Here is a 144,179-nt window from a genome sequence, read left to right as displayed (position 1 = left end):
CAAAACTTTTTTTATTTTAGCAAATGTATTACAAATAAAAAACAAATACCATATTTACATAAATATTCAGACCCTTTGCTATGAGACTCAAAATTGAGCTCGGGTGCATCTTGTTTCCATTGATCATCCTTGAGATGTTTCTACAACTTGATTGGAGTCCACCTTTGGTAAATTCAATTGATTGGACATGATTTGGAAAGAAACACACCTGTCATAAAATCAAATCAAATCACATTTTATTTGTCACATACACGTGTTTAGCAGATGTTATTTGGGGTGTAGCGAAATGCTTGTGCTTCTAGCTCCGACAGTGCAGTAATATCTAACAAGTAATATCTAACAATTTCACAACATATACCCAATACACACAAATCTAGTAAGGAATGGAATTTAAGAATATATACATATATGGACAAGCAATGACAGAGCGGCATGGACTAAGATACAGTAGAATATAATAGAATAGAATGCAGTATATACATATGAGATGAGTAGTGCAAGATATGTAAACATTATTAAAGTGACTAGTGTTCCATTTCTTAAATTGGCCCGTGATTTCAATAGGCAGCAGCAGCAGCCTCTAATGTGCTAGTGATGGCTATTTAACAGTCTGATGGCCTTGAGATAGAAGCTGTTTTTCATTCTCTTGGTCCCAGCTTTGATGCACCTGTACTGACCTCGCCTTCTGGATGATAGCAGGGTGAACAGGCAGTGGCTCGGGTGGTTGATGTCCTTGATGATCTTTTTGGGCTTCTGGTGACATCGGGTGTGGTAGGTGTCTTGGAGGGTGGGTAATGCCCCCGGTAATGCGTTCGGCAGACCGCACCACCCTCTGGAGAGCTCTGCGGTTGCGGGCGGTGCATTTGCCGTACCAGGCGGTGATACAGCCCGACAGGATGCTCTCAAGTGTGCATCTGTAAAAGTTTGTGAGGGTTTTAGGTGCCAAGACAAATTTCTTCAGCCTCCTGTGGTTGAAGATGCTCTGTTGCGCCTTCTTCACCACACTGTCTGCGTGGGTGGACCGTTTCAGTTTGTCAGTGATGTGTACGCCAAGGAACTTGAAGCTTTCCACCTTCTCCACTGCGGTCCCGTCGATGTGGATAGGGGGGTGCACCCTCTGCTGTTTACTGAAGTCCACGATCATCTCCTTTGTTTTGTTGACGTTCCTGGCACCACACTCCACGTTCAAATATAATAGATATATATTATAATCGTAGAATATACTGTAAATTAGAATGATAGAATGGCTCATCAGTTCACAGATTGTGGGGTTGTGAAGGTCCCACAGTTGACAGTGCATGTCAGATCAAAAACCAAGTCATGAGGTTGAAGGAATTGTCCGTAGAGCTCTAAGACAGGATTGTGTCGAGGCACAGATCTGGGGAAGGGTACCAAAAAATGTCTGCAGCATTGAAGGTCCCCAAGAACACAATGGCCTCCATCATTCTTAAATGTAAGACGTTTGGAACCATTACATTACATTTTAGTCATTTAGCAGACGCTCTTATCCAGAGCGACTTACAGTTAGCGCATACATTATTTTATCGAACCCACAACCCTGGCGTTGCAAACGCCATGCTCTACCAACTGAGCTACATCCCCTACCAAGGCTCTTCCTAGAGCTGGCCGCCCGGCCAAACTGAGCAATCGAGGGAAAAGGGCCTTGGTCAGGAAGGTGACCAAGAACCCGATGGTCACTCTGACAGAGCTCTAGAGTTCCTCTGTGGAGATGGGAGAAACCTCCAGAAGGACAACCATCTCTGCAGCACTCCACCAATCAGGCATTTATGGTTGTGTGGCCAGACGGAAGCCACTCTTCAGTAAAAGGCATCATACCCAAGAAGACTCGATGCTGTAATTGCTGCCAAAGGTGCTTCAACAAAGTACTGAGTAAAGGGTCTGAATACTTATGTAAATGTGATATTTCAGTTTTTCATTTGTAATAAATTAGCAAAAATGTCAACCTATTTTTAAACAATTTTATCAATTTTTGAATAAGGCTATAACTTAACAAACTGGAAAAAGTCAAGGGGTCTGAATAATTTCCGAAGGCACTGTATGCAAGAGAATGAAAAACCGCTTCTATCTCAATGATCACACCTCCCAGTTGGATGTTTCCACACCAATTTTAATTTACTATTGAGCCTTGTGTGTCCCAGTCTCAGCCTTGTGATTACACTTTCCTCACAACTCTTGCCATTTGTTTTTAACCACTGTTCTTATCAACCCCTTGGCTTCTGCTTTACTGATTTGACAATTCCATCTCAACATTAGGATGTTTAAGAGCCTGCTTGGCGAGAACATCCACCTCCTCATTCCCCTCTACTCCCACATGAGCTGGTACCTAGAGGAGCATCACAAATACCCCATCTGTCTCAACCTATACAAGCACTGCAAAACATCATACAGTACATCCTGTCTGCTCCGAGACATATATGAATTTAAGCTCATCATTGCTGCACAGGAGTCAGAGCAGATGACTACCCTGTCTGGCCTCACCTCCTCCACCCACTCTGCAGCCAAGAGTATGGCCAACAACTCCTTTGTGTAAACAGATAAATTATCCATTGCTCTTTTTGTCACTACCACCTTAAACTCAGGCACACTAAAAGCTGCACCTGACCTTTCCTCCCTATTTTAGGGTCCTTAGATCAATCTGTGAATATATTCAAGAAAGCATAGTATTGTGTTCTTAAATGTTCACTTACAACTGAATATACTCCTCCTCAACAGCTCTTACCCTCTCAAGCAACCCTAGATCTATAACTGGTTGAGGGAGCAACGAAGATGGGATAGCAGGAAGAACCACAGAGGGGCTAAACTCCTTTCCAAACAACCCCATCTCTCTCGCCATGCCATTGCCTAGCCACCCAAAACTTGTGTTCAGATTTCGTTCATGTTCCTAGCTCCTTATGCCTTTGTAGATTTACCCAATTGTCTTCTTAACTTTAACGGCATCTCTACCTGCATCGCTGCTACCATGGAGGTCCTGAGTGCTCCACAACATATTCTTAGGACTTGGGCCTGGATTACATCTAGCTTTTTTAAAGATGTCTGAGCTGCCGATCCATATGCTACACTTCCATAATCCAGCGATGGCCTTAACAGCACTATATACTGTATAGCATTTTCAATGCCATTCTATCTGCCCCCCACTCCATTCCTGACAGGCAACGCCTCACATTCAATATTTTATTTCCTTTGACAACTACTCTGTTAAATGCGCCGCCCATGTCATTTGAGTGACAAACCAGACCCCCAGGAACCTAAACACTCCCACTCCCAGATTCCTTCCATAAAATATTTCCTCCCCAACATTCGTTCTAGAAAAAAGCACAGCCTGTGTATTCTCAACTGAAAACTTGAAGCCGCACTTTTGGGACCACTGCTCAACTTCACTGATTACGTCTTGAACTCTCCTGTATGGGTAATATTTCTCCCTCTCTTCCACAGTTCCCCGTCATCCGCAAACAATGACCTCCCAATATCAGGTCTCACCTGGGAGAATACATCGTCAATCATAATGGAGAACAACAAAGGACTATGACACTTCCCTGGGTTGTACCATTATCTACCTCATAGCTTTCTGACATAGCACCCAACCCTAACTTGTATTGATCGCCCAAAAAGAAAATCCTTTATCCAGTTAAAAACCCTTCCTCCAACCCCCATGATATCCAGCTTGATAAGTAGGCCTTCCTTCCACATCATATCAAATGCCTTCTCTACATCAAAGAAAACGGTTACCACCACCTCTTTATTTGCCTGTGCCTTTCGTATGACTGACTCAAGGCACAGTACAGGATCCATCGTTCCCCTGCATTTTCTAAACCCACTTTGATCTGGTGACATTAGTCCTCTACTCTCCAGAAAGTAAGTCAGCCTTTCCTTAAGTTTACATACATGTTTCTGTATCGGCACCACTACAGCCTGCTTCCAACTTCCAGGCAATTTCCCTTCCTGCCACACCTTATTGTAAAGGCCCAATACTTTCCCCATTGCAGTGTCACTGAGATGAGCCATCATGATGGAACACATCTCATCCTTCCCAGGAGATGCTACCCCAGCTTTAGTTAATGCTCTGTTAGTCTCAGCCAACGTAAAAGGGGCATTAAATGCATCCCCCACCATCTCTCTCTGATCCAGGACCCCCGGATGTTCTCTTCTGACCCTCTTCTGTCAGATTATTTGAGCTGTGCAACTTCACAAATGCTTGGGCTAACATCTCTGCCTTCTCCATATCTCTCACTGCAACAATCTCTCCACTTGTCAGCACAGGGAGATCCCAATCTCGTCTGATCCCACTCATCCTCTTAATCATCCACCATACCTCTCCCACAGCCATGGTCCTGCCTATGTTTCCACAGAACCGGCGCCAACATGAAGAATGGCTCCGGAGGGGATGGCTACCGTTTTATGGGCTCCTAAACAATTGTGATATTATGTGTGTTTTTTCACATTGTTTGTAACTTATTTTGTACAAAATGTTGATGCTACTGTCTCTTATGACCGAAAAGAGCTTCTGTATATCAGAACAGCGATTACTCACCTCGAACTGGACAAAGATTTTTTCTTTAATGAGTCTGACGCGAAGGATATAATGTTGCTCCCGGACAAGGCCCAAATCCACATCATTCGCATGAAGAAAATAAGGAAATACAGGGGGCGCAGATCGGGGTGCCTTCTGAGAATTCGTTGGCAAGTGGGTAACCCGCCTCTACCATCCGTTCTATTGGCCAACGTGCAATCACTGGAGAATAAACTGGATGAGCTCCATTCGAGACTATCCTACCAACAGGACATAAAAAACGGTAATATTTTATGTTTCACCGAGTCGTGGACGACACGGATAATATACAGTTGGCTGGGTTTTCCGTGCATCAGCAGGATAGAACAGCTACGTCCGGTAAGACGAGGGGTGGGTGGTGTGTGTCTACTTGTCAATAACAGCTCGTGTGCGATGTCTAATATTAAGGTAGTCTCGAGTTATTGCTCGCCTGAGGTAGAGTACCTCATGATGAGCTGTAGACCACACTATCTACCAAGAGAGTTTTCATGTATATTTTTCGTAGCCGTCTATTTACCACCACAAACCGACGCTGGCACTAAGATCGCACTCAACGAGCTGTATAAGGCCATAAGCAAAGAAAATGCTCATCCAGAAGCGGCGCTCCTAATGCAGGCAAACTTCCATCCATTTTACCTATTTTCTACCAGCATGTCACATGTGCAACCAGAGGAAAAAGAACTACGGACCACCTTTACTACACACACAGGGACGCGTACAAAGCTCTCCCTCGCCCTCCATTTGGCAAATCTGACCATAATTATATCCTCCTGATTCCTGCTTACAAGCTAAAACTAAAGCAGGTAGTACCAGTGACTCGCTCAATATGAAAGTGGTAAGATGACGCGGATGCTACGCTACAGGACTGTTTTGCTAGCACAGACTGGAATATGTTCCGGGATTCATCTAATAATATTGAGGAGTATACCACCTCAGTCACCGGCTTCATTAATAAGTGCATCGACGAAGTCGTCCCCACCGTGACCGTACGTACATATCCCAACCAGAAGCCATGGATTACAGGCAACATCCGCAACGAGCTAAATGCTAGAGCTGCCGCTTTCAAGGAGCGGGACACTAATCCGGATGCTTATAAGAAATCCTGCTATGCCCTAAGACGAACCGTCAAACAGGCAAAGCGTCAATACAGGACTAAGATTGAATCCTACTACACCGGCTCTGACACTCGTCGGATGTGGCAGGGCTTGCAAACTATTACGGACTACAAAGGGAAACCCAGCCCCGAGCTGCCCAGTGACGTGAGCCTACCAGACGGGCTAAATGCCTTTTTTATGCTCGCTTCGAGGAAAGCAACACTGAAGCATGCATGAGAGCACCAGCTGTTCCGGACGACTGTGTGATCACGCCCTCCGTAGGCGATGTGAGCAAGACCTTTAAACAGGGCAACATTCACAAGGCTGCGGGGCCAGATGGATTACCAGGACATGTACTCGGAGCATGCGTGGAACAACTGGCAAGTGTCTTCGCTGACATTTTCAACCTCTCCCTGACCGAGTCTACTACCTACATGTTTCAAGCAGACCACCATCGTCCCTATACTCAAGAAAGCAACGGTAACCTGCCTAAATTACTACCGCCCCGTAGCACTCACGTCGGTAGCCATGAAGTGCTTTGAAAGGCTGGTAATGGCTCACATCAACACCATCATCCCGGAAACCCTAGACCCACTCCAATTCGCATACCGCCCCAACATATCCACAGATGATGCAATCTCAATCGCACTCCACACTGCACACAGTGGTAGGCCTGATCGCCTGATCACCGACAACGATGAGACAGCCTATAGGGAGGAGGTCAGAGACCTGACCATGTGGTGCCAGGATAACAACCTCTCCTTCAACGTGACCAAGACAAAGGAGATGATTGTGGACTACAGGGAAAAAAAAGAGGTCTGAGCACGCCCCCATTCTCATCGACGGGGCTGTACTGGAACAGGTTGAGAGCTTCAAGTTCCTACCACTACATACTCCTGTTCAACTCCCTCTCCCACATGCCTATATGGGATCCGCCACTTTATAGAGGTAGCACATCCTCCCCCTCCCCCTGACATCTTATCTCTACGGACTGCAACATAACCTTGTATTACATAATCTAGAGTAGGTTTAAACCGTGTCTCCTGGAGACATATCACATCAGGTTTGGCTGGTAACTCTTCAAGAAACAGTTTGAACTCTTGCCCATTAGCCATCAAACTTCTGGCATTCCATTGAAGGATTAACACCATTATGAAAATGAACCAATACATGATTCCTGGCTGGACTGATTCTCAATCTTATTGAGGTCATCCTATACATTTTCCCATGTCAGTCCTGTGATCCCAAGATACTTCACTGCCTGCTCCACTATGATCTGTATCTTCTTACAGTGCCTTGCGAAAGTATTCATCCCCCTTGACGTTTTTCCTATTTTTTACATTACAACCTGCGATTTAAATTGATTTTTATTTGGAGTTCATGTAATGGACATACACAAAATAGTCCAAATAGGTGAAGTGAAATGAAAAAAATAACTTGTATAAAAAATAAAATAACGGAAAAGTGATGCGTGCATATGTATTCACCCCCTTTGCTATGAAAACCCTAAATAAGATCTGGTGCAACCAATTACCTTCAGAAGTCACATAATTAGTTAAATAAAGTCCACCTGTGTGCAATCTAAGTGTCACATGATCTGTCACATGATCTCAGCATATACACACCTGTTCTGAAAGGCCCCAGAGTCTGCAACACCACTAAGCAAGGGGCACCACCAAGCAAGCGGCACCATGAAGACCAAGGAGCTCTCCAAACAGGTCAGGGACAAAGTTGTGGACAAGTACAGATCAGGGTTGGGAACATCCCACAGAGCACCATTAAATCCATTATTAAAAAATTGAAAGAATATGGCACCACATCAAACCTGCCAAGAGAGGGCTGCCCACCAAAATTAATGGACCAGGCATGGAGGGCATTAATCAGAGAGGCAACAAAGAGGCCAAAGATAACCCTGAAGGAGCTGCAAAGCTCCACAGCGGAGATTGGAGTATCTGTCCATAGGACCGCTTTAAGCCGTACACTCCACAGAGCTGGGCTTTACGGAAGAGTGGCCAGAAAAAAGCCATTGCTTAAAGAAGAAAATAAGCAAACACGTTTGGTGTTCGCCAAAAGGAATGTGGGAGACTCCCCAAACATATGGAAGAAGGTACTCTGGTCAGATGAGACTAAAATTGAGCATTTTGGCCATCAAGGAAAACGCTATGTCTGGCGCAAACCCAACACCTCTCATCACCCCGAGAACACCATCCCCACAGTGATGCATGGTGGTGGCAGCATCATGCTGTGGGGATGTTTTTCATTGGCAGGGACTGGGAAACTGGTCAGAGTTGAAGGAATGATGGATGGCGCTAAATTCAGGGAAATTCTTGAGGGGAAACCTGTTTCAGTCTTCCAGAGATTTGAGACTGGGACGGAGGTTCACCTTCCAGCAGGACAATGACCCTAAGCATACTGCTAAAGCAACACTTCAGTGGTTGAAGGGGAAACATTTAAAGGTCTTGGAATGGCCTAGTCAAAGCCCAGACCTCAATCCAATTGAGAATCTGTGGTATGACTTAAAGATTGCTGTACACCAGCAGAACCCATCCAACTTGAAGGAGCTGGAGCAGTTTTGCCTTAAAGAATGGGCAAGAATCCCAGTGGCTAGATGTGCCAAGCTTATAGAGACATACCCAAAGAGACTTGCAGCTATAATTGCTGCAAAAGGTGGCTCTACAAAGTATTGACTTTGGGGGGGTGAATAGTTATGAACGCTCAAGTTCTGTTCTTTTGTCTTATTTCTTGTTTGTTTCACAAAAAAAATTATTTTGCATCTTCAAAGTGGTAGGCATGTTGTGTAAATCAAATGATACAAACCCCCCAAAAATCTATTTTAATTCCAGGTTGTAAGGCACCTAATAGGAAAAATGCCAGGGGGGGTGAATACTTTCGCAAGCCACTGTAGATTGTAATTATTCTGTGCAATTGATTGTTGCTGCCACAAATGTAACAACCTTCCTCATGTCTACTACCAGTCTTGTGTTCTCCCCCATTCTGCTACCTACATCATGTTCAACCTGCATCCAGACCTGCTCTGGAATACCTGCTCTTCTAGGTACCTTGCTAATTTCTGCCTGAACTACCTTCACTGCTTCTGCATTTGAGATTTTACGCTCACTCCGCCCGCACCTGCTGGACTTCCACCTGTCTTTTCATCACTGCACAACCCCCATATGCCACACTATGGGCACCCCCACATTTACAGCACTTTAACTGGATCCAGTCTCCACATTCCCCATATGCATGTTCTCCCCCACACTTCGCACATCTCCTTTTGCCTTTACACACCGCCGCCACATGCCCAAACCTTTGACAGTTAAAGCAATGCAATGGTTTCGGAATATAAGCTTGCACATAGTAACATAGTAACACAGCCTCCCTTCAAGTGGTCCTTTATTTCTTTCATGTAAAAAAATTCTGGAACTCCTGTAATAACTCCCTTCACCCACTGCCATCCAGTTTGATCCGGCATGCTACTATCAACCACACTTTTACATACCTGCTTGAGTTTGAGTACCTTCTCATACTGTTTAGCATTGATACACACCACCACCAAACTTCCATCACGAAAAACTTTAGCAGACACAACCTCTCCTACTCTACTCTCCAAATCCCTAGTCAACGCGATCAGACTCACCGCCGTGACTCCACCTTGATCCTTAAATTTCACCAACACATTCAACTCCATTTCTCTCAGTACAACACTGCGAACCTAACCTCCCTCATCACTACTCTCCTCCGACAAGACCTGCAAAGGCTCCTCAGGCTTCCTCTTCTTCTTAACCTTTACTCTCACTACTCTACCTCCACCTTTTTCCACTCTACCACTACACTCCTCAACTCCTAACCCCCCTACCTTTCCATCCATCTCTTCTCCAGTCACAGCCCAGTGTTGCTCAACCATCTCCACAGGATTTCCCCAGCCTGTCAAGTCAATTTGGAAAGCGGCTATTGATAAAGGTGAATTATGGCTATCACTTGGCCTATGACTGAGTCACCGAGATAATTGAAATACTCATGATCCTTGACTGTTGTTTGACTGTGCGTGTGCGCGTTCGACATTTCAGCCGACTTTAAAGTCGAGACTGACTGATCCACATGTCACCTTGCATCCTAAATAACTGCTCAGTATTATTTGTAGATCAGTCAGTCAGTCACAATTTACCCATGATACATCATGGTTTTGATGCTCTCGAACACAGTCTGTGTGTTTATCAGATCTACCTTTGAAACTTCCACTGCTTATGATTTTGATAAAGGCACAAGCAAAAAACGTAGTGAAAAGCATTAGCTGGCGCACACCCAAAACAGTTAGTAGAGGTGCAGACTAGCAGCAAGTAAACTGTAGGTTAGTTAGTGATGGGAAATCCGTGGCTTTCTGCAGGCTTTAGCGCTTTCACCAAATTGTGCAGCAAAACGGTTCATTACTCTGAGCTTCATTATCTGTTCACAATGCACATTAGTGACATCTGCTGGTCAGCAATAAATAGCAGCGTGTGATTATCAGATAGATGGGGGGTTTTCTCCACTGTTTTCATTAAAACTCTTTGGCGCAGCGGTAAGTCATTGGCTTTAGTAGCCTATAATTAGTTGGAATAGTTGGCTTGCATCTTACATCATACTTCCCTTTTTTCCTTCAAGTTAACTATTTTTCAAAAACTGAATCTACTGCATTATTTAGGATGCTTAACAAAGAAGCGTATACTATACTAAAGAAAACAAATTATTTGAACAACAAGTGTGGTTTCACATAAAACAAATGTCAAAATAGTGTGGCTTAAACGGGATTCAACCACATACTCTCACATCCCTGAATGTTCCATAGTTCCCTACTCTACTTGGGAAGCTACCGGTCAGGTAAAACTTTTTGTACAAAATCCTAAATATATTTGTAAGTACGTGTCCAGTAGAGGTCTGTGTTTGAAAGCAGCTTGGAATAGAAGAAGGCACCAGAACCACAGCGAAATCAGTGGGAGCTTGCATTTTGCAACAAGGTTTGAAAAAGCATGTGATCAAACGAAGCTTCAGATGTAATTGACGACGTACTTCTGATAAAGTGATAGCACAGACAGAAGACTAGCTCAGTGTACACACATTGGCACCAAGGGGCCAGGCTTCCGGTCTGGAAGCATGCTTTCCACTGTGCTCAGAGGGCATTTTCGGTACTGCAGTTTAGCTGAAGTATGGCCAAGAAAGACAATTCCCATTGATGGCCCCAAGAGAAGTCACATTTTAAAATGTCAAATGAGACACTTTAGTCATCAACTTTGTAAACAAAACGTCCATTGAATTTTTCAAGTAATTGTCTTAGAGGTTTTTTTTCATCACTCACAGCCGAAGTTATTAACATTTTAGATTAATGCTGTGATGTGTGCTAGCTTATGTCACATTTACACGCTGAAGGGAAAACTCATGCGCTCTCGACCGGGACCTGCTCCTGCGTAATATAGGTCAAGAAGCAGAGGGAATTATTTGCACCAGAATAATAAAAATCTGAAGATGCCATTTGTGTTCAGTTTTCAGCTTTGCACCAAATATGTGAAGCAGTCTAAACTTTACACATACGTTGGTGATCGATTTTTTTGGTGTTATGATTTAGTTATTATGGTTTTTGTCATGATGCATGTAGATTGATGGACAATTTTAGTTGTATTGAAAGCTGACGCATAGCTAACATCAGCTAGCTTGAGCATCTTGACAAGGCATCTTGACAGGGGATCATGGTTGTTTGCTTGTCATGCTTCTTTACTAGTTGTTATTATAGCTATAAACACAAAATGTTGGATAAGATAATTGAGGATAATATTTATTGAGTGACATTCATTCAAATGCTGTCAATAAGGCAACATAGCAGGTGGCATGACTCTGGCTGGACAAAGTTAGCTAGCTACAGTGAGGGAAAAAAGTATTTGATCCCCTGCTGATTTTGTACGTTTGCACACTGACAAAGACATGATCAGTCTATAATTTTAATGGTAGGTTTATTTGAACAGTGAGAGACAGAATAACAACAACAAAATCCAGAAAAACGCATGTCAAAAATGTTATAAATTGATTTGCATTTTAATGAGGGAAATAAGTATTTGACCCCCTCTCAATCAGAAAGATTTCTGGCACCCAGGTGTCTTTTATACAGGTAACGAGCTGAGATTAGGAGCACACTCTTAAAGGGAGTGCTCCTAATCTCAGCTCGTTACCTGTATAAAAGACACCTGTCCACAGAATCAATCAATCAGATTCCAAACTCTACACCATGGCCAAGACCAAAGAGCTCTCCAAGGATGTCAGGGACAAGATTGTAGACATTTACATTTTTGTCATTTAGCAGACGCTCTTATCCAGAGCGACTTACAGTTAGTGAATGCATACATGTTTTTTTTTTTTCATACTGGCTCAAACCCACATCCCTGCCGGCCAAACCCTCCCCTACATTGGACGACGCTGGACAAATTGTGCGCCGCCCATGGGTCTCCCGGTCGCGGCCGGCTGCGACAGAACCTGGACTCGAACCAGGATCTCTAGTGGCACAGCTAGCACTGCGATGCAGTGCCTTAGACCACTGCGCCACTCGGGAGTTCTCTACACAAGACCTGGAATGGGCTACAAGACCATCGCCAAGCAGCTTGGTGAGAAGGTGACAACAGTTGGTGCGATTATTCGCAAATGGAAGAAACACAAAAGAACTGTCAATCTCCCTCGGCCTGGGCCTCCATGCAAGATCTCACCTCGTGGAGTTGCAATGATCATGAGAACGGTGAGGAATCAGCCCAGAACTACACGGGAGGATCTTGTCAATGATCTCAAGGCAGCTGGGACCATAGTCACCAAGAAAACAATTGCTAACACACTACGCCTTGAAGGACTAAAATCCTGCAGCGCCCGCAAGGTCCCCCTGCTCAAAGAAAGCACATATACATGCCCGTCTGAAGTTTGCCAATGAACATCTGAATGATTCAGAGGAGAACTGGGTGAACGTGTTGTGGTCAGATGAGACCAAAATCGAGCTCTTTGGCATCAACTCCTCGCCGTGTTTGGAGGAGGAATGCTGCCTATGACCCCAAGAACACCATCCCCACCGTCAAACATGGAGGTGGAAACATTATGCTTTGGGGGTGTTTTTCTGCTAAGGGGACAGGACAACTTCACCGCATCAAAGGGACGATGGACGGGGCCATGTATCGTCAAATCTTGGGTGAGACCCTCCTTCCCTCAGGCATTGAAAATGGGTCGTGGATGGGTATTCCAGCATGACAATGACCCAAAACACACGGCCAAGGCAACAAAGGAGTGGCTCAAGAAGAAGCACATTAAGGTCCTGGAGTGGCCTAGCCAGTCTCCAGACCTTAATCCCATAGAAAATCTGTGGAGGGAGCTGAAGGTTCAAGTTGCCAAACGTCAGCCTCGAAACCTTAATGACTTGGAGAAGATCTGCAAAGAGGAGTGGGACAAAATCCCTCCTGAGATGTGTGCAAACCTGGTGGTCAACTACAAGAAACGCCTGACCTCTGTGATTGCCAACAAGGGTTTTGCCACCAAGTACTAAGTAATGTTTTGCAGAGGGGTCAAATACTTATTTCCCTCATTTAAAATGCAAATCAATTTATAACATTTTTGACATGCATTTTCTGGATTTTGTTGTTGTTATTCTGTCTCTCACTGTACAAATAAACCTACCATTAAAATTATAGACTGATCATGTCTTTGTCAGTGGGCAAACATACAAAATTAGCAGGGAATCAAATACTTTTTTTCCCTCACTGTATCTAACGTTAGAGTCCACATGAATCCATGTTCTAGCTAGCTAGCAAGCTATCTAGTTAAAATATGCTATCTGGGCTTCCCGAGTGGCGCAGCGGTCCAAGGCACTGCATCGCAGTGCTTGAGGCGTCACTACAGACCCGGGTTCGATCCGGCTGTGACCGGGAGTCCCATAGGGCGTCGCACAATGGCCCAGCGTCCGGGTTAGGGGAGGGTTTGGCCGGGGGGTCTTTACTTGGCTCATTGTGCTCTAGCGACTCCTTGTGGCCGGCCGGGCGCCTGCAGGCTGACTCCAGTTGGCAGTTGAACGTGTTTCCGCTGACACATTGGTGCGGCTGGCTTCCGGGTTAAGCTGGCGGGTGTTAAGAAGCACGATTAGGCGGGTCATGTTTCGGAGGATGCATGACTCAACCTTCGCCTCTTCCGAGCCCGTTAGGGAGTTGCAGAGATGAGACAAGATCGTAATTGGATATCACGAAATTGGGGAGAAAAATATACAGTGGCTTGCGATAGTATTCACCCCCCTTGGCATTTTTCCTATTTTGTTACCGTACAACCTGGAATTAAAATGGATTTTTGGGTTGTTTGTATCATTTGATTTACACAACATGCCTACCACTTTGAAGATGCAAAATATATTTTTTGTGTGAAACAAACAAGAAATAAGACAAAATAACAGAACTTGAGCATGCATAACTATTCACCCCCCCCCCCCCCCCCCCCCCAAAGTCAATACTTTGTAGAGCCACTTTTTGCGGCAATTACATCTGCAAGTCACTTGAGATATGTCTCTATAAGCTTGGCACATCTAGCCACTGGGATTCTTGTTCTTCAAGGCAAAACTGCTCCTTCAAGCTGGATGGGTTCCGATGGTGTACAGCAATCTTTAAGTCATACCACATATTCTCAATTGGATTGAGAGCTGGGCTTTGACTAAGCCATTCCAAGACATTTAAATGTTTCCCCTTAAACCACTCGAGTGTTGCTTTAGCAGTATGCTTAGGGTCATTGTCCTGCTGGAAGGTGAACCTCCGTCCCAGTCTCAAATCTCTGGAAGACTGAAACAGGTTTCCCTCAAGAATTTCCCTGTATTTAGCACCATCCATCATTCCTTCAATTCTGACCAGTTTCCCAGGCCCTGCCGATGAAAAACATCCCCACAGCATGATGCTGCCACCACCATGCTTCACTGTGGGGATGGTGTTCTCGGGGTGATGAGAGTTGTTGTGTTTGCGCCAGACATAGCGTTTTCCTTGATGGCCAAAAAGCTCAATTTTAGTCTCATCTGACCAGAGTACCTTCTTCCATATGTTTGGGGAGCCTCCCACATGCCTTTTGGCGAACACCAAACATGTTTGCTTATTTTTTTCTTTAAGCAATGGCTTTTTTCTGGCCACTCTTCCATAAAGCCCAGCTCTGTGGATTGTACGGCTTAAAGTGGTCTTATGGACAGATACTCCAATCTCCGCTGTGGAGCTTTGCAGCTCCTTCAGGGTTATCTTTGGTCTCTTTGTTGCCTCTGATTAATGCCCTCCTTGCCTGGTCCGTGAGTTTTGGTGGGCAGCCCTCTCTTGGCAGGTTTGTTGTGGTGCCATATTCCATTTTTTAAATAATGGATTTAATGGTGCTCCGTGGGATGTTCAAAGTTTCTGATATTTTTTTATAACCCAACCCTGATCTGTAATTCTCCACAACTTTGTCCCTGACTTGTTTGGAGAGCTCCTTGGTCTTCATGGTGCCGCTTGCTTGGTGGTGCCCCTTGCTTAGTGGTGTTGCAGACTCTGGGGCCTTTCAGAACAAGTGTATATATACTGAGATCATATGACCGATCATGTGACACTTAGATTGCACACAGGTGGACTTTATTTAACTAATTATGTGACTTCTGAAGGTAATTGGTTGCACCAGATCTTATTCAGGGGCTTCATAGCAAAGGGGGTGAATACATATGCAGTGGACAGTTTGATTTCACAGAAGTGTGATTGACTTGGAGTTACATTGTGTTGTTTAAGTGTTCCCTTTATTTGAGCAGTATATATATATATATATATATATATATATATATATATATATATGTGTGAATGTGTCTACATTGCTTGACAGCAAACATATTTTAGAAGATTAGGATGAAAAGGTGGTCTTGGTGCCAGTGCTTCCCAAACTTGGGGTCGGGGTCCTCTGAGAAGCTCTATAATCTTATCAAACAAATTATTACATTTTTCTTCTCTTCAAATGGGTATAGAATACAACCTTAATGACATGTTTATGTATTTGGACACCCCTTGTGTTCCTGAAAACAACTCCTGCAGGCTACTGACGTCACCAGGCGATGTTCCCACACCTCAGCTGAGCAGAGAGGATCCAAATCCAATACCCACAAACCCAAGCTCTCTATCCCAGTTTGCTTGCAATTTTTTCCATATGTCTTTATTGGCGTGAGTGTCATTTACTGTTTGTTTTCACATGCCACTTAGCTGAGGTCCTCCTGTGTGTTCCACTTCCAGCTAACGTTGTTAATCGCATGCCATTTATCCAATTTCACTTGTTTTCCAGGCTGGCCGCTGCTGACATTTGAATTGACAATGGTGCTTGTGTGCATCTAAGAGGATTAATAAGCTTTGATTAGACACATAACCATATGGCTTTAGAAGTATAAGAGAAACTATTGATAATGTTATCTATCAATCTTACATACTGTGTTCTGAAAGTTATTTTAAAACATTTTACTGCAGTTGGCTAAATCAGGGTCACACAGTGTTTCTCGGTAGTCTTAAACAAATCTACTTTGAAACATAAGTATACACCTCACAAACATGGTTATGGGCTTAAAAAAAAGAAGACACCTGTACCTTGTCAGATATAGAGTTGAAATGTATTCCGTTTTGAGTTTGCATCCCAATATTACACTTTATTTACATTAGAGAAGACTGAAATATAACAAAACCGTTTGACATAGAAACAACAGATTTTCTGCATTTTATTTTATTTTATTGATTATGAAAAATATTACCATTCCACCCATGAGGCCACTAGAGGGCGATTTGGTCATTTGACTGCAGGAAAGGCCTACAACTTTTGTTGGTATTTTTCCTACAGAAAATAATCCAACTCTTAACACTGATTTGGACTACTGGTTTCTTTCAAAACACCCACACTGGGATGAAAAGTGACTTTATGGAATTCCTAGATATGGAACAACTTGGATGTCATCAGTCTTTGGGCAAGTCATGATGATGTTAAATAATGTCCTCTGTCTCTCTCACTCCTCTCCTCTGTCACTATAGCAGATGGACATTGCGGCCCTCCTGATCAAGTTCAAATTAAGTGCTCAGTATTCACAGATGATTCTCAACATAAGTAAGGGTGCTCATCTGTTTTTTGCTCACAATGATAGACATGGTGGATGTATGCATGTTATCTTTCTAGATGCACAACTGTCTGACTTACAATGATGTAGTCTGCACACTATAATTCCCATCCAATATATTTTGTAACGCATGCCTGGGGAAACCCCTTATAACCCAGTAACTCCTCCTCCGTCAGGCTCATGATATCATGCCGTGTTAATAGACACTATGCCCCCAGAAGCAGAGAAGAGCGGTCACCAGCTCAGCTCATCAAACTGTACAGTCTCTGGAGGGGACAACAGACATTGCTCAATCAGTGCTTGATTTGGCGCATTTGCTACCCACCCGAACTGATTAATCCTTTAGCTATTGTATTTTAACATTTTGTGTGTATTTCTTAGAAGCTGGCAGGTTAGTGGGGGGCTGTTCTGAGGTTCAAACAGCTTCATTGTTTAATATCTGGAAAGAAGTAGAGGGTGCTCAACGAACTTGAGTTGAGGTGCAACCTAAAAATGAGTAAACATTGGAGAGGAAAAGGCGCAACGCTTGCTCACCAGCGTTGTGGGGGTGGGGGTCCTTCACAAAAGCATGCTATAGTCCTTCTCTGGGTTAAGACCTCTGGGGACTAAAGTATCTAAGGAATGGTTCCAGAACGTCTCTCTGGACCTTCGGTGTTTGTCAACATCACCGCCGCGTTAGTTTTTGCTGACTTGTTCAATAAAATAACTCACAAAGCGAGTGTCTTGGTAAGCAACTCCAGTGTATATTTGGCCTTGTGTTTTAGGTTATTGTCTTGCTGAAAGGTGAATTTGTATCCCAGTGTCTGTTGGAAAGCAGACTGAACCAGGTTTTCCTCTAGGATTAGGATTTTGCCTGTGCTTAACTCTTGTAGTCGAAAAATAGAGAGAGTGAACAAATGTGAACGATGATGAAGTGATGAAGATGTGACTTGCTGACGCCAGCCTGGGTTGTTGATTCAATTTGGAATTGTCCGGATGGATGGCTGTATATTTGCATCTCACAGAAGAGAGTCCCACCTTCACCGTGGAAATCTCGGGGAAAAGACGTTCCCAAGGAAGTCCTAAGGTCACTGACGCCAGGAGAGGTGTGACGACTGATGAAAACTTGAATTGACGAAATTGATGTTACTGTGTGAATTAAATTCTCATGTTTGGATTGTTTCAAGAGTTCATAAAGAGCTATGCATTTTGATATGTCTTATTGCATTGTATGTTTTCTGGATGATGTATTTTTAAAGTGACTGGATTGAAATTGTATGTTGGGTTGACTGGTTATCAGGCACATTCCTGTTTGGTCATAACATTCAAATTGAGTTGATTAGAATATGGGTGTGTTGTTTCTGTCTTTTGTTTTTACTAGCAAAGTGCTAAGAAATGTTAATTCAGGTTGGGGGTGTGTTCCCGCTTGAATTTGGTTAAAAGGGCAGTGAATTCGCTCATACTTTGAGAACTTGCTACCAAGCTCCTGTGTGTATCAGACAGTTTTTTCTCTTTGAGATTATTCTGAACTGAAGACACGTGTAACCACGTTAAGTCTTAGCCTATTGGTGATAATAGTAATTTACTCTGAGTAGTAATGTATCATGTATTTCATGTACACTGTAATTGTTTGAGTGTCTATTTCGTGACTAATACATTCTATTAGTTGAATTGAGTGAATGCATTCCTTGTTTTAGAGTAATTTTTTGCTTGACTATTATGCCTATAATTAAGTAGGTCTATTGATAGTTGTTAATTACACTACACATAGCACATGCTTGGGTACCACCTTGACATCTCTGATCTGCTTGCCTCAATAAATTAATGCTAGAACATTGTTCGCCAGGATTAGCTATTTGTATCTAGTCTCTTAAAAATTGCATAACGGTGCAAGATGGACACATGTTCATTAAAGTCATACTGAGTCGGTGATGCAATGATTCACTATCTTGCTAGATCCTACAGAGACACACAGGGCCTGTTGCATTTATTCACATAATAATACTGTAGAGTCAGATTGATAAATGTAGTTTATTATTATTCAACATAATTTTTACACACCTACACTCTATTCTGTTTATTTGTATCCTAAAAAACTCCCTAATCCTTACCAATGACAAGCATACCCATAACATGATGCAGCCACCACCATGCTTGAAAATATTAAGAGTGGTACTCAGTGATATATTGTGTTGGATTTTCCCCACACATAACGCTTTGTATTCAGTACATAAAGTTCATTTCTTTGCCACATTTTTTTCAGTTTTACTTTAGTGCCTTATTGCAAACAGGATGCTGTTTTGGAATATTTGTTATTATGTACAGGCTTCCTTCTTTTCACTCTGTCATTTAGGTGAGTATTGTGTAGTAACTACAATGTTGACACATCCTCCATCCTTGATACACCATCCAAAGTGTAATTAATAGCCTCACCATGCTTAAAGGGATATTCAATGACAGCTTTTTTTAAAACTTATCTACCAATAGGTGCCCTTCTTTGCGAGGCATTAGAAAACCTTGCTGGTCTTTGTGGTTGAATCTGTTTGAAATTCACTACTTGACTGAGGCACCTTACAGATAATTGTATGTGTGTGGTACAGAGATGAGGTAGTCATTCAAAAATAATGTTAAACACTATTATTGCACACAGAGTGAGTGCATGCAACTTATGGGACTTGTTAAGCACATTTATACTCCTGAACTTATTTAGGCTTGCCAAGACATTTCAGATTTCAATTTGTAAAAATTTATATAAACATAATTCCACTTTGACATTATAGGGTATTTTGTGTAGGCCAGTGGCACAAAATCTAAATTTAACCCATTTTAAGTTCAGGCACTAACACAACAAATTGTGGAAAAAGTCAAGGGGTGTGAATACTTTCGGAAGGCACTGTAGAAGAAGGGGAGGAGACTTGAGACAGTTGAGACATGGATTGTGTACTTGTGTACTGTATGTGTGCCATCAGAGGGTGAATGGGCAAGACAAAATATTTAAGAGCCTTTGAACGGGGTGTGGTAGTAGGTGCCAGGTGCACCGGTTTGAGTGTGTTAAGAACTGCAACATTGCTGGGTTTTTCACACTCAACAGTTTCCCGTGTGTATCAAGAATGGTCCACCACCCAAAGGACATCCAGCCAACTTGACACAACTGTGGGAAGCATTGGAGTCAACATGGGCCAGCAACCCTGTGGAATGCTTTCGACACCTTGTAGAGTCCATGCCCCGACAAATTGAGGCTGTTCTGAGGGCAAAAGGGGGTGCAACTCAATATTAGGAAGGTGTTCCTAATGTTTGTACACTGTATACAAAATAATACATAAGTAAGAGCATATTTGCATATAATTTACATCAGGATGCATAACCTTCCACTTCTGTAAGGGGTTCTTTATCTTGTAATTCTTACTCTGATGCAGCAGTTGTTTTTGAATAGTAGGACAGAAAGAACATACCTCATGCTGTACTCATGTTGAAAAGACAGGTCAATGAGATTATTTTTTCTTCTCTTGGCAGGTGTAAGAAAGGATGGACCCCTAAAATGTCACAGCAAACAGTACAGTATATCTGTCCTAATATTCGTTTGACATAACTCATGTCAATGGCTCTGTAAATACATAATGTTGTGAGTGTCTTATAGAATCCTGGAGTTGGTATATTATACTACTTGTACATAAAGCTTTTATCAAATACTCTCATTTACAATTTGTTTACATTTTGTTATACAAAGCAACTTTACTTATTAATTAGGACACAGCTCAAATTATTAACAGGCAAATCATAACTGCATAACTTTTGCAGAAACTTTTTCCTCCAACTTTTCATATTGTAACAAGTGGTATGTATTGTTGTGATTGTGTTGAATAGAAATTATCATACAACTAACTGCTAGATCTCCTGAGGTGCACATGTAGAGATAGCTAGAGCACATATGATATAGTTCTTAATAAGTTACTTGTATACAACTGCATACACAAAATAACCTTTCATGTTTAGAGTGGTTGTGGTCACTGGTGCCTGCAGATTTCCCCTCCCCACTGGTGGTTGTGCAAAAGCAGATTTCCCCTCCCCAACTAGTTGCAGCCACGTAGATCCATGTCCCCAGCAACACTGGCAGAATGCCCAAAATGAGGACGTGAGACTGTGTGGAGAGATATATAGATAATCGATTTTATTCATTTTTAAGGATATATACAGATGGTTCAAAGGATACAGTCAGTGATAGGGTGGGGGCTGGGGTGAATATTGCAGATTTCAATGTTAGTGTGGAAGAGGTTAACTGATTATGTTTCAGTGTATGCGGCCGAGTTGATGGCCATGTTTATAGGTTTGAGATGGGCGGAGGAGGTGAAACCATGGAGTGGTGATCTGCTCTGATTCGTCTGCAGTGTTGAGTAGGGTGAAGATGGGCAGGTTGGATAGGGGAGACTTGTTCGTGGAGATGATGGTGCTGTTAATGGGATTGGAGAAGATGGGAGTGTTGGTAAGCTTTTGCTGGGTTCCCGCCCATGTGGTTGTGGAGGGTAATGAGAAGGCCGATGTGGTGGCTAAGAGTGCTGTGAGGAGAGAGGGGGTAGATATTCAGTGGTGTAAAGTACTTAAGTAAAAATACTTGAAAGTACTACTTAAGTCGTTTTTTGGGGTATCTGTACTTTACTTTACAATTAATATTTTTGACAACTTTTACTTTTACTTCACTACATTCCTAAATAAAATTATGTACTTTTTACTCCATACATTTTTCCTGACACCCAAAAGTAATCGTTACAATTTGAATGCTTATTAGCAGGACAGAAAAATTCCGTAATTCAAACACTTATCAAGAGAACATCCCTGGTCATCCCTACTGCACCTGATCTGTCAGACTCACGAAACACATGTTCGTTTGTAAATTATGTCGGAGTGTTGGAGCATGCCCTTGGCTATCCGTAAATTTAAAGAAAAACAAGAAAATGATGCCGTCTGGTTTGCTTTATATAAGGAATTTGAAATTTGAAATGTTGATACTTAAGTATATTTTAGCAACTACATTTACTTTTGATACTTAAGTACAGTTGAAGTCGGAAGTTTACATACACTTAGGTTGGAGTTAACTTGTTTTTCAACCACTCCATACATTTCTTGTTAACAAACTATAGTTTTGGCAAGTCAGTTAGGACATCTACTTTGTGCATGATAAGTAATGTTTTCAACAATTGTTTACAGACAGATTATTTCACTTATAATTCACTGTATCACAATTCCAGTGGGTCAAAAGTTTACATACACTAAGTTGACTGTGCCTTTAAACAGCTTGGAAAATTCCAGAAAATGTTGTCATGGCTTTAGAAGCTTCTGATAGGTTAATTGACATTATTTGAGTCAGTTGGAGGTGTACCTGTGGATGTATTTCAAGGCCTACCTTCAAACTCAGTGCCTCTTTGCTTGACATCATGGGAAAATCAAAAGAAATCAGCCAAGACCGCAGAAAAAAAAGTCTGGTTCATCCTTGGGAGCAATTTCCAAACACCTGAAGGTACCGCGTTCATCTGTACAAACAATAGTATGCAAGTATAAACACCATGGGACCACGCAGCCATCATAACGCTCAGGAAGGAGACGCGTTCTGTCTCCTAGAGATGAACGTACTTTGGTGCGAAAAGTGCAAATCAATCCCAGAACAACAGCAAAGGACCTTGTGAAGATGCTGGAGGAAACAGGTACAAAAGTATATATATCCACAGTAAAACAAGTCATATATCGACATAACCTGAAAGGCCGCTCAGAAAGGAAGAAGCCACAGCTCCAAAACCGCCATAAAAAAGCCAGACTATGGTTTGCAACTGCACATGGGGACAAAGATCGTACTTTTTGGAGAAATGTCCTCTGGTCTGATGAAACAAAAATAGAACTGTTTGGCCATAATGACCATCGTTATGTTTGGAGGAAAAAGGGGAAGGCGTGCAAGCTGAAGAACACCATCCCAACCGTGAAGAACGGGGGTGGCAGCATCATTCTGTGGGGGTGCTTTGCTGCAGGAGGGACTTGTGCACTTCACAAAATAGATGGCATCATGAGGAAGGAAAATTATGTGGATATATTGAAGCAACATCTCAAGACATCAGTCAGGAAGTTAAAGCTTGGTCGCAAATGGGTCTTCCAAATGGACAATATCTCAAGCATACTTCCAAAGTAGTGGCAAAATGGCTTAAGGACAACAAAGTCAAGCTATTGGAGTGGCCATCACAATGCCCTGACCTCAATCCTATAGAAAATGTGTGGGCAGAACTGAAAAAGCGTGTGCGAGCAAGGAGGCCTTTTAAACCTGACTCAGTTACACCAGCTCTGTTAGGAGGAATGGGCCAAAATTCACCCAACTTATTGTGGGAAGCTTGTGGAAGGCTACCCGAAACATTTGACCCAAGTTAAACAATTTAAAGGCAATGCTACCAAATACTAATTGAGTTTATGTAAACTTCTGACCCATTGGGAATATGATGAAATAAATAAAAGCTGAAATAAATCATTCTCTCTACTATTATTCTGACATTTCACATTCTTAAAATAAAGTGGTGATCCTAACTGACCTAAGACAGGGAATTTTTACTAGGATTAAATGTCAGGAATTGGGAAAAACAGAGTTTAAATGTATTTGGCTAAGGTGTATGTAAACTTCCGACTTCAACTGTATATTTAAAACCAAATACTTTTAGACTTTTACTCAAGTATTATTTTACTGGGTGACTTTCACTTTTACTTGAGTAATTTTCTATTAAGGTATCTCTACTTTTTCCACCACTGGATATTCAGGTCCCGCTGGGCCACAGGGAAGTCATGTCCTTGATCCGGGCAAAAGGGCTCGATCTTTGGCAAAGGGAGTGGGGTGCTAGAATTAAGGGGAGGCAATTTTATTGTCTGCACCGGTCAGTTAAGGAAGAGGTGGGGAGTATGGGATGTAGGAGAGAGGAAGTTTTGTGGAGTAGACTAAGGTTTGGGCACACAGATTTGAGTGATGAGTGTTTAGTGGAGGAAACGGTGGAGCATGTGTTGAAATTTTGAGAACTGTATGACATAGATAGGGAGAGATTTTGTGAAAGGGTTAGAGATGTTGGACAGGGTTGGGGTTTGGGTTGTGTAGTGGGGGGAGGGAAGTGGTGTCTAGTGCTCTATTTCACTTTCTTAGAGGAACAGGACTAATGAAGAACATTTAATGTAGGTAGGCCATGACTGGCCTCACACTCCAGTACAGTAGGTGGTGGTGTATGCACCTTAAAAGTTGGATGCGATCTGCCAAACCAATCTTGAAGAAGAAGAATGCCCAAAGCATGCGCAGAACAACTGGCAGGCATATTCATGGTAATTTTCAACCTCTCCTTGTCCCAGTCTGTAATCCCCACATGTTTTAAAATGACCACAATCATTCCTGTTCCTAAGAACTCTAAGGCTTCATGCCACAAGGATTACCGCCTTGTAACACTCACTTCTGTAATCATGAAGTGCTTTGAGAGGCTGGTTATGGCACACATTAACTCTGCCACCCTAGACCCACTCCAATTTGCATACCGCCCAAACAGATCCATAGATGACGCAATCTCAATTGCTCTCCACACTTCCCTCACCCACCTAGAAAAGAGGAATACCTATGCTGTTCATTGACTACAGCTCAGCGTTCAAGCTAAGGACTCTGGTCTGAACACCTCCCTCTACAACTAGATCCTGGACTTCCTGACAGGCCGACCCCAGGTGGTGAGGGTAGGCAACATCACCTCCACCACGCTGACCCTTAACACAGCCCACAGGGGTGTGTGCTTAGTCCCCTCCTGTACTCCCTGTTCACCCACGACTGTGGCCACGCACGACTCCAACACCATTATCAAGTTCGCTGACGACACGACTGTGGTAGGCCTGATCACCAGTGACGTTGAGTCAGCCTACAGGGATGAGGTCAGTGACCTGGTAGTGGTGCCGGAGCAACAACCTCTACCTCAACGTCAGCAAGACCAAGTAGCTGATCGTGGACCACAGGAAACGGGGGGGGCGAGCACGCCCCCATCCACATCGATGGGGCGGCAGTGGTGCAGGTAGAAAGCTTCTAGTTCATTGGTGTCCAAATCATTAAAGACTTAAAATGGTCCAAACACACACGCAGAGTTGTGAAGAAGGCGCGGCAGTGCCTCTTCCCCCTCAAGAGGTTGAAAAGGTTCTACAGCTGTACCATTGAGAGCATATTGACTGGCTGCATCACTGCTTGGTATGGCAATAGCACTGCCCTCTATCTCATGGCGCTACAGAGGGTTGTGCGGACAGCCCAGTACAGTCGTGGTCAAAAGTTTTGAGAATGACACAAATATTAATTTTCACAAAGTCTGCTGCCTCAGTTTTTATGATGGCAATTTGCATATACTCCAGAATGTTATGAAGAGTGATCAGATGAATTGCATTTAATTGCAAAGTCCCTCTTTGCCATGAAAATGAACTTAATCCCCCAAAAAACATTTCCACTGCATTTCAGCCCTGCCACAAAAGGACCAGCTGACATCATGTCAGTGATTCTCTCGTTAACACAGGTGAGAGTGTTGACGAGGACAAGGCTGGAGATCACTCTGTCATGCTGACTGAGTTAGAATAACAGACTGGAAGCTTTAAAATGAGGGTGGTGCTTTAAATCATTGTTCTTCCTCTGTTAACCATGGTTACCTGCAAGGAAACGCGTGCCGTCATCATTGCTTTGCACAAAAAGGGCTTCACAGGCAAGGATATTGCTGCTAGTAAGATTGCACCTAAATCAACCATTTATCGGATCATCAAGAACTTCAAGGAGAGAGGTTCAATTGTTGTGAAGAAGGCTTCAGGGCGCCCAAGAAAGTCCAGCAAGCTCCAGGTCAGAGCTTGCTCAGGAATGGCAGCAGGCAGGTGTGAGTGCATCTGCATGCACAGTGAGGCAAAGACTTTTGGAGGATGGCCTGGTGTCAAGAAGGGCAGCGAGGAAGCCACTTCTCTCCAGGAAAAACATCAGGGACAGACTGATATTCTGCAAAAGGCACAGGAATTGGACTGCTGAGGACTGGGGTAAAGTAATTTTTTTTGATGAATCCCCTTTCCGATTGTTTGGGGCATCCGGAAAAAAGCTTGTCCGGAGAAGACAAGGTGAGCGCTACCATCAGTCCTGCGTCATGCCAACAGTAAAGCATCCTGAGACCATTCATGTGTGGGGTTGTTTCTCAGCCAAGGGAGTGGGCTCACTCACAATTTTGCCTAAGAACACAGCCATTAATAAAGAATGGAACCAACACATCCTCCGAGAGCAACTTCTCCCAACCATCCAAGAACAGTTTGGTGGCGAACAATGCCTTTTCCAGCATGATGGAGCACCTTGCCAAAACATCGACATTTTGGGTCCATGGCCAGGAAACTCCCCAGACCTTAATCCCATTGAGAACTTGTGGTCAATCCTCAAGAGGCGGGTGGACAAACAAAAACCCACAAATTCTGACAAACTCCAAGCATTGATTATGCAAGAATGGGCTGCCATCAGTCAGGATGTGGCCCAGAAGTTAATTGACAACATTCCAGGGCGGATTGCAGAGGTCTTGAAAAAGAAGAGTCAACACTGCAAATATTGACTCTTTGCATAAACTTAATGTAATTGTCAATAAAAGCCTTTGACACTTATGGAATGCTTGTAATTATACTTCAGTATACAATAGTAACATCTGACAAAAATATCTAAAAACACTGAAGCAGAAAACTTTGTGAAGACCAATACTTGTGTCATTCTCAAAACTTTTGACCACGACTATACATCACTGGGGTCGAGCTCCCTGCCACCCAGGACCTCTATATCAGGCGGTGTAAAAGGCCCGGAAAATCTTTAAAGACACCAACCACCCAAGCCATAGACTATTTTCTCTGCTGCCGCACAGCAAGAGGTACCGGTGCATCAAGTCTGACACCAACAGGCTCTTGAACAGCTTCTATCCCCAAGCAATATGACTGATAAACAAAATAGCTACACGGACTGAGTTGACCTTGTATCTTTATTGACCTTTTATTTCAATATTTGCACTGTCTCTATGCACACTCACAGGGCCCTACACACACACATATCTCTCAACCTCATATGGAGAATTTACTCTGCCTTATGGTGCTTTCAAGACAACTAGAGCCGCGTTCAAAACAACTGGGAACTCGGAACTGGGAAATCTCCGACTTCAGTGACCTTCAGGTCGGAAAGCCCGAGTTCCCGACTTGGAATTCCGAGTTGGATGTCCGTTCAAAACTATTTTTCCCAGTCAAGAGCTTGTTTTTCCCCAGGGTTTCCAGTTGTCTTGAACGCACTTAAGTCGGAAGTCTCCGAGTTCCCAGTTGTTTTGAACGAGGCATTAGCTAGCTTGAGCAGGCTAACATTAGCCACTAGCCATGCAGACCGAGTGTTGGCAGTGGTGAGCTACAATCCACCAATCACGAGCAGTGTTGCCAACTAATTTTCAGGGGAAGTTGGTAGAGGCAGGTCGATTTGTTACTAAAAGTTGCTAAATTACGTTGTGATATAATTGCGTAATGACGGGGAGCAGTTGTTGTTGGGGGTTAACTGCCTTGCTCAAGGACAGAATGGCAGATTTTTCCACCATGATGCATATACTAATGCAAATCCATATGTGGTTACGTTTATGCGACCTACCCTTTAAAGCTTCGATATGTAACTTTTTGGGCGACCCCACCAAATGCACATAGAAATATCAGTTATAGATCTGTCATTGAAGGCAAGTCTAAGAATCGGTAGATCGGTTCTATGTGCACTATTTCTATGCTTCCCGTTCTTAAGTTTAGTTTTTGCGTCTTTTACTTTCTGTTTTTTACATCAGCTTCAAACAGCTGAAAATACAATATTTTTGGTTATAGAAAATATATTTTACAGCTGTTTAGATGGTATACTGATTCTCTACACTAAAAGAGGTCACTCCTCTTTCCAGTTCGCTGCAGCTAGCGACTGGAACGAGCTGCAAAAAACACTCAAACTGGACAGTTTGATCTCAATCTCTTCATTCAAAGACTCAATCATGGACACTCTTACTGACAGTTGTGGCTGTTTCGCGTGATGTATTGTTGTCTCTACCTTCTTGCCCTTTGTGCTGTTGTCTGTGCCCAATAATGTTTGTACCATGTTTTGTGCTGCTACCATGTTGTGCTGCTGCCATGTTGTGTTGTTGTCATGTTGTGTTGCTACCATGCTGTGTTGTCATGTGTTGCTGCCATGCTATGTTGTCTTAGGTCTCTCTTTATGTAGTATTGTGGCATCTCTCTTGTCGTGATGTGTGTGTTGTCCTATATTTTTATTACATTTTTATTTTGAATCACAGCCCCCGTCCCCGCAGGAGGACTTTTGCCTTTTTGTAGGCCGTCATTGTAAATAAGAATTTGTTCTTAATTGACTTGCGTAGTTAAATAAAAACGTGTTTATTTGGTCACAAAATGAAATTAGGCTAACTATTACATTTTTAACAACCAGGAAATGCCAGAGTGATTTCTGCATAATGCATCTTTAAATTAAATAAATGTTTTATCCATTTAGTAATACAACAATATGTACTCCGCCATCTTGCCTATTTCAAATGTTCTCTCATTGATTGAGACAGGTGTGTGTCCACCCCAAAGTGTCGCATGACACTCACCTGTCTCAATCAATGAGAAGATTTGAAATGGACAACATGGTGGCGTGAGATTTCCAGGGTAAGAGTAGTGAAGAAGTTGTCATATGCTGAGGCAGTGAAGAAAGTAGAGGAAGATGGGTCAAGGGGGGAGTGATGAGAGTAGTAGATATGTACCAGTATAGAGGAATAGGCCAACAAGTGATATATGTTTCAGTAAGATTGGATTTTTAGCGTTTATAGCAATGGTTATTAATTGTACTGCAGGGATGGAACGTAAGTCGAAGAAAATTGAGGTTGTGGTGGCAGCTGCAGAGAGGTATTTGGGTGTGTGAGACTTGACATCAGAAGTGTTACAGGGAGTGTTAAGTGGTGATGTCCCATTTCAGGTTGAGGGCATAAAGTAGGAATTAATATATTTAAATAGTGGAGTAGGGTGGTGTTAATTATTAATAATATTTTTGAATTTGTGAGTGTAGTGTGAGATGGTAGGGTATTTCTTTATTTTATTTTTCAAGCAAAATATTAAAGGAGTTGTACTCCAGTCCAGTAGGTGGCGGTAAGCAACAAATTGGATGCCAACCGCCGTTAAACCTAATCGAAGAAGAAGAAGAACATGGTGGCGTACACATTTTTGGAGCAAAACAATTATTTTATTTTATATTTTATAAATTCAAACGGCACGGACGTTTAGAAGACGTTGTCTTCCATGTCGGGAATTGAGAAAGTATCGCCAAGTAAAGGTTGGTCGTAAGTCCTCTGTGCTATGCTTTACACTACCTGCTGTGTAACGGGCTGTGTGGAAGCATTCACATATCACCGGCTTTTCAAAGTGTAGCTAAGGAAAAATATAATTATTGCACATGCAATAACTTAGTAGGCTAGAATTTATTCATGGCACATAGCCTACAGGGAGCAACATTTTATCAAGGTATTTTTTGTTAAACCACTTTGCTTCATGTTTATAGAGTTGAGATATATATAAAAAAAGCCTAGATTACCTTTTGCCTAATGTCGTTGTCAACTTGTCCCTCACCTTTATACTATACAGTTTTTGCATTGACCAGTAGGTGACGCTCTCGAGTAGATATTTGGAAATGTTAGGCACCCCAAAGAGTGTCTATTATATTGACAAGATATTCGAGTGACAGCTCTAACAATGGAAATGCATGTCTTCAAGGATCATGGAAGGCAGGCGGGAGGAGGCAACATCAGGTGGGACCATTCTAGCCAATAAGAGGGCAGATATGCGTGTGAACAACTGGCCATAGAGATAGATAGAGGACTCATCTTTGTATCTGTGCGATTATAGGGTCTGTAACAGCATCTCCAAGTAGTCCATTTTCTTATTTTTGTTGGCTGATTGCTCCAAACTCAAAGGAATCCCCGCCCAGTTGAATACTTTAAAATGGTGGAAGCCTCAATGGCCATGCTATCATTTGTTAACTTCTGTAACCGCAAAAGCCTTGGTTTCTTGCATGTTAAAATCAGAAGCCTCCTCCCTAAGTTTGAGTTATTCACTGCGTTAGCACACTCCGCCAACCCTGATGTTCTAGCAGTGTCTGAATCCTGGCTTAGGAAGGCCACCAAAGATTCTGAAATTTCCATTCCCAACTACAACATTTTCCGTCTAGATAGAACTGCCAAAGGGGGCGGAGTTGCAATCTACTGTAGAGAGAGCCTGCAGAGCTCTATCATACTATCCAGGTCTGTGCCCAAACAGTTTGAGCTTCTACTTGTGGTCCTCTGTAGCTCAGCTGGTAGAGCACGGCGCTTGGAACGCCAAGGTAGTGGGTTCGATCCCCGGGACCACCCATACACAAAAAATGTATGCACGCATGACTGTAAGTCGCTTTGGATAAAAGCGTCTGCTAAATGGCATATTATTATTATTATTATTACTTCTAAAAATCCACTTTTCCAGAAATAAGTCTCTCACTGTTGCCGCTTGCTACAGCGTGGTCAAACGACCACCCCTGATCACTGTCAAACGCTCCCTAAAACACTTCAGTGAGCATGCCTTTCTAATTGACCTGGCCTGGGTATCCTGGGTGGATATTGACCTCATTCCATCAGGGGATGCCTGGTTGTTCTTTAAAAGTGCTTTCCTCTCCATCTTAAATAAGCATACCCCATTCAAAAAAATCAGAACTAAGAACAGATATAGCCCCTGGTTCACCCCAGACTTGACTGCCCTTGACCAGCACAAAAACATCCTGTGGCGTACTGCATTAGCATCGAACAGCCCCCACGATATGCAACTTTTCAGGGAAGTCAGGAACCAATATACACAATCAGTTAGGAAAGCAAAGGCTAACTTTTTCAAACAGAAATTTGCATCCTGTAGCACTAACTACAAAAAGGTTTGGGACACTGTAAAGTCCATGGAGAATAAGAGCACCTCTTCACTGCTGCCCACTGCACTGAGGCTAGGAAACACTGTCACTACCGATACATCTACGATAAACGAAAATTTCAACAAGCATTTTGCTACGGCTGGCCATGCTTTACACCTGGCTACCCCTACCCCGGCCATCAGCTCTGCACCCTCCGCTGCAACTTGCCTATGCCCCCCCCCCCTCCCCCCGCTTCTCCTTCACCCAAATTCAGATAGCTGATGTTCTGAAAGAGCTGCAAAATCTGGACCCCTACAAATCAGCTGGGCTAGACAATCTGGACCCTTTCTTTCTAAAATTAGCGGCCGAAATTGTCGCAACCCCTATTACCAGCCTGTTCAACCTCTCTTTCGTATCGTCTGAGATCCCCAGAGATTGGAAAGCTGCTGTGGTCATCCCCCTCTTCAAAGGGGGTGACACTCTAGATCCAAACTGTTACAGACCTATATCCATCCTGCCCTGCCTTTCGAAAGTTTTTGAAAGTCAAGTTAACAAACAGATCACCGACCATTTCGAATCCCACCGTACCTTCTCGGCTATGCAATCTGGTTTCCGAGCTGGCTCAGCCACGCTCAAGTTCCTAAACGATATAATAAGCATTATATCGTTTAGCATCTCCAATCCAAAGTTAAATCTAGAATCAGCTTCCTATTTCACAACAAAGCCTCCTTCACTCATGCTGCTAAACATGCCCTCGAAAAACTGACTATCCTACCGATCCTTGACTTCGGCGATGTCATTTACAAAATAGCTTCCAACACTCTACTCAGCAAATTGGATGTAGTCTATCACAGTGCCATCCGTTTTGTCACCAAAGCCCCATATACTACCCACCATTGTGACCTGTACGCTCTCGTTGGCTGGCCCTCACCACATATTCGTCGCCAAACCCACTGGCTCCAGGTCATCTATAAATCCCTTCTAGGCAAATCCCTGCCTTATCTTAGCTCATTGGTCACCATAGTAACACCCACCCGTAGTATGCGTTCCAGCAGGTATATCTCACTGGTCATCCCCAAAGCTAACACCTCCTTTGGTCGCCATTCCTTCCAGTTCTCTGCTGCAAATGACTGGAACGAACTGCAAAAATCTCTGAAGCTGGAGACACTTATCTCCCTCACTATCTTTAAGCATCAGTTGTCAGAGCAGCTTACCGATCACTGCACCTGTACACAGCCCATTTGTAATTAGCCCACCCAACTACCTCATCCCCATATTGTTATTTACATTGTTATTTATTTTGCTCATTTGCATCCCCAGTATCTCTATTTGCACATCATCTTCTGCACATCTATCACTCCAGTGTTAATACTAAATTATAATTGTAATTATTTTGCACTATGACCTATTTATTGCCTTACCTCCATAACTTGTACATTTGCACACACTGTATATAGATTTTCTATTGTGTTATTGACTGTAAGTTTTGTTTATTCCATATGTAACTATGTGTTGTTGTTGTTTTTACCGCACTGTTTTGCTTTATCTTGGCCAGGTCGCAGTTGTAAATGAGAACTTGTTCTCAACTGGCTTACCTGGTTAAATAAAGGTGAAAAAAATGTGAACAAATTAAGCAGGTTATATCCATGATGAGTCTTCTATCTATCTATGTGACAACAGGCACAACTCCAAAAAAAGTCATTTTTGCGTAAATTGCCGAAATGCCACATGCATCCACGTATATCAGTGCATTCGTAACAACCTAACTATTACGAAACTTCTATTCAATCAAATCAGCATCACGTAGCAATTCAATTTTTTGTTGACCAAATTCAACACTTTCTCATTGACCTCCAAACAAAAATGATTTTTAGTGAGATTTTGGCCGGAGTAAAACATCTCGCTTCGCCTCTTCCTCTTTGGGCACCCCATTGACCATAGGAGAACCACTCTTTCACACCACTTCGAAAGACTGTAAAAATACCTCTTCACTTCGAACTCTGGTGTTGCACGGATAGTTCCACAGGCTGTCTTGTAGCTACGCCAATTCGGAGTCAGAATACGTTAATTCGAATTATGTTAATTCGAAAATGTATAGACTAAATGCGATAGTCAGTAGCATTGAATTTACCTTAATTTCTATTAAACAAATAGGCTTTACATTTGTTTTTTTGCCACAGTAGCTTTTTGTAAGTTTACAGAAAGCTTACTGTCATTTTTTATATCATGCTATGTATTAATATGAGGCTGCTGCTCCATATACATAGACATGGAATCACTTGTCACTTTAATAATGGAACACTAGTCACTTAATAATGTTTACATACTGCTTTACTCATTTCATATGTATATACTGTATTCTATTCTACTGTATTTTAGTCAATGCCACTCCGACATTGCTCGTCCTAATATTTATATATTTCTTAATTCCATTATTTTACTTTTAGGTTTGTGTGTATTGTTGTTAATTATTAGATACTACTGCACTGTTGGAGCTAGGAACACAAGCATTTCACTACACCCGCAATAACATCTGCTAAATATGTGTATGTGACCAATAAGAATTTATTTTATTTGATGTTTTGGAATATTTGTATTCTGTGCAGTCTTCCTTCTTTTCACTCTGTAATTTAGGTTAGTGTTGTGGAGTAACTACAATGTTGTTGATCCATCCTCAGTTTTCTCCAATCACAACCATTAAACTCTGTAACAGTTTTAAAGTGACCATTGGCCTCATAGTGAAATCTCTGAGCGTTTTCTCTCTCCGGCAACTGAGTTAGGAAGGACGCCTGCATCTTTGTAGTGACTGAGTGTATTGATACACCATCCAAAGTGTAATTAATAACTTCACCATGCTCAAAGGGATATTCAATGTCAGCTTTTTGTTTTACCCATCTACCAATAGGAGCCCTTCTATGCGAGGCATTGGAAAATATCCCTGGTCTTTGTGGTTGAATCTGTGATTGAAATTCACTGCTCGACTGAGGGACCTTACAGATAATTGTATGTGTGAGGTAGTCATTTAAAAAATCATGTTAAACACTTATTGTACACAGAATGAGTACATGCAACTTATTATGTGACTTGTTTACTCCTGGACTTATTTAGGCTTGCCATAACAAAGGGGTTGAATTCTTATTGACTCAAGACATTTCAGCTTTTCATTTTAAATTAATTTGTAAAAATGTCTAAAAACATAATTCCACTTTGATATTATGGGGTATTGTGTGTAGGCCAGTGACCCAAAATGTGGAAAATGTCCAGAGGTGTAAATACTTTCTGAAGGCACTGTATGTATATTTAGTCTTATGTCTGTCTTAATAGTGTCCTTCTATCCTTTTCCCATATTCCTACCTTCCCAGGCATGTCCGGGGACACAGGTGGTTCAGCCATCCAGAGTTCGCGAGGCCTCGGTGGGGTAGACGTGCTGTACCCCCGGGGCGGCATAACCCCTGTGCAGGAGAAACAGATGATCACCTGCCTGGAGAACAACATCCATATGTTTGCAGGTTAGAGAGGGCCAGTATGAGGGGGCATCTTAATAGTGTAAAGTGGCTTCCTCTCCTTGCCCTTTCTTTGATAGAGTGAGAGATGATGGAAATGTCCAAGCCATATCATGGGAAAATGTAGTCGTTTAAGCCCTCCAATAATAATTACCTCACCTTATGATAACACAACCCTTGTTTTTCTCCCCTGCAACCATAGCGGATGGCAGTTCTGATGACATCGACATGCCCATCCGTCGTCTGTTTTCAGACCAGAAGCTGGTGAAACAACACAGCCTGATGAGTCTCAACTCAGTCAACAGGTCTCCTGTAATGATGCAGTTGGCACACTTCCTCTATGCCTAACTGCATTTGAGCGGGCTGAAGCAGGCAGAGACAAGGGCACCTCTACTCGTCTTGGAGATGATAGTGCACACAGGAAGGGCCGGTGAGAAGTGTGACCATGCAACAGTTTTTTATTTGATTTGTTTGATGATTAAAGATATATTTATATTTTACCATATTCCTTAGCTCGCATTACTTATTTAGGCCTTTGGGAAGAACATTCCTAAAGGAACCTAAGCCATTTGAGAGTATTGGAAGATAGCTCATGTTTTTCTCAGATTTTCCTTAATCTCTCCTCTCTTCATTCTTTGTCCGTCTCTCTGTCCTCTCTCTCAGCCGGCTGCATTGTGAAATAGATGGGGATACCGCTGCGCCTCGTTGCCATGATGAACGCTAATGACATGGTGCACAAGGATGGTGCAGAGTGGCAACTTTTCCATGGCAACCAATGTCATGCAGACCTTGGCCCAGGCTATAGACATTCAGGTGCTGTGCATGATGGCTCGCCACTTTATTTAAGGTTTAAGAAGTTTGTGTATACTGTGGCTAACACTGTACTCTCTCCCCAGCACCCCTATAACATGGAGTGTGTGTTCTGGCTGCTATCTGGTAGCGATGGAGCCCTGTTAAAGGGCATGTGGGAGGAGTTTCTGCACTCTCACAGACACACTGCCTGACGCTCTACACAAACACGTAGATAGGTGCCTAGTACCATTGGTTGTTTAATGTTCTCTCTCAAATCACCACCCATACTTATGCTCTCTCTCTCACCCCCCCTTCCCTCCTCTCTCTGTCTCCAGTTTTCCCAAATCCTCACAGCAGGTGCAGTAAGAGATGAGGGGATAGTGGAGACCATGCAGACATGCTGGAAGGAGAACCAGTATCTACTGTGTCCTCCCACTGCAGGGGTCAGACATGAAGAAATTAGGCTTATGGATGTGCAGTGATAATTCAGATGACACTGTTAACAGGCATTTGCCATTGATTATCAGGAATCACTAACACTTATTGACCTATCAGTTTGCTCGGTTGGTACTAATTGTTTCATAAAGTGGAAAATATACCACTTACTGCTAATACCAGCAATACTATACCCACAGTTAGATTTTTGATTTACTGTCTTGAAGAGATCAGTTTTATATTGATTTTCACCCCCCCCCCCCCCACCTCTCCACCCTTTTGCCCTCAGAACAGCTACCAGTCAAATGTTTGGACACACCTACTCATTCAAGGGTGTTTCTTTATTTGTACTATTTTCTACATTGTAGAATAATAGTAAAGACATCAAAACTATGAAATAACACATATGGAATCATGTAGTAACCAACTAAGTTAAACAAATCAAAATATACTTTATATTTGAGATTCTTCAAATAACCACCCTTTGCCTTGATGACAGCTTTGCACATGATTCCAGATGTGTTATTTCATAGTTTTGATGTCTTCACTATTAATCTACAATGTAGAAAATAGTACAAATAAAGAAAAACCCTTGAATGAGTAGCTGTTCTAAAACTTTTGACCAGTAGTGTATAATTCACAAAAGTAAGGCACTGGGCCTTTACTAATATTAGCGGACCGATATAGACTTCTGTAGCCTGGGCCCCCCAAATAGTTCAGCATCTCCCGCTTTGGCAAAAAGGTAGTTGTATAATTAAGAACAGTATCTTGCAGGATTAAATAGTTGGAATTGTAGGAGTTGTTGCCCTGTCTCTTTCTCAGTGATTGTCATTCTAATGGAATCCAGAAAGAACAACACCCTGTCCTTAAACATTTACCTCAAAAGGTACGAAGTTATGGGCAAAGACACAAAACATCCACATGAAATTAAATATTTATCTTGATCAAATAACATGGAAAACAACCACTTTTTGTGCAGTATTATTTTACCATCCTTACAAACCACTTAATGTAAATGTATATTACTGTACTGTACATAGGCTGGTCATCTAGGTTCGTACCTGTAGACTTTCCATCACCATAAAGAAAAACAATGCACAATACGGTAGTTGAGTATATTGACACATCAAGTGGTTTGTGATGATGTGGCTCAGTTTGTAGAGCATGGCACTTGCAATGCTAGGGTTGTGGGTTCGATTCCCACGGAGGACCAGTACAAAAAAGTATGAAAATGTATGTACTCACAACTGTACGTTGCTCTGGGTAAGTGTGTCTACTAAAATGGAAAAGGAATGAATAGACCATTTCAGTTTTCACATAGAAATAAGTTGCATTTACAAAATATTTCAAGAAAGTATTTTTATATTCCACAACTATTATCAAATTAACTGTTTTGTACATATATTTATCAGACCCCAGTTATAAATTCTGGTAAACACTCCAATACATTTTGTTTACATCTTTTTACAAAAGTAGTGCACTGGGCCTTTACTAGTTCTGTATTAGCAGACCGATATAGACGTCTTCAGTGCGGGCAAAAAATGTTTTGCATCCCCCCATCCTCGGCAACAAAATCGCAGCACCCCCACCCCCAAACTACTTTCCGTGACTATGGCGTTGCAGTTCTTGACACAAACCAGTGCGCCGGGCACCTACTACCATACCCCGTTCGAAGGCACTTGAATATTTTGTTTTGCCCATTCACCCTCTGAATGGCACACACACAATCCATGTCTCTATGGTCTCAAGGCTTAAAAATCAAAAGGTTTGGAGGCAATAATGTGTGCAGCAGTAATTACAGTATATGATTAGAACTGAGCTATGATTTAGGTTTTTATTCCCATCACTACATGTAGGAGACAGTGTGGTGGTTGGTGTGCATGAAATTGCCTGTGATGATAGTGTGCATGAAATTGCCTGTCCGTAGGTTTATATGGGTCGCATGGGTTTCTCTCACACTTGATTAGAAAGCTGTCTGTTTGCCTTTTTTGTCTTGTAATGTGCCCGAGTGTGTACTTTCTTATCAGGGCTGGCTCTGTATTGTATGGCTATGGATAAAACCTTTTACAGCCAACGCTGCTGACCTATTGTGCTCCCAGGCGGCTGAGAGGGACTTGGGTCTGGTAAAGATGATGTCAGAGGTTGAATGACTCCGATATGGTCATGCCAGTGTTGCCAACTCCTCAGTAAGGAAAGTAGCTATTGGCTGTCCTAAAAGTCGCAAGAAGTCGCTAAATGACGCCATCACATAACTTGCATAATTGGCCATGTGCATGTAATTGTGATGGACGCTGTAAGAGAGGAATAACGTCGTGGGAGAGACAAAAAGTGAGTAAAAAAACACCCTACAGCCAGCGGCGGCGTCCCGCATGCGCGATTCATTTGCAGTCAGGACGCGGAGGGGTGAACATCTGCTCTGACTGCATTTGGGAGGGACTGCTGCGCGAGGACTGGGCCGGCTAGAGGGTTCGAAAACTCGCTAAATAAGTTGGCAACACTGGGTCATGCATGGTAAGGTAACACAAACAAAGTACACACATACTGTAAACACAAACTCCTCCATAATGCTTACATATTTCAGCAACATCTCGTGGTAAATTTTAGTGTTTGTGTTTTGGTATTGGAAAGACTTGTAATCCGAATTGACTTGCAACAGTAACCACGTTTCCATCCAACCATTTCATGTAGATGAATTACCTTACGCATAAAAAAAAGTCACTAACAGGCTAATGGAAACATGAAATGCCGGTACAATTTCATAAATTCGTTTGTTCGACATGGTGGGATCTTTTTGTAAAGTCAGTAAAATTAATAATGCGAGAAATGACGGTGGAAACGCCTTTATGCGCAAATATTGATATAATAACCATAATATCGAAGTAAACTTGGAGTCAAGACTATTATATGTTGTGTGGTCCTCCCACTACGACACGGGAAACCATGCAGTTTATTAGGCTACAGATGAAATAAATGATGATGAACTTCACAGGGTGGTGCATATGCAATGTGATGAGCTTGATGCACCTTTCCAATAAATATCGAGGGTGTTATTTTGGTGACGAAAAAAAGTATGATGAACTTCACAGGGTGGTGAATGTGCAATGTGATGAGCTTGATGCACCTTTCCAATAAATATCGAGGGTCTTATTCTGGTGACATGATGATCGATGCTTGGCTGCCGTTTGACAAATTCAAATAATATCGCTCTTATCCATAATAATCTCATAATGTAGGTAGCCTACCTGCACCGTATCTGTGAGCTATTGGCTAGAGTGCATGTGCCAAGACCAGAGGGGGCACTTTTGCAATATAACGCAACAGTTTCTGTGACAAAACCATCAGTACTTGAAAATGCGATGGCAACCCATTAAACCTGTATTTTTCATTCGGTAAATAGGAATGTAACGGCAAAAGTTATTTTTGTGTGCACCACGTCATTACGCACAGCCTGTTATCAACAAAAAGTCTACTTGATGGAAAAATCTCTGGTGGGAAAATGTGCGTATTGTTTTATGCAGATTTGAGAATATTCGCATAAAAATCGGTCACAAATTGGATGGAACCTAGCTCTCGACAAACCTGCCAGTTGTTTTTGTACAGTAATTTTTATTTGACTCTTGAAGCACAAGCGATTACACAAGCAGTTACAAGCAAAAACGAATCCTTTACGTCTATATCTGTCTTCTGTACAAAATGTATGTACATAGCTATGCCTCTGACATTGAGACGTTACAGATTTTTTACACTGTTTTTCAACTCAGGACTGCCCCTGAATACCTGTAGAGGCTGTTTTATTGGTGGACTCTGTGGGGAGGGGTGTGGCTAATCATGTGTAGAAGCTTCATCAGCAGATCGTGGCCATGGCTACTGCTCACTGATTGGCTTATGTATTCGGCTTCATCCTTCTCGAAACAGGATTGGTCAATACTACAACCATCTAAAAGAGAAAATACAAAAATAGACAATCTGTCACACAACTGTAATATAAAACTGAATCCATATGAACTCACAACAAGTAATACATTTAATTATTACATTATTACCATTGGCTAATGGCTACACATCACCACATGTATTCTTAAACTCTTAAGTGATCTTGGAACAAATAGTTTGGTAGCTGACAATGACAAAGTATTCAATACCACAAGAGCTTGGCACATGCTATTAACAATTAAATAGTATTCTGAAATTGCCACAACCAGCAATCCAGAGAAAAACAAACCCTACTGCATGCAAGGCGTTTTGCTCCTTTGCAGAATCAGTCAGTATGAACAGAAACATTTGCTATACAGGAAAACAGGAGTATAGTCTTTGTCTTACCCACGTCACAGCAGATCCCCGGTGCAGCACACCGTCCCTCCTCAGAGCCACACACTCTTCCTCCAGCCTCGCAGGGGGAGGGCAGGTAGTTCTCCTCCACGCAGCCAGCTGCCTCTGGGGAGCCCACGTAGCAGCCCATCCCCTCCCCACAGCAGATATTAGGGCCAAAGCAGCGGCCCCTGTCCCCGGGGCCACATGACATGCACTGGAAAGATAATAGGAAGCAGAAAGTTACATTGTTGTTATAGATAAAAGTGATATATTTATATAACATTTTATTTTTTTCATAACGGTACCATATTTATTTATTTATTTCACCTTTATTTAACCAGGTAAGCCAGTTGAGAACAAGTTCTCATTTACAACTGCGACCTGGCCAAGATAAAGCAAAGCAGTGCGATAAAAACAACAACACAGAGTTACATATGGGGTAAACAAAACATAAAGTCAAAAATACAACAGAAAATATATATACAGTGTGTGCAAATGTAGTAAGTTATTGGGGTGTAGTGAGATACCCAATGGGCTGGACGATTCTCTTCTCATCACTCATCTTGACAAAACGTATACTAAAAACTTGAAAATCAATCAATTTTATTGAAATAGCATGGGCGACTGAGGAAAAACAAATTGGTACAATTTAAGGCCAAGTGACAAACAATAATGCAGGCACTACTGAGCATGCGGGTCTGGGCAGATTAGTCATTGTGTGTCTGTAATTTGTTGTTTGTATAAGTGTGTTTTTGGAGTGTAAAAAAAAGCTAAGATGCAAGCCTATATGGCAGCCAGGAATCTAAGTCTATAACAGACATACAGTAACAATAGACAATAACAAAGTGGAACTGATGAGATTTACTTGGTACCTTTCTGGATGGGAAGTCTAGTGCTGATCTCTTGCCTCCTATGGGGCAGTTGGAGATGTAGCAGGCAGTGCATACAGATAGCAGGAACAGCAGACAGAGGGCGGACACTGGGGCGCCAATCATAGCCACTGAGAAAGAAGGAAACATTTAAGTTTGACTAAAGTTGACGCTACTTGTCTCAGGATAGAGATAAGATGATAGTTCCTGCAAAGTCTGTTACAAAAACATGTCCTGCAAATTTTTTAATTTATTTTTTAGATTAAGTATTTTTAAGATTGTCAGAGAAAATACAGACACTGTATGAGATATAGAAGACACACTCACTGTGTTGAGGTTGAGGCTTTGGTGAGGATGATCTGCGAATTTGTCGATGATTGATGGTTGATCTTGGTAGAGGTTGAATGTCTTTGTTCATGGTCCTTGCCATGAAAAGGTACCCTTTTATACCTATTGCTCTGTCTCTTAGGATGTGACATGGCCTCAAAACCACCAATTAAGTCCAATCAAACTGTTATTCCACTGGTATTAATTATGTGACCTGATTAGTAAAGGGAATTGACATTGAGATGGACAAGAAAAGGGCATATCAGGTGTGACCATGCATAAGAGGTATGGGGGGTCTGGTTAGTCTTACTTTACACTGATCTGAGTTCAGCTTTCCATAGTTCTATGCAGTGTTGTGTTTGAGACCACCTAAAGCGAGACGGATTCAAGACCGGAGCAAATCGAGTCGGAGTCAAGACCAAAACCGGAAGGGGGGTGAGACGAGTCAAGACTGAGACCGGGCGGGGGACAAGGGGTCCGAGACCGAGTCAAGACTGAGACCAGAAAAATGCGAGTCCAATTCAAGACCATGATTGTAATTTTGTCAAATCGTCACCATAATAAGAGTTCAGTATTTCTGTGTTTATATTTCAGTAGAACATATGGATTCTTTAGACATTCAGAATGGTGAGAAAATGCATGCTGAGGGCAAATAGAGCCACTCTACAAATTATTACTAACCCAAAAACAGTGGGGAACAATGAGGGCCTTCTACACCTTCAGAGAAGGGCTAAGAAATAATAACTATAACAATTCAAATTATTATTTTCAATTATGTTCTAATTTAATATTTTTGTTGAAACGGAAAGGGTTAACACTGAAGAGAAAAAAAGATCCAATCAGGATTTTTCTTTGGTCATTTCTGGGGAGATACATTTAGCTAGCTAAATCAGCCATTGGCTAGGCCATCAGAAACAAGATAGAAGGCATCTGCCATTGAACTGTATTAGGGCAAAATGTTGGAGTGACAGTGGAATCAACCAATCACATTTTGGCTCTTAATGGGTGGGACCATTTTTACTGCAGTGGGCTAAATTAGGGTCACACAGAGTGATTATTGGTAGTCTTAAACAAATCTACTTTGAAACAAAAGTATACACCTCACACACATGGTTATGGGCTTAAAAAAGGACACCTGTACCATGTCAGATATAGAGTTGAAATGTATTCAATTTTTAGTTTGCATCGTAATTTTACACTTTATATACATCAGAGAAGACTGAAATATAACAAAACTGTTTGACATAGAAACACTGGATTTTCGTCTGTTTAAAAAAAAAAAAAGAATCTTTATGAAATTCTGAAAAATATTAATAACATTCCACCCATGAGACCAAAGAGGGCGCTTTTGATCATTGAATGCAGGAAAGGGTTGTGAGTGGAACTGTGTTTTTTGTAATAATAATGTTTTATTTTTTTTGTTTTTCCTCAATCTGATTAGGTGGGCCTGGCAGGGCCTGGCTCCCCAGTGGGTGGGCCTATGTCCAACCAGGCCCACTCAACTGCCTATGATGACAATGTCCTCCCAGGCCCACTCAACTGCCCATGATGACTGAAATGCACGTCACAAATAAGTCTACTAACCAAGACTACGGACCAAACTTTTTCAATACCTGGTTTGCATACCCATTGTTGCCTTAGTTAGCATTTACTGGTAGATATAAATTGAAACGTCTTTCCTACCTACTGGCTACGGATGACATTCTTCTGTGCGCTGCTCCATGCCAAAACCAGTTGAGAGCTTCGCGCTCTTGCTGCCTGCAGATGATATTCCGCTGAAAGTAGGCTATGTGTGAATATATTTCACGTGTCTTGCGATTGTGTAGTTTACTTTGTGCATGAGTTCACTATTGTACTACATAATTGATAAATCGTATACCTCCACTACACTACTTTGATACGCATCAGTGGGGATTAAAAAGTGAGTATACGCAATGCACACTGAAAAAAAAGTTGCTATACGGTGTATACCTGCATATAGCCTACACTACACCACTGGCCCCTTTGTGTTTTACAAAAAGTGCACTTTCCTACATGAGTGTGCTTGTATTACCGTTGCTGTCCTCACGAACTTGTCACACACTGAAGGCCTAGAGGTCCAATAGGTTCGCCACTGCGCAAACGTCTATAATAGATATACAGACTATTCATGTTTCAAGAAAGGAATGTATATATTGTAATGACCTGACTAGATCATAAAAGAACAACTGTCCAGACAGAGGATTGAGTTTACGAATGGACGGTTTATTAAACCAACTTTACACAGGCTACTGTTTGGCCGTAGCCCACGCCAAATAAATGAAAGATAACCCACAAGCCAATCGTGACCTTCTCTTGTGAAGCCCAGACGTAAAGAGAGAGAACAAAGGCTAAACCTGGTCTTAACTTCCAATGCTCCATCCCCCTGCCCAACCCCCCTCCACGCCACTCCGCCAACCGCCAGGATGCCCGGCATCAGAACATTCCAGGCATTCCCGTGATTGGCAGATAGCAGGTTGATTGACATGTCGGACCCCGCGAACACTAGGTACTGGTAGGTACAACACAACCATCTACTAGCCTAACACATAACACACAGCTGTCTGTGCGGGTCGCTACACAGCCCCCCCACCACAAAGTCCCTCGTCCCCGAGGGAACAAACAAAGTCTCTGAAGCGACCCGGAGGTCTCCTTTGCCTGCGTGGCTGTGATGGCCGCAGAGTGCCCCTCTGAGAACCAGGGGATGAAGGCAAGGACATGGGGGACAAGGAAGCGGGAACGGGTAATACAGTCCGTGGCTCTGGGGAACCACGCGGTGACACAGGGGGAGTGGGCTGTCTGGAGCCTTGTCTGCGGCACCTGGGGGTGGGTGCCTGGAGAATGTCATTGCCAGAGAGGGGAATTGTGGGGGTTCCTGGGGTTTGGGGAGAAGAGGCCCCTCTATATGGGGCTAACCTGTCCCGGTGCAGTGTCACCTTTCTCCCCCTGGGAGGAAGCTGCACCCGGTAAACAACCTCCCCTACCCTCTCCAGGACACTGCAGGGTCCCACCCAGTGACTGTCCAACTTGGGGCATCTGCCCTTTTTCCTTAGCGGGCTGTAGACCCAGACCAGCTCCCCAGCCACAAAGTGCCTTCCCCGGGTGTGCACGTCATAGTTCCTCTTCTGCCTCACACCTGCATTCAGCAGCTGCTCTCTGGCGAAGGTGTGGGCTGTCTCCAGGCGGTCCTGGAGTCTCCGGGCATACTCCGGCCCCGGGGAAACATGAGGGCTATCCAGGGGCCGACCAAACGCCATCTCCGCAGGGGTACGGATCTCTCTCCCCAGCATGAGGAGGGCAGGCGTGCAGGAGGTGGAGTCTTGGACAGCGGAGCGGCATGCCATGAGGACCATAGGCAGGTGCTTGTCCCAGTCCCGCTGGTGTTTGGAAGAGACGATGGCCAGCTGCTGTCCAAGCGTTTTGTTGAAGCGCTCCACAAGGCCATCACTTTGAGGATGGAGAGGAGTAGTGCGGGTCTTGTGCATACCCAGCCTCTCACACATGGTGGCGAACACACGGGACTCAAAGTTTCTGCCTTGGTCGCTGTGGATGGACTCTGCAGCTCCAAACCTGCTGAACATCCCCGCTGTCAGGGCGTCGACGATGGTCTCTGCCTCCTGGTCAGGCAGAGCATAGGCCTCGGGCCATTTTGTGAAATAGTCCATGGCCGTGAGCACCCAGCGGTTTCCACTGTCTGTGGTGGGGAACGGCCCAACTACATCCACTCCCACCCTCTCCATGGGAGCCCCCACTGGGAACTGTTGGAGCTGAGCATGAGAGCGGCCTGGGGGGCCCTTTCTCGCTGTGCAGTTGTCACAGCGGCGGCAAAAGTCTTCCACATCCCTCTTGTGCTGCCCCCAGTAAAAGCCCTGACGGAGGCGGCGCAGTGTTTTTGTGACCCCAAAGTGTCCAGTCCCCACCCCCCCATGAGTACTCTGGAGCACAGCCTCCCGCAATGCTTTTGGGACCACCACCTGCCACCTTTCCTCCCCCGTAGCCGACTCCTTCCATGCCCGCTGTAACACGCCATCAGCCAGCCGCAGTCGCTCAAACTTTGACCACAACCCTTTGGTCGCGAGTGAGAGCGCTGTCACCTCTTCCCATGGTGGCCTCACCTGCGCCTCTACCCACTGTAGCACTGGCTGTAGGTCTGTGTCCCGTCCCTGCTGCTGCCCCCATTCAGCCACGTCGACAGTCTGCAGCTCACAGCAGACAGGCCCGCTCGCCCGACACACTGTGGCACAGACCCCCTCCTCTGCACACAGCTCTCTCTCCCGTCCCTCTCTCCGTTCACAGTGGCGGCAGCCGTCTGCAGTACAGGGCCGACGGGACATGGCGTCGGCGTTGGAGTGGCGTGCCCCTGCCCTGTGCACCACCGTGAAGTCATACGGCTGAAGCTCCTCCAACCAGCGTGCCACCTGCCCCTCTGGCTCTCTGAAAGACATGAGCCACTGGAGAGCAGAGTGGTCAGTCCTTACAGTAAAGGGCAGACCACCCAGGTAGTACTTGAAGTGTTTGACGGAAGCCACAACAGCCAAGAGCTCCCGCCGGGTGACACAGTAGCGGCGCTCATGTTTGTCAAATGTTTTGCTGAAGTACGCCACCGCTCTCTCCCCCTCTGGCCCCACCTGGGCCAGCACCCCACCCATGCCCACATTGCTCGCGTCTGTGTCCAGGATAAAGGGCAATGTGAGGTCAGGGGGGGCGAGCACGGGGGCCTCGATCAGTGCACGTTTGAGGGTGTTGAACGCCTCCTCACACTCCACTGTCCAAGTGAAAGCCTTGTCCTTCGGCAGCAGGCGGTTCAGTGGAGCAGCAACGCTTGAGAAGCCCCGTACAAACCTCCTGTAGTACGAGGCCAGGCCCAGGAAGCTCTTCAGCTGACGCTGGTCGGTGGGGGTGGGCCAGTCTCTGACAGCCGCTACCTTGTCCTCCATGGTGCTGATCCCCTCCTTCCCCACTCGGTGGCCCAAGAAGGACACCTCTCTCCTCATGAAGTGGCACTTCTCGGGGTGGAGCTTCAGACCTGCGGCAGCCACCCTCTCCAGCACACACCGTAGCGCCCCCAGGGCTGACTGGAAGGAGCTGCCATGGGCCAGGATGTCATCGAGGTATACCAGACACTGCTGTCGGGGGATGCCATCCAGCACCCTGTCCATCAAACGCTCAAAAGTAGCTGGAGCGTTGCACAGGCCAAAGCACAGGACCTTGAACTGCCAGTGTCCTCTGTTAGTGGAGAACGCAGTTTTGGCTCTGGCCTCTGGGGAGAGGGGCACCTGCCAGTAGCCACTGCGGAGGTCTAGTGAGGAGAACCAGGAGGACCCCCTAACCAGGTCCAGCGACTCATCGATACGTGGTATGGGGTATGAGTCCTTCCTGGTTACCTCATTCAGCCGCCTGTAGTCCGCACAGAACCTCAGCTTGCCCCCCTTCTTCGGAACCATGACGACTGGCGCCGCCCAGGGGCTGTCTGAGGGCTCAATGAAGTCTGCCCGCTGCATCTCCAACACAGCCTTGTCTGCCGCCTCCTGGCGTGCCAGCGGGATACGGCGGGGACGCATCTTGATAGGTCGAGCATCACCTGTGTCGATCTCATGCTGCACCAGATGAGTCTGACCCACCTCTTCCTCACTCAGCGCAAAGCTGTCTCTGAATTCAAACAGCAACTGCCTCAACCGTTCCTGCTGCTCGGGGTCAAGACCAACACAGTTCCTCCCCCATATCTCCCTCACTGCAGACAGTGTCCTCTCCCCTCCCATCTGGGGTAGCTGGGCTGGGGGGGCGCGGCCCGGGCTCACAGAGGGCTGTGTCGTGGAGGTAGCTGGGGGAATGTAACACAACGCCGTAGGTGACAGGGGAGCTGGGGAAAAGTCACACCCAGATGTGGGGGAGGGGGGGCAGCCATGAGTCTCTGCTGCTTTAACTGTTGGAGTAAAGGGTTTGTTGGGTTGAGTGAATGTGACATTAGGGGCCATGGTGACCTCCGGCCCTCCCTGGAAGCTCAGTGTGCCCCTATTTAGGTCTAACTGGCAGCCTGTGCTCCTAAGAAAGTCCAACCCCAGGATACAAGGGTCCTGCACAGCCGCCACCCACACAGGATGACGCACAGTCCTGCCCCCTACTGTCAGAGTCATTATTCCCTTCCCTTTCATGGGTGCCAGCTCACCTGTGACTGTGCGGAGCTGCACAGTTGTAGGCTCACACTGAGTCCAACCTGGCACAATATCTGGCCTCACCAGGGTTACTGTGGACCCAGTGTCCACCAGGGCGGAGCAGGGCACCCCCTCCACAGTGACAGGGACATGACAAAAGTCCCCAACACAGGTCCGGCCCACCACAACAACAGGCTCCATCCGCTTGCCCTCGTCTGCTTCTGGGGGAAGTGGAGCCTTGCTTCCCCGTCTGTGCCGGTGGGCTCCTCCTGAAGAAGATGGTGGTTGGGATAGAAAGCCAGGGGTCCGCACTACCCGGTCTATGCGGACCCCGAGCCGTTTCCCTGAGCTCTGGGGGACATGGGGCAATCTCGGCGCAGATGGCCTGGCTGGCCACAACCCCAGCAGACCCTGGGACCAGGGCGTGTGTTTCGTGCCGCCTGTAGCGACACAGCACGAATGAGTTCTGTCATTTCAGCCACCCATGCAGGCTTTTCCGGCTCCGGGCTGCTCTGCCCCCCAGCTCGCACAGAGGGTCTGTCTCCCTGCACCCCCACCAAAGCCCCAGCTGAAGCCCCAGCCCACACCAGCTCCCTCTCCAAAGCCATCTCCAAGGCTACCTGCAATGACTCAGGATGAGCCAGCTGGGTCTGTATGCGCAGCTCCGTAGGAGAGAGCGCCTGTATGAACTGGTCCCGTGCTAGCTCGCTCTGCACGGAGGGGGGCATGTGAGCATATGCCCGCCGAGAGAGGCTCTCAATGTCATTAGCTAGCACCCGTAGAGGCTCTCCAGGCTGCCTGCGTCTATTACTCAGTTCGGAGCGCAGTAGCCCGGGCTGTACACACTGTCCATAGCGCCTCCTCAGTGCTCCCACTAAAGCACCATAATCACGTCTGTCCTCGGGGCTAATCAATATCAAACAGGCCAGAGCTTCATCCGTGAGGCATAAAGCCAACTGCAGTGCCCTATCTTCATCCGACCACCCCCTAAAATGAGCTAACAGTTCAAACTGAGCATGAAAAGCTTCCCAATCCGCCTTACCGGAATACTTCGGGGTCTTAACGGATACGGACGCAGCCGGGAACTGGGCGCCGCCATGTTTGTTTACATCCTGAGCCCCAGATTCTTCGTCCCGCCGCGTCGACGTCACCCCTTCGGTCCGCCCACCAGAATCCGCGCGAAACACAGTCGACGAAGCACTCATGCCCGCTTCAGCCGCCATCACTCTAACGTCCTCCCTCAAGCGGCCTCTGGGCTCCGATGCCCTGGCGATCTCCTCAGCCAGAACCCCCGACGTCCATGCACACGCACCTCCTTGGCCATAATCGTCCCCTACCTCCACCTTCACTTTCGGATTCCCTCGAAGCATCTTCAACCCCCGTTCTCACCTACGGTAGCTAGCCACAGAAGTCAGCTAGCTAGCTGGCTAACTTTTATCAACGTTTTTACTTCTGACACCAATGTAATGACCTGACTAGATCATAAAAGAACAACTGTCCAGACAGAGGATTGAGTTTACGAATGGACGGTTTATTAAACCAACTTTACACAGGCTACTGTTTGGCCGTAGCCCACGCCAAATAAATGAAAGATAACCCACAAGCCAATCGTGACCTTCTCTTGTGAAGCCCAGACGTAAAGAGAGAGAACAAAGGCTAAACCTGGTCTTAACTTCCAATGCTCCATCCCCCTGCCCAACCCCCCTCCACGCCACTCCGCCAACCGCCAGGATGCCCGGCATCAGAACATTCCAGGCATTCCCGTGATTGGCAGATAGCAGGTTGATTGACATGTCGGACCCCGCGAACACTAGGTACTGGTAGGTACAACACAACCATCTACTAGCCTAACACATAACACACAGCTGTCTGTGCGGGTCGCTACAATATTTTGCCTGGTGAAGCGGTTTTATGCGCTTACTGAATGGAAGCTGATAATATGATGAGTTTCTTACTCCTCTGGTCTCGGCTGGTCTCCGGAAGAAATTACGAGTCCTCGCTGTCCGAGACCGAGTGAAGACCGAGTACAAAATGTATCCGACACCGAGACAAGACCGAGACACTCATAATGTGGTCTCGAGACCGGTCTTGAGTACTACAACAATGGTTCTACAGTAGGTTATGTTTATACATGTTATGGGATGAACAACAAGGGTAGGAGGGAAGGGGGAATGGAAAGGGTAAAACAGGAGGGAGCTATGACTTCAGAGCTGATTTGTGTGTGTGTGTGTGTGTGTGTGTATGACTTTACTCAGCCTGTATGGGCTATGTAACAACTAATGTAATAAGAGGAAAAGAGAACTTCAGATAAATTGAGAAATGGCTCAAGGGATGATTAAAAGGTTCTCATTGTCCTTATTAATAATAAGAGCACGGTTGACCTTGACCTCACCATGTGTTAATCATGTATTTCTCATTGTTTTAACCTGGACAGATCCTATGAATTTAACTCAAGTCATTATCTGGACACTATTAGGCCTATTTCCACCTCAACTTAATTTGTCTAATTAGGCCTACACCAATTATTACTCAGTCCATATAATTCAAAAACATAAGTTGACGTCAAAGCCCTACATGATAATGCAAAAAAAAATAACATTGCGAAAAACATTTATTTGTGTGGAGAGGCACATTTTGAAAGGACTATAGTGGCCATATTTTAATGCATCTAATAATAATAGCTGATATCTCGTATTTGTGCAAAAAATATTGTAACGACATTAACTCGACAACTAGTGACCTCCTCAATAGGTTTGGTCCTCTTGGCATAAAGGTGTTGGCTCGACAGTAGCTGGACCAGGGTTCGAGTCACGGCCGTGGTTGCACCTAATGGTGTAATTGCAGACCGCAATTCGTGTTTCTTGACGTGGGTGTTCCCTGATATCAGGAAACGCCCATTGATACCTGGCATTGGTCAGTTCCGGTGTTATGAGACTGATGGTTTGTTTACATAGGTTAGGATAACTAACGTGGCAGTTGCACAACTGAATGCATTCAACCAAAATGTGTCTTCCGCATTTAACCCAAACCCTCAATCATAGAGGTGCGGGGGCTGCCTTAATCGACGTCCATGTCATCGGCGCCCGGGAGCAGTTGTTCGGGGTTAACTGCCTTGCTCAAGGGCAGAACGGTAGAATTTTCCACCTTCGGCTTGGGGATTCGAACCAGCAAGCTTTCAGTTACTGGCCCAACGCTCTTAACCGCTAGGTGAATTAACGTGTCATGTTATGTATGAAAATGTATGCACTCACTAACTGTAAATCGCTCTGGATAAGAGCGTCTGCTAAAATGACTAAAATGTTAGGAGACAGACTGAGGTTAAGGTTACGTTTAGCTACAATGCTACAGTTGTCAACAACTGTTGTTCCCAACGCAAAAGAAACTACCACTGAATTTTTCCACTGCTCGATCAAAGACAGTACAGTATGAAGATAGGCTAAAACTGCTTCTCCCCAATAGAAATCCCCGATCACACTTGTAGGCGATGTCATGGCGACGTTGGCTAGCTAAGCTCTTGCTTATCAACACGTCATCGGGTCTAACGGTCGTCTCGCGCCAAACTACGCATGTGCAAGCCGTCAAATCAAAGGCATTCCTTCGATATAAAGTTGTTTTTGTCGGAAATGAAAACGTCTCAGTTTGTCACTCTCACGAGGTTGGAGTAATAACAAGCTCAAATACTTAAGACATTTACTCGAATTTAGGTTGTGCCTTTTAGATTATGAGAAAATTCACAACTAAGGAATACCTTTTCACTTCTCTCATTGACTTCTCAAACCCCGGCCTGTTTGGTCTGTTTCTCAAGCGTTCCCGGAAGTCTTGCGATATTGCGCCTCTGGGTTTAGAAACTATGTGGCTCTATGTTCACTACATACCTCAGAAACTAACGTCCGTGGGCGTGGCGAAGCGTTTGGCCGGAGCAAGGAGTTTGCGTAGCCAGGCAAGCGAATCGATAGAGCTCTATTTTATTAATTAATGTCAACAGTTACGGAGAAACTAGAGGCCGAGAAGAACCGAAGAGAGAATCTGTGAATAGTGGCAAAAAATGAAACATTGTATCCGCATATTGTCTCTTCCAAGAAATGTCAAACGAGTTTGTGTGCAACAACAGTGAGCAGTAGAACGCTTCACTGACAGCGCAGCGGGTTATATTGTTTTGCTGGATATCCCGAGCCTTGGTTGGGATTTTAGGAGACTACAGAGAAATGTGTCGGAGGTAAGATGTCAATGATATTTGTCTACGGGGTTCTGTGGTTGTTTTCGTCTCCCAGTTGTCTTCATTATATTTCCCTCCTATCGTGCGTGTGTGACTGTCAGCTGACAAGTAGTTCCTGGCTGGTCGATATAGGCCTACTGGAGTCGAGGTGGGCAGGAAAGGATGCATATAAGGAAAGAAGAGAGCGAAGGCAGGGGGAGTTATTGTGGGATGACTTGTACTGGTGTCGTCATCCGTAGTTTCTCATTACCAAAAGCAGTATAAAGAACAGTCTTATCTATTGTCATGGCCATACAGTTGTGATGCATTTTAACATAATGCCAAATCGGCTACATACCAATATTACAATGATTTTGTTTACATGATAGTAAATAATAGATTTAAAAAAAAAATAGGACTAGTCATTGTTTGCTAACGTTATAACATGGTTACAACATGTGATGTCATGCATCCAATGCTCTTTCTTATTGTCTACTGTAAGCCCCAAGCTGACGTTAGACCCCTCCCACGTGATTCACACATGATGTTGAACATCACCAATCCCCCCCCCCCCATGAGATGAGCTTTAATGTTTTCCCCATAGCCCATATTAGCCCTGTGTATGCTTTGTTTTTGTATGCAGGCCTATGTCAGTGTGCTCATTAAACATAGGCAAGTGTCAAGCAGGCGAGTTGCAGGTCACCATGGATCAGAAGATACCTTTGGTCATGTAGTGTATGTGGACACCTGCTCGTCCAGCATCTCATTCCAAAATCATGGGCATTAATATGGAGTTGATCCCCCCCCTTCGCTGCTATAATAGCCTCCACTCTTCTGGGAAGGCTTTCCACTAGATGTTGGAACATTGCTGCGGGGACTTGCTTCCATTCAGCCACCAGAGGATTAGTGAGGTTGGGAACTGATGTTGGGCTATTAGGCCTGGCTCGCAGTCGGCATTCCAGTTCATCCCAAAGGTGTTCGATGTGGTTGAGGTCAGGGCTCTGTGCAGGCCAGTCAAGTTCTTCCACACCGATCTCGACAAACCATTTCTGTATGGACCTCGCTTTGTGCACAGGGACATTGTCATGCTGAAACAGGAAAGGGCCTTCCCCAAATTATTGCCACAAAGTTGGAAGCACAGAATCGTCTAGAATGTCATTGTATGCTGTAGCATTAAGATTTCCCTTCACTGGAACTAAGGGGCCTAGCCCGAACCATGAATAACAGCCCCAGACCATTATTCCCCCTCCACCAAACTTTACAGTTGGCACTATGCATTGGGGCAGGTAGCATTCTCCTGGCATCTGCCAAACCCAGATTAGTCCGTTGGACTGCCAGATGGTGAAGCTGGCGCCGACAGACATGGCAGCTCTGCTTCTAGCTCCTAAGCAACTTAGCTGTATTATATCTTTTTTTGTTTGTTATTTCTTACATTATTAGCCCAGAATCTTTTTTTGTGTTATTACATACAGCCGGAAATAACTTTTGGATATCAGAGGGGCGGTAACTCACCAGCATTCTGACCAGAAATACGACTTTCCCGATTTGGATCCTTTGTTCGTAGCCCCCAATGCAATTTAACTTATCCCAGAGGCTTCTCCAAAATGCCGCCGGGGGAGAAGAGGTATTCGGAGTGGACTTCTAGTCCGACTCAGGAGGCTTGCACACCATCCACTGCTTCCGAGTATATTACTCGCTAATGTTCAGTCCCTGGACAATAAAATAGACAAGCTCAGGGCGAGGACATACTCTGTTTCACGGAATCATGGCTCTCTCCGGATATACTGTCCCCATCCATACAGCCAGCTGGGTTCTTTGTACATTGCGCAGACAGGAATAAAGACATCTCCGGGAAGAAGAAAGGAGTAGGTTTATCTTTCATGATTAACTACTCATGGTGTGATTGTGATAATGTACAGGAACTCAAGTCCTTTTGTTCACGCGACCTAGAATATCTCAAAATCAAATGCCGACCGTATTACCTCCAAAGAGAATTCTCTTCAGTTAGTCACAGCCGTGTATATTCCCCCTCAAGCCGATACTACGACGGCCCTCAAGGAACTACACTGGACTTTGTGCAAACTGGAAACCACATATCCTGACGCCGCATTTATTGTAGCTGGGGAGTGTTGTAACCGAGGACAGACGATTTCATCATTCAGCGGTCCCGTTCTGCGAGCTTGTGTGGCCTACCACGTCGCGGCTGAGCCGTTGTTGCTCCTAGACAGTGTTGTAGTACTTGAGACCGGTCTTGGTCTCGAGTCCGGTCTCGAGACCACATATTGAGTGTGTCTGTCTTGTCTCTGTGTCTTTTACTCGGTCTTGTCTCGGTCTCGGACAGTGAGGACTCTTTTACGCCGAGACCAGCGGCGTAAAAAACGTATAATTATCAGCTTGAATTCAGTCAGCTCATAAAACCGCTTCATCAGGCCAAATATATACACTCCTTTCTTGAAACATTAATATTTTATCGCCTATTGAAACCTGGGATTCCTACTTTACTCGTAATATTACTGTCCTTTACTTTCGTTGAAAAATATCCGCAAACTTTGTCCGTATTTACTTGACTCGCTCGCTGGTAGGGAAGAGTGGGGGAAATTGTTGGAAACCTGCGCACTCACTATTGGTAAGGGGAGACAGGGGGGAATTGTAATAGTATTTATATCTGTTATAGACATGTTTGTGCAGTGTCGAGCCTATTGGACCTTCAGTGTGTGACAGGCTCGTGATGCTGAAAGGACAGCAACTGTAATACCAGCGGAAAGTGCACTTTTTGTAAAACACAAAGGGCCAGTGGTGTAGTGGAGGCTATACGCAGGTATACGCCATATACCCACTTTGTTTTTCAGTGGGCATTGCGTATACTCACTTCTTAATCCCTACTGTTGCGTATCAAAGTAGTGTAGTGGAGGTATACAACTTATTAACCTCTACGGGATCGGTGTCCCGTATATATGGGACGGTTGAGCTAACGTGCGCTAATGTGACTCTGTCTCGGACCCCCGTCTCCCTCTAGGTCTTGGTCTTGACTCGGTCTCACCCCCCCTCCAGTGTTGGTCTTGAATCAGTCTCGCTTTAGATGGTCTCGAACACAACACTGCTCCTAGACGTTTCCACTTCACAATAACAGCACTTACAGTTGACTGGGGCAGCTTTAGCAGGGCAGACATTTGACAAACTGACTTGTTGTAAAGGTTATGATGGTGCCACATTGAAAGTCACTGAGCAATGTTTGTCTATGGAGATTGCATGGGTGTGTGTGTCAACAACGGGTGTGGCTGAAATAGCCGAATCCACTAATTTGAAGGGGTGTCCACATACTTTTGTATATATATAGTGTATCTAGGCCAACTCATTTGCCACTTCTGTTTGTTGACCTATCAATTGAGGTGTACCCATTACAAAATCTACCCAAGCTGACTAATTTTATGCATTGACTCGGTTTGTAATGTTTGCATATCAGTGTCACTGATCGTTTTAACAAAGAGAAGTGGGTGTTAACCATGAGTGATTACATGTGTCTGTGTCAGTAAGTGCAAGTCTGTGTCTGTCTGTCTGTCTGTCTGTCTGTCTGTCTGTCTGTCTGTCTGTCTGTCTGTCTGTCTGTCTGTCTGTCTGTGTTGTGTGTGTGTGTGAGAATGCTCTTGTGTGTATTGCTTCATGCCTACTGGGCAAATGCAGACATTCCAGGAGTGAATGGAATAGCACAGGCCCACAGCTGCTGTACAGAGCTACAGCTTCTCTGTGGTGTCTCACTGAAGCTGTCTGACTTCCTGAAGGCACTGACTACACTAGCAACTATGCACTCTGTATAGCACAACTGTTACAGAATACGTAGCTAGTCAAGGTTGACATTGCCCTTACCCCTGTGAAAGGTTTGAGGCTTCTTACACTACATCAAACTTTCTCTCTCAGAATCATACATCATATTTTTGAAATAACATATGATATAGATTACATTTCCTTTGATGACTCAAGTTTAAAACCAGGTCCCTAGCCTCAAGCAGCAAAAGGGGTCAACTAAGTTGGGTGAACTCAAAAATCTGCTCGATAACTTTCAACACAACAGCATCTCTTCTCTGATCCTCTTCCCAGGTAATCTACAGTCACTCTGTTACCATCCCCTTTCCCCTTTCCCCATCCCCCTAACCTCTTCCCAACCCACCCTGTGATGATGTCGTCACCCTCCGCGGTCACCCCCTTGACAACGTCTCCCCCCACCCTCCGCCCCTCCTCCGCCCTGGACTCTCTCTCCATGTCCTCTCTACTCTCCGGGGACCTAGAGGATGAGAGGGGGGAGGAGGGGGGCCTGGGGGACCTGGAGGTGAACCCATACGATGGCTTGCCCTTCTCGTCACGCTACTACTCTCTGCTGGAGGAGAGGAAAACGCTTCCCATGTGGAGCCTCAAGTACCGCCTGCTGGAGCACCTGGAAACACACAGCATGGTGGTGGTCAGTGCCCCCAGTGGCACGGGCAAGAGCACACAGGTAAGAGGCATGCAAAGTACGTACAAACATGCACGCCGGTATAGGCACACACATTAGCACTGGTGATGAAGTGCCCAGAGAGAGCAAAGAAGGTGGGGAAACATGCCAAACATACAGGTAGATATAGAGTACACACACATGGTTAGGGACCCTCCAAACGTACACAATATTCAGACACTGAAGACAGACAGAAAGACAGACCACTGTACAAACTCAAGCAACTATCACTATCACGCTATACACACTCACTTTGTGTGCATATCAGTCTCCCTCTTTCTCTCTCCCTCACCCTCTCTCTCCCAGGTGCCCCAGTGGTGTGTGGAGTATGCCCTGTCCCATGAGTTCTCTCAGGGCTTGGTGTGCTGTTCCCAGCCCTACGCTGTGGCTGCAGGGAGTCTGGCCCTCAGGGTGGCTGATGAGATGGACCTGAGTCTGGGCCTGGAGGTGGGCTACTGGGTCCCCCACGACAATGGCTGTACCCCCGATACACTACTTAGGTGAGGAGAGATGTAGACACACAGGTGTGCATGAACATTGGCGCATGTGTATGTACACACACATAGCACAAAGGTACAAGCTTGGGTACACACACATCACCCAATCTGACGGCACGTTTCTTACTCATCTTCTTCTAGCACGTTTATCCACCCTCCTTTCTGCTCCCCCCGACCTGGAATAGAATATTGTAGTCCTTGTTTCCTTCTCTCTCTTTCTCTCCCCCTGAGGTTTATAACAGTGCAAGACAATAGGATTAAGGGATGGGGGGGTCATTTCTCTCCCTGATCCCTCTCTCACCCTCTCTCTCCTCTCTCCCTCTCTCAGGTTCGTCAGTGACTCTCTGCTCCTGGGGGAGATGATGTCGGACCCCCTGCTGCGTCAGTATGGGGTGCTGGTGGTGGATGAGGTGCAGGAGCGCACTGTGCCCTCCGACGTCCTCCTGGGCCTGCTGCTGGATGTGTGCTGCCAGCGCCCCGACGACCTCCGCGTGGTCCTCCTCACCGACCCCTCCCTCGCCCCCAGCCTCGCCACCTTCCTGGGTGAGGGAGTTCCGCTTCTAACGCTGGATGAGCCTGTCGCGGATGAGGACCGGCCCGCCAGAGATACACCCGAGACAGAGACAAGGAGGAGACCACCGGTTGTCGTGGAAACGGTGTACAGGGATCCTGGAGGGAGGGAGTCGGCGGCAGCGGCGTGTTACATGGTGTTGGATCTCCACCGCAGGGGAGAGGAGGGGGATGTCATGGTCTTTCTCCCCAGTGCCCAGGTAGATGCACACACACACACAGTATACTAAATATATACAGCTAATCTCATCAACTACTGGGGCTGTTTTTAGCCGCATCAGATCATTAGACAGTAGATGCCCAGTAGTCCTACTGCTGGAACGGAGAAATGGTTCAGAAGGCCCAGTGGGTTACGTTGGGTCGGGTTAGTTAGGATAAATCGGGTGCGTGCAACAGCAGAGTTGTGGAATGATTTCCCCGCACGGCCCACAAGTTAAATGTAAGTGTCTGCTAAATGACCTTCCTTTGTATCCCACCTCTTCTTGTCAGTTTCTGCTAGACTTCCTTCTACATGTAAATCCCTATTGAACTGTGTTATTTCTTAATGCTTTGTTGTGCTGTGTTTTGTAAATGCCATCTTCCTTGTCTGTTGTTGCCTCTCATCCTGGGGACAGAGAAACAGGGACACTGTAACCTTAGACTGCTGAATGGCATCAGGGTGTGTCAGGTGTCCTGTTTAACGCATCCAGAACACACACACGCTCGCGCGCAGAGAGAGAGAGCACAGAGCCCCATCATTTTCACATCCACATCTCTTACACACACACTCCCACTATGTCAACATCACCACACCCTAGCTCCTCTCCTAATTCCTGGATATGGTTTCAAATCCTGAGGCAGACCTGGACTTTAGTACAGTACAGTAGTTGATGCCAAGGCTGCAAAACACAGAGCTAGCTAGCCAGGAGAATGGATCTGGTTAAGGCTCAGTAGAAGAGCCACTGTAAACAGAGTAAACAAGGACATAGAGAAGCACTGTCTGGTGATGCCTAGTCTCAATTCAGATCAACCTAAACTATGCGTTTAGGGAGAGGGAAACAAAGAGGGAGGGAGCGAGTGGGGGAGATATATGAGAAAGGAGAAGGAGAACGGGCACAGGGACAGAGGCTATGTCCCAATACGCTCAAATAGATTATTTTGTACTTTTTAAAACAATGAAAACCCATTGGTCTAGCTAGTTTAAGTAGAAGAAGCCATTACAAAATATGGAGACTTTAGCAGGGCAAGGAGGCAGTGGGTGGGGTAAGGGCAAAGATGAGAAGGAGTTGCTTCCACTCTTCCCCTTTAAATGCCCTCTGTGCCCTATGTGCAATCCCTTTAACTGGTTAGCATAGCCACTTCCTCTCAGCTGCCAGAAGGAGGGAGAAACTGATAGCCTTAGAGGGGCAGAGTGGAGAATGGAAAGAGTGGATGCATTTGGAACAATGTGTACCGTACACACTACATTTCACTGCATGTAGGTAGCATAAATAGCATGTTCTCATTTAATTGAAATTACTCTCTCTACTTGTCCACTTATTCACTTTTTTATGGCTGGACGACTTTTAGAATGCCAGGACATAACATTTCTCAAGAGATCGACAAAGTGCCCAGGATAGAACAATAGGTATCCCCAAACCTTTCTTCTCTCTCCTCCCTCTCTCTCAGGAGATAGACGAGTGTGGCTCTCTGCTGGAGAAGGAGTCTGTGGCCCTGAGCCCTCAGCTGGGGACCCTCAGAGTTCTGCACCTCCACGCAGGCCTCGGAGGGGCAACCCAGCGTGTCTATGAAGCCGAGCCAGAGGGGCTTTCTGGGGACACGGAGGGATCCAAGGGGTCTGAAGGACTGGAAGGGCCAGGGATAGGGGTGGGGACGGGAGCGAGGCGCAGGGTCATCCTCACAGACACCCTAGGGGAGGCCTCCTTCTCTCTATCTGGAGTCCGTTATGTCATAGACACAGGCATGCAACTCAAGACAGTGAGTACTCATTTATTAGAGATGGGAGGGAGGAGGAGTATGTGTTGCACTATCCTACACAGTGGGCACATCTCAATTGTCAAATGTGGCAATAGCCACAATGCTGCATAACCTCAATAGACTATTGAGGTGCACCCAGTCCCAGAGCCATGCATAACCTCCCACTCTTCCTGTCTCCGTCTCATAGGTTTACAACCCTCAAATTAGAGCGGACTCCCAGGTCCTGCGTCCAATCAGCCGGCAGCAGGCAGACATGCGGACGCAGAGGGTAAACAGTGACCTACCAGGTAGGTTAAGGTCAATCAAATCTGTTGTAAGAAATCATCATGCACTGTTGTGATTATTAGACTTAGTGCACTGTGGTGTAACATAGCTATTCAGGCCAACTCTCTTCTCTCTGTGTATTCTTTTGAACGCTCTCTCCTGTCCCTCCAGGTCTGTGTTTCCGTCTGTACCCCCAGGCTCTGTATGAGGAGGGCATGGCGGAGACCCGCAGCCCGGGGGTGGTGGAGGAGAACCTCAGCCACCTGGTGCTACTGCTCAAGAGGCTGGACATCGCTGACATGGGCCAGTGCAAGTTCCTGGACAGGCCTGGTAAGGAGGGCCATCTAGCTAGTTCGGCCATGTTGTTTCCTTTGAAATAATAAAGTACACCTTGCACCAGACCTGGGTTCAAATACATGTGTATTTGGTATTTAAAATACTTTGGACTATTTTCAATTACACTGCACAAAAACAAGTACTTTTATTTCAGTATTTGAATGGTTATTTGTAAAAGCCAAATAGTCTACCAAATTGTATTTGAAAGTGTTTTCAAATGCTTATTTCAAATACTATTTTCTAATACCTGGGTTAAATGCATTTGAGTCAGTGTATTTTAGTATTTTCAAATACTTTCCAAGTGTATTTCCAAATACATTAAAATATTCAACTGCTTATCTTTTCAAATAAAATATATCTGAATACTTACTTTGAATGTATTTAAAAGTAATTGAGATATTTTAAAAAGCTATTTGAACTCAGGTCTGCCTTGCATTCATGGGATTCATGTTACATTCATGTTTTTACTAGGTGCCTTCTATTTTGTGATATCAGACAAAATATAAGATCTTTCCATATCCCTCACCTTCTTCAATCCATCCCTCTCCGTTTTATTCACTCTCTCTTTTTATTCTCTCCTCCTCCTCTCTCCCTCCCTCGCCCTCCCCCAGCTCCCGAGGCTCTGATGCAGGCTCTAGAGGACCTGGACTACCTGGCAGCGCTGGATGATGATGGGAACCTATCTGAGGTGGGCATCATTATGTCAGAGCTGCCCCTGGAGCCCCCGCTGGCCAAGGCCCTCATCGCTGCCTGCGAGTTCGACTGTGTCAACGAGCTGCTCACCATCGCTGCCATGCTCACAGGTACACACAGCACACACATACACTGGCCAAGGGGCTTATTAATCAAATCAAATCAAATCAAATTTTATTGGTCACATGCGCCGAATACAACAGGTGCAGACATTACAGTGAAATGCTTACTTACAGCCCTTAACCAACAGTGCATTTATTTTAACAAAAAAGTTAAAATAAAACAACAACAAAAAAAGTGTTGAGAAAAAAAGAGCAGAAGTAAAATAAAATAACAGTAGGGAGGCTATATATACAGGGGGGTACCGGTGCAGAGTCAATGTGCGGGGGCACCGGCTAGTTGAGGTAGTTGAGGTAATATGTACATGTGGGTAGAGTTAAAGTGACTATGCATAAATAATTAACAGAGTAGCAGCAGCGTAAAAAGGATGGGGTGGGGGGGCAGTGCAAATAGTCTTAGCCATGATTAGCTGTTCAGGAGTCTTATGGCTTGGGGGTAGAAGCTGTTGAGAAGTCTTTTGGACCTAGACTTGGCACTCCGGTACCACTTGCCGTGCAGTAGCAGAGAGAACAGTCTATGACTAGGGTGGCTGGAGTCTTTGACAATTTTGAGGGCCTTCCTCTGACACCGCCTGGTATAGAGGTCCTGGATGGCAGGAAGCTTGGCCCCAGTGATGTACTGGGCCGTACGCACTACCCTCTGTAGTGCCTTGCGGTCGGAGGCCAAGCAGTTGCCATACCAGGCGGTGATGCAACCAGTCAGGATGCTCTCGATGGTGCAGCTGTATAATTTTTTGAGGATCTGAGGACCCATGCCAAATCTTTTCAGTCTCCTGAGGGGGAATAGGCTTTGTCGTGCCCTTTTCACGACTGTCTTGGTGTGTTTGGACCATGATAGTTCGTTGGTGATGTGGACACCAAGGAACTTGAAGCTCTCAACCTGTTCCACTACAGCCCCGTTGATGAGAATGGGGGCGTGCTCAGTCCTCTTTTTTTTCCTGTAGTCCACAATCATCTCCTTTGTCTTGGTCACGTTGAGGGAGAGGTTGTTGTCCTGGCACCACACGGCCAGGTCTCTGACCTCCTCCCTATAGGCTGTCTCATCGTTGTCGGTGATCAGGCCTACCACTGTTGTGTCGTCGGCAAACTTAATGATGGTGTTGGAGTCGTGCCTGGCCATGCAGTCATGGGTGAACAGAGAGTACAGGAGGGGACTGAGCACGCACCCCTGAGGGGCCCCCGTGTTGAGGATCAGTGTGGCAGATGTGTTGTTACCTACCCTTACCACCTGGGGGTGGCCCGTCAGGAAGTCCAGGATCCAGTTGCAGAGGGAGGTGTTTAGTCCCAGGATCCTTAGCTTAGTGATGAGCTTAGAGGGCACTATGGTGTTGAATGCTGAGCTGTAGTCAATGAATAGCATTCTCACGTAGGTGTTCCTCTTGTCCAGCTGGGAAAGGGCAGTGTGGAGTGCAATAGAGATTGCATCATCTGTGGATCTGTTGGGGCGGTATGCAAATTGGAGTGGGTCTAGGGTTTCTGGGATAATGCTGTTGATGTGAGCCATGACCAGCCTTTCAAAGCACTTCATGGCTACAGACGTCAGTGCTACGGGTCGGTAGTCATTTAGGCAGGTTATCTTAGAGTCCTTGGGCACGGGGACTATGGTGGTCTGCTTGAAACATGTTGGTATTACAGACTCAGTCAGGGACATGTTGAAAATGTCAGTGAAGACACTTGCCAGTTGGTCAGCACATGCTCGGAGTACACGTCCTGGTAATCCGTCTGGCCCTGCGGCCTTGTGAATGTTGACCTGCTTAAAAGTCTTACTCACATCGGCTACGGAGAGCGTGATCACATAGTCATCCGGAACAGCTGATGCTCTCATGCATGCTTCAGTGTTGCTTGCCTCGAAGCGAGCATAGAAGTGGTTTAGCTCGTCTGGTAGGCTTGTGTCACTGGGCAGCTCACGGCTGTGCTTCCCTTTGTAGTCTGTAATAGTTTTCAAGCCCTGCCACATCCGACGAGCGTCAGAGCCAGTGTAGTACGATTCAATCTTAGTCCTGTATTGACTCTTTGCCTGTTTGATGGTTCGTCGGAGGTCATAGCGGGATTTCTTATATGCGTCCGGGTTAGAGTCCCGTTCCTTGAAAGCGGCAGCTCTACCCTTTAGCTCAGTGCGGATGTTTCCTGTAATCCATGGCTTCTGGTTGGGGTATGTACGTACGGTCACTGTGGGGACGACATCATCGATGCACTTATTGATGAAGCCAGTGACTGATGTGGTGTACTCCTCAATGCTGTCTGAAGAATCCCGGAACATGTTCCAGTATTACTGGCTGTAAAATGAGCCTTTAATAACCCTTTTTTACATGCATTACAGAATAGTGCTTTGTTTTGTTTCTATAACTTAGACTTAAGTTTTTGAACAGTCATTCATTGAAATTATCCACCTGCGTGTGTTCCCAGCTCCCCCCTGCTTTGTGACCCCCACACCCCAGAGAGAGGAGGCAGCAGCCACTCACAGACGCCCTGTGTTGCACAACGAGGGAGACCACCTCACCCTCATCAACATCTACAATGCCTATATACAGCGTGAGACTATATACCACACCCACACTCATAGAAATACACATATAGGCATGAAACAGACATGCATTTCACACAACCTCTACTCCTTGAATATTTAATGTGTGTTTCTCTGATTCATATTTTAGACAATGAGGATGATGCCTGGTGTACTACCAACTTCCTGAACCCTGCCGCATTACGATTGGCTGTGGTGATCAGGGCAGAGCTGCTGGAGGTGATGCAGCGAATAGAGTTGCCCGTCTCGCCTCCATCCTTTGGTTGCCAAGATAACTGCACTAATATCAAGCGTGCGCTCATCTCAGGGTTCTTCCTCAAGGTAAAAGGACTCATCAGTCCACTTCTCCATTTAAGATGTAATTTAGTTTGTTTGTGTCTAACATTTGCCTGGGAAATATATAGACCCTAACCCTTCTCTCTATCCTCCCCCTATTTCTTCCTCCTCTTTTTGTCTTTCCCTTACTGTCTTTCTAAATGTTCACATTCTCCTCTCTCTCTGTCTTTTGCCCCTTCCTCTTCCCCCTCTCTTTCTCTCGGTCTCTCCTGTTCTTTCTGTATTTGTTTCTCTCTATCTCATTGGATTTCCTCTTCTCCCTTCCCCCCCTCCTCTCTTTCTCAGGTGGCTCATGATGTGGATGGCTCAGGTAACTACCTCCTGTTGACTCACCGTCACGTGGCTCACCTCCACCCCTTCTCCTCCTACCTGTGTCGCCGGCCGTGCCTCAACCCCCCCTCCTGGGTGCTCTACCACGAATTCACCATCTCCCACGACAACTGCATCCGCACCGCCTCCGAGGTGCACCCCCACATGTGAGTAACCCCAAAATGTTTTGTGAACTTTTGTTGTTGAGCAAATCCATGTAGATAGTAAGTGTGTAATGTACACAGTAACCCTGAACTTCTTTGGGCCATCCACAGTGGTGTCTTTACTTCCTTTTGGAATACTAGTCCTTTGATAAACAGTAAACTGTACTATCTGTCAGAAGATAGTGGTGCGTACCAGGTTGTCTTTAGTGATCAGATCGCACAACAAGAAGCATTAAACTTCTCTGGAACCAGGTCAATATGATATAGCAATCTCAATGTCATTACATTGAGGTAAACTAGGCATTTAAGTGCATTACTTTGATAACCTACTTTGGTAACCTTGGCCTCTTACTGTTTCCTGTGTAGGTTGGTGGAGCTGGCCCCTCTGTACTACCTGGGCAACCTGCCGTCCAGCGAGGGACGGGACCTGCTGATGGAGCTGAGACAGAGTCTGCTGCCCCCAGAGGAGGTGCAGGAGAGGGGCCCAGAGGGGGTCTACGACACACGCCACATTGAGGAACACCTAGACAGGACCGGAGATCCACGTAATCAGGACAGTACTGAGCTGTGTGTCATACAGTGACGGGAACGGAGTGGGCAACCGAAAGCAGAACCAAGGGAGGAGAACCTGAGAGAGAGGACTTGGATGCACTATGCAGGATACTGTCAAGTTCTACCAGGAACACACTGTAGAGCTATACTGTACTATTGCATGGACAGCTAATGAGGGAGAGTACGTACAGTACACTATCCAGCCATACAACGTTGTATGGAAGCAGTTGTTTCCATCTGAGTGAATAAGGGCTCAGCTACAGGTGTTAGTGAAATCTTTCTCAAATGAGATTAAATGCATTTTTGGCACATGAAAATGTGTGAGTTAAGGGCAATTTCAGACTGAACCTAGAGTTCCTATAAAACAAACTGTATACTGGTATGCAAATAAATATATATTGGGAATTATATATGGCCAGAAATGTTGACTTCTACGAGGTTCCCTGATACTTCACTGAAGAGATCATCAGTCAGCTGTCAACTAGTGGACATGCATCCCTTCAATGATGACTGGTGAGGTATCGCATTGATGCTGTCACTTCCAGGGAATTTGTGTTTTTTGTCTGTTGTGGCACCAGCACCCATCTCTTCAGTGGAAGCTATTGGTTGACCTATGATCCCTCTGTAGAAGTGCCCAATCATAGAAGCTGACTTGATGTGTGGTCCTCTGTAGCTCAATTGGTAGAGCATGGCGCTTGTAACGCCAGGGTAGTGGGTTTGATCCCCGGGACCACCCATACGTAAAAATGTATGCACACATGACTAAGTCGCTTTGGATAAAAGCGTCTGCTAAATGGCATGTTATGTTATGTGGACTGGACATGTGATTCGCAGGGCTCAGTTGGGTTTACAGAGGGCAATCTACCATTGTACGGAGCTTTAAAATCCAGTTTTTGCTACTGCTGTTCGTTGTATTCTATTGGGTTTAGTGTTTGTATATGGACCCCTCGTCCCCCACTCCAATGTGTTGAAATAATCAAATATTTTGTGTGTAAATCAAGGGTGTCAGGTCAGCCTCCCTCTATCTAATAAATATTTTAAATATATATTGAACATCAAAATAAAAGGTTTATTTGTTGAATTTCAGCTTGAAATGGTTAACTACTTCTTGTTCTACATTCAGCCCTTCAATTGATTGAGTGACAATTTGTGGTCAGTGAAACATCTCATCCAGGTTTCTCTCTCAAGTAGCTTGGGGAATTTGGGAAATAAGTTTCTTAGTAAATAATAAATCAAGCATAATAAAAGTAGACATTTTGGTTAGTACAATGAGCAATATTTACCGCTGTTCAATGGCCTACCATACGATGGCATAGGCATATACTGCTTACAACGGCTTATAAATGCCTCATGGGAAAATAGCTTGCCAGTTTGTAGTCCTAAAAACCGGAAATTAGTTACCTCTGGTTCATTCAGCCATTCCTATGGGGAAAATTAATGTTGAAAGAATAGTGTTTTGGGATAAATTCCGAAAATAAGGTTTAAGGTTAACACAGGCTTAGGAGATCTTATACGTTTTGTTCTATGAGATACTATCAGTCAGTTAAGATGACCTTTATGAATTATGAAGCCTTTATGTGCTTTTTTTTATTACATAAATGCTCATAAATTCACAAAAAGTGACACTAGCTGATGAAGGTTCTCATAGAACAAAATGTATAAGAGCTCCTAAGCCTGTGTTTACCACAGACCTTATTTTCGGCGTTTATCCAAAAACCCTACAAAAACTCGATTTTCACATAAGCTTTGTCCAACGAACCATGGCGGAGTTGGTGCCTACAGAAAAACGCCATTACTTTTGCTATCTATAGCCTACGTAGGTGTAAACGGTGTGAAATTGCTAACTAGTTAGCGGTGCGCGGTAGTAGCATTTCAATCGGTGATGTCACTCGCTCTAAGACCTTGGAGTAGTTGTTGCCCTTGCTCTGCAAGGACTGCAGCTTTTGTGGAGCGATAGGTAAAGATACTTTGAGGGTGTGTGTAGAGGGTCCCTGGTTCAAACCCAGGTTGGGCCGAGGAGAGGGACGAAGTAACACTGTTAGACAGGTATTCAACTCTTACCAGTGGAGAATGGTGGGAGGAGTTATAGGAGGGCGGGCTCATTGTAATGGCTCGAATGGAATCAACGGAACGCTATCAAACATACGGAAACCACGTTTACGCCGTTCCATTTATTACAATGAGCCCGTCCTCTTATAGCTCCTCCCAGCAGCCTCGACTGACTCTTACCCTATGAGGTCCAGAGCCTTATTTTTGATTTATTTTTATTTAACCTTTATTTAACCAGGTAGGCCATTTGAGAACAAGTTCTCATTTACAACTGCGACCTGGCCAAGATAAAGCAAAGCAGTGTGATAAAAACAACAACAACACAGAGTTACACATGGGATAAACAAAACATACAGTCAATAACACAATAGAAAATCTATATACAGTGTGTGCAAATGTAGTAAGTTATGGAGGTAAGGCAATAAATAAATAAGCCATAGTGAAAAATAATTACAATTTATTATTAACACTGGAGTGATAGATGTGCAGAAGATGATGTGCAAATAGAGATACTGGGGTGCAAATGAGCAAAATAAATAATAATATGGGGATGAGGTAGTTGGGTGGGCTGTGTACAGGTGCAGTGATCGGTAAGCTGCTCTGACAACTGATGCTTAAAGTTAGTGAGGGAGATAAGAGTCTCCAGCTTCAGACATTTTTGCAGTTCGTTCCACTCATTAGCAGCAGAGAACTGGAAGGAATGGCGGCCAAAGGAGGTGTTGGCTTTGGGGATGACCAGTGCGATATACCTGCTGGAGCGCATACTACGGGTGGGTGTTGCTATGGTGACCAATGAGCTAAAATGAGGCAGGGATTTGCCTAGCAGAGATTTATAGATGACCTGGAGCCAGTGGGATTGGCGACGAATATATAGTGGTTTTCTGTTCTACCTGATAATTAATTGCACCCACCAGATATAATGTGGGGAGACACTTGTGGATTTGACAGCTCTAATGCAGTTCCACCTCCAAAACAACCGCTATGAAGATGTTGGCTAAAGCTGATCTGATGTAATTGAGCCCTAGGCCAAAACCAATTGTAGGCTATGCCATAAGAAAAAATGTCAACGCATATCTTGGAACAGCACCCTCAAGGAGCAGTATTGAACAAGTATTGAGCACTTCTCCACCAGCCTCCACTAACTCTTACCCTACGAGGTCCAGAGCCTGCTGGATTTCTGTTCTACCTGATAATTAATTGCACCCACCTGATGTCCCAGTCTAAATCAGTCCCTGATTACAGCGGAACAATGAAAAAATTGTCCAGAGTTGAGTTTTAGGGGCCTACTGTCTAGGACCCCATCCCTCTGCATTATAGAGTGGCACTGGCAGGGCTGCCGTTTGGCTAAAAACAAATCAAGGACTGTGGCATTATAAGCAACCTAAGCCAAAGTAGGCTCAGTTACCAGGTCACAGAGCAAGATACAATATCGATATTGTCCTTTCTTTAGGCACAACATAAAATCTAACTATGTGAAATTAAACTAATTAAGGTCTAGATTAAAGGGGCAATCAGCAGTTGCTACATCCATTTTTGGACTAATAAATTAATGATATGTACCCATTGATTCTTAAAGAATATAACATATAAATGCCTCATGAGCTTAATTCAACTGTGGTACCCAACAGTTGAGGTCGCTTTGTTATTGTTTCTTCTGCTGATTGCCACTTTAAGGGCTCTATTCAATCTGCATCGCGGAAGTTCAGCTTTACAGCGTGATTGAAATTTAAAGGCAATGTTCCCGCTTTAGCAGAGACTGGTAAGCTCACGGTAAACTGCTTATGTCGGCTTAATTGGAAATTACCTTTACACCGAATCTGTAACGCTTCAGTTTAACCAGCCATAGCAGACACCAGCATAGTGGATGTTTTCACGGTGTCTAGGTGGAACTGAGTTGAAACCGTCAAATCGGTGAGCAGCTGCTCTTGCAATCATTGTCATGAAGCCACACCCGCCTTAGAAGTTCAGAACGAGAAAGTGTAGGCTATATAGAAATAATTACACTCAAATGGAAAAATCATGAAAGATCATCCTAATCAAGGTGTAGATTACATCATGTTCCAGTGTTCAAACGTGTAAACAAGGCTGCATGCGATTTCTGTTAATGCGATTCTGTGCAGCCAATGGCAATGTCCGCTTTAGGTATAATGTGGGGAGCCACTTGTGACAGCTCTAATGCAGTTCCACCTCCAAAACAACCGCTATGAAGATGTTGGCTAAAGCTGATCTGATGTAATTGAGCCCTAGGCCAAAACCAATTGTAGGCTATGCCTTAAGAAAAAATGTCAACGCATATCTTGGAACAGCACCCTCAAGGAGCAGTATTGAACAAGTATTGAGCACCTTCAACATTGGATGAGAATTAACATATCTTTCCAATTCTGTGCACTTTAATCGTTTTGACAAATGTCATTCATATTTTACAATGGTTTTGCTTGTTTGTCAATGGGCTGGAAGTAGAAAAATAATTGATCAGGAACTGGGTCAAGTGAGCGGGGCTACATTTTGCCTCTAACCCACAAAACAACTCATGGCTCTACTCATAACTCACCCACATAAATAGTTTCACTTCCCTTTACTTGGCATGGCGCTTTTGTGCAGACAAACTCAAAAATATTTGTTGTATCAAATGAGTTGTACATCAATTGTACAACCTGAGAGTACAGGGCCAAAGTGTCAGACTGGTTTTATTACTGCTTGTAACAATATAGCACACCAGAATATCTTACTTCAAGGCCTTCTCTAATGTAAAACTAAAGATAGAATGTGTTGTTTTCTTCAAAATAACCACCAGATGACACAAAAGTAAACTGTCAAACTTTATTTGAAGATCAAAACCAAGCTACAGCAGGAGGACATGTTCATATTGTAATGACCCAATATACAATGTGTGAAAAGGCCGCAATCAAGCACTTACGAAATGGATAAAGAACATGCTCCGAGAAAAAGTCAAATCAATGCACATTGCCATGGTAAATTCACCTTGTCTGTTTCAACCATCTAAAAAAAAGTTCATGCCAAAGCAGTAGCGAACAAAAAAAAAAAGTATACATTTCACAGCACTTTTGGTTTGAAATGTTTGCATTGTTTATAAGTCTTCTGTGATGATTTGTCAGTATATGCAACTTGTAACGTGGTGGATCACCAGGTCCTGTAGCAGGACAGGTGGAGATCAGCCCAGGTAGAGGAGGGGGGTGGAGAAGAGAGAGGGGTGGTTGGAAGGGTGAGGGAGGCAGAGTCATTGCGGGAGTAGGAAGGTGGGGATAGAGATGGGGGACATGGGTAAGGGGGGGGGGGGGGGCTGATTTCGAGGCTTTGTCCTCATTTCTTCTTGGGTTTTGCCTCCAGGGGCAGTCCAATATCTTTCCCGCGCAGTTTCAAACCTGAGAACAAAAAGTTGTGATGTCAGACACAAAAAAAAATACCAATGGTCAAGTCTAGATTAATAAGGTGGCCTACTACTCAGACCTGATTAAACATTGGGGTTGATTATGAAAAATGTCAGTGTGACAGTCTGTCCCAGATTCCACTCACCGATTGCTCTCTCAATCTTGCCCATGACCTGATTGTTGGGAATTGCTTTCCCACACTCATAATCTGCAATGACCTGAGGCTTCTCATTGATTTTCTGAAAGTGAAAGCCAAAGAGATGTCAGTAAAAATCTGTGGCCTGAAAATGTGATGCTATTTAGACCTACAGTGCATTCGGAAAGTATTCAGGCCAATTGACTTTTTCCACATTTTGTTACAGCCTTATTTTCAAATTGATTCAAATTGTTGCCCCCCCCCCCCAATCTACACACAATACCCCATAATGACAAAGCAAAAACAGGTTTAGACATTTTTGCAAATGTATAAAAAACAAAATATCACATTTACATAAGTATTCAGACCCTTTACTCAGTACTTTGTTGAAGCACCTTTGGCAGCGATTACAGCCTCAAGTCTTCTTCGGTAGGACGCTACAAGCTTGGCGCACCTGTATTTGGGGAGTTTCTCCCATTCTTCTCTGCAGATCCTCTCAAGCTCTGTCAGGTTGGATGGGGAGCGTCGCTGCACAGCAATTTTCAGGTCTCTTCAGAGACGTTAGATCGGGTTCAAGTCTGGGCTCTGGCTGGGCCACTCAAGGACATTCAGAGACTTTTCCCGAAGCCACTCCTGCGGCTGTGAGCTTAGGGTCATTGTCCTGTTGGAAGGTGAACCTTCGCCCCAGTCTGAAGTCCTGAGTGCTCTGGAGCGTACAGGATCTCTGTACTTTGCTTCGTTTATCTTTCCCTCGATCCTGACAAGTCTCCCAGTCCCTGCCGCTGAAAAATATCCCCACAGCATGCTGCTGCCACCACCACCTTGCTTCGCCGTAGGGATGGTGCCAGGTTTCCTTTTCCAAAGAGTTCAACCTTGGCTTCATCAGACCAGAGAACCTTGTTCTCATGGTCTGAGAGTTCTTTAGGTGCCTTTTGGCAAACTCCAAGCAGGCTGTCATGTGCCTTTTACTGAAGAGTGGCTTCTGTCTGGCCACTCTACCATAAAGGCCTGATTGGTAGAGTGCTACAGAGATGGTCATCCTTCTGGAAGGTTCTCCCATCTCCACAGAGGAACTCCAGAGCTCTGTCAGAGTGACCATCGGGTTCTTGGTCACCTCCCTGACCAAGGCCCCTCTCCCCCGATTACTCAGTTTGCCAGCTCTAGGAAGAGTCTTGGTGGTTCCTTACTTCTTCCATTTAAGCATGATGAAGGCCACTGTGTTTTTGGGGACCTTCAATGCTGCAAAAAAAATGTGGTACCCTTCCCCAGACCTGTGCCTCGACACAATCCTGTCTCGGAGCTCTACAGACAATTCCTTCGACCTCATGGCTTGGTTTTTGCTCTGACATGCACTGTCAACTGTGGGACCTTCTATAGACAGGTGTGTGCCTTTCCAAATCATATCGAATCAATTGAATTTACCACAAGTGGACTCCAATCAAGTTGTAGAAACATCTCAAGGATGATCAATGGAAACAGGATGCACCTGAGCTCAATTTCAAGTCTCATTGCAAAGGGTCTGAATACTTATGTAAATAAGGTACCCGTTTTTTACTTTTAATAAATTTGCAAAAATTTCTCAAAACCTGCTTTCACTGTGTCATTATGGGGTATTGTGTGTAGATTGATCAGGGGAAAAAAATATTTAACCCATTTTAGAATAAGGCTGTAATGTAACAAAATTTGAAAAAGGGAAGGGGTCTGAATACTTTCCGAATGCGAAAGTCAAACTGTTAAAATGTCAATCATCACTGAGGCCATCTCTTTTATGCTATACATTTATTTATTTAACTAGGCAAGTCAGTTAAGAACAAATTCTTATTTACAATGGCGGCCTACCCCGGCCAAACCCGGACGACGCTGGGCCAATTGTGCGCCGCCCTATGGGACTCCCAATCACGGCCGGATTGTGATACAGCCTGGAATCGAACCAGGGTCTGTAATGACGCCTCTAGCACTGAGATGCAGTGCCTTAGACCGCTGCGCCACTCGGGAGCAAACATACATACATACATTGGAGGCCTCTCGAAAGTGTCCTTCTCTCCTCGCATCCTCATGTATTTATGTGAAAGTATTGGACATAATTTTCACCTACCCTGTGTTCAGATGAGTGCAGGTGCAGAGGAGACGAGGAAGCCACAGAAATGCACCAATGTCTTAATGAGTCATATGGGTTTGCGGCAGCATTACTCACAGTGGCCAGGTCTTTCTGGGTGAGGCCCTTGTTCTGGCGGCCCTGCTGGATGACCTTGCCCACCTCCAGGGAGACCCGCTGGTGCTGCAGCTCCTCCGTCTCACGGTCCAGCTTGGCTGTGTTCTTGGTCATCAGGTGCTGTTTGTTCTGCCCTGCAGACCCTGTGGAGACATTAATTGGCATGGTTAGTATAAACATGCCATAACATAATTTAATATATAAATAAATCCATCATGTCCCAGACTTCCCAGTAGGGGAGTTGGTGGATTGCACCTTGCATTTATTGCTATATAGAATAAGGCTCACATTTCTTAGTAGTCTCGAGGTCTTCTCCACGTCTCTGTGCAGCTGTGATAGCCTAGACAAAACATGCCACATTATTCAAATTTACTCTACATCGTTCCATAACACAGGGATATATTTAGCTAAATGGTATAGCTGACGAATAGACCAGGCCAGGGGGGCTGATCCAACACAGAATCCAAACACAGGCTACGAAAACGCTGAAAATGTTTGATAAAAGTCAAATTCATCGACGTCAGTCAAATGATTAGACGCCAACCCACATAGTCGCTATTTCTGTCCACGTCGACCGTTTTACCGAGCAGGAAACGCCAGGGAGAGGCGAGGTCTCAATCAAATCCCCGGGATTTATTAGCAAGCTTCCCTGCCAGTGACAGTGTGCAGCCTACATGGGCTCAGTGGTTGGATTAAACCGCATATTTCTTTACAATATATCACGAGTTGTTTCTCAGGTTCACATGCTAAGTGGCTAATGCTAGCTGCTCTAGCTAGCAGCTAGCTACCTGCTTAGATTTGGCCTGCGCAGCAGTCGGACCCTTCTTCCTCAAGACAGTAACGGTGTCCCAGTCGCTTTCTGCCATTGTATCCAGGGATTATTCGATACCCGTAACGACAATAATTATACAAAAATTAAGCTAACGTTAGATGCCTGGGTATCAAAACAATTTCTGGTGACGTAAGGCTACTTCTTTTCTACGCTTGCTCTGACAACAACAAACGACGAACTAATAACAAACACCCACGCGTCTTTCAAATCCAAAGCTTTATTCAAAATAACCTCATTAACATATACATGTTAACCTGGAGCTACAGTGACCTCTGCTGTTAGAAAGGAAGTGCTTTAGAACAAAGGAAATGTCCGTTTTCTAGCATTCACAGGTTGACGTTACATGACCGTCACTAGTTACCATAGCAACAAAGCCATTTTTGATTTTTATATATTTCACCTTTATTTAACCAGGTAAGCCAGTTGAGAACAAGTTCTCATTTACAACTGCGACCTGGCCAAGATAAAGCAAAGCAGTGCGATATAAACAACAACACAGAGTTACATATGGGGTAAAACAAAACATAAAGTCAAAAATACAACAGAAAATATATATACAGTGTGTGCAAATGTAGCAAGTTATGGAGGTAAGGCAATAAATAGGCTATAGTGCAAAATAATTACAAATAGTATTAACACTGGAATGATAGATGTGCAAGAGATGATGTGCAAATAGAGATACTGGGGTGCAAATGAGCAAAATAAATAACAATATAGGGATGAGGTAGTTGGGTGGGCTAATTTCAGATGGGCTGTGTACAGGTGCAGTGATCGGTAAGGTGCTCTGACAACTGATGCTTAAAGTTAGTGAGGGAGATAAGAGTCTCCAGCTTCAGAGATTTTTGCAATTTGTTTCAGTCATTGGCAGCAGAGAACTGGAAGGAATGGCGGCCAAAGGAGGTGTTGGCTTTGGGGATGACCAGTGAGATATACCTGCTGGAGCGCATACTACGGGTGGGTGTTGCTATGGTGACCAATGAGCTAAAATAAGGCGGGGATTTGCCTAGCAGTGATTTATAGATGGCCTGGAGCCAGTGGGTTTGGCGACAAATATGTAGTGAGGACCAGCCAACAAGAGCGTACAGGTCACAGTGGTGGGTAGTATATGGGGCTTTGGAGACAAAACGGATGGCACTGTGATAGACTACATCCAATTTGCTGAGTAGAGTGTTGGAGGCTATTTTGTAAATGACATCGCCGAAGTCAAGGATCGGTAGGATAGTCAGTTTTACGAGGGCATGTTTGGCAGCATGAGTGAAGGAGGCTTTGTTGCAAAATAGGAAACCGATTCTAGATTTAATTTTGGATTGGAGATTCTTAATGTGAGTCTGGAAGGAGAGTTTACAGTCTCAAATCAAATCAAATCAAATTTTATTGGTCACATGCGCCGAATACAACAGGTGCAGACATTACAGTGAAATGCTTACTTACCAGACACCTAGGTATTTGTAGTTGTCCACATACTCTAGGTCAGACCCGTCGAGAGCAGTGATTCTAGTCGGGTGGGCGGGTGCCAGCAGCGTTCGATTGAAGAGCATGCATTTAGTTTTACTAGTGTTTAAGAGCAGTTGGAGGCTACTGAAGGAGTGTTGTATGGCATTGAAGCTCATTTGGAGGTTTGTTAACACAGTGTCCAATGAAGGGCCAAATGTATACAAAATGGTGTCGTCTGCGTAGAGGTGGATCTGAGAGTCACCAGCAGCAAGAGCGACATCATTGATATACACAGAGAAAAGAGTCAGCCCAAGAATTGAACCCCGTGGCACCCCCATAGAGACTGCCATAGGTCCAGACAACAGGCCCTCCGATTTGACACATTGAACTCTATCTGAGAAGTAGTTGGTGAACCAGGCGAGGCAGTCATTTGAGAAACCAAGGCTATTTAGTCTGCCAATAAGAATGCGGTGGTTGACAGAGTCGAAAGCCTTGGCCAGGTCGATGAAGACGGCTGCACAGTACTGTCTATTATCAATCGCGGTCATAATATCATTTAGGACCTTGAGCGTGGCTGAAGTGCACCCATGACCAGCTCGGAAACCGAATTGCATAGCGGAGAAGGTACGGTGGGATTCGAAATGGTCGATGATCTGTTTGTTAACTTGGCTTTCAAAAACTTTCGAAAGGCAGGGCAGGATGGATATAGGTCTGTAACAGTTTGGATCTAGAGTGTCACCCCCTTTGAAGAGGGGGATGACCGCGGCAGCTTTCCAATCTCTGGGGATCTCAGACGTTACGAAAGAGAGGTTGAACAGTCTAGTAATAGGGGTTGCGACAATTTCGGCGGCAAGTTTTACAAAGAAAGGGTCCAGATTGTCTAGCCCAGATGATTTGTAGGGGTCCAGATTTTGCAGCTCTTTCAGAACATCAGCTGTCTGAATTTGTGTGAAGGAGAAGCGGGGGGGGGGGGGGGGGGCATGGGCAAGTTGCAGCGGAGGGTGCAGAGCTGGTGGCTAGGGTAGTGGTAGCCAGATGGAAAGCATGGCCAGCCGTAGCAAAATGCTTGTTGAAATTTTCGATTATTGTAGATTTATCGGTGATGATAGTGTTTCCTAGCCTCAGTGCAGTGGGCAGCTGGGAGGAAGTGCTCTTATTCTCCATGGACTTTACAGTGTCCCAAAACGTTTTGGAGTTAGTGCTACAGGATGCAAATTTCTGTTTGAAAAAGTTAGCCTTTGCTTTCCTAACTGCTTGTGTATATTGGTTCCTAACTTCCCTGAAAAGTTGCATATCGCGGGGGCTATTTGATGCTAATGCAGTACGCCACAGGATGTTTTTGTGCTGGTCAAGGGCAGTCAAGTCAGAGGAGAACCAGGGGCTATATCTGTTCTTAGTTCTGTATTTTTTGAATGGGGCATGTTTATTTAAGATTGAGAGGAAATTACTTTTAAAGAACAACCAGGCATCCTCTACTGACGGAATGAGATCTATATCCATCCAGGATACCTGGGCCAGGTCAATTAGGAAGGCCTGCTCGCTGAAGTGTTTTAGGGAGCGTTTGACCGTGATGAGGGGTGGTCGTTTGACCGCGGACCCGTTACGGACGCAGGCAATAAGGCAGTGATCGCTGAGATCCTGGTTGAAGACAGCGGAGGTGTATTTAGAGGATAAGTTAGTCAAGATGATATCTATGAGGGTACCTATGTTTACGGATTTAGGGTTGTACCTGGTAGGTTCGTTGATAATTTGTGTGAGATTGAGGGCATCTAGTTTGGATTGTAGGATGGCCGGGGTGTTAAGCATATCCGAATAACCCTAACCACACTGCTTACTTTATGCCTAACTTTAAATTAAGAACTAAAAGCACATTTTTGCTTTTATTAATTTTTCAGATATAGCCCATTTTGACTGTGTGGCTTTGGTAATTGTGATAACCAGTATTAATAGGTTGATGTTACAAATATCCCGCATTCATAATGGAATAGTGGTTGATGTTAAGTATCCATACAATGTACTCTAGACATATAAACAGGGCTAGAGGCTGCTGAGGGGAGGACGGCTCATAATAATGGTTGGAATGGAGTCAATGGAATGGTATCAACCACATGTAAACCACGTGTTTGATACCATTCCATTGACTCCATTCCAGCCATTATTATGAGTCATCCTCCCCTCAGCAGCCTCCATTGGATTGGTAATTCAGAGGTGGAGTGGAGGAGCCTCTATTTGAAGGTGTAGAGTTAGGATTAGGGTTGAGCCATGCCCCGTCATCTGCCATCTCTCCAAACTTTCCTCTTGTCCCATGTCCACCTAGTTTGGCTGACACAAACTCAAAGTCCTCCTCCAAGTCTGCTGTGTACCACATGGATCGCATCAGCCAGGCTAATGTCCATCCTAACCCTAACTTCATGTGCACACCCCGGTTCAACCCTAACCCATGCCTCAACCCTAACCGTAGACTGGTAATACATTGTACATAGAGCTGTAGCACAAACCAAAACCATAACCCTAGTAATACATTATACTTACAGCTACCAGCATGTTTCTACCAGCATGTTAAATGTGCAATCAGAGGGGGAAAAAACTCTAGATCACCTTTACTCCACACACAGAGACGCGTACAAAGCTCTCCCTCGCCCTCCATTTGGCAAATCTGACCATAATTATATCCTCCTGATTCCTGCTTATTAGCAAAAACTAAAGCAGGAAGCACCAGTGTCTCAGTTTAATAAGGAAGTGGTCAGATGACGCAGATGCTAAGCTACAGGACTGTTTTGCTAGCACAGACTGGAATATGTTCCGGGATTCTTCCGATGGCATTGAGGAGTACACCAGATCAGTCACTGGCTTCATCAATAAGCACATCGATGACGTCGTCTCCACATTGACCATACGTACCCCAAACAGAAGCCATGGATTACAGGCAACATCCGCACTGAGCTAAACGGTAGAGCTGCCGCTTTCAAGGAGCGGGACTCTAACCCGGACGAACCATCAAACAGGCAGAGTCAATACAGGACTAAGATTGAATCGTACTACACCGGCTCTGACGCTCGTCAGATGTGGCAGGGCTTGCAAACTATTACAGACTACAAAGGGAAGCACAGCCACGAGCTGCCCAGTGACATGAGCCTACCAGAAGAGCTAAATCACTTCTATGCTCGCTTCGATGCAAGCAACACTGAAGCATGCATGAGAGCATCAGCTGTTCCGGATGAATATGTGATCATGCTCTCCGTAGCCGATGTGAGTAAGACATTTAAGCAGGTCAACATTCACAAGGCCACAGCGCCAGACGGATTACCAGGAAGTGTACTCCGAGCATGCGCTGACTAACTGGCAAGTGTCTTCACTGACATTTTCAACATGTCCCTGACTGAGTCTGTAATACCAACATGTTTCAAGCAGACCACCATAGTCCCTGTGCCCAATAACACTAAGATAACCTGCCTAAATGACTACCGACCTGTAGCACTCACATCTGTAGCCATGAAGTGCTTCGAAAGGCTGGACATGGCTCACATCAACACCATTATCCCAGAAACCCTAGACCCACTCCAATTTGCATACCTCCCCAACAGATCCACAGATGATGCAATCTCTATTGCACTCCACACTGCCCTTTCCCAGCTGGACAAGAAGAACACCTACGTGAGAATGCTATTCATTGACTACAGCTCAGCGTTCCTCACCATAGTGCCCTCAAAGCTCATCACTAAGCTAAGGACCCTGGGACTAAACACCTTACTCTGCAACTTGATCCTGGACTTCCTGACAGGCCGCCCCCCAGGTGGTAAGGGTAGGCAACAACACATCTGCCACGCTGATCCTCAACACAGGGGCCCCTCAGGGGTGCATGCTCAGTCCCCTCCTGTACTCCCTGTTCACCCATGACTGCATGGCCAAGCACGACTCCAACACCATCATTAAGTTTGCAGATGACACAACAGTGGTAGGCCTGATCACCGACAACGATGAGACAGCCTATAGGTAGGAGGTCAGAGACCTGGCCGTGTGGTGCCAGGATGATAACCTCTCCCTCAACGTGATCAAGACAAAGGAGATGATTGTGGACTACAGGAAAAAAAAAGAGTACTGAGCACGCCCCCATTGTCATCTATGGGACTGTAGTGGAACAGGTTGAGAGCTTCAAGTTCCTTGGTGTCCACATCACCAACAAACTATCATGGTCCAAACACACCAAGACAGTCATGAAAAGGGCACGACAAAGCCTATTCCCCCTCAGGAGACTGAAAAGATTTGGCATGGGTCCTCAGATCCTCAAAAAGTTCTACAGCTGCACCATCGAGAGCATCCTGACTGGTTGCATCACCACCTGGTATGGCAACTGCTCGGCCTCCGACCGCAAGGCACTACAAATGGTAGTGCATACGGCCCAGTACATCACTGGGGCCAAGCTTCCTGCCATCCAGGACCTCTATACCAGGCGGTGTCAGAGGAAGGCCCTAAAAATGGTCAAAGACTCCAGCCACCCTAATTATAGACTGTTCTCTCTGCTACCACACGGCAAGCGGTACCGGAGCGCCAAGTCTAGGTCCAAAAGGCTTCTTAACAGCTTCTACCCCCAAGCCATAAGATTCCTGAACAGCTAATCATGGCTACCCAGACTATTTGCATTTATTTATTTCATCACATTCCCAGTGGGTCAGAAGTTTACATACACTCAATTAGTATTTGGTAGCATTGCCTTTAAATTGTTTAACTTGGGTCAAATGTTTCTGGTAGCCTTCCACAAGCTTCCCACAATAAGTTGGGTGAATTTTGGCCCATTCCTCCTGACAGAGCTGGTGTAACTGAGTCAGGTTTGTAGGCCTCCTTGCTCGCACACGCCTTTTCAGTTCTGCTCACACATTTTCTATAGGATTGAGGTCTGGGCTTTGTGATGGCCACTCCAATACCTTGACTTTGTTGTCCTTAAGCCATTTTGCCACAACTCTGGAAGTATGCTTGGGGTCATTGTCCATTTGAAAGACCCATTTGCGACCAAGCTTTAACTTCCTGACTGATGTCTTGAGATGTTGCTTCAATATATCCACATAATTTTCCTTCATCATGATGCCATCTATTTTGTGAAGTGCACCAGTCCCTCCTGCAGCAAAGCACCCCCACAGCATGATGCTGCCACGCCCGTGCTTCACGGTTGGGATGGTGTTCTTCGGCTTGCAAGCAACCCCCTTTTTCCTCCAAACATAACGATGGTCATTATGGCCAAACAGTTCTATTTTTGTTTCATCAGACCAGAGGACATTTCTCCAAAAAGTACGATCTTTGTCCCCATGTGCAGTTGCAAACCATAGTCTGGCTTTTTTATTGCGGTTTTGGAGCAGTGGCTTCTTCCTTGCTGAGCAGCCTTTCAGGTTATGTCGATATAGGACTCGTTTTACTGTGGATATAGATCACAAGGTCCTTTGCTGTTGTTCTGGGATTGATTTGCACTTTTCGCACCAAAGTACGTTCATCTCTAGGAGACAGAATGCGTCTCCTTCCTGAGCGGTATGATCGGCTGCGTGGTCCCATGGTGTTTATACTTGCGTACTATTGTTTGTACAGATGAATGTGGTACCTTCAGGTGTTTGGAAATTGCTCTCAAGGATGAACCAGACTTTTTTTCAGAGGTCTTGGCTGATCTCTTTTGATTTTCCCATGATGTCAAGCAAAGAGGAACTGAAGGTAGGACTTGAAATACATCCACAGGTACACCTCCAATTGACTCAAATGATGTCAATTAGCCTATCAGAAGCTTCTAAAGCCATGACATCATTTTCTGGAATTTTCCAAGCTGTTAAAGGTACAGTCAACTTAGTGTATGTAAACTTCTGACCCACTGGAATTGTGATACAGTGAATTATAAGTTAAATAATCTGTCTGTAAACAATTGTTGGAAAAATGACTTGTGTCATGCTCAAAGCCGACTTGCCAAAACTATAGTTTGTTAACAAGAAATTTGTGGAGTGGTTGAAAAACGAGTTTTAATTACTCCAACCTAAGTGTATGTAAACCTCCGACTTCAACTGTATTACCTCAATTACCTCGACTAACCGGTGCCCCCGCAGATAGACTCTGTACCGGTACCCCCTGTATATAGCCTCCCTACTGTTATTTTATTTTACTGCTGCTCTTTAATGATTTTTTATTTATAAATGTTTTACTTTACACTTTTTTTTCGTAAAACGGCATTGTTGGTTAAGGGCTTGTAAGTAAGCATTTCACTGTAAGGTCTACACCTGTTGTATTCGGTGCATGTGGCAAATAACATTTGATTTGATATAGAAACAACCAAACCATAACCCTAACGCTATAGGTTAACCCTAACCCTAGGCTGCTAATACATGTACAGCTGTAGAGCCAACCATAACTACATTTAACCCTAGACTGGTAATATTGTACTTACAGCTGTAGCACCAACCCCAACCCTAGACTTGTAATACATTGTAATCCTAACTTCTTGTCCACACCCTGGCTTAACCCTTACCCTAACCATAACCCGAGCTTCATGTCCACACCTTGGTTCAAACTTGAGCCATAATAACCCTAAGAGTTTATCATACTTTTCTCTTTGGACACATAAAATGCTGGAGCTCAGCTCCCCCTTTGACCCAAGGTGCAGGAGCCTGGCTCTGATTGCTCTGGCTCCAGTTCAACAGTGACTATAAAACAGGTAATCAACAATGTTACAAATACACACTGGAATGAACTTAGTTCTTTTTCTCTGTAGCCTTTAACTCCTGATTTAATTTTGTATTAGCCTTTTATTGTTGTGGAACAGGTTTAAAAATGGTTCAATATGCAGATTGTGTGGAGGGTATTTGTATTATTTAATAGAAAAGATACACAGATAACTACATAACAAGGTGTACACTTTTTTAGGTAAGTTTAGCCAATGATGTATATAAACCCTGGATTGCTGATGCTATGTATTGGCCCTTAAGAGAGAGATTTTGAAGCCACCATTCGGCCATATTGCCACTCCCCAGTAGCAGCAGAATGAATGGAATTCTACAGTATTTCAATTAAATGATTCAAGGACAAAATTACATTATTTTACACTGAACAAAAATATAAACGTAACATGTTGGTCTCATGTTTCATGAGCTGAAATGAAAGATCCCAGAAATTGTCCATAAGCACAAAAGCTTATTTCTCTCAAATGTTGTGCACAAATTAGTTTACATCCCTGTTAGTGAGCTTTTCTCCTTTACCAAGGTTACCCATCCATCTGATAGGTGTGGCATATCAAGAAGCTGATTAAACAGCATGATCATTACACAGGTGCACCTTGTGCTGGGGGCAATAAAAGGCCACTCTAAAATGTGCAGTTTTGTCACAACACAATGCCACAGATGTCTCAAGCTTTGAGGGAGCATGCAATTGGCATGCTGACTGCAGGAATGTCCACCAGAGCTGTAGGCAGATAATTTAATGTTAATTTACATTTTAGTCATTTAGCAGACGCTCTTCTCTACCATAAGCCGCCTCCAACATTGTTTTAGAGAATTTTGGCTTTACGTCCAACCGTCCTCAGACTATGTGTAACCACGCCAGCCCAAGACCTCCACATCTGGCTTCTTCCCCTGCAGGATTGTCTGAGACCAGCCATCCGGACAGCTGATGAAACTGTGGGTTTGCACAACCAAAGAATTTCTGCACAAACTGTCGTCCTCACCAGGGTCTTGACCTGACTGCAGTTTGGCGTCGTAACCGACTTCAGTCGGAAAATGCTCACCTCCAATGGCCATTGGTACGCTGGAAAAGTATGCTCTTCACGGATGAATCCCGGTGTATGGTGTTGTGCGGGCGAGCGGTTTGCCGATGTCAACGTTGTGAACAGTGCCCCATGGTGGTGGTGGGATTATGGTATGGGCAGGCATAAGCTACGGACAACGAACACAATTGCATTTTATCAATGGCAATTTCAATGCACAGCAATACCGTGACGAGATCCTGAGGCCCATTGTCATGAGATTCATCCGCCGCCATCACCTCATGTTTCAGCATGATAATGCACGCCCGTTGTCGCAAGGATATGTACACAATTCCTGGAAGCTGAAAATGTCCTAGTTCTTGAATGGCCTGCATCGACTAGGTGAAAAATCTGTCGATGTGCCCTTGAGCAAGGCACTTAACCCTGATTGCTCCTGTAAGTCGCTCTGGATAAGAGCGTCTGCTAAATGACTAAAATGTAAATGTAAAAAATGGGATGCTCTTGATCGACGTGTACGACAGTGTGTTCCAGTTCCTGCTAATATCCAGCAACTTTGCACAGCCATTGAACAGTGGGACAACATTCCACAGGCCACAATCAACAGCCTGATGAACTCTAAGCGAAGGAGATGTGTCGCGCTGCATGAGACAAATGGTGGTCACACCAGATAGACTGGTTTTCTGATCCACGCCCCTACCTTTTATTTATTTTTAAGGTATCTGTGACCAACAGATGCATATTTGTATTCCCAGTTGTGAAATCCATTGATTAAGGCCTAAATAATGTATTTATATTGACTGATTTCTTTATATGAACTGTAACTCAGTAAAATCTTTGAAATTGTTGCATGTTGCATTTATATTTTGGTTCAGTGTAAGTATTTTTTGGTTGTAGTGGGGACAGTATCAATAGTAATCTAAAACAATTATACTATTAGCTATTGAGAAAACGTTTCAATATTTGTTTGAATGGTTAGCTCACATAATATAATGTAAAACTATGCATTAAGGTGTCTGTAATAGAATAAATGTGGCAAAAACTAATGTAGACATTAAATAAATGCATTTCTATAGCTTCTCCCAAAACATTTTTACAATTGTGGGTAGAGTTCCAAGATGGAGGCGCTGTGGCTTCATCATTGGTTATAGCTGGCAGCTGCAAAAGATCACAACAATGAGAAGACCAAAACAAAATCAGATAACTGAGTAATATCAACAAACATTTTACAAGAGACAGAAAAGCGCCACAGAAGTGCACAATAAAATACAATTTCTCAAATAAAACACTGCAGTGAAATGTTGAACTATTCGATACAATTACAGAAATGTGAGTGGATAGTGACTAATATTGTGGCCTTGATATAATATAAAATGTATGTTTGTCTGCAGCTTAGTTAGTTGGTTGTAATCAGGTCTTTTAGTATGGTCATTTAGCAGACGCATTTATCCAAAGCAACTTGCAGTTAACACAGTCAATGTGTCCCACGCAATTAAAACCCACAACCCTGGTATTGCCAGCACCCTGATCCAGGTCCAACCAACTGATTCATCTGAGCCACCAGGTCACCAGGCGCAGGACATCTCGGAGGCAGCGTCACTGTTGCGTCGTGTGCGGATAGGAGACCAGCCATACTCAGACTGGGCATCATCAGCCAGACTGTGGATCCGGCCCCAGCGTGGAGAGTGCCTGGAGCCCTGCTTCCCTCCCCAGGTACGAGGCTTCGGGTTCATCTGCACACAAAAGCCCTGATATTATAGAAAACCATGCACATCTTCTTAACACACACAGAAGCAGTTGTCAGTTAAACTGTCTCTCACCTGAACAAAGACAGATGTGTTCATCTGAAGGGTCTCCACTCGCTCTGACAGCTGACCCAGCCAGTCCAGATGGTCAGCAATAGACTGGTTCAGATCCCCATTGTTCTGCAATGGTGTAGAAACAGATACACTGTCATATTTCAGTATATATCCCTCCCTGAGCACAATGGGGCTTGGATGTAGTGGATCAATATTCAGATCAGAATAGGGGGAAATAGGCCTATAGGCTACAGTAGTTGAGTGAGAGAATGAATAGTGCAAACAAACCCCAGAGAGGTTGTCTTTAAGCTCAGTAGCAGAGAGACGGATGTGCTCTAGTTTATCAATTTGCTCCTTCAGACGGTCTTCAAGCTCCTGCATCATCATCAGACCCTCGTCTGGCCTGACTGCCTTACCTGACATCCTGAGACAAAGCACAACAAAATATAATGAAGACACGTATCAAATTCCATCATAATGAGTGTTGACTCCCTGGACCCTACAAATGTACTACTGCCTCTGCTAAGTGGTCTGGGGCCTCATTTATAAACCATGCGTACACGTACAGTGCCTTCAGAAAGTCTTCATACCACTTAACTTATTCCACATTTTGTTGTGTTACAGCCTGAATTCAAAATGGATAAAAAATATATATCACACTTTTACAAACAAAACCACATAATGACAAAGTGAAAACTTTGTAGAAGCACCTTTGGCAGCGATTACAGCTGTGAGTATTTTTGGGTAATACGTCTCTAAGAGCTTTCCACACCTAGATTGTGCAACATTTGCCCATTATGCGTTTCAAAATTCCTCAAGCTGTCAAATTGGTTATTGATCATTGCTAGACAACCCTTTTCAGGTAAATAATAATAATAATAATAATAATAATATGCCATTTAGCAGACGCTTTTATCCAAAGCGACTTACAGTCATGCGTGCATACATTTTTGTGTATGGGTGGTCCCTGGGATCGAACCCACTACCTTGGCGTTACAAGCGCCGTGCTCTACCAGCTGAGCTACAGAGGACCACGGTAATGCCTTAGATTTTCAAGCCGATTTAAGTCAAAACTGTAACTTGGCCTGGCCACTCAGGAACATTCACTGCCTTCTTGGTAAGGAACAACAGTGTAGATTTGGCTTTGCATTTGAAGTTATTGTCCTGCTGAAAGGTGAATTCATCTTCCAGTGTCTGGTGGAAAGCAGACTGAACTAGGTTTTCCTCTAGGATTTTGCCTGTGCTTAGCTCCATTCCGTTTCTTTTTTATCCTGAAAAACTCCCCAGTCCTTAACGATTACAAGCATACCTATAATTTAATTTTTTTATTTTTTTAGTCATTTAGCAGACGCTCTTATCCAGAGCGACTTACAGGAGCAATTAGGGTTAAGTGCCTTGCTCAAGGGCACATCGACAGATTTTTCACCTAGTCAGCTCGGGGATTAGAACCAGCAACCTTTCGGTTACTGGCACAACACTCTTAACCACTAAGCTACCTGCCGCCCTACATGATGCAGCCACCACTATGCTTGAAAATATGGAGAGTGGTACTCAGTAATATGTTGTGTTGGATTTGCACAAAACATAACACTTTGTATTTAGGACAAAAAGTGAATTGCTTTGCCACATTTTTTGAAGTATTACTTTACTGCCTTGTTGCAAACAGGATGCATGTTTTGTAATATTTGTATTCTGTACAGGCTTCTTTCTTTTCCCTCTGTCAATTAGGTTAGTATTGTGGAGTAATGACAATGTTGTTGATCCATCCTCAGTGTTCTCCTATCACAGCCAATAAACTCTGTAACTGTTTTAAAGTCACCATTGGCCTCATGGTGAAATCCCTGACCGGTTTCCTTCCTCTCCGGCAACTGAGTTAGGAAGGACGCCTGTATCTTTGTAGTGACTGGGTGTATTGATACACTATCCAAAGTGTAATGAATAACTTCACTATGCTCAAAGGGAATTCAATGTATGCTTTTAATATTTTTACCCATCAACCAATACCCTTCTTTGCGAGGCATTGGAAAACCTCTCTGGTCTTTGTGGTTGAATCTGTGTTTAAAATTCACTGCTCGACTGAGGGACCTTATAGATAATTGTATGTGTGGGGTACAGCGATGAGGTAGTCATAAGAAAATCACGTTAAACACTATTATTGCACACAGTGTGAGTCCATGCAACATATTATGTGACTTATTATGCAAATATTTACTCCTGAACTTATTTAGGCTTGCCATAACAAAGGGGTTGAATACTTATTGGCTCATGACATTTTAGCTTTTCATTTTTAAATAATTTGTACAAAAATTGAAAAACAGAATTCCACTTTGACATTATGGGGTATTGTGTGTAGGCCAGTGACAAAACATCAACATTTCATCCATGTAACACAACAAAATGTGGAAAAGGTCAAGGGGTGTGAATACTTTCTGAAGGCACTGTATGTACAAAATATACCCCAAAATGTGTGTGCACCAGTTCACGCAAAAGTTGTCATTTATACAAATTTAACTTGATGTGAGAATGTGCTTAGCTTCCCGCAAACTGCAGAATAAATCCCTCACATTTTCTGACTGAGATGGTTTCATACTGGCGAAGTAGCCTATAGGCCTACAACGTCGCATCTCCAAAAAAAATTTGGTACGTATTTGTCTTCAAACAATACAAAAGACGCACATACACACAAACATCAACAACATCACACCTTCCCAGTCCCACCTGCTCACATCCCCATCTCCATCTCCAGCGCCCGCATCACTCTCCACCACATGGCCTCAAACTGCACCATTTTGTTTCTCTCTGTCGTCCACGCACTTTCAACATTTAGATAATAAAGCATTTGACCTTTCCATTGTGTTAATATAAAGGTAAAATGTTTTAACTGGACCCACTTTACAGGAGTAAATAGATCAAATCAAATGTTATTGGCCACATGCGCCGAACACAACAGGTGTAGACATTACAGTGAAATGCTTACTTACAGCCCTTAACCAACAATGCATTAATTTTTTTATAAAACAAGTAAAATAAAACAACAACAAAAAAGTGTTGAGAAAAAAAGAGCAGAAGTAAAATAAAATAACAGTAAGGAGGCTTTATATACAGGGGGGTACCGGTGCAGAGTCAATGTGCGGGGGCACCGGCAAGTTGAGGTAGTTGAGGTAATATGTACATGTGGGTAGAGTTAAAGTGACTATGCATAAATAATTAACAGAGTAGCAGCAGCATAAAAAGATGGGGTGGGGGTGGGGGGGCAGTGCAAATAGTTTGGGTAGCCATGATTAGCTGTTCAGGAGTCTTAGCCATGATTAGCTGTTCAGGAGTCTTATGGCTTGGGGGTAGAAACTGTTGAGAAGTATTTTGGACCTAGACTTGGCACTCCGGTACCGCTTGCCGTGCGGTAGCAGAGAGAACAGTCTATGACTAGGGTGGCTGGAGTCTTTGACAATTTTGAGGGCCTTCCTCTGACACCGCCTGGTATAGAGGTCCTGGATGGCAGAAAGCTTGGCCCCAGTGATGTACTGGGCCGTACGCACTACCCTCTGTAGTGCCTTGCGGTCGGACGCCGAGCAGTTGCCATACCAGGCGGTGATGCAACCAGTCAGGATGTTCTCGATGGTGCAGCTGTAGAATTTTTTGAGGATCTGAGGACCCATGCCAAATCTCTTCAGTCTCCTGAGGGGGAATAGGCTTTGTCGTGCCCTCTTCACGACGGTCTTGGTGTGTTTGGACCATGATAGTTTGTTGGTGATGTGGACACCAAGGAACTTTAAGCTCTCAACCTGTTCCACTACAGCCCTGTCGATGAGAATGGGGGCGTGCTCAGTCCTCTTTTTTTTCCTGTAGTCCACAATCATCTCCTTTGTCTTGGTCAGGTTGAGGGAGAGGTTGTTATCCTGGCACCACATGGCCAGGTCTCTGACCTCCTCCCTATAGGCTGTCTCATCATTGTCGGTGATCAGGCCTACCACTGTTGTGTCGTCGGCAAACTTAATGATCAACTATTTTGCTCTATGCGATCCGGCTACTGTACGCCTGAATAGTCTACTGTAATTTCAAATGTTTCAAATAAACATAATACATATTTAAATAACCATTTTCCAATAAATCTTCACCACCTTTTCTGGCCATGATGAGTTTATATTCCCAAAGAAGCTTTAGCATACAACAAATTACCATGTACATCACTCATTTAATTGGGCCTATTAGATAGGCTATTATTTCAAGAATTTGCTCCAGGGTTTCCCAAACCCCCCTACTCCAGCTTCTCAAGAGTTGGGCACTATATCTGCCAAGATGTCTGGACCTTTATGACACAGGAATGCTTGCCCTTATTACTCTGCCCCCGTCTGGCTTCCCTCCATTCGCTACATGAGCACATAGCAAGAGCACTAGAAGCCATGGTTGTGTAATCATTACTCCACCATAACAAAACGTTTTGCAATGAAAATGTGCATTTATTATTGGAAGTTCAAGTTAGTCCCCCCCGTTTGGTTCCTAGTGAAGACACTCGACTTCATGCTCCCTAAAATAATTCTCCCTAGCCCAAAGGCCGGCAGATGCCGATATTGTGTCGTTTCATCTTACCATCTAAAGGGCATGTATGCAGCCGGCTATACACTCCTATCCCCCGTTGACCGGTTCGTACATACACCTTCTCCATTCAGGCTGCAAAGCGTCGGTTTCCTCCTTAACTCGATTTAATGGCAAGAAGGAAAATATGCGTACTTTCTTTATGAAACACCATTTTCCACCACCATGCTAGAGTGGCTAATGTCTAGGAATGCTAGTCCAGGTTGCATATTGCGTTCAGCCGATCAGGTTGCAGCAGTCTGTTGTTTACCCCTGCCCTGGCCAGAGAGAGGGAGGCAAAGCGAGCTGCCCATGTTAGGCAGATCCCTAATTATTAAGCAATTGAGGAGTTTTTGTATGGGGGCAATGAGACAGTGTCGAATTGAGTCAAGATAAACATGAATTTCTATTTGGATACGTGAGGCTTATTTGATTTAATACAAGTTTTGTAATGCTTAGGTTGTTATGAGTGATATAAGTGTGATGCACGTGAAAAAACACTTTATATCGCAGTTGTCCCTGTTGAAATTCAAGACAGTCTATGTATATTTGAGGCTAGCATAGCATCTAACTCTCCATTGAATACAGCCGGTTAACGTCAACACCCCTCTTCGAATATATTTTTTATATTCAAATAAATGAGATGTATACACCAATCCAAAGAGAGGGCGGGAGCTTGACAGCCCACTGTTAGGACGGAGACATACAGTAAGTATCTAATCATTATATCCATATCTTTGCCCTGGCTTCAGGAAGTAGCATTAGCCACTCTAGCATGGTGGTGGAAAATGGTGTTGCATTAAGAAAGTATGCATATTTTCCCTTCCTTCTCGCCATTAAATCTAGTTAAGGAGGAATCCGACGCCTTAGCAGCTTTAATGTTTTATGTACGAACTCGTCCACGGGGGATAAGAGTGTACAGCCGGCTGCATGCATGCTCTTTGGACTGTAAGATTAAATGACTCAATATCGCCATCTGCCGGAATTCGGGATACATTATCCCTGGATGATTAAGTAAGGGCCGACTGCCACGTTCAAGTGTTCGAAATTCGCGAGTGTTTTAAAACATGGCGACATTCATCTTTATTCCACATTAAATATAAAAATACCCCATTATATTTCAGTCATTCAGTACACTTTGTACAAGCAACTAAGGTAGTCTACTTACGTACTTTGCGAGATGCGTTGCACGACAAAAGTTTTCAAACGTACCGACAAGACATCAATTGACAAAACTTCCAAGACCACCTCATGTATCTAGAACTTGACGTCCAAAGTTCGAGTAAAAATGTTTGTTTACCTTCTACTTGATTTATTCCGTCAAGATATCCTGTTTAGAGTGCAAGTGCTTAACAATTCTCTGCAGTGTAGCAAGCCCCCTTTGTCTGACAAAAATGTGTGGAATTCGACACTTCTGACGTCATGACATTCACTTGGCTTATTTTTCCCCAGGTGAAAACCACCACCACCTGTCGGTTCATTTGATACGATAGGCCTACCAAGTATGGTACGATAACCCGTTTGTATTGCTAATGTTGCCGGGTTCAATACATACGTTTTATTTCTTGAATATATATATATATATATATACACATACATACACACCTTGCTCATCCAACTAACAGCCTTGAACACAATAGAAATTCAACAAAGACAACGGTTTGGAAAAAGCACAACCGCTTTATTTTCTCTCAATAAGCTCTTAACAATGAAAAGGGCAAATATGATCATATATCTGAAAGGATAAACATCAGGAAGGATAAATAGACTGTTGGATCAGTTCGAGTGCACTGGTCCTCTGACAAAAACTGACATTTGAATCTTAAAAGTACAAAAAAAATAAGTATCATGGTGATATCTTGGTGTAGGTACAGTAATAGAAGTCGAGCGCAGGCAGAAACCAAATGCAGTTTCTCAGGTGTGTATAAGAGGTTTCAGTGTCCACCTTCCAGTCCCTGTCCAAAAACTGACAGGGTCACAGCAAAAAGCAGGGAAGCCATCACAACGTCCAATAAGCCAATTCACAAGTTAAAGCAGTCCACCCTGTGAGAACATCAGTGACCTTTTAAACATTTATCCTTTTATTAGTGATACAATATATAAATCAAACATATGGTTTTTAGACTCCCACCCTCCCTGACTGACCACAACTCGGAATATAATTGAACAGGTATGCATCATGTACAGACAGCAACATAAAGATGAGTGAACATTTTGTAGTGTCATGGAGCATTATAATAAGCATGAACATTTCTAAGCAGTTATGACATTGTAATAGTAAATATGACTTTCAAAATTAGTGACCCCCCCCAAAAAAAAAAACACATGATGCGATGCCAACAGTTCACTTTTTTCTAACAAAACAGAAATGCTTTAATATTCCTTCTGAGAGCCCAAAGCAACTGCAGCGTTCACAAAAAATATGTCTGCTAAGATAATACAAATTCATCAAGCATCTCTAAACTCTAAACCCCCTCCATCAAATTGTAACATATTTGGACCCTGATTGAGATTGAGAGTTACAGTTAAGCTGCATTTATTACCCAGAGACCTTACATGGTGCTAAATGTTCACTAGGGAGGTGTGCCTACTCATTTCTTCACTAACCCCGCCGACCTTTCCATCGAGTTGTGTTGAAAAAAATTATACAGATGTGTTTATAATAGCGCTAGGAGCAAAAGCAAAAACACTCCAGGAGAGCGATATAAAATCACTTGACATGTATCAGATGTGAATTCAGATTTCAACAACGCATTACAATGAAAAGGATAGTGATATAATCATTTGAATCAGCTATTGGGATCGTACAGTAAGTCAATGAAGCCCGCCCTCACTCCCCAACACTAAAGAATAACCCCACATTTTTTGCCAGCATGGTTGATCAAAACCACACACACACACTGCGGCGGCACATGTCCACTGACTTCAGAGCCTTTTGAAATTTTGTGACAGGGTCCTGGATCAGGCCCTGCAGTTAACACACGTTCAGTACATCACATGCACACACTGCATCAATGCCAGGGAAGCTTCAAATGAGGCAACATGATTTCTCTAAAATAGGAAATCCATAAAGGCCAGAGAGCGACATAAAAGCAAAAAACGGCCTTTTAAAAATAACGGAAACATTTTCTAACAATCTAAGCAGTTTTGTCACAGTTCACGAGCTGTGTGAAGTACCCTGGGAGGGCGACACACCCCGGGTCACACCTTTCCACGTCTACACACAATGTCCTCAAATCTGGGTTTGAAGGAATTTTTTTATTGAATAAAAGGAGTCCTTTAATAGAGCAAATAGGCAATGGTGACAAAAAAAAATATTAAAACTCCACGGTTACCTGCGAAAAATGTGAAAGTTGGGGGGAAAAAAACAAAATGTGCCGCTCTGCAATTATTTTTTTTTCAACGCATCCAGATTTGCTTTCTTTTAGTGACATGTCAAGTGCCTGCCTCATCTACAAGGCTACAGTCCAAAAAGGTAAGTTCAGTTTGTCAAAAAAGGGGTGAACTACGAAAGTGAACTACCTGCAGGAGATGGCCGTTTCCTTTTTCGGACTTTGATGGCGAGTAACTGGCGAGCAACACAGAAAACTTGATTTTTTAAATATTTTTTTTTGTTACCATTATTCTTCTCTCAAAAAGGACATGAACGTTAATAAATAAAGAGGACATTGAAGAGTCTGCTTAGAAGAGTGTCCCAAACTATTGTGTCTATGTATATATTTATATATATTTATATCTCTATATGTGGTGTTTAATAATAATAATAATAATAATAATAATAATAGTGTCCGGTTCTGAAAGTTGGTGTCCGGTTCTGGGAGTTCGTGATAGAAGGCTGAGAGGTGGGCCGAGGGAGGAGGCAGGGGGTTGTGTCTTTCAGAAGCAGGCTTCGTGAAGGTTAAAAGGAGGTTTAAGGTCCGTTGCTATGCCTTGCCCTCTTCCACTTTGATGGCCTGGGGTTTGATGGCTCCGGTGCATGGTGCTGGTTTGCCCTGCCAGCCATGAAGGGGCTCCTGGAGGTTGCTGGTCATCAGGCCCCCCCGACAGTGCCTTCTCCCCTCACCCACCAGCTGACGCCTATCCCTCAGGGCTTTACTCAAACACACACACAAGAAACGGAAGGTTAACGTTTCATATCGTTTTCAAATGGGCAACAAAACAACACTAATGTTACAAGTAGGGCTGGGCAACATATCAAATTAATTCAAATTAATGTTTTAGCTTGAAATTCCAAATGCCTGTACCGCAAGTGTCACGTTTTTTATTATTTCGTTTTGATGACAGTTTGTCAGCTTGTTCTCATGCCTTTTTGGTCTAGTCTCCTTTGCTCCTTCTGTGCTATGCACCTTCCCAGTTCCCACACACACCAAGTCCCACCCCCTGCCACTCACAACAACAAGGATGAAAGATCATTGTCCCTCTCTGACAAGCAGTTTCAACTCACTATTTGCATTTGAGGTTTGGTCCAACAGAATCGGTCATATGGACACCGAAACACTTCCAGACATTATTTTACTGTAATAGAGGAAAACGTACAATTTTTGTCTCAATTCTCAAAATTGAGCGCAGAGCAGACCCTACTAAAATGGGAGTATCAATTAACATTAATGCTCAGTTTGTCGCGTATGGCATTGCGGTACCGCTAGCAGCATTTTAGCCACAGAGTGTTGCGCTAGCTGTCTAGTCTGCGTTTTATACATTTGCAATGTGCATAAAGTGGCATTTATATAAGGAATTGTCAACTCGTTCTCATTCTGAGAAATAAGCATCTTATCCAGGTAGGCCACTTGATTTCAACATCTAAACAATGCGGACAGGCTAGCATGCTGTTCAAACATGTGGACAGAAGTGTGTGTTCATAACAGTTCAACTGTTCTACCTTATTAGCTAACAAATAGATCCAAGTTGGCTAGACTTGAAATATAAATATTAGCTGGCTTCTCACTAATAAGTGGGCTTGAGAGATTGTTTATGAGACCTGTGTTGATTTTCTATAATGCATTCACCTGCTACAAGAAATTGGTCATTATTAGTGGATGTGCACTGTGTATGGTTCTGGTAAAATTTCTAACAAAAAAGGGCATTTTCATAGACTGACATGACAGCCAGATCATTGCAAAAGGGCAGGTTAAACTTTTGATAAAATAATGTAATTATTTACATGGTTGTGGAAGGTTAATATTTAGCCTATGTATAATTTTACAAGCCCTGAATTCCTTAGATTGCGTCCTACCTGACAGGTCGCTCCTACCAGGTGGCGTGGCGAGAATCTGTCTCCGCATCACGTGCTCTCACCACTGGTGTCCCCCAGGGCTCAGTTCTAGGCCCTCTCCTATTCTAGGCCCTCTCCTATACACCAAGTCACTTGGCTCTGTCATATTTACATTTACATTTTAGTCATTTAGCAGACGCTCTTATCCAGAGCGACTTACAGTTAGTGAGTGCATACATTATTATTATTATTTTTATTTATTTCATACTAGCCCCCCGTGGGAATCGAACCCACAACCCTGGCGTTGCAAACGCCATGCTCTACCAACTGAGCTACATCCCTGCCGGCCATTCCCTCCACTAACTGGACGACGCTGGGCCAATTGTGCACCGCCCCATGGGTCTCCCGGTCACGGCCGGCTACGACAGAGCCTGGATTCTAACCAGGATCTCTAGTGGCACAGCTAGCACTGCGATGCAGTGCCTTAGACCACTGCGCCACTCGGGAGTTCATATCCTCACATGGTCTCTCCTAGCATTGCTACACAGACGACACACAATTAATTTTCTCCTTTGCCTTCTGATAACCAGGTGGTGAATCGCATCTCTGCATGTCTGGCAGACATATCAGTGTGGATGTCGGATCACTACCTCAAGCTGAACCTTGGCAAGACGGAGCTGCTCTTCCTCCCGGGGAAGGACTGCCCACTCCATGATCTCGCCATCACGGTTGACAACTCCATTGTGTCCTCCTCTCAGAGTGCAAAGAACCTTGGCTTGACCCTGGACAACACCCTTTCGTTCTCCGCTAACATCAAAGCGGTGACCCGATCCTGCACGTTCATGCTCTACAACAGTCGCAGAGTACGACCCTGCCTTACACAGAAAGCGGCACAGGTCCTAATCCAGGCACTTGTCATCGCCCGTCTGGATTACTGCAACTCGCTGTTGGCTGGGCTCCCTGCCTGTGCCATTAAACCCCTACAACTTATCCAGAACGCTGCAGCCCATCTGGTGTTCAACCTTCTCAAGTTGTCTCATGTCACCCCGCTCCTCCGCACACTCCACTGGCTTCCAGTTGAGGCTCGCATCTACTACAAGACCACGGTGCTAAAAAAAAAAGGTGGTTGTCCCACTGGCTATCATAAGTTGAATGCACCAATATGTAAGTTGCTCTGGATAAGAGCGTCTGCTAAATGATGTAAATGTAATTATTGCCGACTGTTTGAAATGAAGTGTATTGACCTTTAGCTTATTTAGAGAGAAAAAAATCGATATATACCGTGAATCGCCCATAAAGTAGAAATTTTTTTTTTGATATGATTTTTAGGCCATATCGAGGGAAATAGAGTTAAAACATTCATGTTTTTAAAATGGTCTAATTTGCACATTAGATTGAAGAAAAACAAAAAACAAAATAGAATAAAATCTAATTACCTGTATTTACAGTGGGTGGCTCACCTTCATGCCATCCTCCGGCCCCTTGACGGGGGGCTCGGGGGCCAAGGGGGGTGTGGAGTGTGGGGGCTCGCGCCCGGAGTTGGGGTAAGGGGGGGAGCGGATGATGACGGTCTTGTTGACCTGCATGACAGGTCTCTGGATGGGGGTGGGGAAAGGGCCGGTGGTGGGGGGACGCATGTGCATAACCATGCTGCCCTGAGGAGGGGGGACCTGGAGGGGGAGGAGGAAGGGAGGGAAATACACACTGTTAGTATGGCAACATGGCTCAGTATATCTGCATGGTTATCTTTCTTTAGGCAAACCTTGGGGGGGTAGCGGAGACGTGTGCAAGGCCGCAAATAAATTGCTTTATGCTCGTGACTCAAAAGTACACTAAGGTCTTGAGTGGCCGTTTTGCCATTGTGAGAGCAGTTCAAGGTAGCTGCATGACAAAACTGATCAGTCATTTAAAATGGTGCAACAACATCACAGTGATTTGAACAAGCAGAATGATTGAGTGTGAGGTTTCTATAACCTTGCCGTGGAGGGGGCACAGCGGGGCCTCAAACCAGCCGGTGGCTGGGTCTCTGTAGCAGCAACTACAGGTCAGGCCAGGGCCACTGCAGGCCCAGCCTCGCTGCTGAACAGCCTGCATGGAGGTCGTCTTCTGTTTCCAATGAAATGGGAGGGGGAGGCTATATGAGTGTGTGTGTATAGGCAGCTGGGATTGTGTGAGTCATGACCGTTTGTGTGTGTGTCGTGCCTGCTAGTGTAAGAGCAGTGTGCAGAGCCTGAAAAATTGTGTTTGTTCATATGAAAGTGTGTGTGAAGTGCTCTGGAGGACCTTGATTGTTGGTTGACCTTGGTTGTTGATTGTAGAGTGTGAGCAATAACTAGTACTACCAAGGTGTGTGTATGTACCTAATGTGTGTATGACTGTGTTGGGTCATACCTGCTGGGTGTAATGTCCAGGCACGGGGCCAGACGGCTTCCCACTGGGGCTGGCAGACCCTGGTCTGAGGGGAGAGAGGGACAGAGATAGATTTACCATTAGCTTTCAATAACATCTATTTAATACCATTATATGATCACTAAATGTTTCTTAAATTAACTAAATGTTACTGGCAGCGAACCATGTAGAATCCTTTGCCATGTTACAATAACATGAACACGTGTTTATAAGGATAAAAACTAAGAGTAGACATGTTGCGGTCTAACAGTTTCAGGGTGACATTTAGCTGTTCCAGCTCACCTGTTGTATCCTCCGGGCATGCCCTGGGAGTGATTGGGCTTGTCAGGGAACTGGAAGCCTTTCATTTCCATCTGGGAGGTCTAGAGGACAACAAACAAACATTAAATATACATGTAAGGACATCTCAATGCAATCTATGAAATGTTGTGGCATTAACGTGATAGTTCACCCAAATGACAAATTCACTCACACATTTATCCTTACCTTGTAAGTAGTATACGGGCCAGTAGACATTGGGAAATTCTGCGAAAACATTCAAGTAACTTTGTAATTTAGGTGAACTATCCCTTCTATTTCAAAGGGATGGGTTTCACTTCATTCAATGAGATTTAGTTTTTGTTTATGCATGAAATGTTTCCAAATCCAACCTAAAGCTAACATTGACCAATCATTAAGGTAGTTGGGCTGTAACATTGTTGGAAGGGACACTTGGTGGGTCTGTGGCGCTCACCTCTCTGCTGCCGGTCATGACGGGGGGCTGGGAGCCAGGGGGGAGCATCCTGCGGGCGGCTCCCACGGAGAGGTTCTGGCCCTGCTGGAGCTGGATGGACTGGGGCAGGATGAGGTGCTGCTGGGCAGAGCCATAACGCAGCTGGGAGCCCGGCAAGGGCATGGTCACCTGGAGAGAGCGAGAGATGATCAATGCATTGGACTTTGAAACATTGAATTACGAGAGTAAGTTTCCATTAAAAGCCAAATTAACAGTTTTCCTTCAAACTAACACAAGTGTGCCACTGAGAGTGGCTCCTCTTACCTGGATGAGCTGGGAGTCCATGAGCTGGGAGGAGCCCATGCCAGGGCCCTGGTTCATCTGGCCATCGTAGACCATGGCCTGGCTACCATTCATTGGCTGGTAGTGGGAGCCCGACTGGGGCTTGACCATATCCGACGGCTGCATGCCCGGGAAGGCCGAGTAGGGCCCCTTGAGGGGGCCACCACCTGACAGCACCATGGGGCTGGGCTGGGACAGATTGGGGTGCATGTACACCTGGGACCTGAAGGGGGGGATGGAGTTGAACATCTCCTGGGACTGTGAGACAGGCAGGCCCCCCCGGAGACCAAGCTGGGCCTGGGCCTGCAGAGAGGTGTGCAGGGAGATGGGGATCTGCTGGGCAGCCGCCTGCGTGCACACACAGGAAGGTTTGAATTATAATATTACAGTTAGTGTTCCGCTGCACATGGTGTAGTTTTGTTGATTATTGCCAAAAAGAAAAACCCAAATAAATGTGGTTTTTTTTAAGAAGATAAATTATGGAATACAATCCTGTAAGACCCTATACTTGTGAGTGTAATACCTGTTGGTAGCTCTGCTGCTGGGTCATGGTTGGGGGCACCAGACGAGGCTGGCTGGGAAAGACATGGCCGTCCAGATACAGCGGGGGGATATGGTTACCTACAGAGGGAAATACAATTCTGTTATTTAAAACACACAGATGTACATTTCATACAATGTACACTCATACAATGCATAGTCCTTGGCCAAATATACCAATAATGTCAATGTTAATGTGTCTGAGTGTCCCCTTACCCTGCATGGACATGGAAGGCGCCACGGAGGCCACAGGCATGGGGGGCATGGACACCCCTCCGAAGGAGCTGTAGCTGACCCCACTGGAGGAGCCCACGCTGCAGGGGGGCTGGGCACCAACAGCACCCCCAACAGGAGAGCCCTGCTCAGGGAGAGACTGGGAGTTCTCCCACGCCTTACGGGCCGACTCCATCTGAGGAAGAGGGGATGAAGGGAAGGAAATGTTTAGTGAAAGTACACAAAAAAACGTTTTGGTGTTTACTAACCTTACCTTTATTTAGCCAGGTAGGTTATTGAGAATTAAATCTCTTTAACAAGACTAATGTTTAGAGGTGTCTGATTGGTGGAGAGTGAGAGGTAGTGGGGTGGGGATAGTGTACCTTGAGTGTGAGGTCAGCGCTGGGGAAAGAGATGGGGTTGAGGTTGATGCCAGGCTGCAGGTGGTCTCTACACAGCATGGGGATGGCCTGGGTCAGGGCCGGCTACAGACAGACACACAGGTTATTAACACAACTAGTCAATGACATCTTTTGTCCATTTTACATCTCATTTATATTTATTTAAATCAATCCACTTCTAGGTGAAGCAATTTCAAGGATTCCTTTTAACACCCCACCTTATAATCATGAGGTGACAATGGAAATCGTGTAGTACTCAGTGTATTTGTACTCACGTTGCTGGCAAGGGCGTCCTGCAGCTTGGTGACGGGGTTGGACACAGGCACTGGGGTGGACCTGGCCGGTAGGCTGAAGTCAGAGTCCTTGGCGCTGACGCCAAACTCTATGGGCGGCACGGGCAGCACTGTGTCCACGTGGAGATTCACGCCGTTGACGGGCGTAATGGGCCCGCCCTCCAGACCCTCCGAGCCTTTGCGGTGCTTGAGCGAGCGCTCGTTGCCGATGGGGCCGGGCTTGTGCTGCTCCTTGCTCTGCTCAGGCCCAGCATCAGAGTCCTCAGAGTTAGGCTCGCTGCCTGTATAGGACACCTGCTTGGTCCACGAGTCTCCTCCAGATGACTGGACTGACAGAGCTGAGGGTTTGAAAAGAACAATGTAAGAACCACTGGAGTCTAAGATTATCTTTAATACAGTTGACAACAAAATAATGTTCATCTGGAAAGAAGAGCAGAGTATGGGCAACAGAGTGAGTTACTCTCAGTTATCAGATTGGGTGGAAGATGAATTATGAGCGCTGGGGTGTTGCTCCTACCTGAGCTGTTGGTCTCCCAAATCTCAGTGCCCAGGTTGTTGGCAGAGAGGCCCTCCTCTGCCTGATCCATGGTCATGCCTCCCTGCTTCTTGGCAAACCGTGGGGGCATCTTGGAGGTGATCGGTCTGTTCTTCAATGGCACCTGGAGTGTGAGGCAGAGGAAGACAATTTTTCATAGATGAAGTACAACACAGCAGCTCAAGTTATGTACAACTATACTTAACATATAAGATTTAGATATTTCGGGAAAAACATTTAGTAAAAGTATTGCTGCTTGCATTAACCTCTTAAGGATCGGACCCCTTTTAAAATGTTCGCCTAAAATGACATACCCAAATCTAACTACCTGTAGCTCAGGACCTGAAGTTTGTGGAAATGTGAAATTAAATGTAGGAGAATATAACACATTAGATCTGGTAAAAGATAATACAAAGAAGAAAAAAAAAAACGAAAAAAAAAAAAAAAACTCATGTTTTTTATCATCTTTGAAATGCAAGAGAAAGGCCACAATATAATATTGCAGTTTAGGCGCAATTTACATTTTGGCCACTAGATGACAGCAGTGTGTGTGCAAAGTTTCAGATTGATCCAGTGAAGCGTTGCAATAATGGACTATCTTGTATCAAGTCTGCCCAAATGTGCCGAATTGGTCAATTGATACATTTTCAAGTACACAACTATAGAGCACATACAAAAATGATATGGTAATACAAAATGTAAGTTTACACACTCCCAGGATTGTCATAAATGATGGATTATTGCTTATACACTAACTTTCACACATCTAGATGGCTGGGCGGGGTGGGTGTGGAGCCAGAGACAGCAGGGGTTCAAACTGTAGAACCCAGTTCCTACATTTGAATATAAAAATTGATTTTTATCAAACAAAACTATGCTACATTTTATCTCTGGGACCCTTAGGATGACAAATCAGAGCAAGATTACTGAATGTAAGTACATTATTTACCTTCAGAGGTTGCCGTATCAGTTGCCGAAATACGTTTTTTGTTGTTGGGCACTCTCCTCAAACAATAGCATGGTATTTTTTCACTGTAATAGCTACTGTAAATTGGACAGTGCAGTTAGATTAACAATAATTTAAACTTTCTGCCATATAAGAACTGTCTATGTCCTGGAAAGTTAGCTGTTACTTACAACAGTCATGCTAATCACATTAGCGCACGTTAGCTCAACCATCCCATATACGGGACACCGATCCCGTAGAGGTTAATCCATTTGAAATTATTTAGATTTTACTCAATACAGGGTCTATTCTCTAGACACCCAAAGCCCTTGTGCCCATTATTTGTGTTTCAGGCTTATTTTAATGTTCTGTCAACTTACCGGAGCTCCATGTTCCTTCCTCCTCCTGTCGTCTTCCTGTGGAAGACGACGCTGCTGTTTCTTGGACAGGTCCTGGAACCCGTCTGGACTGGAACCCCCAGCATCCCCCTCAACTGGAAGACAAACATTTACGCCATTACAACACACTGAGATAGCCAATATGAAAATGCAATTTACAAAGACAACAGTGGACCACATTAAATCAGTCTGTGGGCCTCATCTGGTCCACGGGCCACCAGTTTGAGAACCCTGGTTACATTTGAGCCATGCTTTACTATGAGGTTGGTGCCTGGCATACTCACTGTGGTAGCTGTTGAGGTCGTACAGAGACAATGGTTCGGCCAGGTCTCCCTTCACAGACCGAGTCTTCAGCTCCTTGTCCAGCTTCTTCCCTGAGGGTTCGTTGGGCTGGTGTCCCTCCTCAGACTGCTCGACACAGTAGACTAGGCCTGACTCCTCTTTGTTCCTGCAGGAAGAAGGGAGAGACATTCCATGAGTCAGGTGTTACCATTAAAGGGTATTAATATTGCAAAAGTGTTGCTAAGTGTTGTTTTTAAAAGCTACAGAGGATGTTTTGAAACAAGTCAAGAAAAAAACAATATCCACAGTTTTGTTGAATGTTCTCACACCAAGTTAGCGTAGGCCAAAGTTAGCACAGTACTCACCTCCTATGGTTGGAGGCCCCTCCGTTCTGCCAGCCGTCGTTCCTGTTGCAGGAGGGCGGTGCGTTGGGGTTCTCTGAGGAACGTGTCATCTTGTTCCCTTCCAGTAGGGCCGGCTCTCCCTTCCTGTTCTGCCGGTCCACCAGGGGGCGCTGGCTGGAGAAGCTCCTCTTGGCCAGCTCCCTCTTCTCCACAGAGCCAAGCTCCCCGTGGCCAGAGTCTGAGTGCACATCTCCCCCATGGGCTTGCTGCTGCTGCCCTCCACCTCGCTTCTCCCTCCAGTCGTTGAAGTCGCTGTTCTCCGAGCCAGTCTCCCAGTCCTCAGCCTGGCCGTGCTGACCACCGGACCTACCTCCCCCTCCGGAGTAGTGGCCACTGGGCCAGCCGTCCTCTCTACCTCCCTCCTTTGAGCGGCCCGGCCAGGGGTTGGCGAATCCGTCCGATCCATTGATGTACTCGTCGCTGGTCCACTGGCCACTGCCGGGCTCCCTCTCTTGACGTAATCGGCGGAAGCGCGGGGGTTTGTCCTGACGTGGCGGCCGCCGTCTTCTCAACGGCTGTTGTCCAGGGTTGTCGTTGTCTATGTAGTACTCACCCTCCACGCACCGGTCCTCTGTGCCATTCTCCATGAAGGAACCGGTAGAGCCGGTAAACTTGGGGTTGTATTTGAGAGGCTCGCGCTCCGCAGGTGGTGGTGGTCTCCTGGAGAAGGTCTCGGTGCCCGGGCCATAGCCGTTCTCCTGCATGGGCCCCCCGCCGCTGCCGAACTGGGTCCCCCGGCCCCTCCAGGTGGAGGTGTCTCTGGAGCTGTTGTTGAACCCCCGGCCGGTGTTGTAGCCCCTGCCAGCGTCGAGTCTGGGAGGCAGCGAGCGGCCGCCGCCTCCGAACCCCCTGCTGCTGGCCTTGGCTTTGTCTCGGGTGTCGCTAGCCGCCTGGTCTTCCGTGTACACCTTGTTCGACCTCCACGAGTCTCTGTCGGCAATCCTGATCTCTCCCTGCTCTGGGTAGCTGCCACCCTCTCCGTTTTCAGAGCCCTTCTGGCGCCGCCGCTTGGGCAGCTCCTCGTACTCTGAGGTCTCGCTCAGAGTCTCGCTGACGTTGCGCCTCCTCGGCTTCCCCCGCTGCAGGTCCTCCACCTTAAAGTCCCTGGGCAGTCCTCTGCCTGGTCTCTGAGCTCCAACGGCGTCCCTGCTATTGTTATTGTTGTAGCCTCCTCTGGGGTTCTCTCCGCCCCGGCCTCCCCGGCCACCGCGGTCTCCTCTGGAGCTGAACTCCCTGAAGCCTCCACGGCTTCGACCTCTACCCGTTCCCCTGGCTCCGGCAAAGGCCTGCTCCTCATCGATGAAGATCCAGTTGTTGCGTCGTGGTGCGGCAGGCTCCCTGCTCTCCCGGTCATCTCTAGAGGACTGGCTCTTCCCGCTGTCCCAGCTGCTCTCCTTGGGCAAATCCTCACTATGGGGACTGGATGGCCGCTCTACTTTAGCAGGTGCTTGTGGTTGGTGTTGCTTCTCTTCTGGCTGCTTCTCGATAGCAGGCGAGGCCGAGCGTCTGTTACTTACTAGGGGCTGGTTGTCTTTCTTCAGGTCATATACGTTGGTGAGCACCTCCTTCTCCAGGCGGTAAGGGACTACCTTCTCCTCAGGCTCCACTTTGGGCTTCTCGTTCTCCTTGTCTTCCACTTTGAGGGCCTTGAGCACAGGCTTTTTAATGGGGCCGGTCCTGCGGGTCAGGGTCCTACCGCCGGTCTCAGACAGCTGGCTTACAATGCTGGCGGAGGAGGTGGAGACAGGATCAGCCCACTGGTTCTGAACACCAACACCACCTTCCTTCTTCTGGCCTCCATCTCGCCTCCAGAAGTCTGAGTCAAAGCCCTTTTCCTTGGAGGTGTCAAAGATATCGTCGTGGGGGTCAGTGCTGTCCTTCAGGTGCCCGTCTCTGGGCTCCTGTTTGGGGTAGTCGCTGTCTGCGTGCTGCTGCTGGGGCCGGCTCGGGGCTGTGGAGAGCAGGCCTTGGTTGTGCGAGTGGTGGTCCCTGTCAGGGCCTCTGCTCTGGTGGTAGGCCGGATGGGAGAGGTCGTCAGAGGGGTTGTCTAGGCACTCGTTTCCCCTCTCTTCGTACGAGTCCTGCTGGGAGCAGGTCCTGTCAATCCGGTCATCTGGCTGGCTCCTGTTTGAGCTCTCGTGCAGTCTCTGGTAGGGTGGGGTGAAACTGCGAGGGGGGTAGCCATCTTGGTTCCACACAGGGTAGGGCTCGGTGGAGGGGGCCCTCCTTTCCTGATGCATGCTGGGATGGCAGCCCTCGTCAGAGGCGGACCCTGGGCTGTTCAGGTGGTCTGGCTGCATCAGCGGTTTCATAATTCCTACACACAAAAACAGAGTGTATTTTACAGTAAGAGATGATACGGATACAGGATTGTTTAGGAATCTATATCAGTCTATAAAGTTTGACAATGATGTCACACTAAAAAGATAGGAAATAAAATCAACTTTGTTCCTTTTAAAGGGATCCCCTTACCATTCCCTTTAGTACAGGGTTTCCCAACCCTCTCCTGAGGCCTCCCGAAACGTTTCACATTTTTGTTTTAACCCTAAACTGGCACACCTGATGCAATTAGTCAAAAGTTTAACGATTAGTTGACTAATTGAATCAGGCAAACAGTTAAGGGTTAAAACAAACATGTGAAACATCTGGGGGGGGGGGGGGCTAAGGAGAGAGTTGGGAAACCCTGCTTTAGTACAACAATACTATTTTCTCAGGCCTAACCTGAAGAGTGGACAGTGTTAGGGTAGTAGTCCACAGGGGCGCGGCCCTGGGCCATGCGGGGGTCCATGAAGGGGGGCATCATCATCCAGCGGGGGTCGAAGCCCAGCACGTGTGGGGGGTAGTAGCCCCTCTGGGGGTGGCTGGAGCCGGAGGGGGCAGGGTGGCCAGACTGCTGTTGCCAGTGCTGCATCTTATACACTTGCTCCTGAGAGTGGGAGGGACACAGAGCAGAAACCCATTGAGTATACACACTGGTACAATTATTCACCTCAAATAAAAAAACAAAAAGTCACTAGTTGCATTTAAAGACGCTTTTGGAAGTGCACTATAAGCAGTGAGTCTTTTATTCCTGTTTTGTTGCGTATCCTATTGCTACGTATCCACCACTGAACTAAATAGAAAACGACACAACAAGCACACCCTTCATAATACCCTCCCCTTTCCAGCCAGGGAGGTGGCGACGATCGCTATGGAAAACACCTGCTCATGTGAACTCTGATGGGCCTTTCTAGTGCCGCTGGGCACTAATCCCGCCAGGAATTAGGGAGGGGGATTAGGGAAGGGGCTGTTTGGAAGGCGTCGGATGGCGTCAGCCGGGTGGCTCACCTGCTGCTGGTGCTGCTTTTGGAAGCGGGGCGGGAGGGGCTTGGGGGCCTGGTGGTGGGCGTAGTCGGGTAGGGGAGAGTTTGGTTCGGCCCCGGCATCGTCCTCGCTGCGGTAGGAGGCGAAGCCCGAGGTGGCCTCGTCCCTGTAGTCCTGCTGTCCAGGGGAGTGCTCCAAGGGACACTCAGCGTCTGAGACAGGACAGGAGAGGGATATAATCCTACTTTTACATAGCTACCTCTGTTTCCTACATGTCGTTCAATAAAAGGCATTCAGTAAAATCCTCAATTTCAACAATAAATGAACACTATATGACTGAGAAGGTCATTGTTGCAATTGCAAATTAGTATTTTCTCAACTGACCAACCTGGATAAATGTTTATTAAACAAAACAGTAATAGCGGTTTGGTGTTACCTTTCATGCCGTACTGCCAGCTCTCTGGGTGGTTTTTGCTCTCTCTTCCAGGGGACAGCGCTGCCTCCTTGTTCTCCTCGTCCTTTGCTTCCTCCTCAGACCTCGACAACTGCCTCTCAGTCTTCCCAAACTTCTCGTCTAGCCTCTTGAGCTTCTCGGCGCATGCGGCCAGTCTTTCCTCGCGGGCACGTCTCTCCTCCTCCTCCCTGCGCCGGCGAGCTCTCTCCACAGCCTCCGAGAGCTCAGGTGACACAAACTTGGCCCGGGCTGGGCCCTGGGTCTGGCGCTCCTCCTGGTCTTCCAGGGGCTCGCCCTGTTGGGCCATGCCCGACCCGGAGCTCTTCTGCTGGGCCTGGAGACGGCACAGGGTGTTATCATGGGACCAGGGGAAGGACTCTCCATGATTTGGGTTCTGTGCTCAATGGACTCATGACTAGTCTTCTCTGAGCTACAGGTGTACAGTATATATGCTGTATGCTTAAAGGCCTGAACTTTAGTTCATCTTACTGTGACCTCTACCATCTCTCTCTCTCTCGCTCTCTCTCTACTCTACTCAAAACTTGGCATTGAATAGGCTAGGGGGACCAGGCAAGGTAGCAGTCTGAGGCATAGTGGACCCCGGCATGATCTTACCTGTGCTTCTCCAGAGGGGAACCTGCCATTGGTGTTCCTGTGGGCCATCTGCTCCTGGTAGGCCTCCTCCTCAGGGCCATCCTGGGGGTATGGCCCCTCTCCTGAGCTCAGGGACAACTGGCGCTCGCGACGTTGGTTCTCCCATTCAGCCCTGGGTCAGAGATGGACACAGAAATGCTCACAATCAGTCACTGCGCTTAAAACTACAGAAATTGCACTGACAATATTCTATTTAGTCACTAACAAAGGGGGTGGGGTTAATCTCACCACATCTTGTTCTTTTCACCAGCGGCGTGCTCCTCCTCATCATCACTGAACTTGAGTTTCTCGCCGTAATCGACTTCTTCATGGATACCTGGAACAGCAAGGGAGCAACATTTTAATCAAGGTCAATCTAGTTCCATTGGGGCACATGTACAGAAATTTTGCCTTTGGTGTAATTTGATTCAGTCTTTGTATGATGACGATTACAGAAAGCCCCCCCACCTGCCCAGCCGTCTTCACAGTCGTTGTCCAGCTCATCCAGATCCTTCAAGTCCTCTGGGTTGATGATGGCCGGACGAGGGGGTCTGTCGCCGGGTCGACGGATGGGTCGGGAGGAGGGGTTGCGCGGGGGCCCGCGGATGAAGCGGTTTTCTCCTCTCCCCACCTCGCCGCTACAAGGAGAATAGGAACATGGGGAGGTGAGAGGTCCACAATTATCTTTTTTGCTAAGTAAAAAAAATAATTCCCAGCATTAACTAAGCATCTCTCACACTTCCAGACAGTGGGCATATGCAGGTGACTACTTACTTGACAGGCTCTTGGTTGTTGTTGGGGTAGGGCTGCCTGAAGGTGGGCCTGTTGTCAAAGCGGACTGGGGCGACCACAGTGACAGGGCCAGTGTGTTCAGCAGTGCCGGGAGCATTACAAGTCTCTTTGGGGCACATCTGAAAACCAATGGCCAAAAAGCATACAGTCAGAACAGAATCTTGCATTAAGGTGTCATAAAGTGAAAATAAATGGAGAGTAGTACTGTGCTACATACAAAGGCAGGTAGCATGTCGTGGTAGGTGGTGCTGGTGGTAGGGTGGTGGAGCTGGTGATGGTTCAGGGCAGGGGGGACGGGCCTGCGGAGGGGCTGGGCGGGGCGCAGGGAGATCTCCTTGGGCTCCGGGGCTGGAGGGGCGCTGACAATGGTGGCAGTGGTGGGACTGACCATGGGGGCAGAGAGGATAGAGGAGGCGGCAGAGGGGGGAAGAGGAGGGGGGGAGCTCCCAGTCTCAGCCACGCTGCTGGCCTTGCCCTCGGTCTCGGAGGGCAGGCCGGCCGGCAGGGATGAGGGCACAAGGTTCCTCCCACCACCCTCCCTCCAACTCGTCACATCTGGAGAGACAGGAGGAAAACGGATTTGAGAAAACAAGCCCGTGGCTTAAGAGTTAAGAGGTGAAATTGCAGTGTATTCAGTTGTTTTAAAGTATGTGCACAATATTTTCCCATGGCACCTGTCAAATTATTAGCAACTATGCTGCGAGGCTGCTACACTATTCATAACATCAAATCATGTGGGCCGCTTTTGAATTTCAGTCAATGTTTGTGCCACCACAGCCATTGTTCACTGGACTCACTCTGGGGGCGGAGGCTTGGTCCGGGCCCATACGACAGATCGAAGGCGCTTCTTTCCTTGCCAGCCTTGTCCTGTTCCCCAGCAGCCTTCAGCGTTGGAAATTCCTCGTGAGAGAAGGGCTGCAGTCGGTTTGAGGCCCTTAAACCTGCCATCGCCATGGAAACAAGACGCACAGCTGTCAGTCAGAGCAGTAAAAAAAAAAAAAACACAAGAAACAGAGGCTGCTGGAGAATCATTATATGCGGTGTGGTAGAGACATGCAGTAAATTGGGCATGTCAGACATCTGATAGCAAATCCATCAATGTTGACCATAGACACTTAGTGATTTTAAGCAGTTGGGTTTCCCATTCCAACTCACCATCTAGTTCTACGGCCTTTCCATTTAGATGGGCCCATTGCTTTGGTCCACCTGTGTTTGTGCTCTGTGGAAACAAAGGAATTTGTATTAAACATGAAAAACACAATTCCAATAAAAATAAATGACAATACAATGTGAAACCGCAAGATGTAGAAGATAATAAGTAAGTGGCCAAACCCACCTCCTGACTGGCTACCGGTGTGGTCTTCTGGAGATTGGAGACAGATTTCTGTAAAGCCAGCTGCGGCTGCAACTCCGGCAGCTGTGCTGTTGATGCAATGGAACTGAGGGAGGAGATAGAGGGAACCGTCACTCCATCAGCTTGGGACAGAACAGAGGCAGACTAGTTGCATACACATCTTGGGCAAAGACACAGCTTGATACAGACAGGACACATACAGTGGGGGAAAAAAGTATTTAGTCAGCCACCAATTGTGCAAGTTCTCCCACTTAAAAAGATGAGGCCTGTAATTTTCATCATAGGTACACGTCAACTATGACAGACAAAGAGCTTTTTTTCTCTCCAGAAAATCAAATTGTAGGATTTTTAATGAATTTATTTGCAAATTATGGTGGAAAATAAGTATTTGGTCAATAACAAAAGTTTCTCAATACTTTGTTATATACCCTTTGTTGGCAATGACACAGGTCAAACGTTTTCTATAAGTCTTCACAAGGTTTTCACACACTGTTGCTGGTATTTTGGCCCATTCCTCCATGCAGATCTCCTCTAGAGCAGTGATGTTTTGGGGCTGTCGCTGGGCAACACGGACTTTCAACTCCCTCCAAAGATTTTCTATGGGGTTGAGATCTGGAGACTGGCTAGGCCACTCCAGGACCTTGAAATGCTTCTTACGAAGCCACTCCTTCGTTGCCCGGGCGGTGTGTTTGGGATCATTGTCATGCTGAAAGACCCAGCCACGTTTCATCTTCAATGCCCTTGCTGATGGAAGGAGGTTTTCACTCAAAATCTCACGATACATGGCCCCATTCATTCTTTCCTTTACACGGATCAGTCGTCCTGGTCCCTTTGCAGAAAAACAGCCCCAAAGCATGATGTTTCCACCCCCATGCTTCACAGTAGGTATGGTGTTCTTTGGATGCAACTCAGCATTCTTTGACCTCCAAACACGACGAGTTGAGTTACCAAAAAGTTCTATTTTGGTTTCATCTGACCATATGACATTCTCCCAATCCTCTTCTGGATCATCCAAATGCACTCTAGCAAACTTCAGACGGGCCTGGACATGTACTGGAGGACACGTCTGGCACTGCAGGATTTGAGTCCCTGGCGGCGTAGTGTGTTACTGATATTTTTGCTCACCGTTCTTGTGATCATTTTGACCCCACGGGGTGAGATCTTGCGTGGAGCCCCAGATCGGGGGAGATTATCAGTGGTCTTGTATGTCTTCCATTTCATAATAATTGCTCCCACAGTTGATTTCTTCAAACCAAGCTGCTTACCTATTGCAGATTCAGTCTTCCCAGCCTGGTGCAGGTCTACAATTTTGTTTCTGGTGTCCTTTGACAGCTCTTTGGTCTTGGCCATAGTGGAGTTTGGAGTGTGACTGTTTGAGGTTGTGGACAGGTGTCTTTTATGCTGATAACAAGTTCATACAGGTGCCATTAATACAGGTAACGAGTGGAGGACAGAGGAGCCTCTTAAAGAAGAAGTTACAGGTCTGTGAGAGCCAGAAATCTTGCTTGTTTGTAGGTGACCAAATACTTATTTTCCACCATAATTTGCAAATAAATTCATAAAAAATCCTACAATGTGATTTTCTGGAAAAATATTTCTCAATTTGTCTGTCATAGTTGACGTGTACCTATGATGAAAATTACAGGCCTCTCTCATCTTTTTAAGTGGGAGAACTTGCACAATTGGTGGCTGACTAAATACTTTTTTCCCCCACTGTACTATGCACAGTAGCACTTTGGCACATTACAGAACTTGGACACATGTAACCCAGCAAGAATCTCTTTATGAATTAATTTACCCCCGACAAGACAATGGAGAATTTAGGAATAAATAGTACACCCCCTTCTTCTCGCGTACCAGGCAGCATTACACAAAGACACTCACTTTTCTGTTGTCTGGAATCGAATGAGACGTGCCTGCTATGCAAATTACACTAAATAAAAAGTAGCACTCAATGCTGGTTTTATAATTGCCATATACTCATTGTACATGAGTCTTCCCGCTCTCACTCCTCCAGCCACCCACACGCTAAACAATAGTGGTCACATCCCACCACTAAACTCCCACACAGACAGCTCTATGGCCTGAATGTCAGCTAACCTTGAGGTAGCAAACAAACACCTCTCAAGTCTGTGACGCAAGACTATCTTTCCTGCAGCTGCACTCTGCAGGAAAGTATACAGAAACAAACTCCAACAAATTGTGTACCAGGTGAACAAATACCCATTTCCTTGCTCACTAACGCCATGATCCCCCTATTCTTGCATCATCCAGATAATGTTACCCATTGGTTGTGCAAGAGATGACATGTTCCCTCAGAATACGAAACCCATTGAATTCATCATAGCAATACATTAATCCAAGAGTGCATCTCAGTCTATTGTGGTTTCTTTTCCTCATCTCCACTAACCTGGAAAAACTGAACAGGTGCCCGAAATTCATGCATATCACTTTTCAGTTGTCTTTACAGATCAGTAGCTAGATTTCCTTCAAACTGCGACAGATTTTCATGCGAATGTTCTAAAATCTGCATAAAAATAATATGCGCATTCTCCCACCAGAGATGAGTTTTCATCAAATTGACTTGTGGATAAAAAGCTGTGTGTGATGGATGACATAGTGCACATAAAAATAACTTTGCGGTTAAATTCCAATGTACCGAAGAAAAAGTCACAAGTTAAATTGGTTTCCATCGCATTTTAAAACTGTACTGATGGTATAGCGCCCACTGCGCTCTAGCCAACAGCTCGCATATACAGTATGGCTAGGCTACCTAAATTATGAGATTATTAAGGACAAAAGAGCAAGATGATTTTTTGTATTCGTCATGTCACCAGAATAATGCGGTTGCGTCAAACTGTATGCGTTCCGGCAGAAGTCCATTCATTTCATTGGGAGGCAATCCGCACCGCTGCGACTCATCTGCCGGACTAGCTTGCGGCGCGTGGCACTGCGTGCAGTGTGTCGCACGCGTTGTGTTTTTTGCAGTGTGGTACCAGTAGTAAACCATAGAAGTAGTTTCTAATTTGTAGCGCGATTCTTGTTGTTGTGATGCAGCGCATGGATTGTGAAGACTACGTAAAATGTACTGCACGGCATTAACCTATGTGCACGTGGCATAAGACCCTCAATATTTATTGGAAAGGAGCATCAAGCTCATCACTGTGCACTTTCACCACCTTAACTTATTTCGTCTGTAGCTTAATAAACTGCATGCTTTCCCGAGTCGTAGTGGTAGGACCACAACATATCGAGTGACTCCAAGTTTACTTCGATATGATGGGTATTATATAAATATTTGCGCATAAATGCATTTCCACCGCCACTTATCGCATACTACATTTTACAGACACAAAAAGACCTCACCTTGTCTGGTGTATTTTGTTTTGTCGACATTTGAGAAAGTCAAATTTGCTGTTTCCATCAGGCCTGTCGTGACATTTTGTATCCGACATGTATTCGCATAAAAAGGTTGGATGGAAACCTGGTTACTGAGGATGAAGGAGAGGACACAAGATCAGACACTTTAAATTATTGAGATGCACCCCTGGTGTCCTAAATCCTTCAGCAGCTGTTTGCTGACTTCCTCTTCTCCGTGGAACTTAATTGTATCAATAGCACTGATTGACCAGTGTTCACTCAATACGATGTGCAAGTGACGTCCTTCTATGTCATTCTTCCAGGGTCATGTCCCGGGTCTTTTGAATGGGCTTCAAGAATATAGCATCAAATTCATGAAAATAAGGTAATTTAAAATATATATCTAAATACAATTGCATTAGTATTAGTGTATTGATTTACCCAATGCCTTTTATCCAAATATTTGACGCTCAAGAATTAAGTCTAATTAGACTACATTTCCTGCAGCGTTGCTAGCATGCTGGAGCATGCCTGCTCAAGCTGAGGACCTACAGGATGGTAAAAACCCATTAGTTACAGGCCGTTTTATATTAGATTGCGGTGTGTGATTTTGAACTGAACGTTGCCAGCCAGTACTCATAGCAAATGGTCTGAATACTTATGTAAATAAGGTTTTTATTTTTTAAATACATTTGCAAAAAAATCTAAAAACCTGTTTTCGCTTTGTCATTATGGGGTATTGTGTGTAGATTGATGAGGAAAAACATTTACATTTTAGAATAAAGCTGTAACGTAACAAAATGTGGAAAAAGTGAAGGGGTCTGAATACTTTACGAATGCACTGTATACACCTGGTGGGAGTTGTAGTTCATGTTTGTAGTTCACATGAAATGGTTGTAACTTTGGCTTTTTGCTTCTTCTTGGCCGTCAACTATGTTGAAAACCGACATATGGTAAGTAAATTCAATTACATTTTAATATAGATCTTAAATGACTGCGTTATGACTGACGCCAAAATTTTTTAGGCTCATTTGTTTATTTTTATTTTATTTTATTTTATTTCACCTTTATTTAACCAGGTAAACATTTGTATTGTATTTGTATTCATTATGGCTCCCCAGTAGTTCCTGCCAAGGCAGCAGCTACTCTTCCTGGGGTCTGGTAAAATTAATGCAGTTAAACATTTAAATAAAAACACTACAATACATTCATAACTGATTTCACAACATATTAAGTGTGCCCCCTCAGGCCTATAATCTACTACCACATATCTATAACAGAAAATCCATGTGTACATGTGTGTATATTGCGTATGTTATCGTGTGTTTGTATGTTTGTGTTGCTTCACAGTCACCGCTGTTCCAAAGGTATTTTAATCTTTTTTTTTTTTTTTAAATCAAAATTTTACTGCTGGCATGAGTTACTTGATGTGGAATAGAGTTCCATGCATTTTGCTACGGCTGGCCATGCTTTCCATCTGGCTACCACTACCCCGGCCACCAACTCTGCACCCTCCACTGCAACTTGCCCATGCCCCCCCCGCTTCTCCTTCACACAAATTCAGACAGCTGATGTTCTGAAAGAGCTGCAAAATCTGGACCGCTACAAATCAGCTGGGCTAGACAATCTGGACCCTTTCTTTCTAAAACTAGCCGCCGAAATTGTCGCAACCCCTATTACTAGTCTGTTCAACCTCTCTTTCATAACGTCTGAGATCCCCAGAGATTGGAAAGCTGCCGCGGTCATCCCCCTCTTCAAAGGGGGTGACACTCTAGATCCAAACTGTTACAGACCTATATCCATCCTGCCCTGCCTTTCGAAAGTATTTGAAAGCCAAGTTAACAAACAGATCACCGACCATTTCGAATACCACCGTACCTTCTCCGCTATGCAATCCGGTTTCCGAGCTGGTCATGGGTGCACTTCAGCCACGCTCAAGGTCCTAAACGATATTATAACCGCAATCGATAATAGACAGTACTGTGCAGCCGTCTTCATCGACCTGGCCAAGGCTTTCGACTCTGTCAACCACCGCATTCTTATTGGCAGACTAAATAGCCTTGGTTTCTCAAATGACTGCCTCGCCTGGTTCACCAACTACTTCTCGGATAGAGTTCAATGTGTCAAATCGGAGGGCCTGTTGTCTGGACCTATGGCAGTCTCTATGGGGGTGCCACAGGGTTCAATTCTTGGGCCGACACTTTTCTCCGTGTATATCAATGATGTCACTCTTGCTGCTGGTGACTCTCAGATCCACCTCTACGCAGACGACACCATTTTGTATACATCTGGCCCTTCATTGGACACTGTTAACAAACCTCCAAACGAGCTTCAATGCCATACAACACTCCTTCAGTAGCCTCCAACTGCTCTTAAACACTAGTAAAACTAAATGCATGCTTTTCAATCGAACGCTGCTGGCACCCGCCCACCCGACTAGAATCACCACTCTCGACGGGTCTGACCTAGAGTATGTGGACAACTACAAATACCTAGGTGTCTGGTTAGACTGTAAACTCAACTTCCAGACTCACATAAAGAATCTCCAATCCAAAGTTAAATCTAGAATCGGCTTCCTATTTCGCAACAAAGCCCCCTTCACTCATGCTGCCAAACATGCCCTCGTAAAACTGACTATCCTACCGATCCTTGACTTCGGCGATGTCATTTACAAAATAGCCTCCAACACTCTACTCAGCAAATTGGATGTAGTCTATCACAGTGCCATCCGTTTTGTCTCCAAAGCCCCATACACTACCCACCACTGTGACCTGTACGCTCTTGTTGGCTGGTCCTCACTACATGTTCGTCGTCAAACCCACTGGCTCCAGGCCATCTATAAATCACTGCTAGGCAAATCCCCGCCTTATCTTAGCTCATTGGTCACCATAGCAGCACCCACCCGTAGTCTGCGCTCCAGCAGGTATATCTCACTGGTCATTCCCAAAGCCAACACCTCCTTTGGCCGCCATTCCTTCCAGTTCTCTGCTGCCAATGACTGGAACGAATTGCAAAAATCTCTGAAGCTGGAGACTCTTATCTCCCTCACTAACTTTAAGCATCAGTTGTCAGAGCACCTTACCGATCACTGCACCTGTACACAGCCCATCTGAAATTAGCCCACCCAACTACCTCATCCCTATATTGTTATTTATTTTGCTCTTTTGCACCCCAGTATCTCTATTTGCACATAATCTCTTGCACATCTAGCATTCCAGTGTTAATACTATTTGTAATTATTTTGCACTATAGCCTATTTATTGCCTTACCTCCATAACTTGCTACATTTGCACACACTGTATATATATTTTCTGTTGTATTTTTGACTTTGTTTTTTTACCCCATATGTAACTCTGTGTTGTTTTTATCGCACTGCTTTGCTTTATCTTGGCCAGGTCGCAGTTGTAAATGAGAACTTGTTCTCAACTGGCTTACCTGGTTAAATATATATATATTTTTAATGGCTCTATGTAGTACTGTGTGCCTCCCATAGTCTGTTCTGGACTTGGGGACTGTGAAGAGACCTCTGGTGGCATGTCTTGTGGGGTATCCATGGGTGTCCGAGCTGTGTGCCAATAGTTCAAACAGACAGCTCGGTGCATTCAACATGTCAATACCTCTCACGAATACAAGTAGTGATGAAGTCAATCTCTCCTCCACTTTGAGCCAGGAGAGATTGACATGCATATTTTTAATGTTAGCTCTCTGTGTACATCCAAGGGCCAGCCGTGCTGCCCTGTTCTGAGCCAATTGCAATTTTCCTAAGTCCCTCTTTGTGGCACCTGACCACACAACTGAACAGTAGTCCAGGTGCAACAAAACTAGAGCCTGTAGGACCTGCCTTGTGGATCGTGCTGTGAAGAATGCAGAGCAGCACTTTATTATAGACAGACTTCTAGCTACTGTTGTATCAATATGCTTTGACCATGACAGTTTACAATCCAGGGTTACTTCAAGCAATTTAGTCTCCTCAACATGTTCAATTTCCACATTATTCATTACAAGATTTAGTTGAGGTTTAGGGTTTAGTGAATGATTTGTCCCAAATACAATGCTTTTAGTTTTTGAAATATTTAGGACTAACCTATTCCTTGCCACCCATTCTGAAACTAACTGCAGTTCTTTGTTAAGTGTTGCAGTCATTTCAGTCACTGCGGTAGCTGACGTGTATAGTGTTGATTCATCCGCATACATAGACACTGGCTTTACTCAAAGCCAGTGGCATGTCGTTAGTAAAGATTGACAAAACGAGATAGGGAAGTAAAAGTCAAAATTAACACCGGGTAGATTGACGCATTGGCGGGTAAGAATGTATTTCACCAGCCACGTTCACAGCATATGGGAACTGTTTTTTTTCAAATCCAAAGTCCAAATGTTGGTCGAATAGACCTGAGAGACTACTACAGTGAGACTTTGTCCCCTGTAGCTCAGTTGGTAGAGCATGGCGCTTGCAACGCCAGGGTTGTGGGTTCGTTTCCCACGGGGGGCCAGTATGAAAATGTATGCACTCACTAACTGTAAATCGCTCTGGATAAGAGCGTCTGCTAAATGACTAAAATGTACATGTGTTTCTTGGCTAGTTACATCACTTTGTTCACACGCTAGGTTGTTTTTCAATATTAGTTTGAGTTTGCAGCAACTGTCTGCTGGTAGCGCAGACATGACCGAGGAGTGTCGTTACCACGGTAATGGGGCAGCTGAATATCTTTGCCTCACCTAATGACTCAAATATTTGGGGAGAAATTGTGCTTGATTGCGCATGGAACAGTCCAAAAACATTTTATTTATGACCTTTGTCATTTCTTATCATTAAAACACTCAATTTCATTGTGCTCCTACATTTGTGCATGCCTAAATATCAACTTTTGTACTTGTAAAAAAAGGTCAGCGTTTGAGCCCTGATCTAATAATAATAATAATAATAACAATAACAAAACACCCGGATAACATTTACGTCAGTTAGCAGACGCTCTTATCCAGAGCGACTTACAAATTGGTGCATTCACCTTATAGCCAGTGGGATAACCACTTTACAATGTGTTTTTTTTTTGGGGTGGTGTAAGGGGGGGGTAGAAGGATTACTTTATCCTATCCCAGGTATTCCTTAAAGAGGTTGGGTTTCAAGTGTCTCCGGAAGGTGGTGAGTGACTCCGCTGTCCTGGCGTCGTGAGGGAGCTTGTTCCACCATTGGGGTGCCAGAGCAGCGAACAGTTTTGACTGGGCTGAGCAGAACTGTGCTTCCGTAGAGGTAGGGGAGCCAGCAGGCCAGAGGTGGATGAACGCAATGCCCTCGTTTGGGTGTAGGGACTGATCAGAGCCTGAAGGTACGGAGGTGCCGTTCCCCTCACAGCTCCGTAGGCAAGCACCATGGTCTTGTAGCAGATGCGAGCTTCAACTGGAAGCCAGTGGAGTGTGCGGAGGAGCAGGGTGACGTGAGAGAACTTGGGAAGGTTGAACACCAGACGGGCTGCGGCATTCTGGATGAGTTGTAGGGGTTTAATGGCACAGGCAGGGAGCCCAGCCAACAGCGAGTTGCAGTAATCCAGACGGGAGATGACAAGTGCCTGGATTAGGACCTGTGCCGCTTCCTGTGTAAGGCAGGGTCGTACTCTCCGAATGTTGTAGAGCATGAACCTACAGGATCGGGTCACCGCTTTGATGTTAGCGGAGAACGACAGGGTGTTGTCCAGGGTCACGCCAAGGCTCTTCGCACTCTGGGAGGAGGACACAACGGAGTTGTCAACCGTGATGGCGAGATCATGGAGCGGGCAGTCCTTCCCCGGGAGGAAGAGCAGCTCCGTCTTGCTGAGGTTCAGCTTGAGGTGTTGATCCGTCATCCACACTGATATGTTTGCCAGATAAGCCTCATCACTCAGCATTTTGTGACAGGGCAGCCAATTTATTGATTCTTGATGTTCAGTGATAGAACTGTTTAACTTTTACTATTGTATCTAAATTATTTATTTTAAAATACATTGGTTAAAAGACTCGGGTCACAAAAATGAAATTGAATTGAGCAATATACCACATTACTTCTTCCTAGTAATACATTTATTGTTTTTAGAAACAAACCATGCTCATAAGTTCTTTGTGATTTTTTGTGTAATAATGGGGGGGGGGGGGGGCAATAGTTTGGCCGGTAAAAAATATGAGTGGCTGGTAGATTTTTACTTAATCTACCTGCAACAGTGGCTGGTGGACCAAAAAGTTAATATCCCACCTTGAAAGAGATGCAACACTTTCATATTATTTTGGTTTAGTCGAGCTATACTGAACTATAATATAAAACGCAACATGTAAAGTGTTGGTCCCATGTTTCATGAGCTGAAATAGAAGACCCCAGAAATGATCCATTCGCACATAAAAACATTATTTCGCCACTCTAAAAATGTACAGTTGTCACAACACAATGCCACAGATGTCTCAAGTTGAGGGAGCATGCATAATTGGCATGCTGACTGCAGGAATGTCCACCAGAGCTGTTGCCAGAGAATTTAATGTTTATTTCTTTACCATTTTAGAGAATTTGGCAGTACATCCAACAGCCTCACAACCGCAGACCACTTGTAACCATGTCAACCCAGGGCCTCCACATGCGGCTTCTTCACCTGCGAGATCATCTGAGACCAGCCACCCGGACAGCTGATGAAACTGTGGGTTTGCACAACCGAATAATTTCTGTCAGAAACTGTCTCATGGAAGCTCATCGGAGTGCTCGTCATCCTCACCAGTGTCTTGACCTGACTGCAGTTCGGCGTCGTACGACTTCAGTGGGCAAATGCTAGAGAAGTGTTCTCTTCACGGATGAATCCCGGGTTTCAACTGTACCGGGCAGATGGAAGACAGCGTGTATGGCGTCGTGTGGGTGAGCGGTTTGCTGATGTCAACATCGTGAACAGCGTGCCCAGTGGTGGTGGTGGTGGGGTTATGGTATGGGCAGGCATAAACTACAGACAACGAACACAATTGCATTTTATCGACGACAATTTCAATGCACAGCAATACCGTGACGAGATCCTGAGGCCCATTGTCGTGCCATTCATCCGCCGCCATCAACTCACGTTTCAGCATGATAATGTACGGCCCATGTCGCAAGGATCTGTACACAATTCCCGGAAGCTGAAAATGACCCAGTTCTTCCATGGCCTGCATACTCTGGATCGACATGTACAACAGCGTGTTCCAGTTCCCTCTAATATCCAACAACTTTGTACAGCCATTGAAGACAACATTCCACAGGCCACAATCAACAGCTTGATCAACTCTATGCGATGCAGATGTGTCGCACTACATGAGGCAAATTGTTGTCACACCAGATACTGACTGGTGTCCTGATCCACGCCCCTACCTTTTTTTAAGGTATCTGTGACCAACAGATGCATATCTGTATTCCCAGTCATGTGAAATCCATAGATTAGGGCCTAATGAATTTATTTCAATTGACTGGTTTGCTTATGTGAACTGTAACTGAGTAAAATCTTAGAAATTGTTGCGTTTATATTTTTGTTCAGTGTACATCAGTTGCTGATTGAAATGGCAAGATTGAAAAGCCGTAGACACAGCAATCTTCAAGAAACAGAGTTGGGTGTAACTGCATTAATCTGTTATTCAGACCACCTTTCCCAGTGTCCATTCCGGGCTCTCTCACCCACCTCTTTTGATCGGGTTGTTCCTGCTTGTTTGCCCATCCTGTTCCGTCTTTGGGCACGATAATCACGTTGGGGTCGTTTCCTTTGTTCTCTGACTTCAGGCTCGGCAGGTGAGCGGGTGGGGGCATGCGCCGGGCTGCGGCCACTTTGCCAAGACTCTGTAAGCCATGTCGCGGAACTGCTGGGAGGAAGAGGAGAGGAGAAAGAGGAGATGGGGCGAGAGAAAGATGGAGAGTGGGAGTAAGAGTGGACACAGACAGGGGGAAGGAGAGAGGTGTGAATAAAGCTCTTTGCAAATGTTATGCATTGGTCAACCTTCATGAGCCAAGCCAAATCAAATCCTTAAAGCCATGAACATACGAGTTAAACACAGAAGCAGACCTGGGTTCAAATATCTTAATTACTTTAACATACATTTCAAAGTAAGTAGTAAAATATTTTATTTAAAAAAGACAAGTATTGGAAAGCATTTGGAAATACACAAATACACTGACTCAAATACACTCACATATTTTTAAACGCAGGTATTTGAAAATACTTTCAAATAGTAGGCTATTTATAGGAATTTTTTTAATACTTCCAAAAGAAGTAGTTGATTCGGGACACATTTGAAAATACTCAAATACACAGAAAATAATTATTTCAACTCCCACACGTTTCTCTCTCCCTCTCTCGCTGAAAGACTATGCCCATAGCTTACCCATGATGTTGAACAATTTAAGTCAATAAGTCATCATTTTAGTCAAAGTATGATCTATTTGGGGTTGAAGTGGAAAATCCGAAGTGGTAACTTATATACTTCTGATATTTTCCGTGCCAATGCAGTGTGTTTCACCTATGATATGACGTGCTAATACTTTAGTCTGCGTTTCTTGTCTGGGCTGGGTTTTATTTTAATGTTACCACCCACCATCATGGCATTGTTTATTATATCAGAAACACCTGCAAAGTTCTTAGTCTTTGTGAGTCGCGACTGAGCATTATAATAATCTTTGGCTGAGCCAAACAGCTTTTCACCGTAGCCTCCACTTGGCCACCTGAGCCATGGAGCAAATTAAAATGGGGGTGCAAACTTGTTTTTGCACCTCCACTTATTTATTTTTTATATAGCAGAAAGCCATTAATTTTTTTATATATAAACATATACAAAACTAGACACACAACATACAAAGTGATGCAAGTCATTTCCTGTGTTCGATGACCTGGTGCAGACGTGATGCTTTTTGGCAGGCTCAGTCAGTCCTGATACAGTACCGCTTCTCCTTAGTGTGAGAACTGCCTATCCACTCAGTTAAGGCTAATACAAAACAATTTGCATAAAATGTAGGGGCATGTCATTAATACAAAGAAACTAAATAATGACCATAAACTCATCTAAGTCTTGACCTATTGTCTTGACCTACTGTCTTTAGCCCTCAAGTAACGTGGACAATAAGAGAACACGCCACAACCCTACGCTACAGCTTAGAAGTTAAAATAAATTATCTCCAGCTCAGGGCTCCAGCTATGCACTTCGATTGCCAACCTGCTTAGTGGCTAGCCTGCAAGATCAAGTTTCTTGGTTACAGCAGAGACAATAAATCCCCTCCTGGATCAAGATCTCTGCTGGCCAAATTTGTCTTGTACGTAAAAAAAAGAAAAGTATGAAAATATTTCGGAAAGAAATAGTGTCCCTTGTGCACTGTACCGTATACACTGGTATGGTAACAGGAACGGTATGAAGATATGACAACCTGGATACCACCCAACCCCCCAAATAATACATAATCAAATAAACTAAGATGGGGTTGTCTGTGTGGCAGAAAACCATGAGGTGTTGCTGTGGAATAGCCCTTATGTGCTTGGTCCCTCAGTCTGTGAAATGTGAGTTAAGAGGTTTATTTTTAACAAATGTTATAGAAAAGGTACTTCAGTATTTCTAGAGAGATTGCTCTTTGGCCTCAGTCAACCACAGTTAAATTAACAATTCACACGTGCGAATCAGATTAATTGAAGAAAAAAAAAGAATTCCAGGTAATGAATGAATGAATTAAAAAAGAAAAATAACTGTGTGAAAACGCCTTCAGTTGTTGGTTGTGTTAAGGTGGTCCCCACCTCCTCTCCCACAGAGGAAACCAGGGGGACTCCCCAGCCAGCATCACTGCTACACTTCTCCGTCCCCAGTTCAGAAAACTGACACTGTCAACTGCAAACGTTGGTCCCAGCCCATGAAATAAGACAGCAACCCATTTGGAGGAAGTGCAGTACAGCCGTTAGACCATACAGGAAGAACTACATCATGTTTTTTTCTGTCTTTTCTTGGCTCCAAAGCTCTGACACATCAACAGTCTTGTGTAGTTTATTATCTGTAGCGTGTAGCTGCCAGTCATTTGCTGAGATACTTCATCATCCGACATGTGAGAGTTCCATGCACAGCCAGGCAGGGTTGGTCGTCTCATGCAGACAAGTAGTTGAAAGGTGACTGGTCCTGGATGAACTCGCCGATACCAATATCATTTCACTTCCCTTAGCTGTGAGAACCATGGCAAGGGCCAGGGCTGACTTGGGCATTGCTGTAGCGCAGCTTAATCGCCTACCAGCAGCCAAGGTTGCACCGTGTCCATTACAATGTAGAAAAACGTGTGTAGTCCAAACCAATCAATAGTTAGGCTATCCATATTACCGGAGCTTCATCTTATTCTTTCTATTTCTATGGCGGATTCACGCCCGCAATTTATGGAAGATGCCAAAACTTTGGCTATAACAATAGATGGCAAAGTCGAAGATACTGGTTTCCCCTATCCATCTGTGGCTAAGTTTTCCCTAACTGCTTATGACAAATCCAGCTCCAGAATCAGCCACAGCCTAGCCAGCTAATCCTTTGAAAACGGTGTAGCAACAAAAGACAACATTAGCTAGCTAGATAAGGTTAGCATGCTACTACACTGACAGGTGTCAGTGCCCTATTTGTTGTTATTTCTAAACTCCACGTGGAAATCACCACAACGTTCCCACCCACAATTTGTGAATATGTTTTAGCAGCCTGCATCCTTCTTGGGAGATGGAACTTAAACGAGAATTTCCGCTATAGGACAGAAATTAAGTTGAAATAGGGGAGGTATTGCCCTCTGGTGGGGGCCTTTAAATAACAAATACAGATGTATTTGAACCCAGGTCTGCACAGAAGTACTTGAAAAATAATGGACAATGACTTACCTGCGGTTTTCTGAGTTTCTATAGACTTTCCCTTGTACTTATCAAATAGGCTGAGTGAGGAATACTTGCTTTTCCCATCCTTGGACTTGGTTATTTGCCCCAAACGATCGGACATTGCGATGTAATGTCATCGAGTATGGAAATGTTTCTATGCGCCTCTTGCTGTGCCTTCTTTTACTGCAGAGAGAAAAGAGGAAACTGTTAGCGCACAAGACACATCAGCTTAGAATTGGAAAGAACGTAATGTTATTAAATCTATTCTAAAGTGTTATGAAAATGTCAACATGCCAATCTTAATTCAATTTCCCAAGACAGTCATTGGTCAAAACAACACAGGTGGGGGCTAAATATTCACAAAAGTGAGATGAAATGGTCAAAGTCAGGCACATCCCAGTTCTGTGTCGTTTTGAGTCCATAACATCCAAGGTGGTCCGGAAAACGTCACACTTCACAATCAAGGCACACACAACAACTTACAGTGCAAAAGTATTCGTCCCCCTTGGCATTTTTCCTATTTTGTTGCATTACAACCTGTAATTTAAATTGATTTTTATTTGGATTTCATGTAATGGACATACACAAAATAGTCCAAATTGGTGAAGTGAAATGAAAAAAATTACTTGTTTCAAAAAATACTTACAAATAAACAACGGAAAAGTGGTGCGTGCATATGTATTCACCCCCTTTGCTATGAAGCCCCTAAATAAGATCTGGTGCAACCAATTACCTCCAGAAGTCACATAATTAGTTAAATAAAGTCCACCTGTGTGCAATCTAAGTGTCACATGATCTCAGTGTATATATACACACCTGTTCTGAAAGACCCCAGAGTCTGCAACACCACTAAGCAAGGGGCACCACCAAGCAAGCGGCACCATGAAGACCAAGGAGCTCTCCAAACAGGTCAGGGACAAAGTTGTGGAGAAGTACAGATCAGGGTTGGGTTATAAAAAAATCTGAAACTTTGAGCATCCCACGGAGCACCATTAAATCCATTATTTAAAAAATGGAAAGAATATGGCACCACAACAAACCTGCCAAGAGAGGGCCGCCCACCAAAATTCATGGACCAGGCATGGAGGGCATTAATCAGAGGCAACAAAGAGGCGAAAGATAACCCTGAAGGAGCTGCAAAGCTCCACAGCGGAGATTGGAGTTATCTGTCCATAGGACCACCAAGTCGTACACTCCACAGAGCTGGGCTTTACGGAAGAGTGGCCAGAAAAAAGCCATTGCTTAAAGAAAAAAATAAGCAAACATGTTTGGTGTTCACCAAAAGGCATGTGGGAGACTCCCCAAATATATGGAAGAAGGTACTCTGGTCAGATGAGACTAAAATTTAGCTTTTTGGCCATCAAGGAAAATGTCTGGCGCAAACCCAACACCTCTCATCACCCCGAGAACACCATCCCCACAGTGAAGCATGGTGGTGGCAGCATCATGCTGTGGGGATGTTTTTCGTCGGCAGGGACTGGGAAACTGGTCAGAATTGAAGGAATGATGGATGGTGCTAAATACAGGGAAATCCTGTTTCAGTCTTCCAGAGATTTGAGACTGGGGCGGAGGTTCACCTTCCAGCAGGACAATGACCCTAAGACCTAAAGCAACCATTGAGTGGTTTAAGAGGAAACGTTTAAATGTCTTGCAATGGCCTAGTCAAAGCCCAGACCTCAATCCAATTGAGAATCTGTGGTATGACTTAAAGATTGCTGTACACCAGCGGAACCCATCCAACTTGAAGGAGCTGGAGCAGTTTTGCCTTGAAGAATGGGAAAAAATCCCAGTGGCTAGATGTGCCAAGCTTATAGAGACATACCCCAAGAGACTTGCAGCTGTAATTGCTGCAAAAGGTGGCTCTACAAATTATTGACTTTGGGGGGGGGGGGGGGGGGGTCTGGGGGTGAATTGTTATACACGCTCAAGTTTTCAATTTGTTTTACTTATTTCTTGTTTGTTTCACAATAAAAAAATATTTTGCATCTTCAAAGTGGTAGGCATGTTGTGTAAATCAACTTTCAAAGTTCAAAGATAGCATCAATGAAGGCCACGAAGAGTATGGAAGACTGCTGGATGGTCTTCTGGTGGTGAGCAGTGGTAATACTGAACAAATGCAGATGGGTCCATATAGAAAAGGGAATCTGTCTAAAAAAAAGACTGTTCTGAAACCCTCCTATCCTTTAAGACAACTGGTGTGAGAGAACTGAAACATTTAGGTGACAAGGATAGGAAACCAGTTTTAACCACTGGGACACAGTGCGCTCTTCAGAGAGAACACTCATCTATAGAGCACTGCTGCTGGGCAGCCACGCAATCAAGGTCTACTCATTAAACAGACTTTAAATTAGAATTACTTTTGAACAAAACCTCATTGTGATTAGGGCTGTGACAACACCAGTGTCGCAATATTTTTCCCATGGCAAAAATGAAAACATGAAGCAGACAACTCTTTGGGGTCCTGTATGCAAAAAATGGTGTGCTATAGCTTCGAAAATAAATAAATATGACTCTGGATGAAAACATTAAATGTTTGTTTCCAACATTAGGGCTGTTTTCCTGAGTGCACTGCATTTATGGTGATATTTTTTGCATTGAGCGAATATAGCTAACATATTTTTTTTTACATTTGAGAAATGGGTCTGGTCTACCTCAATCCTTTCTATTAGGGCTGACCCCATTTAGTCGACTGCTCGATTGTTCGGTCAATAGGCTGCTGGTCGACCGAGATTTCTTTAGTCGAGCAGTAGCACAAAAAAAAGAAGGAAAAGAATGTGTACAAGACACCTGTCTGATTGGCTCCTGTCTGAGTGGACTGATCAATTGTGGAGGCCGTGGGGATGGCACAGTCCATCAGTCTTAAAACGTAATGTGTTACTGACTGGTTCAGAAACATAACAGTGCGCTGTTCAATTGCCGCCTTTTCCTAGACCATGTTGCTATGTGCATAATAGCAAAGTTAACCTGCATATTGGTGTTGAGAACAATGCGCAGAGGCAGCAGTAGAATGAGGAGATGAGAAAACAGCCCTTGCCTAATTGTTTAAGAAAAGTGAGGAGAGAGGAAACCAACTTAATTAGGTCTATAATCAATAGCCTAACTGTTAAATGTGCCTGGCTTTATAAATCATCAATATATCTACAGAAATAAGACAGATCCTGCTTCTGTTTGTTTAATAGCCTACTGATTCCGTGAGCACCAAGACTCACGCAATGACATATCAAGTAAACAACTTCACAAATTCGGCTGTTTTTAAATCTTTGCTGTAAAAAATGCTTTAATTTTTTGTTGTTGCTGTTTACACTGTTCCAAATTGTTCGAAAAATTATATTTATAATAATAATCCTAATTTTTCTTGATCTCCTTATTGTTATTATTACTATTATTATGATGATCATAAGTAATGTCATTATCATTAGTAGGCTTAGTACAGCAGTCTTGTATAACCACCATTGAGCTGTAGGCCTAAGAGCACATCCTTTTTAGTCTTAATACCCTAACTTACTTAGGCTACTGTATCAATCATTCATTCGTTCATGTCGTCTCACAGCATACGAGTCATTCATGATTTGAAATGCAATCAAGCATTTTAGTTTGAAAATAAAGTAAAGCGAGCCTGGAATAATTAGCTTAAACAACAACTGTTCCATTTCGGAAATTGCATTCCCAAATGAATGAGACTGTTTTTAGTTCTTACTGTAACAAAGGGTTAACAAAAAACTTTAAATAAATTATAAGCGTACCAGAGTCTGTAGTGTTGTTTACATTGTTCCAAATGTATATTGTAATTTATACAGCACCTGTTTGGCACACATAATATGCACCCAGCGCTTGCTTCTTACCTTCGTTTTCCTTATTTTCCACAACTAGTCAAATATATTCCACTCATCAGACTTTCCCTTCACCTCCTGAGCAGCCAGTAAACATTCCCCCGTTTCGAGTTTATTAGCCACGTCCTCTGCATCCATTTCACTGTCACGTGTTATGGTATTCAGAGTTTGTTGATGTGACTATGATATGCTATGCTATGCTATAGGTCAGGCCCTATTGTGCCCTATTCGGATTAGATTAGCCGACCTCCCCCAGTAAAACTAATGTAATTCCGTGCACAAGCACAAAACACCACATCTGTAATTTTAGTCCTGTCCGTATCTGCCATGGCAGTAATTTTTACATGGCAGGAGAGTAACAATTCCAGCCAGAATAACCTACTGTTTTTTGGCGAACTCCAAAGTCCTCTGATAATACTAGTCCCGTGCTAATCGACATCCCTTTCTTTTGAGAGAAATGTCTAAGTTTGACAGGTGTTGCTCGCAGTTTGCGCAAGAAAACAATAACTGATTCGATAAATTTACCTAAATGCTGTGCATAAGCTATAGGCTATATGAATGGCCTACATGTAGCCTTCAACTTTCACAGTGAATGCTTTTGGGCGTATGAATTGAATATTGCCAAATATATCAACAAAAAATACTGAGCCTATTTAATGCAACCCATGCTGTTAATAGATCGCAAAGCAGCATACAACTGACCTAAACGTTTGGAAATTATAAGTTAACTTTCTCATCCATAGCCTTAAACGCATCTCAAGTGCAATTGCACTGTTTAGCTCACATCTGAAGGCTGGGGGGCATTTAGGATGCACTGCGGATCGCTAAAAATATCCTAATGATTAGGATCACATTTCCTCAATTTAAATATTATGGCGACACTATACGAAACATGGTTTGGTATGGTTTAGAACAGGGGTGGGCAAACCTTTTGGCTCAAGGGCCACATTGAGTTTTTGAAACCAAGTGAAGGGCCACATACTATATGAGTGACAAAACATGAAGCATTTATTCATTTTCACATTGACACGCAACTACTAGTGTACTGTAGGTGTACATATGCTTGCAGAACAATTCTACCCTTGTACCATCTCTACCCTTGTTTTTTGTGAACACATTTTCCACAAAATGTTCACAAAATGTATATCACAGACAGTCAAACACACACAGATCCTGCATCTCTACCCTTGTAAAGTACAATCAAACTTACAGTCACAATATGCAAACTTAAAAATAGATGACTGGAGACATGCAAAATGCAACAGCAGAAACATATGGTAAGAGCATCCGTTTAATTTGGAATGGTCTGTTTTTGAAAGCATATTAAAAGGAACAATTCTCATCTCCATTGTGAGCCATATTTACAGCTATCCAATCACCTCAGCCCAAATCTGACTGATTAGTTATTACCTGTATCCAAGTACATTGCTAGATAATTCTCACTGCATAACCATCACCATGAAAAAGCATAATCCTTGCCTACCTTAGTCATGGTTATTTGAGTCTTAATGTGAACAATGGGTCTGGTCACCTCTCTTGGCAAGAGCATCAAAGTCTGGTGTCATCTTTGATGTAGAGATTCTCAGAACAGCTGACAGGTGGTAATTTGTTAAATTTGACCTGTGACGGGATTTGTTGTAATTCATGACTGAGAACGTTTGTTCACACACATATGTGGACACGAATAAAACAAGCATCCTTTGGGCGTGCTTTTTACTGTTTGGAAACTTTGTTTCATTCAGTGAGCCATAGAACTAGTCTATTGTTGCTGTTTTGTACTTCTCCTTCAAAGCACTGTCACATTGGATGTCGATGAGCTCCAATTGTGTGTCTGGTGGTGCTTTTCACTGTCGAAAGACGGGGCATGATACAAGCTCCAGCTCTGTCTCAATCTTGGTGAAGTTTGAGAAGCGGCAGGAAAACTCAGCATGCAGGTCGATCAAAGTGCTACTGTATGTCTCAGGGCGATGTGGCCGCGTTTAGTGCGGCCAGTGTCGGAAAATGAGCAAGAGACCGGCTGCTCATTTGTCTGTAGAACAACGTAAGTTTGGCCTTGAATGCTTTCACGTTGTAATACAGTTCATGCAATTTACCTGCAGTTTCACATTTAGATCGTTCAGATGCCCCAATATGTCCACACCGAAAGCAAAGTCGCCCAGCCAGTCTGTCTTTCAACTCGGAGAAGTCGTCAGCTTTACCAACCGTATCAAGGAACATACCTATCTCCCCTCTCAGTTCCCACACACGGCAAAATAGTTTTCCCAGGCTTAGCCAGCGCACATTTGAATGGTACAACAAGTCTTGGTGCTCTGCCTCTGTCAATGAGCAGCTGAACGAACTGACGATGGTTAAGCCCCCCTACCCATATAAAGTTGACAAGTTTTACAACCACTTTGACAACATTTTCCAGCTTTAACACACTTTTACACAGGGTTTCCTGATGAATAATACAGTGAAGAAATACCAATTCCTCTGAGTTAGGGCTTTCATATTTTACTTTGTCTTGTAATCTTTTTAGTAGGCTCATGTTTTTACCGGTTAGATTTGGCGATGCATCTGTTGTGACGTTTGCTCCACGGCAGAATCATTCTTTCCAAGCAGGCGCCATCTATTGGAGGTTGTTTGAATATCATGGAATGAGTAATCTTAGGCCAAAAATCCTAACTCAAATATAATAATATTTAATACTTTTTTTTTAAAACGGGAACCAAGCTGGAGTTATCAGTGTGGCCCTATCACCTGGACATGTTGAAATACTGTATCTTCACGCCTAGAATACAAACCTCCAGGCTTGTCATAACTGTCAATTTATTGAACAAAAATAAGATTTACATGAGGCAGTTTGGAAAAAACTAATCCCGTCCAAATTGTCCTCTGGAATAATGGACATTCTGGAGTAATAATTACATAACCAACGTTCTCTAGTAATACTAGTCCCGTGCGAATAGGTATTTGGTCACGTAAAGAGAGCAAGTGTTGAGGGAATAGGGAACGTTTTTCCTAGTTTTCGGTAGCAGAACTTTTCAGTCAGAAATGGCTGTAATTATGTTGCAGCTTTAGCAACACGGTCAGCACGATAAACACTGATGTTCTGTGGTGGTCGCTGAAGCAGGGAGGAGAGAGAGACGACGTGTGCAAGTCACAGTCACTCGCTGTCCTTTTTTTTTTTAACACAGCGCAGCAAGTCTGAGCCAGGCCTGGCACAATCAAATCAATTGCTGGTCAGACTCCCTCTATTTAATCAAACAGTGTGCTTAAAGCATCAGACAAGCTCAGTGAATATAGTTGATTTGATTAAAACACATAGGATGTGTCAATATATGGAAAAATACACGCTTTAAAATGTTGACCAATCGATTGGTCGAAAGAACAGATGACTCTTGGTGGACCAAGATTTGTGTTTGTTTTTTTAATGTGCGAAGAAAAACTGAGCTGGTCGAGCATATCAATTCAAACTTGTTACCCATAGAAAGGCTAGAAATTGATTGATATATTTTTTAAATTTTTTTATTCATTCAATTGCTACGCCCTGTCACAAGACGATCTATGGCTGATTTATGAAATCAAAATTCGACACTTCGCGGCCACCAGAGTTTCACATATGACTACAGTTTGCATTGAATTGTGGGTCATATCAACCTCGCAAGTGACCAAAGTTGTTCACTCGCTCCCTCAAGCTAAATCGAGGGCCTAGGGGGCAACGTTAGTGAATTGGACCTCCACTTAAGATAGCAATCAAACTGCATCCGGTTTCGCCAGGGATTCCAGAGGGAAAGTGGCTAGCGCAAGGGCCGAGGGGGTAAAAATAGCATGTTTGGACTGCAGCGCCGTTACCTTATTTGGCACTTAATATAGTGTTTTTTAATTTAATTTAACCTCTTGAGATAGGAACACGTTTTTTTATGAAGTTGAACATGTGAAATCCAAAGTTGTTTTTTTATACCAAGTTACACTTCTGAAAAGTCGAGGGCCTAGGGGGCAAACGATCCTAATCCCGTGTAGCTCAGTTGGTAGAGCATGGCGCTTGCAACGCCAGGGTTGTGGGTTCGATTACCACGGGGGACCAGTATGAAAACATTTATGCACTCACTAACTGTAAATCGCTCTGGATAAGAGCGTCTGCTAAAATGAAATATTATTCATCTCCAATTTCATAACCCTGGGCAAAATGCCCCCCCCCCCCCCCAACACATAAATGCAGTGTCATTTATGTTTTAAAACTTAAATTATCTTAAGTTCTCTCTACCTCGTAGCAAAATGTGTAGTATTGCAGGATATTAGATTTAAAGCTGCAACAAAGAATCTCTGCCCCATGACAAAATGTGTAGTATTACAGGATATAACAAAAGGGGTCCCCGATCCCAAAAAGTTTGAGAACCCCTGAGCTAGCGTACAAGCAGACGGACATTTCTATAGCCTAGTTGCCAGCTAGCTGTTGTTTGTGCACTAACGTTATATTGCGCAAGAGTTAGCGGTCACAAATATTTTCAAAGGGAATACAAATAATTATCAGCAACAAACGGTTTAATCGCAACAAAACGTAAGAATAAAACGTAGGAACACAGTTCGCTAACCACCAAGGCCTGATTAAAATGGCAGTTTGCCGTGTTAGCTGGCTAACCATTATTAGTTTGCTAGCTAGCTAACTGTTTTCTGCGTATGCTAACTAGCTAAAGCTAGTTATTGTAAAACATTGTTGATACTCGTTACCTATGCAATTTTTGTTCAAACAGAGGGTTTTAGGCCACGGACTAGTCCAATTTGACAGTCAAATGTTGAAGTGGTAGACAGGCGCTAGCTAGCCATCTCTGCTGAATTAGCTTGTTAGCTAGCTAGTAGTAGTACGCGCTTGGTGGTCTGCCAAGCATCACAGAGTATGTAAACATTGATTGCGTTGTTTATATCTGCGAGTTCGTGAAAAACTTGACATGGGCATTAGTTCTTGAATAAAAACTATTTTATTAAGTATTGATATAACAACTATTATTTTAGTCAAAATAATAACATTAACACCAAACTGGTTTAGCTAGATGTCAAGTTAACTAGCCTAGCAACTAACGTTAGCTAGCTAAGATTGCGAGACGGCCAATCAACTGAAGTTCCTGTCTGGAATTCCAAAAACAAATCCCCAGAAAATGCAGCAATTTGGCGTTTTAGAGAACACATGAAACCCTTCACTTTCAGGTGACAGTAGTGCAGGTGAAATTGCACAAACGAAAACAAATTATTTTAGCAGTTTGCCATATTTCAGGACCACGGAAGGCGGCGATGACATAGGACAAGGCGATTAAAAATGGCTGCTGCACAGAACAAAGCAACAATACAACTGGGCAGTTGGAGAAGTCCCTGCAAAACCGTTCACACATAACTCCAAAACACATTCATAACTCACCAATTTTACTTGTTAGTATTTCTTGTGCTCAATAATGGCGATTTATTTCCGAAAGATTGCGTTGCTTCAAAGGATGGCTGGCGATTGTGCTGCCGATTCTTATTCTATTTTCCCGTTTCCTTGTGTTGTTGGTGGGCAACCTACCCCGCCTGAAAATGAAAGTCCTTGCCACAGACAGAATGGGTAACCCAGACACGTCACTGGGGCTATAAAGCTGAAGCATCCGCTTAGAACTTTTTCTCCCCACCAAATATGGTAGTGAGAGGAAGTCCAGTCGCGGGTAGTGGGAGAGGATGGAACTAGGTGAAACTGGGCTGATATTCTGCTCATTTTCTCATCGATGAAACATCTGATCTCAATACATTTTTCTGTTCTCAAAACTAGAACGTGTTATGAATACACTGCACTAGGTTTTATAAACTTGACTCTTTGCCAAAGTAAAACAAAAATGCGTTGTTTAGAAGGAGTGCAAGGTCGAATTGAGTTTGTGCACACGCGCACTTCACAGAGTAGACGGTCCCTAACGGAAATATGCAAATACGTGCTACAACGCGCCAATAGGATCTAACTAGCTCATGCATGGCTTTGCCCACCTCCTTGCTTGTTCTGCCCACCATGCATCATTTGCTCTCACTGTAAACGACACAGATGAACTATTTTGGGTTAAATATAAATATCTTTGTCCTTGCTCTCGTCGTCTCTGGTGTGGCTGTATACGGATATGACGTACTGAATGTAACAGCGATCCCTGGTGTCCAGAGCCATATATTTAAGAGCGTTAGACCAACTTTGAGAATTCTAGACATTCACTTACAGTACATACAGTAGCAATGTTTAAATATTCCCCATGTAATGTTAATAGGGAGCTATCATGGCTGCCATAGCATGTTGAAGTGTCATGTAAATGCCTCATAATGCAGTAACCACATTGGCCCAACTCTCTAAATGCATGGCTCTGCTGGTGTCCTTTTTAGAACATTGCATTTGAGTTACAGTAAACTGTATGGACTGTTATTTGCAGGGGTACAACTTTCATTGGGGACGGACGGACGGACGGGGGGTGGACGGACGACGACGGCGACGGGGACATGTATTCGACCAATGACAGAAATCTTACCCTTGATTGCTATGGCTCCAATATCAAGTTCAGTGGTGGACGACACAACCTGCAGCCAGCAGCACTGTATCACATGCATTTTAATCAATGTACTGGTAAATAATGCAAAACCAAATGCCAATAATCCATCTCCAGTGAGCAGAATACATGTTTTTACAATGGAGGCATTGAGTGACTGGAGGTTAGGAAGAGTGAGGTAGACAATGACCAGGGTAATCCCATTAACCTGAGGGTGCAACAGAATCTCCACTACATCCCAAAGGCAGCTGGGATAGGTGGATGCTGCTAAGGGTATCTACTAACATGGCTGGGTTCACCTTCTCTCTCTCTCTCTCTCTCTCTCTCTCTCTCTCTCTCTCTCTCTCGCTCTCTCTATCTGTCTGTCTGTCTGTCTGTCTGTCTGTCTGTCTGTCTGTCTGTCTCTCTTTCTCTCTCTCTCTCTGTGTTTGTTTGTGTGACTACCTTGTGTGTCTTGTGATGTTGTACTTGCTTATGTTCTTTCGGATTATGATTTAGAGCAGAATCCAGTCATTGTCTACTAATCCCACTTGGACCGCTATTGAAGCCTTGTGATTGTGAGTGTGGAACTAATGAATGCAGTTATTTTTTGGAATACAGGTTGATTAGATTTTAGGTCACTCAAACAAGTGAAGAGGTGTGTGTATTTTTTGTGTTGTGTGTGTGTGTCTTTGAGTGCGTCTGTGAGTATGTCTGTGTCAGGGTGCGATGAGGACGGTGTCTGTTGTTTAGAATGTCATTGTGAAGATTGGCCTTTATGACTCATCCATAGAAGCTTCTGGTTGAGTAGAAAGAAACCTTGGGCATACTGCTATCAGTGTATGGCACGTATCATGACAGTCTCACATGGCCTTTATTTTGAACACATACTGAAACTAACTATCGATCAATACTTGTATTGAGACATAAAGGTACACAGTACTTACACATCCAAATTAAAAGACCAACACGTCGATATTTCAGAGCAATAACAGTCATTTGCCAGTATTGTACCAGCGCACATATAGGGAGAATCTCAATTGCATACTCCTCGCGTCCTCTCTCCTATCTCCTCGCCTCCTTCTCAAAAACCATTGGAGGAGAAGGTCAGACCTCTGGCTTTCTCATCCAATGGGTTTTGAGAAGGAGGCGAGGAGAGAGGACAGGAGGAGTATGCAATTGAGATTCTCTCATTGATTGAGAACCAGTCTCATAGTGTAAGAGCTTAGAATGCCCACTAGAGAGCGCACTTATCAAGACATTTGAATAACTAGAAGAGCATTGGAATGACAAACCTTGTTGTGACTCACAGGCCTTGGCATTTGCCCACATGCACTCATCAATGCTTTGTCAGTAATGTGTGAAAAAGGTGTTATTTCCTTCCCCTGCTCTGAGGGGTAAATTGATGGATTAGTATCTAAGCAGAGATGAAGAGTTGAAGACAGAAACCTTTTTAGAGAATTGGGAGGGAATACTGGGGAGATGGAGAAAATACCATTTTAGTCACATAATATCAAAACCTATTGCATCATTAAAGTCACATAATAAATAACCAGAAATATATAATTTTTGACATTGACACTTCACCTATTATTGTCCCTGTTCAAATTAATACTGGACTACATATTAGGATTTGTGCAATCCACAGGATCTGTTTTACATCCTGCTTTAACATGGCAGAAATGCTCTGACAAAGTATTCAGAATATGGTCAAGACAGAGGAAAACAGCTACTTCCTCTCTCAGAGTTGCGTTAGGCAAGAAAGCCTATTGCACGGCTGCATAAACGTCTGACCTTTCACTTCCCCTTTAGATGCAGTAGTTATGCCTTCAGATATCAGGCTATAAGCGATATCAATAAAGAAAGGGTTTTTGTTGCAACAATGTGATGTAACTACACATTTCTAGATGTAATCAACCTTCGAATTATGGAATTTCTGTCCATAAACTACCTTTTATGAATTAAATTAATAATAAAATAAAATAAATGAAACACTAATTTTCAACTCATCAAATACTGACACAGTGATTGAGTTAATCAATACTGTCATTATTACTGTAGGTTTTTATCCCAAAACGAACTGACTGTAATGCTGGTTTATGCTTGTGTGTGTGTGTGTGTGTGTGTGTGTGTGTGTGTGTGTGTGTGTGTGTGTGTGTGTGCGTGCATGCATGTGTGTGTGTTTGATGCAGTTAGTTTTGGGGTATAAGGATCTCGCAAGCAGTGTTAATAGAGTGCTGAGTCAGGGCTGACCCACAGACTGAGCAAAGGATATCTGACCACTATTATTATCAGGGAGGGAGTGGGAGCTGACAGCTACCTGGATACTAGTATGAGACAAAGAAAGATAGGACAATGACAACGCTGGGAAGGAGACTTGAAGCTACACACTAGAGCCAAAGTTTTCCAGGTTGATCTGGTCCATTTGGTACCATATATTTCCAAGATAATGTACTCTATATTATAGAGATTGATATCATTGTCCTTGGTTGGTCTGTCAGACACTGTCCCTCATTTTATGGCAGGCAGCAATGTAATGCGTTGGGCTATCTTCATATAATGTACTCTCTTTCTATCTTGCTGTCAGAATCATCCGCCTCGCTAACGTTACTGTCAGACAGCAACAGAACCCCCTGAAGGACACTCGTCTATCTATCTATCTATCTATCTATCTATCTATCTATCTATCTATCTATCTATCTATCTATCTATCTATCTATCTATCTATCTATCTATCTATCTATCTATCTATCTATCTATCTATCTATCTATCTATCTATCTATCTATCTATCTATCTATCTATCTATCTATCTCTCTCTCTCTCTCTCTCTCTCTCTCTCTCTCTCTCTCTCTCTCTCTCTCTCTCTCTCTCTCTCTCTCTCTCTCTCTCTCTCTCTCTCTCTCTCTCTCTCTCTCTCTCTCTCTCTCTCTCTCTCTCTCTCTCTCTCTCTCTCTCTCTCTCTCTCTCTCTCTCTCTCTCTCTCTCTCTCTCTCTCTCTCTCTCTCTCTCTCTCTCTCTCTCTCTCTCTCTCTCTCTCTCTCTCTCTCTCTCTCTCTCTCTCTCTCTCTCTCTCTCTCTCTCTCTCTACATACTGCCTACCGCCCTGCTCAGCCAGCTGCTTTTCACTGGGCCGTTTCAAGTGGATCTGTAGGAAATGCTTTGCAGGTTATCAGTGGTGTAATTACATTGGCTCATTGTTGAATGATTAATTATGAAAATGATGAGTAAGATATCTGGAGGTGATGTATAATGGTGTTATATGGCCTACGCTAGCAGAGGTAGTATGAATGGGCTGAAAGGACCTGTCAGTAAGGGATGGCCTTCCAGAATGAACATGACACAAATACATGTGCGTATTACAGTTTTTCTCAATTGCTAAAACACTAAACCCTATTGTCTGAACCAAATGCTCAGTTGCCTGAACCCACTGATTGAATCAATCACTCTTTTGGCAAAACCATAAGCACTTTTCACCTGTTTAGACATAACTTGCCAACACATTTTCATTGTGATGCACCCGTGCTGCATAATGGTGAGCACAGGTGACAAAAGTCAAACACAATTAGAGCACAGGTGTCACCACTTGAACACAACAACTCAAAATTGATCACACTTGTGGCTAATGATGTGAGGGAACATATACAGTAAGCCAGTTCAGAGAGCACTGGTTTGTGAGGCCCTACAATGGATAGAAATCTGAGAGGAAGAGTTCGTGTGAGAGGAGGTCGAGGTGGTCGAGGTGGTCAGCGAAGACAAAGAACAGTAATATCTGATGAAATCAGAGCTACTGTGATTGACCATGTTCTTGTCCATGGTATGAGCATGAGGGAGGCTGGACAAAGGGTACAACCAAACATCAGTAGATTCACTGTGTCCACCATAATCCGAAGATTTAGAGAAGAGAACAGGTAATTACCTTTTTTTGACATTATAGTACAGTATGTAAATGTTGACAGCAATTACTGTATGACATACTATATACTGTACCACAGTATACTGTAAGTAAATATATGTTTCAGTACATCACTGTACCAATGTACTGTAGTATTGTAATGGAGGGTTGGTCTAACTGTTTGTAGGCCTAGTATTCCATGTATATTTTTTGTAACTCCATGTTCTCTTTTTGTAGAATTGAAAGACTGCCACATGGGTGTGGGAGGACAGGTATGTTCTCCCCACACCAAGAGACCCTAATTGTTGATATGGTCCGTGAGAACAATGCCATTAAACTGAGCGAAATTCAGCAGAAGATCATTGAGGACCATTTAAATTTTGAGGGTATCAACAGTGTCAGCCTCTCTACTGTTGATCGTGTCCTCAAGCGCAACAGACTGCGCATGAAACAGCTATACAGAGTGCCCTTTGATCGCAACTCAGACAGAGTCAAAGAGCAAAGATTCCAGTATGTACAGGTTGGCATATATCCAGACACATTCAATGTTGATTACTCTAAGTAGTGATTTACTGTAGTGGCCTAAATCACTTTTTCCGTATCACTTACAAAACTATATCTATTTCTACATAGGGTTTTTCAACTGGATGCAATGGAAAGACCCCATCAATACATCTACATGGATGAAGCTGGGTTTAATCTCACCAAAAGGAGAAGGAGAGGCCGTAATGTGATTGGCCATCGGGCCATTGTTGGTGTTCCTGGGCAGCGTGGTGGCAATGTCACATTATGTGCTGCCATCAGCAATCATGGGGTTGTCCACCATCATGCCAACCTGGGGCCCTACAACACTCACCAGCTCCTCATTTTCCTCAATCACATGCGAGATGCTTTGTTAGGGCAGCAGGATGAGCATCCCATCTATGTTGTTGTTTGGGACAATGTGAGTTTTCACAGAGCCCTCCAGGTTAGAGAGTGGTACAATATGAACCAAGGTTTTATCAATCTTTGCCTTCCACCGTACTCCCCTTTCCTAAACCCCATTGAGGAATTATTCTCCTCATGGCGGTGGAAGGTATATGAACACCAACCTTACACCAGGGTAAATCTCCTGCAAGCCATGGGACTTGCCTGTGGTGACATAGGTGTGGAGGCATGCCAAGCCTGGATACGGCATGCCAGGGGTTTTTTCCCCCGTTGCCTGGCCAGACAAAATGTGGCCTGTGATGTGGATGAAGTCCTGTGGCCTGACCCAGTACGGAGACATGATACTGTGGCTGAGTAATGCACTTATTTGTATATTTTTGTACTTTATTTTTACATGGGCTTACTGTACACAAGTGGCAAACGCATAAGATTTCTGTTTGTTTTTACAAGTGCTACATGTAAATGCACAAGATTTCTGTTTTGTCTTTTTGTACAAGTGCTAAATGCACAGGTTTTTTTTGTTTTGAAACATGCATTTAGCCTACAGTGAACAATAAACATTTATTTCTCCAGCTTCATGTCCTGAGCATTGTGTTTTCTATTTTTCTACGTAGTGTTTAGTGACTGTTCAGTAGTGTTTTTAATTTTGATTGACTCGGGGCACGATTTGACAACATAGTTCAGTTTTGAGCACAGATTGAACTGTTTTGAGGTGAAAGTTTGGTTTTGCAAGAAGAGTCTGAGGTTTTGTGAATGTAGCTTGAAAATTGGGTTTTGTGTTCACAGTTAAGAGAAAAGGAGAGCAGCTTTCAAGAAATGTGTCTTAGCAATCGAGAAAAACTGTATTCATAGAACAGGAACTCTAAAACTAACAGGAAGAGAGAAAAAGTGTGAGGGGAGAGAGAAGCAAGCTTACAATGCAGATAGCGAAGAAGAAAGTGAGAAATGGGTAGAGAAGTAAATAGAATAAGAAATAAAAAAAAGAGGCAGTCTGAGAAAAAAGAAAGATAGTTTATGTAGTATGATTTAGCTTTTAAATGATTTGTAAAGCATGTTGTGCTTATGAAGAGACTGCACGAATGCTTTATAAGTGGTTAATTTAGCAATGTGAGAGAAAAAGATAACAAAATATAGCTGTGAGCAGCAATGAACGGGGTTCACAGGATGACAGAAAGGACGCAAGATTAGTTGGATAACAAAGCAAGTGCTCTATCATCTAGGAACTATCTGCAATCAGTGAAAGCATTACCGTGTTTATCTCTCAATACGACAAGGATGACGCAAGTTAAGTTTAGTCTAGTGCTGTAGGTTGTTTATCTTTGAATGCAGGAGGTAATCATTATTTTAATGTCATTACTTAATGTATTGAGTTTATATATAAATATGAATATTTATAAATAAATACATACGCTGACTGTGCAAGCAGCAGGACTTCTGGTTTCACATTTTCCCGAATAAAATATCCACTTTTCACTACATTCAGACCACATAATAAGGCAACAATATGTGAATATACAGATTTACTAATCAAGATATTTCACATTGTACGTCTGCATGGTGTGTTTACCCCCTTAGTTCAGTTCGTTTGGACTGGTGTGAACACTCTATCCGCAATTGGGAGCGCACTAAACACCGCACTGTGGTTCGCTCAAAAAGGGTGGTCTCGGTCTGATTCAATTCATACCGTGGTGCGGTTCTCTGCAGGTGAGAATGCAGTCCAGACCAAACAGGAAAATAACCAGTGTCCTGCATTATTATTGGTTGTTTGACTGCGAGCATTTGATGAAATGCACTCAGCATCATAACTTGAGAAATTTCTGAGCGCAGCCGATGCAGATTAGGAGAGATAGGGGCTATTCAGGGGATATAGGCTACTGAATATAGCCTATTCACGTAGCAGTTAGAACGGCTATTGCGGTGTTTCCTCCTGCATGTTTTTGGAAGACCAAAGCGAAAGTAATATGAAAATTGGGATACACAAGTGATGCTTCATGATAATTGTGAGCATTTTTGTCCAATAAACAAATGACTTGCATGGACACATGGTTTTGTTTAGGAATTTTAGTTAGTTTGACATTTGGCAATGTGAAACCAACCGGACCAAATGAAAAAAAATACAATGAAACAAATAGTCAAACTTTGATTTGAACTATAGCTAAAAACTATGTGTGAAAACACACAAAATCTAACATTCAATTGTATGAGACAAAGTCCACTTTATCAATAGTTATTGCTCTAGTATCTATGGTGCCACTGGTGCCAATTACATCTATATCGCCACCAACTGTTCTGGTGCAGCCATCTAAGGTTGCAGTGACTTTATATTCACACATTTCATGGCCCCATCAGGTCCATCGGTTCAGTTCTTATTGCCCTGGTGTGATATGTTGACATCTAGTGGGGTAGCGTGGCCGACTTCGAATGTAGCAATGAATCATTCTCAAATTCAATAGCGACTAATTCATTGAGTCTATATACAAAATCTGGAGTCAATCTGATATATGGTTCATAAGTCAGATGACTGTGTGACCACGCACAACTCCAATGCCATCATCAAGTTTCTTGACGACATGAAGGGGGTAGGCCTGATCACCAGGGAGGAGGTCAGAGACCTGGCAGTGTGGTGCCAGGACAGCAACCTCTCCCTCAACATCAGCAAGACCAAAGAGCTGATCGTGGACTACAGGAAACAGGGGTGGGTGCACAACCCCATCCACATCGATGGGGCCGCAGTGGAGAGGGTCAAGAGCTTCAAGTTCCTCAGTGTCCACATTACTGAGGACTTAACATGATCCTCTCACGCCAGCACAGTCATGAAGAAGGCACGGCAGCGCCTCTTCTCCCTCAGGAGGCTGAAACGATTTGGCATGGCCCCTCAGATCCTTAGGAACTTTTACAGCTGCACCATCGAGAGCATCCTGACTGATATGGCAACTGTGTCTGAGAAAGGCCTGAAAAATTGCCTAAGACTTTTATTAGTTATACTATGTGGTGTATTAACATTATGACTGTTTTGGAGGAACAATGAATGTTGTTTATGTTAGTATCAAAAGGGAATGTTTTAGGGTGACGCCCCCGGGGAGACTGGTGATTGGCCAGAAGAGGGAGCATCATTGTTATAAATAGGGGGGAAAACGAAGGAGAGGGCAGAACGAGCAGCCATTCTGAGGCGTCACTCTCCGGGTGTCATGTCACCTGTAACTTATGCTGTAACCTCGTGATTTTAATAAAAGCCTCTAACACGATGCAGCATAAACGGACTCTTTGTTGACAGCAATAATGGCCACCATTCACCCGATACGACAACTATTTTGATATTGAATATTGCACTGTTGGGTAGGCATTTCACTGTAAATCAAATCAAATTAACAGGTGTAGACTAACAGTGAAATGCTTACTTATGGGCCATTCTCAACAATGCAAGAGAAAAAAAGATAGAAATAATACAAAAATAATAACACAAGGAATAAATACACAATGAGTAACGATAACTTGGCTATATATATATGGGGTGCCAGTACCGAGTTGATGTGCAGAGGTAATTGAGGTAGATACTGTATGTACACTACCAGTCAAAAGTTTGGACACACCTACTCATTCAAGTTTTTCTTTATTCAGAAGATAGCCCTATTTGGTAAAAGACCAAGTCCATATTATGGCAAGAACAGCTCAAATAAGCAAAGAGAAACAACAGTCCATCATTACTTTAAGACATGAAGGTCAGTCAATACGGAACATTTCAATAAGTTTCTTTAAGCGCAGTCGCAAAACCATCAAGCGCTATGATGAAACTGGCTCTCATGAGGACCGCCACTGGAATGGAAGACCCAGAGTTACCTCTGCTGTAGAGGATAAGTTCATTAGAGTTACCAGCCTCAGAAATTGAAGCCCAAATAAATGCTTCACAGCGTTCAAGTAACAAACACATCTCAACATCAACTGTTAAGAGGGGACTGTGTGAATCAGGCCTTCATGGTCGAATTGCTAAAAATAAACCACTGCTAAAGGACACCAATAATAAGAAGAGACCTGCTTGGGCCAAGAAACACAAGCAATGGACATTAGACCGGTGGAAATTGGAGATCCAAATTGGAGATTTTTGGTTCCAAACATTCAAAATGTTTTAGTCATTTTAGCAGACGCTCTTATCCAGAGCGACTTACAGTTAGTGAGTGCATACATTTTCATACTGGCCCCCCTTGGGAAACCAACCCACAACCCTGGCGTTGCAAGCGCCATGCTCTACCAATTGAGCTACAGGGGACCAAACGCTGTGTCTTTGTGAGATGCGGTGGGGGTGAACGGATGATCTCCACATGTGTATTTCCCACCGTAAAGCATGGAGGAGGAGGTGTTATGGTGTGGGGGTGCTTTGCTGGTGACACTGTCTGTGATTTATTTAGAATTCAAGGCACACTTAACCAGCATGGCTACCACAGCATTCTGCAGCGATACGCCATCCCATCTTGTTTGGGCTTAGTGGGACTATCATTTGTTTTTCAACAGGACAATGACCCAACACACCTCCAGGCTGTGTAAGGGCTATTTTACAAAGAAGGAGAGTGATGGAGTGCTGCATCAGATGACCTGGCCTCCACAATCCCCCGACCTCAAACCAATTGAGATGGTTTGGAATGAATCGAACCGCAGAGTGAAGGAAAAGCAGCCAACAAGTGCTCAACATATGTGGGAACTCCTTCAAGACTGTTAGAAAAGCATTCCAGGTGAAGCTGGTTGAGAGAATGCCAAGAGTGTGCAAAGCTGTCATCAAGGCAAAGGGTGGCTATTTGAATAATTTGTTTAACACTTTTTTTGGTTACTACATGATTCCACATGTGTTATTTCATAGTTTTGATGTCTTCACTATTATTCTACAATGTAGAAAATAGTAAAAATTAAGAAAAATCCTTGAATGAGTAGGTGTGTCCAAACTTTTGACTGGTACTGTATATATAACGTGCCTTCACACCCCTTGACTTTTTCCACATTTTGTTGTCTTTCAGCCTGAATTTAAAATGAATTAAATTGAGTTGTTTGTCACTGGCCTACACACAATACCCCATAATGTCCAAGTGGAATTATGTTGTAGGAATTTTTTACATATTAATACAAAATTAAAAGCTGAAATGTCTTGAGTCAATAAGTAGTCAACCCCTTTGTTATGGCAAGCCGAAATAAGTACAAGAGTAAAGATTTGCTTAACAAGTCACATAATAAGTTGCATGGACTCACTCTGTGTGCAATAATAGTGTTTAACATGATTTTCTAATGACTACCTCATCTCTGTACCCCACACATACAATTATCTGTAAGGTCCCTCAGTCGAGCAGTGAATTTCAAACACAGATTCAATCACAAAGACCAGGGTACCATATACCAATATTCCAAAACATGTATCCTGTTTGCAACAGGGCACTAAAGTAATACTGTTATATTTGGGGCAAATGCAATGCAACACATTACTGAGTACCACTCTCCATATTTTCAAGCATACTGGTGGCTGCATTATGTTATAGGCATGCTTGAAATTGAGTTTTCCAGGATAAAAAGTAAACGGAATGGAGCTAAGCACAGGCAAAATCCTAGAGGAAAAGCTGGTTCAGTCTGCTTTCCACCAGAAACTGGGAGATGAATTAAACTTTCAGCAGGGCAATAACCTAAAACAGGCCAAATCTACAACCAATTTGACAGTTTGAAGAAAGTTAAAAAGAATAATGGGCAAATATTGTACAATCCAGGTGTGCAAAGCTCTTAGAGACTTGCCAGAAAGACTCACCACTGTAATCACTGCCAAAGGTGATTCTAACAAGACTCAGAATGTGTATACTTATGTAAATTAGATTTAAATGTCTAAAAACATATATTCACTTTGTAATTATAGGGTATTATGTGTAGATGGGTGAGAAAAAAATCATATTTAATTCATTTAAAATTCATGCTGTCACACAACAAATGTGGAATAAGTCAAGGGGTAAGAATACTTTCTGAAGGCACTGTAGGTAGGGATAAAGTGACTAGGCAACAGATAATAAACAGTAGCAGCAGCGTATGTGATGAGTCAAAAGAGTTAGTGTAACAATGTCAATGCAGATAGTCTGGGTAGCTATTGGTTAACTATTTAACTAACTATTTAGCAGTTTTATGGCTTGGGGGTAGAAGCTGTTCAGGGTCCTGTTGGTTCCAGACTTGGTGCATCGGTACCGTTTGCCATGCGGTAGCAGAAAGAACAGTCTATGACTTGGGTGGCTGGAGTCATTGACCATTTTTAGGGCCTTCCTCTGACACCACCTTGTATAGAGGTCCTGGATGGCAGGGAGCTCGGCCCCAGTGATGTACTAGACCGCCCGCATTACCCTTGCGGTCGGATGCCAAGCAGTTGCCATACCAAGCGGTGATGCAGCCAGTCAAGATGCTCTCAATGGTGCAGCTGTAGAACTTTGTAAGGCTCTGTCGTGCCTTCTTCACGACTGTGTTGGTGTGTGTGGACCATGATAATGCCTAAGTGATGTGGACACTGAGGAACTTGAAGCTCTCACTACAGCCCCGTCGATATGGATGGGGGTGTGCTCGGCCCTCCGTTTTCTTTAGTCCACGGTCAGCTCCTATGTCTCGCTGACGTTGAAGGAGAGATTGTTGTCCTGGCACCACACTGCCAGGTCACTGACCTACTCCCTATAGGCTGTCTCATCGTTTTCGGTGATCAGTCCAACCACTGTCGTGTCGTCAGCAAACTTAATGATGGTGTTGGAGTCGTGCGCGGCCACACAGTTGTGGGTGAACAGGGAGTATAGGAAGGGACTAAGCACGCACCCCTGAGTGGCCTCCATGTTGAGGGTCAGTGTGGTGGATGTGTTGTTGCCTACCCTCACTACCTGGGGGCGGCCCGTCAGGAAGTCCAGGATCCAGTTGCAGAGGGAGGTGTTCAGTCCCAGGGTCCTGAGCATAGTGATGAGCTTGGAGGGCACTATGGTGTTGAACGCTGAGCTATAGTCAATGAACAGCATTCTCACGGTGGGAGAGGGCAGTGTGGAGTACAATAGAGATTGTGTCATCTGTGGATCTATTGGGGCGTTATGCGAATTGGAGTGGGTCTAGGGTGTCTGGGATGATGATGTTGTGAAACACGACCAGCCTTTCAAAGCGTTTCATGGCTACAGATGTGTGTGCTGCAGGGCGATAGTCATTTAGACAGGTTACCTTGGTGTTCTTGGGCACAGGGACTATGGTGGTCTGCTTGAAACATGTAGGTATTACAGACTCAGTCAGGGAGAGGTTGAAAATGTCAGTGAAGACACTTGCCAGCTGGTCAGCGCATGCTCTGA

The 144,179-nt window shown here is 44.4% G+C and overlaps 6 protein-coding genes across 18 annotated transcripts; 2 read left to right on the top strand and 4 right to left on the bottom strand.

The window, feature by feature from the left end:
* Positions 1–29,016: 29,016 nt before the first annotated feature.
* LOC311099791 (threonine synthase-like 2) lies at positions 29,017–35,692 on the top strand. 2 transcript variants are annotated; one of them, XM_084140540.1, is made up of 5 exons: positions 29,017–29,132; positions 34,088–34,234; positions 34,431–34,658; positions 34,892–35,041; positions 35,125–35,692. In XM_084140540.1, the coding sequence occupies exons 1-3, from the start codon at positions 29,099–29,101 to the stop codon at positions 34,574–34,576; spliced, it is 327 nt and encodes a 108-aa protein (XP_083996666.1). In that variant the 5' UTR covers positions 29,017–29,098; the 3' UTR covers positions 34,577–34,658; positions 34,892–35,041; positions 35,125–35,692. The 2 variants fall into 2 exon arrangements, with proteins under 2 accessions (XP_083996666.1, XP_083996665.1); XM_084140539.1 differs by having other exon boundaries at positions 34,892–35,692.
* Positions 35,693–39,246: 3,554 nt separating this feature from the next.
* Positions 39,247–40,761, bottom strand: LOC311099809 (isotocin-neurophysin IT 1; the record flags this gene model as incomplete). The annotated part of the gene is made up of 3 exons (XM_084140558.1): positions 39,247–39,392; positions 39,776–39,980; positions 40,639–40,761. 3 exons carry the CDS (start codon positions 40,759–40,761, stop codon positions 39,247–39,249), a joined length of 474 nt encoding a protein of 157 aa, XP_083996684.1.
* Positions 40,762–51,038: 10,277 nt separating this feature from the next.
* Positions 51,039–64,540, top strand: LOC311099537 (ATP-dependent RNA helicase DQX1-like). The gene is made up of 12 exons (XM_084140238.1): positions 51,039–51,348; positions 55,423–55,816; positions 56,120–56,313; positions 56,639–57,080; positions 58,528–58,836; positions 59,024–59,123; positions 59,272–59,430; positions 60,048–60,239; positions 62,655–62,780; positions 62,903–63,093; positions 63,394–63,584; positions 63,948–64,540. The coding sequence occupies exons 2-12, from the start codon at positions 55,499–55,501 to the stop codon at positions 64,162–64,164; spliced, it is 2,439 nt and encodes an 812-aa protein (XP_083996364.1). The 5' UTR covers positions 51,039–51,348; positions 55,423–55,498; the 3' UTR covers positions 64,165–64,540.
* Positions 64,541–68,988: 4,448 nt separating this feature from the next.
* Positions 68,989–72,962, bottom strand: LOC311099520 (endothelial differentiation-related factor 1 homolog). Its single transcript, XM_084140222.1, has 5 exons — positions 72,708–72,962; positions 72,208–72,259; positions 71,902–72,062; positions 69,717–69,810; positions 68,989–69,565 (listed from the first exon to the last, which is right to left on the bottom strand). Exons 1-5 carry the CDS (start codon positions 72,783–72,785, stop codon positions 69,504–69,506), a joined length of 447 nt encoding a protein of 148 aa, XP_083996348.1. The 5' UTR covers positions 72,786–72,962; the 3' UTR covers positions 68,989–69,503.
* Positions 72,963–81,341: 8,379 nt separating this feature from the next.
* Positions 81,342–89,683, bottom strand: LOC311099645 (uncharacterized protein). Of its 4 annotated transcripts, none has more exons than XM_084140366.1 (4): positions 89,452–89,683; positions 83,996–84,131; positions 83,729–83,833; positions 81,342–83,641 (listed from the first exon to the last, which is right to left on the bottom strand). In XM_084140366.1, the coding sequence occupies exons 2-4, from the start codon at positions 84,128–84,130 to the stop codon at positions 83,474–83,476; spliced, it is 408 nt and encodes a 135-aa protein (XP_083996492.1). In that variant the 5' UTR covers position 84,131; positions 89,452–89,683; the 3' UTR covers positions 81,342–83,473. The 4 variants fall into 4 exon arrangements, with proteins under 4 accessions (XP_083996492.1, XP_083996490.1, XP_083996491.1 ...); XM_084140364.1 differs by having other exon boundaries at positions 89,580–89,683; XM_084140365.1 differs by having other exon boundaries at positions 89,448–89,568.
* Positions 89,684–89,939: 256 nt separating this feature from the next.
* LOC311099592 (protein PRRC2B-like) lies at positions 89,940–131,061 on the bottom strand. Of its 9 annotated transcripts, XM_084140288.1 has the most exons (30): positions 130,923–131,061; positions 121,707–121,883; positions 118,515–118,692; positions 107,485–107,587; positions 107,304–107,367; positions 106,946–107,089; positions 106,366–106,703; positions 106,131–106,267; positions 105,825–105,994; positions 105,606–105,693; positions 105,339–105,489; positions 104,706–105,057; positions 104,294–104,481; positions 103,688–103,892; positions 100,928–103,283; positions 100,565–100,728; positions 100,263–100,375; positions 98,919–99,060; positions 98,384–98,739; positions 98,091–98,192; positions 97,711–97,903; positions 97,478–97,575; positions 96,937–97,302; positions 96,634–96,801; positions 96,387–96,425; positions 96,183–96,262; positions 95,883–95,946; positions 95,466–95,597; positions 94,928–95,161; positions 92,284–92,369 (listed from the first exon to the last, which is right to left on the bottom strand). In XM_084140288.1, the coding sequence occupies exons 2-29, from the start codon at positions 121,819–121,821 to the stop codon at positions 94,934–94,936; spliced, it is 6,834 nt and encodes a 2,277-aa protein (XP_083996414.1). In that variant the 5' UTR covers positions 121,822–121,883; positions 130,923–131,061; the 3' UTR covers positions 92,284–92,369; positions 94,928–94,933. The 9 variants fall into 9 exon arrangements, 8 of the variants coding, with proteins under 8 accessions (XP_083996412.1, XP_083996413.1, XP_083996415.1 ...); XM_084140286.1 differs by lacking the exon at positions 95,466–95,597 and having other exon boundaries at positions 89,940–92,369; positions 95,883–95,941; XM_084140287.1 differs by lacking the exon at positions 95,466–95,597 and having other exon boundaries at positions 89,940–92,369; positions 95,883–95,941; positions 118,515–118,689.
* Between the last annotated feature and the right edge of the window lie 13,118 nt (positions 131,062–144,179).

Source organism: Coregonus lavaretus (genome assembly GCF_964263955.1).
Source record: "Coregonus lavaretus genome assembly, chromosome: 24".
NCBI lineage: Eukaryota > Metazoa > Chordata > Actinopteri > Salmoniformes > Salmonidae > Coregonus > Coregonus lavaretus.
The sequence above is the reverse complement of the archived record's forward strand: the minus strand, read 5'-3'. Positions and strand labels throughout refer to the sequence as shown.

What these genes read in the sequence shown, in the direction of transcription:
- LOC311099791 (XM_084140540.1), top strand. Translation starts at nt 29,099, where the DNA reads ATGTCGGGAATTGAGAAAGTATCGCCAAGTAAAG. An exon ending in GAAAGTATCGCCAAGTAAAG is followed by an intron (nt 29,133 to 34,087) that starts GTTGGTCGTAAG and finishes CTACCTTCCCAG; the next exon opens with GCATGTCCGGGGACACAGGT. An exon ending in CAACATCCATATGTTTGCAG is followed by an intron (nt 34,235 to 34,430) that starts GTTAGAGAGGGC and finishes CTGCAACCATAG; the next exon opens with CGGATGGCAGTTCTGATGAC.
- LOC311099537 (XM_084140238.1), top strand. Translation starts at nt 55,499, where the DNA reads ATGATGTCGTCACCCTCCGCGGTCACCCCCTTGACAACGTCTCCCCCC. An exon ending in CAAGTTCCTGGACAGGCCTG is followed by an intron (nt 59,431 to 60,047) that starts GTAAGGAGGGCC and finishes GCCCTCCCCCAG; the next exon opens with CTCCCGAGGCTCTGATGCAG. An exon ending in CTACAATGCCTATATACAGC is followed by an intron (nt 62,781 to 62,902) that starts GTGAGACTATAT and finishes TTCATATTTTAG; the next exon opens with ACAATGAGGATGATGCCTGG.
- LOC311099520 (XM_084140222.1), bottom strand. Translation starts at nt 72,785, where the DNA reads ATGGCAGAAAGCGACTGGGACACCGTTACTGTCTTGAGGAAGAAGGGT. An exon ending in CCTCGAGACTACTAAGAAAT is followed by an intron (nt 72,063 to 72,207) that starts GTGAGCCTTATT and finishes ATGTCTCCACAG; the next exon opens with GGTCTGCAGGGCAGAACAAA. An exon ending in CAAGATTGAGAGAGCAATCG is followed by an intron (nt 69,566 to 69,716) that starts GTGAGTGGAATC and finishes TTTTGTTCTCAG; the next exon opens with GTTTGAAACTGCGCGGGAAA.
- LOC311099645 (XM_084140363.1), bottom strand. An exon ending in TTAAAGACAACCTCTCTGGG is followed by an intron (nt 83,834 to 83,995) that starts GTTTGTTTGCAC and finishes ACACCATTGCAG; the next exon opens with AACAATGGGGATCTGAACCA. An exon ending in ACACATCTGTCTTTGTTCAG is followed by an intron (nt 83,642 to 83,728) that starts GTGAGAGACAGT and finishes TTTTGTGTGCAG; the next exon opens with ATGAACCCGAAGCCTCGTAC.
- LOC311099592 (XM_084140286.1), bottom strand. Translation starts at nt 121,821, where the DNA reads ATGTCCGATCGTTTGGGGCAAATAACCAAGTCCAAGGATGGGAAAAGC. An exon ending in TCATGACCGGCAGCAGAGAG is followed by an intron (nt 96,426 to 96,633) that starts GTGAGCGCCACA and finishes ATGTTTTCGCAG; the next exon opens with AATTTCCCAATGTCTACTGG. An exon ending in ATGCCCGGAGGATACAACAG is followed by an intron (nt 95,942 to 96,182) that starts GTGAGCTGGAAC and finishes CCCTCAGACCAG; the next exon opens with GGTCTGCCAGCCCCAGTGGG.